Source organism: Phyllobates terribilis, unplaced genomic scaffold (genome assembly GCF_046119375.1).
Source record: "Phyllobates terribilis strain yellow unplaced genomic scaffold, ASM4611937v1 Scaffold_7__3_contigs__length_470593459, whole genome shotgun sequence".
Lineage (NCBI taxonomy): Eukaryota > Metazoa > Chordata > Amphibia > Anura > Dendrobatidae > Phyllobates > Phyllobates terribilis.
This window is the reverse complement of record NW_027362767.1, coordinates 8,517,340-8,661,518: the sequence shown is the minus strand read 5'-3', so window position 1 is coordinate 8,661,518 and position 144,179 is coordinate 8,517,340.

Below are 144,179 nucleotides of genomic sequence, written 5' to 3'. Positions count from 1 at the left end.
ACATACTGTGCAGAGCTCTCACCCATCTTCCCTCCCCAATTCATTATCACATACTGTGCAGAGCTCTCACCCATCTTCCCACCCCAATTCATTATCAAATACTGTGCACAGCTCTCACCCATCTTCCCACTCCAATTCATTATCAAATACTGTGCAGCGCTCTCACCCATCTTCCCACCCCAATTCATTATCAAATACTGTGCAGAGCTCTCACCCATCTTCCCTCCCCAATTCATTATCACATACTGTGCAGAGCTCTCACCCATCTTCCCTCCCCAATTCATTATCACATACTGTGCAGAGCTCTCACCCATCTTCCCACCCCAATTCATTATCAAATACTGTGCAGAGCTCTCACCCATCTTTCCACCCCAATTCATTATCACATACTGTGCAGTGGTCTCACCCATCTTCCCACCCCAATTCATTATCACATACTGTGCAGAGCTCTCACCCATCTTCACACCCCAATTCATTATCACATACTGTGCAGAGCTCTCACCCATCTTCACTCCCCAATTCATTATAACATACTGTGCAGAGCTCTCACCCATCTTCCCGCCCCAATTCATTATCACATACTGTGCAGAGCTCTCACCCATCTTCCCACCCCAATTCATTATCACATACTGTGCAGAGCTCTCACCCATCTTCCCTCCCCAATTCATTATCACATACTGTGCAGAGCTCTTACCCATCTTCCCTCCCCAATTCATTATCACATACTGTGTAGTGCTCTCACAAATCTTCACACCCCAATTCATTATCACATACTGTGCAGAGCTCTCACCCATCTTCACACCCCAATTCATTATCACATACTGTGCAGTGGTCTCACCCATCTTTCCACCCCAATTCATTATCACATACTGTGCAGAGCTCTCACCCATCTTCCCACCCCAATTCATTATCAAATACTGTGCAGAGCTCTCACCCATCTTTCCACCCCAATTCATTATCACATACTGTGCAGAGCTCTCACCCATCTTCACACCCCAATTCATTATCACATACTGTGCAGAGCTCTCACCCATCTTCCCACCCCAATTCATTATCACATACTGTGCAGAGCTCTCACCCATCTTCACACCCCAATTCATTATAACATACTGTGCAGAGCTCTCACCCATCTTCCCACCCCAATTCATTATCACATACTGTGCAGAGCTCGCACCCATCTTCCCACCCCAATTCATTATCACATACTGTGTAGTGCTCTCACAAATCTTCACACCCCAATTCATTATCACATACTGTGCAGAGCTCTCACCCATCTTCACACCCCAATTCATTATCACATACTGTGCAGAGCTCTCACCCATCTTCCCACCCCAATTCATTATCACATACTGTGCAGAGCTCTCACCCATCTTCCCTCCCCAATTCATTATCACATACCGTGCAGAGCTCTCACCCATCTTCCCTCCCCAATGCATTATCACATACCGTGCAGAGCTCTCACCCATCTTCCCACCCCAATTCATTATCACATAAGGTGCAGAGCTCTCACCCATCTTCCCTCCCCAATTCATTATCACATACTGTGCAGAGCTCTCACCCATCTTCCCTCCCCAATTCATTATCACATACTGTGCAGAGCTCTCACCCATCTTCCCTCCCCAATTCATTATCACATACTGTGCAGAGCTCTCACCCATCTTCCCTCCCCAATTCATTATCACATACTGTGCAGAGCTCTCACCCATCTTCCCTCCCCAATTCATTATCACATACTGTGCAGTGCTCTCACCCATCTTCCCTCCCCAATTCATTATCACATACTGTGCAGAGCTCTCACCCATCTTCCCTCCCCAATTCATTATCACATACTGTGCAGAGCTCTCACCCATCTTCACACCCCAATTCATTATCACATACTGTGCAGTGGTCTCACCCATCTTTCCACCCCAATTCATTATCACATACTGTGCAGAGCTCTCACCCATCTTCCCACCCCAATTCATTATCAAATACTGTGCAGAGCTCTCACCCATCTTTCCACCCCAATTCATTATCACATACTGTGCAGAGCTCTCACCCATCTTCACACCCCAATTCATTATCACATACTGTGCAGAGCTCTCACCCATCTTCCCACCCCAATTCATTATCACATACTGTGCAGAGCTCTCACCCATCTTCACACCCCAATTCATTATAACATACTGTGCAGAGCTCTCACCCATCTTCCCACCCCAATTCATTATCACATACTGTGCAGAGCTCTCACCCATCTTCCCACCCCAATTCATTATCACATACTGTGCAGAGCTCTCACCCATCTTCCCACCCCAATTCATTATCACATACTGTGTAGTGCTCTCACAAATCTTCACACCCCAATTCATTATCACATACTGTGCAGAGCTCTCACCCATCTTCCCTCCTCAATTCATTATCACATACTGTGCAGAGCTCTCACCCATCTTCCCACCCCAATTCATTATCACATACTGTGCAGAGCTCTCACCCATCTTCCCACCCCAATTCATTATCACATACTGTGCAGAGCTCTCACCCATCTTCCCTCCCCAATTCATTATCACATACTGTGCAGAGCTCTCACCCATCTTCCCTCCCCAATTCATTATCACATACTGTGCAGAGCTCTCACCCATCTTCCCTCCCCAATTCATTATCACATACCGTGCAGAGCTCTCACCCATCTTCCCTCCCCAATGCATTATCAAATACTGTGCAGAGCTATCACCCATCTTCCCTCCCCAATTCATTATCACATACTGTGCAGAGCTCTCACCCATCTTCCCTCCCCAATTCATTATCACATACTGTGCAGAGCTCTCACCCATCTTTCCACCCCAATTCATTATCACATACTGTGCAGAGCTCTCACCCATCTTCCCACCCCAATTCATTATCACATACTGTGCAGAGCTCTCACCCATCTTTCCACCCCAATTCATTATCACATACTGTGCAGAGCTCTCACCCATCTTCCCTCCCCAATTCGTTATACCATACTGTGCAGTGCTCTCACCCATTTTCACACCCCAATTCATTATCACATACTGTGCAGAGCTCTCACCCATCTTCACACCCCAATTCATTATCACATACTGTGCAGTGGTCTCACCCATCTTTCCACCCCAATTCATTATCACATACTGTGCAGAGCTCTCACCCATCTTCCCACCCCAATTCATTATCAAATACTGTGCAGAGCTCTCACCCATCTTTCCACCCCAATTCATTATCACATACTGTGCAGTGCTCTCACCCATCTTCACACCCCAATTCATTATCACATACTGTGCAGTGGTCTCACCCATCTTCACACCCCAATTCATTATCACATACTGTGCAGAGCTCTCACCCATCTTCACACCCCAATTCATTATCACATACTGTGCAGTGGTCTCACCCATCTTTCCACCCCAATTCATTATCACATACTGTGCAGAGCTCTCACCCATCTTCCCTCCTCAATTCATTATCACATACTGTGCAGAGCTCTCACCCATCTTCACACCCCAATTCATTATCAAATACTGTGCAGAGCTCTCACCCATCTTTCCACCCCAATTCATTATCACATACTGTGCAGTGGTCTCACCCATCTTCCCATCCCAATTCATTATCAAATACTGTGCAGAGCTCTCACCCATCTTCCCGCCCCAATTCATTATCACATACTGTGGAGAGCTCTCACCCATCTTCCCGCCCCAATTCATTATCACATACTGTGCAGCGCTCTCACCCATCTTCCCACCCCAATTCATTATCACATACTGTGCAGAGCTCTCACCCATCTTCACACCCCAATTCATTATAACATACTGTGCAGCGCTCTCACCCATCTTCACACCCCAATTCATTATCACATACTGTGCAGAGCTCTCACCCATCTTCCCACCCCAATTCATTATCACATACTGTGCAGAGCTCTCACCCATCTTCACACCCCAATTCATTATCACATACTGTGCAGAGCTCTCACCCATCTTCCCACCCCAATTCATTATCACATACTGTGTAGTGCTCTCACCCATCTTCCCACCCAATTCATTATCACATACTGTGCAGAGCTCTCACCCATCTTCCCACCCCAATTCATTATCACATACTGTGCAGAGCTCTCACCCATCTTCCCACCCCAATTCATTATACCATACTGTGCAGAGCTCTCCCCCATCTTCCCACCCCAATTCATTATCACATACTGTGTAGTGCTCTCACCCATCTTCACACCCCAATTCATTATAACATACTGTGCAGAGCTCTCACCCATCTTCCCACCCCAATTCATTATCACATACTGTGCAGAGCTCTCACCCATCTTCCCACCCCAATTCATTATCACATACTGTGCAGAGCTCTCACCCATCTTCCCACCCCAATTCATTATCACATACTGTGTAGTGCTCTCACCCATCTTCACACCCCAATTCATTATCACATACTGTGTAGAGCTCTCACCCATCTTCCCACCCCAATTCATTATCACATACTGTGCAGAGCTCTCACCCATCTTCCCACCCCAATTCATTATCACATACTGTGCAGAGCTCTCACCCATCTTCCCACCCCAATTCATTATCACATACTGTGCAGAGCTCTCACCCATCTTCCCACCCCAATTCATTATCACATACTGTGCAGAGCTCTCACCCATCTTCCCACCCAATTCATTATCACATACTGTGCAGAGCTCTCACCCATCTTCACACCCCAATTCATTATCACATACTGTGCAGAGCTCTCACCCATCTTCCCACCCAATTCATTATCACATACTGTGTAGTGCTCTCACCCATCTTCCCACCCAATTCATTATCACATACTGTGTAGTGCTCTCACCCATCTTCCCACCCCAATTCATTATCACATACTGTGTAGAGCTCTCACCCATCTTCCCACCCCAATTCATTATCACATACTGTGTAGTGCTCTCACCCATCTTCACACCCCAATTCATTATCACATACTGTGCAGAGCTCTCACCCATCTTCCCACCCCAATTCATTATCACATACTGTGCAGAGCTCTCACCCATCTTCCCACCCCAATTCATTATCACATACTGTGCAGAGCTCTCACCCATCTTCCCACCCAATTCATTATCACATACTGTGCAGAGCTCTCACCCATCTTCACACCCCAATTCATTATCACATACTGTGCAGAGCTCTCACCCATCTTCCCACCCAATTCATTATCACATACTGTGTAGTGCTCTCACCCATCTTCCCACCCAATTCATTATCACATACTGTGTAGTGCTCTCACCCATCTTCCCACCCAATTCATTATCACATACTGTGCAGAGCTCTCACCCATCTTCCCTCCCCAATTCATTATCACATACTGTGCAGAGCTCTCACCCATCTTCCCTCCCCAATTCATTATCACATACTGTGCAGAGCTCTCACCCATCTTCCCTCCCCAATTCATTATCACATACTGTGCAGAGCTCTCACCCATCTTCCCTCCCCAATTCATTATCACATACTGTGCAGAGCTCTCACCCATCTTCCCACCCCAATTCATTATCAAATACTGTGCAGAGCTCTCACCCATCTTCCCACCCCAATTCATTATCAAATACTGTGCAGAGCTCTCACCCATCTTCCCACCCCAATTCATTATCAAATACTGTGCAGAGCTCTCACCCATCTTCCCACCCCAATTCATTATCAAATACTGTGCAGCGCTCTCACCCATCTTCCCACCCCAATTCATTATCAAATACTGTGCAGAGCTCTCACCCATCTTCCCTCCCCAATTCATTATCACATACTGTGCAGAGCTCTCACCCATCTTCCCTCCCCAATTCATTATCACATACTGTGCAGAGCTCTCACCCATCTTCCCACCCCAATTCATTATCAAATACTGTGCAGAGCTCTCACCCATCTTTCCACCCCAATTCATTATCACATACTGTGCAGTGGTCTCACCCATCTTCCCACCCCAATTCATTATCACATACTGTGCAGAGCTCTCACCCATCTTCACACCCCAATTCATTATCACATACTGTGCAGAGCTCTCACCCATCTTCACTCCCCAATTCATTATAACATACTGTGCAGAGCTCTCACCCATCTTCCCGCCCCAATTCATTATCACATACTGTGCAGAGCTCTCACCCATCTTCCCACCCCAATTCATTATCACATACTGTGCAGAGCTCTCACCCATCTTCCCTCCCCAATTCATTATCACATACTGTGCAGAGCTCTTACCCATCTTCCCTCCCCAATTCATTATCACATACTGTGTAGTGCTCTCACAAATCTTCACACCCCAATTCATTATCACATACTGTGCAGAGCTCTCACCCATCTTCACACCCCAATTCATTATCACATACTGTGCAGTGGTCTCACCCATCTTTCCACCCCAATTCATTATCACATACTGTGCAGAGCTCTCACCCATCTTCCCACCCCAATTCATTATCACATACTGTGTAGTGCTCTCACAAATCTTCACACCCCAATTCATTATCACATACTGTGCAGAGCTCTCACCCATCTTCCCTCCTCAATTCATTATCACATACTGTGCAGAGCTCTCACCCATCTTCCCACCCCAATTCATTATCACATACTGTGCAGAGCTCTCACCCATCTTCCCACCCCAATTCATTATCACATACTGTGCAGAGCTCTCACCCATCTTCCCTCCCCAATTCATTATCACATACTGTGCAGAGCTCTCACCCATCTTCCCTCCCCAATTCATTATCACATACTGTGCAGAGCTCTCACCCATCTTCCCTCCCCAATTCATTATCACATACCGTGCAGAGCTCTCACCCATCTTCCCTCCCCAATGCATTATCAAATACTGTGCAGAGCTCTCACCCATCTTCCCTCCCCAATTCATTATCACATACTGTGCAGAGCTCTCACCCATCTTCCCTCCCCAATTCATTATCACATACTGTGCAGAGCTCTCACCCATCTTTCCACCCCAATTCATTATCACATACTGTGCAGAGCTCTCACCCATCTTTCCACCCCAATTCATTATCACATACTGTGCAGAGCTCTCACCCATCTTCCCTCCCCAATTCGTTATACCATACTGTGCAGTGCTCTCACCCATTTTCACACCCCAATTCATTATCACATACTGTGCAGAGCTCTCACCCATCTTCCCTCCTCAATTCATTATCACATACTGTGCAGAGCTCTCACCCATCTTCCCACCCCAATTCATTATCACATACTGTGCAGAGCTCTCACCCATCTTCCCACCCCAATTCATTATCACATACTGTGCAGAGCTCTCACCCATCTTCCCTCCCCAATTCATTATCACATACTGTGCAGAGCTCTCACCCATCTTCCCTCCCCAATTCATTATCACATACTGTGCAGAGCTCTCACCCATCTTCCCTCCCCAATTCATTATCACATACCGTGCAGAGCTCTCACCCATCTTCCCTCCCCAATGCATTATCAAATACTGTGCAGAGCTCTCACCCATCTTCCCTCCCCAATTCATTATCACATACTGTGCAGAGCTCTCACCCATCTTCCCTCCCCAATTCATTATCACATACTGTGCAGAGCTCTCACCCATCTTTCCACCCCAATTCATTATCACATACTGTGCAGAGCTCTCACCCATCTTCCCACCCCAATTCATTATCACATACTGTGCAGAGCTCTCACCCATCTTTCCACCCCAATTCATTATCACATACTGTGCAGAGCTCTCACCCATCTTCCCTCCCCAATTCGTTATACCATACTGTGCAGTGCTCTCACCCATTTTCACACCCCAATTCATTATCACATACTGTGCAGAGCTCTCACCCATCTTCACACCCCAATTCATTATCACATACTGTGCAGTGGTCTCACCCATCTTTCCACCCCAATTCATTATCACATACTGTGCAGAGCTCTCACCCATCTTCCCACCCCAATTCATTATCAAATACTGTGCAGAGCTCTCACCCATCTTTCCACCCCAATTCATTATCACATACTGTGCAGTGCTCTCACCCATCTTCACACCCCAATTCATTATCACATACTGTGCAGTGGTCTCACCCATCTTCACACCCCAATTCATTATCACATACTGTGCAGAGCTCTCACCCATCTTCACACCCCAATTCATTATCACATACTGTGCAGTGGTCTCACCCATCTTTCCACCCCAATTCATTATCACATACTGTGCAGAGCTCTCACCCATCTTCACACCCCAATTCATTATCACATACTGTGCAGTGGTCTCACCCATCTTTCCACCCCAATTCATTATCACATACTGTGCAGAGCTCTCACCCATCTTCACACCCCAATTCATTATCACATACTGTGCAGTGGTCTCACCCATCTTTCCACCCCAATTCATTATCACATACTGTGCAGAGCTCTCACCCATCTTCCCACCCAATTCATTATCACATACTGTGCAGAGCTCTCACCCATCTTCACACCCCAATTCATTATCACATACTGTGCAGAGCTCTCACCCATCTTCCCACCCAATTCATTATCACATACTGTGTAGTGCTCTCACCCATCTTCCCACCCAATTCATTATCACATACTGTGTAGTGCTCTCACCCATCTTCCCACCCAATTCATTATCACATACTGTGCAGAGCTCTCACCCATCTTCCCACCCCAATTCATTATCACATACTGTGCAGAGCTCTCACCCATCTTCACACCCCAATTCATTATCACATACTGTGCAGAGCTCTCACCCATCTTCCCACCCCAATTCATTATCACATACTGTGCAGAGCTCTCACCCATCTTCCCACCCCAATTCATTATCACATACTGTGTAGTGCTCTCACCCATCTTCACACCCCAATTCATTATAACATACTGTGCAGAGCTCTCACCCATCTTCCCACCCCAATTCATTATCACATACTGTGCAGAGCTCTCACCCATCTTCACACCCCAATTCATTATCACATACTGTGCAGAGCTCTCACCCATCTTCCCACCCCAATTCATTATCACATACTGTGTAGTGCTCTCACCCATCTTCCCACCCAATTCATTATCACATACTGTGCAGAGCTCTCACCCATCTTCCCTCCCCAATTCATTATCACATACTGTGCAGAGCTCTCACCCATCTTCCCACCCCAATTCATTATCACATACTGTGTAGTGCTCTCACCCATCTTCCCACCCAATTCATTATCACATACTGTGCAGAGCTCTCACCCATCTTTACACCCCAATTCATTATACCATACTGTGCAGAGCTCTCACCCATCTTCCCAACCCAATTCATTATCACATACTGTGCAGAGCTCTCACCCATCTTCCCTCCCCAATTCATTATACCATACTGTGCAGAGCTCTCACCCATCTTCCCAACCCAATTCATTATCACATACTGTGCAGAGCTCTCACCCATCTTCCCACCCCAATTCATTATCACATACTGTGCAGAGCTCTCACCCATCTTCCCACCCCAATTCATTATCACATACTGTGCAGAGCTCTCACCCATCTTCCCACCCCAATTCATTATCATATACTGTGCAGAGCTCTCACCCATCTTCCCACCCCAATTCATTATCACATACTGTGCAGAGCTCTCACCCATCTTTCCACCCCAATTCATTATCACATACTGTGCAGTGCTCTCACCCATCTTCACACCCCAATTCATTATCACATACTGTGCAGAGCTCTCACCCATCTTCACACCCCAATTCATTATCACATACTGTGCAGTGCTCTCACCCATCTTCCCAACCCAATTCATTATCACATACTGTGCAGAGCTCTCACCCATCTTCCCTCCCCAATTCATTATCATATACTGTGCAGAGCTCTCACCCATTTTCCCACCCCAATTCATTATCACATACTGTGCAGAGCTCTCACCCATCTTCCCACCCCAATTCATTATCATATACTGTGCAGAGCTCTCACCCATCATTCCATCCCAATTCATTATCATATACTGTGCAGAGCTCTCACCCATCTTCCCACCCCAATTCATTATCACATACTGTGCAGCGCTCTCACCCATCTTCACACCCCAATTCATTATACCATACTGTGCAGAGCTCTCACCCATCTTCCCACCCCAATTCATTATCATATACTGTGCAGAGCTCTCACCCATTTTCCCACCCCAATTCATTATCACATACTGTGCAGAGCTCTCACCCATCTTTCCACCCCAATTCATTATCACATACTGTGCAGAGCTCTCACCCATCATTCCATCCCAATTCATTATCATATACTGTGCAGAGCTCTCACCCATCTTCCCACCCCAATTCATTATCACATACTGTGCAGCGCTCTCACCCATCTTCACACCCCAATTCATTATACCATACTGTGCAGTGCTCTCACCCATCTTCACACCCCAATTCATTATACCATACTGTGCAGAGCTCTCATCCATCTTCCCACCCCAATTCATTATCATATACTGTGCAGAGCTCTCACCCATTTTCCCACCCCAATTCATTATCACATACTGTGCAGAGCTCTCACCCATCTTTCCTCCCCAATTCATTATCACATACTGTGCAGAGCTCTCACCCATCTTCACACCCCAATTCATTATCACATACTGTGCAGAGCTCTCACCCATCTTCCCTCCCCAATTCATTATCACATACTGTGCAGAGCTCTCACCCATCTTCACACCCCAATTCTTTATCACATACTGTGCAGAGCTCTCACCCATCTTCACACCCCAATTCATTTTCACATACTGTGCAGTGCTCTCACCCATCTTCCCTCCCCAATTCATTATACCATACTGTGCAGAGCTCTCACCCATCTTCCCTCCCCAATTCATTATACCATACTGTGCAGTGCTCTCACCCATCTTCCCTCCCCAATTCATTATACCATACTGTGCAGTGCTCTCACCCATCTTCCCTCCCCAATTCATTATACCATACTGTGCAGTGCTCTCACCCATCTTCCCTCCCCAATTCATTATACCATACTGTGCAGTGCTCTCACCCATCTTCCCTCCCCAATTCATTATCACATACTGTGCAGTGCTCTCACCCATCTTCCCTCCCCAATTCATTATCACATACTGTGCAGAGCTCTCACCCATCTTCCCACCCCAATTCATTATCACATACTGTGCAGCGCTCTCACCCATCTTCCCACCCCAATTCATTATAACATACTGTGCAGAGCTCTCACCCATCTTCCCACCCCAATTCATTATCACATACTGTGCAGAGCTCTCACCCATCTTCCCACCCCAATTCATTATCACATACTGTGCAGAGCTCTCACCCATCTTCCCTCCCCAATTCATTATCACATACTGTGCAGAGCTCTCACCCATCTTCCCTCCCCAATTCATTATCACATACTGTGCAGAGCTCTCACCCATCTTCCCTCCCCAATTCATTATCACATACTGTGCAGAGCTCTCACCCATCTTCCCTCCCCAATTCATTATCACATACTGTGCAGAGCTCTCACCCATCTTCCCACCCCAATTCATTATCACATACTGTGCAGAGCTCTCACCCATCTTCCCATCCCAATTCATTATCACATACTGTGCAGAGCTCTCACCCATCTTCCCACCCCAATTCATTATCACATACTGTGCAGTGCTCTCACCCATCTTCCCTCCCCAATTCATTATCACATACTGTGCAGAGCTCTCACCCATCTTCCCACCCCAATTCATTATCACATACTGTGCAGAGCTCTCACCCATCTTCACACCCCAATTCATTATCACATACTGTGCAGAGCTCTCACCCATCTTCCCACCCCAATTCATTATCACATACTGTGCAGAGCTCTCACCCATCTTCCCACCCCAATTCATTATCACATACTGTGCAGAGCTCTCACCCATCTTCCCTCCCCAATTCATTATCACATACTGTGCAGAGCTCTCACCCATCTTCCCTCCCCAATTCATTATCACATACTGTGCAGAGCTCTCACCCATCTTCCCACCCCAATTCATTATCACATACTGTGCAGAGCTCTCACCCATCTTCACACCCCAATTCATTATCACATACTGTGCAGAGCTCTCACCCATCTTCCCACCCCAATTCATTATCACATACTGTGCAGAGCTCTCACCCATCTTCCCACCCCAATTCATTATCACATACTGTGCAGAGCTCTCACCCATCTTCCCTCCCCAATTCATTATCACATACTGTGCAGAGCTCTCACCCATCTTCCCTCCCCAATTCATTATCACATACTGTGCAGAGCTCTCACCCATCTTCCCACCCTAATTCATTATCACATACTGTGCAGAGCTCTCACCCATCTTCCCTCCCCAATTCATTATACCATACTGTGCAGAGCTCTCACCCATCTTCACACCCCAATTCATTATACCATACTGTGCAGAGCTCTCACCCATCTTCACACCCCAATTCATTATCACATACTGTGCAGTGCTCTCAGCCATCTTCACACCCCAATTCATTATCACATACTGTGCAGAGCTCTCACCCATCTTCACACCCCAATTCATTATCACATACTGTGCAGAGCTCTCACCCATCTTCCCTCCCCAATTCATTATCACATACTGTGCAGTGCTCTCACCCATCTTCCCACCCCAATTCATTATCACATACTGTGCAGAGCTCTCACCCATCTTCCCTCCCCAATTCATTATCACATACTGTGCAGAGCTCTCACCGATCTTCCCATCCCAATTCATTATCACATACTGTGCAGCGCTCTCACCCATCTTCCCTCCCCAATTCATTATCACATACTGTGCAGAGCTCTCACCCATCTTCCCACCCCAATTCATTATCACATACTGTGCAGAGCTCTCACCCATCTTCCCTCCCCAATTCATTATCACATACTGTGCAGAGCTCTCACCCATCTTCCCACCCCAATTCATTATCACATACTGTGCAGAATTCTCACCCATCTTCCCACCCCAATTCATTATCACATACTGTGCAGTGCTCTCACCCATCTTCCCATCCCAATTCATTATCACATACTGTGCAGAGCTCTCACCCATCTTCCCTCCCCAATTCATTATCATATACTGTGCAGAGCTCTCACCCATCTTCCCACCCCAATTCATTATACCATACTGTGCAGAGCTCTCACCCATCTTCACACCCCAATTCATTATACCATACTGTGCAGAGTTCTCACCCATCTTCACACCCCAATTCATTATCACATACTGTGCAGAGCTCTCACCCATCTTCCCTCCCCAATTCATTATCACATACTGTGCAGTGCTCTCACCCATCTTCCCATCCCAATTCATTATCACATACTGTGCAGAGCTCTCACCCATCTTCCCTCCCCAATTCATTATCATATACTGTGCAGAGCTCTCACCCATCTTCCCTCCCCAATTCATTATCACATACTGTGCAGAGCTCTCACCCATCTTCACACCCCAATTCATTATACCATACTGTGCAGAGTTCTCACCCATCTTCACACCCCAATTCATTATCACATACTGTGCAGTGCTCTCACCCATCTTCACACCCCAATTCATTATCACATACTGTGCAGAGCTCTCAGCCATCTTCACACCCCAATTCATTATCACATACTGTGCAGAGCTCTCACCCATCTTCACACCCCAATTCATTATCACATACTGTGCAGAGCTCTCACCCATCTTCCCTCCCCAATTCATTCTCACATACTGTGCAGAGCTCTCACCCATCTTCCCTCCCCAATTCATTATACCATACTGTGCAGAGCTCTCACCCATCTTCCCTCCCCAATTCATTATCACATACTGTGCAGAGCTCTCACCCATCTTCCCTCCCCAATTCATTATCACATACTGTGCAGAGCTCTCACCCATCTTCCCACCCCAATTCATTATCACATACTGTGCAGTGCTCTCACCCATCTTCCCTCCCCAATTCATTATCATATACTGTGCAGAGCTCTCACCCATCTTCCCTCCCCAATTCATTATCACATACTGTGCAGAGCTCTCACCCATCTTCCCACCCCAATTCATTATCACATACTGTGCAGTGCTCTCACCCATCTTCCCACCCCAATTCATTATCACATACTGTGCAGAGCTCTCACCCATCTTCACACCCCAATTCATTATCACATACTGTGCTGAGCTCTCACCCATCTTCCCACCCAATTCATTATCACATACTGTGCAGCGCTCTCACCCATCTTCCCACCCCAATTCATTATAACATACTGTGCAGAGCTCTCACCCATCTTCCCTCCCCAATTCATTATCACATACTGTGCAGAGCTCTCACCCATCTTCCCTCCCCAATTCATTATCACATACTGTGCAGCGCTCTCACCCATCTTCCCACCCCAATTCATTATAACATACTGTGCAGAGCTCTCACCCATCTTCCCTCCCCAATTCATTATCACATACTGTGCAGAGCTCTCACCCATCTTTCCTCCCCAATTCATTATCACATACTGTGCAGAGCTCTCACCCATCTTCACACCCCAATGCATTATCACATACTGTGCAGAGCTCTCACCCATCTTCCCACCCCAATTCATTATAACATACTGTGCAGAGCTCTCACCCATCTTCCCTCCCCAATTCATTATCACATACTGTGCAGAGCTCTCACCCATCTTCCCTCCCCAATTCATTATCACATACTGTGCAGAGCTCTCACCCATCTTCCCTCCCCAATTCATTAGCACATACTGTGCAGAGCTCTCACCCATCTTCCCACCCCAATTCATTATCACATACTGTGCAGAGCTCTCACCAATCTTCCCACCCCAATTCATTATCACATACTGTGCAGAGCTCTCACCCATCTTCCCACCCCAATTCATTATCACATACTGTGCAGAGCTCTCACCCATCTTCACACCCCAATTCATTATCACATACTGTGCAGAGCTCTCACCCATCTTCCCACCCCAATTCATTATCACATACTGTGCAGTGCTCTCACCCATCTTCACACCGCAATTCATTATCACATACTGTGCAGAGCTCTCACCCATCTTCCCTCCCTAATTCATTATCACATACTGTGCAGAGCTCTCACCCATCTTCCCTCCCCAATTCATTATCACATACTGTGCAGAGCTCTCACCCATCTTCACACCCCAATGCATTATCACATACTGTGCAGAGCTCTCACCCATCTTCCCTCCCCAATTCATTATCACATACTGTGCAGAGCTCTCACCCATCTTCCCTCCCCAATTCATTATCACATACTGTGCAGAGCTCTCACCCATCTTCCCTCCCCAATTCATTATCACATACTGTGCAGAGCTCTCACCCATCTTCCCTCCCCAATTCATTATCACATACTGTGCAGCGCTCTCACCCATCTTCACACCGCAATTCCTTATCACATACTGTGCAGAGCTCTCACCCATCTTCCCTCCCCAATTCATTATCACATACTGTGCAGAGCTCTCACCCATCTTCCCTCCCCAATTCATTATCACATACTGTGCAGTGCTCTCACCCATCTTCACACCCCAATGCATTATCACATACTGTGCAGAGCTCTCACCCATCTTCACACCCCAATGCATTATCACATACTGTGCAGAGCTCTCACCCATCTTCCCTCTCCAATTCATTATCACATACTGTGCAGAGCTCTCACCCATCTTCCCTCCCCAATTCATTATCACATACTGTGCAGAGCTCTCACCCATCTTCCCACCCCAATTCATTATCACATACTGTGCAGAGCTCTCACCCATCTTCCCACCCCAATTCATTATCACATACTGTGCAGAGCTCTCACCCATCTTCACACCCCAATGCATTATCACATACTGTGCAGAGCTCTCACCCATCTTCCCTCCCCAATTCATTATCACATACTGTGCAGAGCTCTCACCCATCTTCCCTCCCCAATTCATTATCACATACTGTGCAGAGCTCTCACCCATCTTCCCTCCCCAATTCATTATCACATACTGTGCAGAGCTCTCAGCCATCTTCACACCCCAATTCATTATCACATACTGTGCAGAGCTCTCACCCATCTTCACACCCCAATTCATTATCACATACTGTGCAGAGCTCTCACCCATCTTCCCTCCCCAATTCATTATCACATACTGTGCAGAGCTCTCACCCATCTTCCCTCCCCAATTCATTATACCATACTGTGCAGAGCTCTCACCCATCTTCCCACCCCAATTCATTATCACATACTGTGCAGAGCTCTCACCCATCTTCCCTCCCCAATTCATTATCACATACTGTGCAGAGCTCTCACCCATCTTCCCTCCCCAATTCATTATCACATACTGTGCAGTTCTCTCACCCATCTTCCCGCCCCAATTCATTATACCATACTGTGCAGAGTTCTCACCCATCTTCACACCCCAATTCATTATCACATACTGTGCAGAGCTCTCACCCATCTTCCCTCCCCAATTCATTATCACATACTGTACAGAGCTCTCACCCATCTTCCCATCCCAATTCATTATCACATACTGTGCAGAGCTCTCACCCATCTTCCCTCCCCAATTCATTATCATATACTGTGCAGAGCTCTCACCCATCTTCACACCCCAATTCATTATACCATACTGTGCAGAGTTCTCACCCATCTTCACACCCCAATTCATTATCACATACTGTGCAGAGCTCTCAGCCATCTTCACACCCCAATTCATTATCACATACTGTGCAGAGCTCTCAGCCATCTTCACACCCCAATTCATTATCACATACTGTGCAGAGCTCTCACCCATCTTCACACCCCAATTCATTATCACATACTGTGCAGAGCTCTCACCCATCTTCCCTCCCCAATTCATTCTCACATACTGTGCAGAGCTCTCACCCATCTTCCCTCCCCAATTCATTATACCATACTGTGCAGAGCTCTCACCCATCTTCCCTCCCCAATTCATTATCACATACTGTGCAGAGCTCTCACCCATCTTCCCTCCCCAATTCATTATCACATACTGTGCAGAGCTCTCACCCATCTTCCCACCCCAATTCATTATCACATACTGTGCAGTGCTCTCACCCATCTTCCCTCCCCAATTCATTATCATATACTGTGCAGAGCTCTCACCCATCTTCCCTCCCCAATTCATTATCACATACTGTGCAGAGCTCTCACCCATCTTCCCACCCCAATTCATTATCACATACTGTGCAGTGCTCTCACCCATCTTCCCACCCCAATTCATTATCACATACTGTGCAGAGCTCTCACCCATCTTCACACCCCAATTCATTATCACATACTGTGCTGAGCTCTCACCCATCTTCCCACCCAATTCATTATCACATACTGTGCAGCGCTCTCACCCATCTTCCCACCCCAATTCATTATAACATACTGTGCAGAGCTCTCACCCATCTTCCCTCCCCAATTCATTATCACATACTGTGCAGAGCTCTCACCCATCTTCCCTCCCCAATTCATTATCACATACTGTGCAGCGCTCTCACCCATCTTCCCACCCCAATTCATTATAACATACTGTGCAGAGCTCTCACCCATCTTCCCTCCCCAATTCATTATCACATACTGTGCAGAGCTCTCACCCATCTTTCCTCCCCAATTCATTATCACATACTGTGCAGAGCTCTCACCCATCTTCACACCCCAATGCATTATCACATACTGTGCAGAGCTCTCACCCATCTTCCCACCCCAATTCATTATAACATACTGTGCAGAGCTCTCACCCATCTTCCCTCCCCAATTCATTATCACATACTGTGCAGAGCTCTCACCCATCTTCCCTCCCCAATTCATTATCACATACTGTGCAGAGCTCTCACCCATCTTCCCTCCCCAATTCATTATCACATACTGTGCAGAGCTCTCACCCATCTTCCCTGCCCAATTCATTTTCACATACTGTGCAGAGCTCTCACCCATCTTCCCACCCCAATTCATTATCACATACTGTGCAGAGCTCTCACCAATCTTCCCACCCCAATTCATTATCACATACTGTGCAGAGCTCTCACCCATCTTCCCACCCCAATTCATTATCACATACTGTGCAGAGCTCTCACCCATCTTCACACCCCAATTCATTATCACATACTGTGCAGAGCTCTCACCCATCTTCCCACCCCAATTCATTATCACATACTGTGCAGTGCTCTCACCCATCTTCACACCGCAATTCATTATCACATACTGTGCAGAGCTCTCACCCATCTTCCCTCCCTAATTCATTATCACATACTGTGCAGAGCTCTCACCCATCTTCCCTCCCCAATTCATTATCACATACTGTGCAGAGCTCTCACCCATCTTCACACCCCAATGCATTATCACATACTGTGCAGAGCTCTCACCCATCTTCCCTCCCCAATTCATTATCACATACTGTGCAGAGCTCTCACCCATCTTCCCTCCCCAATTCATTATCACATACTGTGCAGAGCTCTCACCCATCTTCCCTCCCCAATTCATTATCACATACTGTGCAGAGCTCTCACCCATCTTCCCTCCCCAATTCATTATCACATACTGTGCAGCGCTCTCACCCATCTTCACACCGCAATTCCTTATCACATACTGTGCAGAGCTCTCACCCATCTTCCCTCCCCAATTCATTATCACATACTGTGCAGAGCTCTCACCCATCTTCCCTCCCCAATTCATTATCACATACTGTGCAGTGCTCTCACCCATCTTCACACCCCAATGCATTATCACATACTGTGCAGAGCTCTCACCCATCTTCACACCCCAATGCATTATCACATACTGTGCAGAGCTCTCACCCATCTTCCCTCTCCAATTCATTATCACATACTGTGCAGAGCTCTCACCCATCTTCCCTCCCCAATTCATTATCACATACTGTGCAGAGCTCTCACCCATCTTCCCACCCCAATTCATTATCACATACTGTGCAGAGCTCTCACCCATCTTCCCACCCCAATTCATTATCACATACTGTGCAGAGCTCTCACCCATCTTCACACCCCAATGCATTATCACATACTGTGCAGAGCTCTCACCCATCTTCCCTCCCCAATTCATTATCACATACTGTGCAGAGCTCTCACCCATCTTCCCTCCCCAATTCATTATCACATACTGTGCAGAGCTCTCACCCATCTTCCCTCCCCAATTCATTATCACATACTGTGCAGAGCTCTCAGCCATCTTCACACCCCAATTCATTATCACATACTGTGCAGAGCTCTCACCCATCTTCACACCCCAATTCATTATCACATACTGTGCAGAGCTCTCACCCATCTTCCCTCCCCAATTCATTATCACATACTGTGCAGAGCTCTCACCCATCTTCCCTCCCCAATTCATTATACCATACTGTGCAGAGCTCTCACCCATCTTCCCACCCCAATTCATTATCACATACTGTGCAGAGCTCTCACCCATCTTCCCTCCCCAATTCATTATCACATACTGTGCAGAGCTCTCACCCATCTTCCCTCCCCAATTCATTATCACATACTGTGCAGTTCTCTCACCCATCTTCCCGCCCCAATTCATTATACCATACTGTGCAGTGCTCTCACCCATCTTCACACCCCAATTCATTATCACATACTGTGCAGAGCTCTCACCCATCTTCCCTCCCCAATTCATTATCACATACTGTGCAGAGCTCTCACCCATCTTCCCACCCCAATTCATTATAACATACTGTGCAGAGCTCTCACCCATCTTCCCTCCCCAATTCATTATCACATACTGTGCAGAGCTCTCACCGATCTTCCCTCCCCAATTCATTATCACATACTGTGCAGAGCTCTCACCCATCTTCCCTCCCCAATTCATTATCACATACTGTGCAGCGCTCTCACCCATCTTCCCACCCCAATTCATTATAACATACTGTGCAGAGCTCTCACCCATCTTCCCTCCCCAATTCATTATCACATACTGTGCAGAGCTCTCACCCATCTTTCCTCCCCAATTCATTATCACATACTGTGCAGAGCTCTCACCCATCTTCACACCCCAATGCATTATCACATACTGTGCAGAGCTCTCACCCATCTTCCCACCCCAATTCATTATAACATACTGTGCAGAGCTCTCACCCATCTTCCCTCCCCAATTCATTATCACATACTGTGCAGCGCTCTCACCCATCTTCCCTCCCCAATTCATTATCACATACTGTGCAGAGCTCTCACCCATCTTCCCTCCCCAATTCATTATCACATACTGTGCAGTGCTCTCACCCATCTTCCCACCCCAATTCATTATCACATACTGTGCAGAGCTCTCACCGATCTTCCCACCCCAATTCATTATCACATACTGTGCAGTGCTCTCACCCATCTTCCCTCCCCAATTCATTATCACATACTGTGCAGAGCTCTCACCGATCTTCCCACCCCAATTCATTATCACATACTGTGCAGCGCTCTCACCCATCTTCCCTCCCCAATTCATTTTCACATACTGTGCAGAGCTCTCTCCCATCTTCCCACCCCAATTCATTATCACATACTGTGCAGAGCTCTCACCCATCTTCCCACCCCAATTCATTATCACATACTGTGCAGAGCTCTCACCCATCTTCACACCCCAATTCATTATCACATACTGTGCAGAGCTCTCACCCATCTTCCCTCCCCAATTCATTATCACATACTGTGCAGAGCTCTCACCCATCTTCACACCCCAATTCATTATCACATACTGTGCAGAGCTCTCACCCATCTTCCCACTCCAATTCATTATCACATACTGTGCAGTGCTCTCACCCATCTTCACACCCCAATGCATTATCACATACTGTGCAGAGCTCTCACCCATCTTCCCTCCCCAATTCATTATCACATTCTGTGCAGAGCTCTCACCCATCTTCCCTCCCCAATTCATTATCACATACTGTGCAGCGCTCTCACCCATCTTCACACCGCAATTCATTATCACATACTGTGCAGAGCTCTCACCCATCTTCCCTCCCCAATTCATTATCACATACTGTGCAGTGCTCTCACCCATCTTCACACCCCAATGCATTATCACATACTGTGCAGAGCTCTCACCCATCTTCACACCCCAATGCATTATCACATACTGTGCAGAGCTCTCACCCATCTTCCCTCCCCAATTCATTATCACATACTGTGCAGAGCTCTCACCCATCTTCCCTCCCCAATTCATTATCACATACTGTGCAGAGCTCTCACCCATCTTCCCACCCCAATTCATTATCACATACTGTGCAGAGCTCTCACCCATCTTCCCACCCCAATTCATTATCACATACTGTGCAGAGCTCTCACCCATCTTCACACCCCAATGCATTATCACATACTGTACAGAGCTCTCACCCATCTTCCCTCCCCAATTCATTATCACATACTGTGCAGAGCTCTCACCCATCTTCCCTCCCCAATTCATTATCACATACTGTGCAGAGCTCTCACCCATCTTACCACCCCAATTCATTATCACATACTGTGCAGAGCTCTCACCCATCTCCCCACCCCAATTCATTATCACATACTGTGCAGAGCTCTCACCCATCTTCCCACCCCAATTCATTATCACATACAGTGCAGAGCTCTCACCCATCTTCACACCGCAATTCATTATCACATACTGTGCAGAGCTCTCACCCATCTTCCCTCCCCAATTCATTATCACATACTGTGCAGAGCTCTCACCCATCTTCCCTCCCCAATTCATTATCACATACTGTGCAGTGCTCTCACCCATCTTCCCTCCCCAATTCATTATAACATACTGTGCAGTGCTCTCACCCATCTTCCCTCCCCAATTCATTATCACATACTGTGCAGAGATCTCACCCATCTTCCCTCCCCAATTCATTATCACATACTGTGCAGTGCTCTCACCCATCTTCACACCCCAATTCATTATCACATACTGTGCAGTGCTCTCACCCATCTTCCCTTCCCAATTCATTATACCATACTGTGCAGAGCTCTCACCCATCTTCACACCCCAATTCATTATCACATACTGTGCAGAGCTCTCACCCATCTTCCCACCCCAATTCATTATCACATACTGTGCAGTGCTCTCACCCATCTTCCCACCCCAATTCATTATAACATACTGTGCAGAGCTCTCACCCATCTTCACAACCCAGTTCATTATCACATACTGTGCAGAGCTCTCACCCATCTTCCCACCCCAATTCATTATCACATACTGTGCAGAGCTCTCACCCATCTTCCCTCCCCAATTCATTATAACATACTGTGCAGAGCTCTCACCCATCTTCCCACCCCAATTCATTATACCATACTGTGCAGAGCTCTCACCCATCTTCACACCCCAATTCATTATCACATACTGTGCAGAGCTCTCACCCATCTTCCCACCCCAATTCATTATCACATACTGTGCAGTGCTCTCACCCATCTTCCCTCCCCAATTCATTATAACATACTGTGCAGAGCTCTCACCCATCTTCCCACCCCAATTCATTATAACATACTGTGCAGAGCTCTCACCCATCTTCACAACCCAGTTCATTATCACATACTGTGCAGTGCTCTCACCCATCTTCCCTCCCCAATTCATTATAACATACTGTGCAGAGCTCTCACCCATCTTCCCACCCCAATTCATTACAACATACTGTGCAGAGCTCTCACCCATCTTCCCTCCCCAATTCATTCTAACATACCGTGCAGAGCTCTCACCCATCTTCCCACCCCAATTCATTATAACATACTGTGCAGAGCTCTCACCCATCTTCACAACCCAGTTCATTATCACATACTGTGCAGAGCTCTCACCCATCTTCCCACCCCAATTCATTATAACATACTGTGCAGAGCTCTCACCCATCTTCCCACCCCAATTCATTATAACATACTGTGCAGAGCTCTCACCCATCTTCACACCCCAGTTCATTATCACATACTGTGCAGAGCTCTCACCCATCTTCCCACCCCAATTCATTATCACATACTGTGCAGAGCTCTCACCCATCTTCCCACCCCAATTCATTATCACATACTGTGCAGAGCTCTCACCCATCTTCCCTCCCCAATTCATTATCACATACTGTGCAGAGCTCTCACCCATCTTCCCAACCCAATTCATTATCACATACTGTGCAGAGCTCTCACCCATCTTCCCAACCCAATTCATTATCACATACTGTGCAGAGCTCTCACCCATCTTCCCAACCCAATTCATTATCACATACTGTGCAGCGCTCTCACCCATCTTCCCTCCCCAATTCATTATCACATACTGTGCAGAGCTCTCACCCATCTTCCCAACCCAATTCATTATCACATACTGTGCAGCGCTCTCACCCATCTTCCCTCCCCAATTCATTATACCATACTGTGCAGAGCTCTCACCCATCTTCCCTCCCCAATTCATTATCACATACTGTGCAGAGCTCTCACCCATCTTCCCTCCCCAATTCATTATCACATACTGTGCAGAGCTCTCACCCATCTTCACGCCCAAATTCATTATCACATACTGTGCAGAGCTCTCACCCATCTTCCCTCCCCAATTCATTATCACATACTGTGCAGAGCTCTCACCCATCTTCACGCCCAAATTCATTATCACATACTGTGCAGAGCTCTCACCCATCTTCCCTCCCCAATTCATTATCACATACTGTGCAGAGCTCTCACCCATCTTCCCTCCCCAATTCATTATCACATACTGTGCAGAGCTCTCACCCATCTTCCCTCCCCAATTCATTATCACATACTGTGCAGAGCTCTCACCCATCTTCCCTCCGCAATTCATTATCACATACTGTGCAGAGCTCTCACCCATCTTCCCTCCCCAATTCATTATCACATACTGTGCAGAGCTCTCACCCATCTTCCCTCCCCAATTCATTATCACATACTGTGCAGAGCTCTCACCCATCCTCCCTCCCCAATTCATTATCACATACTGTGCAGAGCTCTCACCCATCTTCCCTCCCCAATTCATTATCACATACTGTACAGAGCTCTCACCCATCTTCCCTCCCCAATTCATTATCACATACTGTGCAATGCTCTTACCCATCTTCCCGCCCCAATTCATTATCACATACTGTGCAGAGTTCTCACCCATCTTCCCTCCCCAATTCATTATCACATACTGTGCAGAGCTCTCACCCATCTTCCCTCCCCAATTCATTATCACATACTGTGCAATGCTCTTACCCATCTTCACACCCCAATTCATTATCACATACTGTGCAGAGCTCTCACCCATCTTCCCTCCCCAATTCATTATCACATACTGTGCAGAGCTCTCACCCATCTTCCCTCCCCAATTCATTATCACATACTGTGCAGAGCTCTCACCCATCTTCACACCCCAATTCATTATCACATACTGTACAGAGCTCTCACCCATCTTCCCTCCCCAATTCATTATCACATACTGTGCAGAGCTCTCACCCATCTTCCCTCCCCAATTCATTATCACATACTGTGCAGAGCTCTCACCCATCTTCCCTCCCCAATTCATTATCACATACTGTGCAGAGCTCTCACCCATCTTCCCTCCCCAATTCATTATCACATACTGTACAGAGCTCTCACCCATCTTCCCTCCCCAATTCATTATCACATACTGTGCAGAGCTCTCACCCATCTTCCCTCCGCAATTCATTATCACATACTGTGCAGAGCTCTCACCCATCTTCCCACCCCAATTCATTATCACATACTGTGCAGAGCTCTCACCCATCTTCCCACCCCAATTCATTATCACATACTGTGCAGAGCTCTCACCCATCTTCCCTCCCCAATTCATTATCACATACTGTGCAGAGCTCTCACCCATCTTCACACCGCAATTCATTATCACATACTGTGCAGAGCTCTCACCCATCTTCCCTCCGCAGTTCATTATCACATACTGTGCAGAGCTCTCACCCATCTTCCCTCCGCAATTCATTATCACATACTGTGCAGAGCTCTCACCCATCTTCCCACCCCAATTCATTATCACATACTGTGCAGAGCTCTCACCCATCTTCCTACCCCAATTCATTATCACATACTGTGCAGTGCTCTCACCCATCTTCACACCCCAATTCATTATCACATACTGTGCAGAGCTCTCACCCATCTTCACACCGCAATTCATTATCACATACTGTGCAGTGCTCTCACCCATCTTCCCTCCGCAATTCATTATCACATACTGTGCAGAGCTCTCACCCATCTTCCCTCCCCAATTCATTATCACATACTGTGCAAAGCTCTCACCCATCTTCCCTCCGCAATTCATTATCACATACTGTGCAGAGCTCTCACCCATCTTCCCACCCCAATTCATTATCACATACTGTGCAGAGCTCTCACCCATCTTCCTACCCCAATTCATTATCACATACTGTTCAGAGCTCTCACCCATCTTCACACCCCAATGCATTATCACATACTGTGCAGAGCTCTCACCCATCTTCCCACCCCAATTCATTATAACATACTGTGCAGTGCTCTCACCCATCTTCCCTCCCCAATTCATTATCACATACTGTGCAGAGCTCTCACCCATCTTCACACCCCAATGCATTATCACATACTGTGCAGAGCTCTCACCCATCTTCCCTCCCCAATTCATTATCACATACTGTGCAGCGCTCTCACCCATCTTCCCTCCCCAATTCATTATCACATACTGTGCAGAGCTCTCACCCATCTTCCCTCCGCAATTCATTATCACATACTGTGCAGAGCTCTCACCCATCTTCCCTCCCCAATTCATTATCACATACTGTGCAGCGCTCTCACCGATCTTCCCACCCCAATTCATTATCACATACTGTGCAGCGCTCTCACCCATCTTCCCTCCCCAATTCATTTTCACATACTGTGCAGAGCTCTCACCCATCTTCCCACCCCAATTCATTATCACATACTGTGCAGAGCTCTCACCCATCTTCCCTCCCCAATTCATTATCACATACTGTGCAGCGCTCTCACCGATCTTCCCACCCCAATTCATTATCACATACTGTGCAGCGCTCTCACCCATCTTCCCTCCCCAATTCATTTTCACATACTGTGCAGAGCTCTCACCCATCTTCCCACCCCAATTCATTATCACATACTATGCAGAGCTCTCACCCATCTTCCCTCCCCAATTCATTATCACATACTGTGCAGAGCTCTCACCCATCTTCCCTCCCCAATTCATTATCACATACTGTGCAGAGCTCTCACCCATCTTCCCACCCCAATTCATTATCACATACTGTGCAGAGCTCTCACCCATCTTCCCTCCCCAATTCATTATCACATACTGTGCAGAGCTCTCAACCATCTTCCCACCCCAATTCATTATCACATACTGTGCAGAGCTCTCACCCATCTTCCCACCCCAATTCATTATCACATACTGTGCAGAGCTCTCACCCATCTTCCCTCCCCAATTCATTATCACATACTGTGCAGAGCTCTCACCCATCTTCACACCCCAATTCATTATCACATACTGTGCAGAGCTCTCACCCATCTTCCCACCCCAATTCATTATCACATACTGTGCAGTGCTCTCACCCATCTTCACACCCCAATGCATTATCACATACTGTACAGAGCTCTCACCCATCTTCCCTCCCCAATTCATTATCACATACTGTGCAGAGCTCTCACCCATCTTCCCTCCCCAATTCATTATCACATACTGTGCAGAGCTCTCACCCATCTTCCCACCCCAATTCATTATCACATACTGTGCAGAGCTCTCACCCATCTTCACACCGCAATTCATTATCACATACTGTGCAGTGCTCTCACCCATCTTCCCTCCCCAATTCATTATCACATACTGTGCAGAGCTCTCACCCATCTTCCCTCCCCAATTCATTATCACATACTGTGCAGAGCTCTCACCCATCTTCCCTCCCCAATTCATTATCACATACTGTGCAGAGCTCTCACCCATCTTCCCTCCCCAATTCATTATCACATACTGTGCAGTGCTCTCACCCATCTTCACACCCCAATTCATTATCACATACTGTGCAGTGCTCTCACCCATCTTCACACCCCAATGCATTATCACATACTGTGCAGAGCTCTCACCCATCTTCCCTCCCCAATTCATTATCACATACTGTGCAGAGCTCTCACCCATCTTCCCTCCCCAATTCATTATCACATACTGTGCAGAGCTCTCACCCATCTTCCCACCCCAATTCATTATCACATACTGTGCAGAGCTCTCACCCATCTTCCCACCCCAATTCATTATCACATACTGTGCAGAGCTCTCACCCATCTTCCCACCCCAATTCATTATCACATACAGTGCAGAGCTCTCACCCATCTTCACACCGCAATTCATTATCACATACTGTGCAGAGCTCTCACCCATCTTCCCTCCCCAATTCATTATCACATACTGTGCAGAGCTCTCACCCATCTTCACACCCCAGTTCATTATCACATACTGTGCAGTGCTCTCACCCATCTTCACACCCCAATTCATTATCACATACTGTGCAGAGCTCTCACCCATCTTCCCTCCCCAATTCATTATCACATACTGTGCAGTGCTCTCACCCATCTTCACACCCCAATTCATTATCACATACTGTGCAGAGCTCTCACCCATCTTCACACCCCAATTCATTATCACATACTGTGCAGAGCTCTCACCCATCTTCCCAACCCAATTCATTATCACATACTGTGCAGTGCTCTCACCCATCTTCCCTCCCCAATTCATTATAACATACTGTGCAGAGCTCTCACCCATCTTCCCACCCCAATTCATTATAACATACTGTGCAGAGCTCTCACCCATCTTCACAACCCAGTTCATTATCACATACTGTGCAGAGCTCTCACCCATCTTCCCTCCCCAATTCATTATAACATACTGTGCAGAGCTCTCACCCATCTTCCCACCCCAATTCATTATAACATACTGTGCAGAGCTCTCACCCATCTTCACACCCCAGTTCATTATCACATACTGTGCAGAGCTCTCACCCATCTTCCCACCCCAATTCATTATCACATACTGTGCAGAGCTCTCACCCATCTTCCCACCCCAATTCATTATCACATACTGTGCAGAGCTCTCACCCATCTTCCCTCCCCAATTCATTATCACATACTGTGCAGTGCTCTCACCCATCTTCCCTCCCCAATTCATTATACCATACCGTGCAGAGCTCTCACCCATCTTCACACCCCAATTCATTATCACATACTGTGCAGAGCTCTCACCCATCTTCCCTCCCCAATTCATTATCACATACTGTGCAGAGCTCTCACCCATCTTCACACCCCAATTCATTATCACATACTGTGCAGAGCTCTCACCCATCTTCCCTCCCCAATTCATTATCACATACTGTGCAGAGCTCTCACCCATCTTCACACCCCAATTCATTATCACATACTGTGCAGAGCTCTCACCCATCTTCCCTCCCCAATTCATTATCACATACTGTGCAGAGCTCTCACCCATCTTCACACCCCAATTCATTATCACATACTGTGCAGAGCTCTCACCCATCTTCACACCCCAATTCATTATCACATACTGTGCAGAGCTCTCACCCATCTTCCCACCCCAATTCATTATCACATACTGTGCAGTGCTCTCACCCATCTTCACACCCCAATGCATTATCACATACTGTACAGAGCTCTCACCCATCTTCCCTCCCCAATTCATTATCACATTCTGTGCAGAGCTCTCACCCATCTTCCCTCCCCAATTCATTATCACATACTGTGCAGAGCTCTCAGCCATCTTCCCTCCCCAATTCATTATCACATACTGTGCAGCGCTCTCACCCATCTTCACACCGCAATTCATTATCACATACTGTGCAGCGCTCTCACCCATCTTCACACCGCAATTCATTATCACATACTGTGCAGAGCTCTCACCCATCTTCCCTCCCCAATTCATTATCACATACTGTGCAGAGCTCTCACCCATCTTCCCTCCCCAATTTATTATCACATACTGTGCAGTGCTCTCACCCATCTTCACACCCCAATGCATTATCACATACTGTGCAGAGCTCTCACCCATCTTCACACCCCAATTCATTATCACATACTGTGCAGAGCTCTCACCCATCTTCCCACCCCAATTCATTATCACATACTGTGCAGAGCTCTCACCCATCTTCCCTCCCCAATTCATTATCACATACTGTGCAGAGCTCTCACCCATCTTCACACCCCAATTCATTATCACATACTGTGCAGTGCTCTCACCCATCTTCACACCCCAATTCATTATCACATACTGTGCAGAGCTCTCACCCATCTTCCCTCCCCAATTCATTATCACATACTGTGCAGTGCTCTCACCCATCTTCACACCCCAATTCATTATCACATACTGTGCAGAGCTCTCACCCATCTTCACACCCCAATTCATTATCACATACTGTGCAGAGCTCTCACCCATCTTCACACCGCAATTCATTATCACATACTGTGCAGAGCTCTCACCCATCTTCCCTCCCCAATTCATTATCACATACTGTGCAGAGCTCTCAGCCATCTTCCCTCCCCAATTCATTATCACATACTGTGCAGTGCTCTCACCCATCTTCCCTCCCCAATTCATTATCACATACTGTGCAGCGCTCTCACCCATCTTCACACCGCAATTCATTATCACATACTGTGCAGAGCTCTCACCCATCTTCCCTCCCCAATTCATTATCACATACTGTGCAGAGCTCTCACCCATCTTCACACCCCAATTCATTATCACATACTGTGCAGTGCTCTCACCCATCTTCCCTCCCCAATTCATTATACCATACTGTGCAGAGCTCTCACCCATCTTCACACCCCAATTCATTATCACATACTGTGCAGAGCTCTCACCCATCTTCCCACCCCAATTCATTATCACATACTGTGCAGAGCTCTCACCCATCTTCCCTCCCCAATTCATTATCACATACTGTGCAGAGCTCTCACCCATCTTCACACCCCAATGCATTATCACATACTGTGCAGAGCTCTCACCCATCTTCACACCCCAATTCATTATCACATACTGTGCAGAGCTCTCACCCATCTTCACACCCCAATTCATTATCACATACTGTGCAGTGCTCTCACCCATCTTCACACCCCAATGCATTATCACATACTGTGCAGAGCTCTCACCCATCTTCACACCCCAATTCATTATCACATACTGTGCAGAGCTCTCACCCATCTTCCCACCCCAATTCATTATCACATACTGTGCAGAGCTCTCACCCATCTTCCCTCCCCAATTCATTATCACATACTGTGCAGAGCTCTCACCCATCTTCACACCCCAATTCATTATCACATACTGTGCAGTGCTCTCACCCATCTTCACACCCCAATGCATTATCACATACTGTGCAGAGCTCTCACCCATCTTCACACCCCAATTCATTATCACATACTGTGCAGAGCTCTCACCCATCTTCCCACCCCAATTCATTATCACATACTGTGCAGAGCTCTCACCCATCTTCCCACCCCAATTCATTATCACATACTGTGCAGAGCTCTCACCCATCTTCCCTCCCCAATTCATTATCACATACTGTGCAGAGCTCTCACCCATCTTCCCTCCCCAATTCATTATAACATACTGTGCAGAGCTCTCACCCATCTTCCCACCCCAATTCATTATAACATACTGTGCAGAGCTCTCACCCATCTTCACAACCCAGTTCATTATCACATACTGTGCAGAGCTCTCACCCATCTTCCCACCCCAATTCATTATAACATACTGTGCAGAGCTCTCACCCATCTTCACAACCCAGTTCATTATCACATACTGTGCAGAGCTCTCACCCATCTTCCCACCCCAATTCATTATAACATACTGTGCAGAGCTCTCACCCATCTTCACAACCCAGTTCATTATCACATACTGTGCAGAGCTCTCACCCATCTTCCCTCCCCAATTCATTATAACATACCGTGCAGAGCTCTCACCCATCTTCCCACCCCAATTCATTATAACATACTGTGCAGAGCTCTCACCCATCTTCACAACCCAGTTCATTATCACATACTGTGCAGAGCTCTCACCCATCTTCCCACCCCAATTCATTATAACATACTGTGCAGAGCTCTCACCCATCTTCACACCCCAGTTCATTATCACATACTGTGCAGAGCTCTCACCCATCTTCCCACCCCAGTTCATTATCACATACTGTGCAGAGCTCTCACCCATCTTCCCACCCCAATTCATTATCACATACTGTGCAGAGCTCTCACCCATCTTCCCTCCCCAATTCATTATCACATACTGTGCAGAGCTCTCACCCATCTTCCCTCCCCAATTCATTATCACATACTGTGCAGAGCTCTCACCCATCTTCCCTCCCCAATTCATTATCACATACTGTGCAGAGCTCTCACCCATCTTCCCAACCCAATTCATTATCACATACTGTGCAGAGCTCTCACCCATCTTCCCAACCCAATTCATTATCACATACTGTGCAGCGCTCTCACCCATCTTCCCTCCCCAATTCATTATACCATACTGTGCAGAGCTCTCACCCATCTTCCCTCCCCAATTCATTATCACATACTGTGCAGAGCTCTCACCCATCTTCCCAACCCAATTCATTATCACATACTGTGCAGAGCTCTCACCCATCTTCCCTCCCCAATTCATTATACCATACTGTGCAGAGCTCTCACCCATCTTCCCAACCCAATTCATTATCACATACTGTGCAGTGCTCTCACCCATCTTCCCTCCCCAATTCATTATCACATACTGTGCAGAGCTCTCACACATCTTCCCTCCCCAATTCATTATCACATACTGTGCAGAGCTCTCACCCATCTTCCCTCCCCAATTCATTATCACATACTGTGCAGAGCTCTCACCCATCTTCCCTCCCCAATTCATTATCACATACTGTGCAGAGATCTCACCCATCTTCCCTCGCCAATTCATTATCACATACTGTGCAGTGCTCTCACCCATCTTCACGCCCAAATTCATTATCACATACTGTGCAGAGCTCTCACCCATCTTCCCTCCCCAATTCATTATCACATACTGTGCAGAGCTCTCACCCATCTTCCCTCCCCAATTCATTATCACATACTGTGCAGAGCTCTCACCCATCTTCACACCCCAATTCATTATCACATACTGTGCAGTGCTCTCACCCATCTTCACGCCCAAATTCATTATCACATACTGTGCAGAGCTCTCACCCATCTTCCCTCCCCAATTCATTATCACATACTGTGCAGAGCTCTCACCCATCTTCCCACCCCTACTCATTATCACATACTGTGCAGAGCTCTCACCCATCTTCCCTCCCCAATTCATTATCACATACTGTGCAGAGCTCTCACCCATCTTCCCTCCCCAATTCATTATCACATACTGTGCAGTGCTCTCACCCATCTTCCCTCCCCAATTCATTATCACATACTGTACAGAGCTCACACCCATCTTCCCACCCCAATTCATTATCACATACTGTGCAGAGCTCTCACCCATCTTCCCACCCCAATTCATTATCACATACTGTGCAGAGCTCTCACCCATCTTCCCTCCCCAATTCATTATCACATACTGTGCAGAGCTCTCACCCATCTTCACACCCCAATTCATTATCACATACTGTGCAGAGCTCTCACCCATCTTCCCACCCCAATTCATTATCACATACTGTGCAGTGCTCTCACCCATCTTCACACCCCAATGCATTATCACATACTGTACAGAGCTCTCACCCATCTTCCCTCCCCAATTCATTATCACATACTGTGCAGAGCTCTCACCCATCTTCCCTCCCCAATTCATTATCACATACTGTGCAGAGCTCTCACCCATCTTCCCACCCCAATTCATTATCACATACTGTGCAGAGCTCTCACCCATCTTCACACCGCAATTCATTATCACATACTGTGCAGTGCTCTCACCCATCTTCCCTCCCCAATTCATTATCACATACTGTGCAGAGCTCTCACCCATCTTCCCTCCCCAATTCATTATCACATACTGTGCAGAGCTCTCACCCATCTTCCCTCCCCAATTCATTATCACATACTGTGCAGAGCTCTCACCCATCTTCCCTCCCCAATTCATTATCACATACTGTGCAGTGCTCTCACCCATCTTCACACCCCAATTCATTATCACATACTGTGCAGTGCTCTCACCCATCTTCACACCCCAATGCATTATCACATACTGTGCAGAGCTCTCACCCATCTTCCCTCCCCAATTCATTATCACATACTGTGCAGAGCTCTCACCCATCTTCCCTCCCCAATTCATTATCACATACTGTGCAGAGCTCTCACCCATCTTCCCACCCCAATTCATTATCACATACTGTGCAGAGCTCTCACCCATCTTCCCACCCCAATTCATTATCACATACTGTGCAGAGCTCTCACCCATCTTCCCACCCCAATTCATTATCACATACAGTGCAGAGCTCTCACCCATCTTCACACCGCAATTCATTATCACATACTGTGCAGAGCTCTCACCCATCTTCCCTCCCCAATTCATTATCACATACTGTGCAGAGCTCTCACCCATCTTCACACCCCAGTTCATTATCACATACTGTGCAGTGCTCTCACCCATCTTCACACCCCAATTCATTATCACATACTGTGCAGAGCTCTCACCCATCTTCCCTCCCCAATTCATTATCACATACTGTGCAGTGCTCTCACCCATCTTCACACCCCAATTCATTATCACATACTGTGCAGAGCTCTCACCCATCTTCACACCCCAATTCATTATCACATACTGTGCAGAGCTCTCACCCATCTTCCCAACCCAATTCATTATCACATACTGTGCAGTGCTCTCACCCATCTTCCCTCCCCAATTCATTATAACATACTGTGCAGAGCTCTCACCCATCTTCCCACCCCAATTCATTATAACATACTGTGCAGAGCTCTCACCCATCTTCACAACCCAGTTCATTATCACATACTGTGCAGAGCTCTCACCCATCTTCCCTCCCCAATTCATTATAACATACTGTGCAGAGCTCTCACCCATCTTCCCACCCCAATTCATTATAACATACTGTGCAGAGCTCTCACCCATCTTCACACCCCAGTTCATTATCACATACTGTGCAGAGCTCTCACCCATCTTCCCACCCCAATTCATTATCACATACTGTGCAGAGCTCTCACCCATCTTCCCACCCCAATTCATTATCACATACTGTGCAGAGCTCTCACCCATCTTCCCTCCCCAATTCATTATCACATACTGTGCAGTGCTCTCACCCATCTTCCCTCCCCAATTCATTATACCATACCGTGCAGAGCTCTCACCCATCTTCACACCCCAATTCATTATCACATACTGTGCAGAGCTCTCACCCATCTTCCCTCCCCAATTCATTATCACATACTGTGCAGAGCTCTCACCCATCTTCACACCCCAATTCATTATCACATACTGTGCAGAGCTCTCACCCATCTTCCCTCCCCAATTCATTATCACATACTGTGCAGAGCTCTCACCCATCTTCACACCCCAATTCATTATCACATACTGTGCAGAGCTCTCACCCATCTTCCCTCCCCAATTCATTATCACATACTGTGCAGAGCTCTCACCCATCTTCACACCCCAATTCATTATCACATACTGTGCAGAGCTCTCACCCATCTTCACACCCCAATTCATTATCACATACTGTGCAGAGCTCTCACCCATCTTCCCACCCCAATTCATTATCACATACTGTGCAGTGCTCTCACCCATCTTCACACCCCAATGCATTATCACATACTGTACAGAGCTCTCACCCATCTTCCCTCCCCAATTCATTATCACATTCTGTGCAGAGCTCTCACCCATCTTCCCTCCCCAATTCATTATCACATACTGTGCAGAGCTCTCAGCCATCTTCCCTCCCCAATTCATTATCACATACTGTGCAGCGCTCTCACCCATCTTCACACCGCAATTCATTATCACATACTGTGCAGCGCTCTCACCCATCTTCACACCGCAATTCATTATCACATACTGTGCAGAGCTCTCACCCATCTTCCCTCCCCAATTCATTATCACATACTGTGCAGAGCTCTCACCCATCTTCCCTCCCCAATTTATTATCACATACTGTGCAGTGCTCTCACCCATCTTCACACCCCAATGCATTATCACATACTGTGCAGAGCTCTCACCCATCTTCACACCCCAATTCATTATCACATACTGTGCAGAGCTCTCACCCATCTTCCCACCCCAATTCATTATCACATACTGTGCAGAGCTCTCACCCATCTTCCCTCCCCAATTCATTATCACATACTGTGCAGAGCTCTCACCCATCTTCACACCCCAATTCATTATCACATACTGTGCAGTGCTCTCACCCATCTTCACACCCCAATTCATTATCACATACTGTGCAGAGCTCTCACCCATCTTCCCTCCCCAATTCATTATCACATACTGTGCAGTGCTCTCACCCATCTTCACACCCCAATTCATTATCACATACTGTGCAGAGCTCTCACCCATCTTCACACCCCAATTCATTATCACATACTGTGCAGAGCTCTCACCCATCTTCACACCGCAATTCATTATCACATACTGTGCAGAGCTCTCACCCATCTTCCCTCCCCAATTCATTATCACATACTGTGCAGAGCTCTCAGCCATCTTCCCTCCCCAATTCATTATCACATACTGTGCAGTGCTCTCACCCATCTTCCCTCCCCAATTCATTATCACATACTGTGCAGCGCTCTCACCCATCTTCACACCGCAATTCATTATCACATACTGTGCAGAGCTCTCACCCATCTTCCCTCCCCAATTCATTATCACATACTGTGCAGAGCTCTCACCCATCTTCACACCCCAATTCATTATCACATACTGTGCAGTGCTCTCACCCATCTTCCCTCCCCAATTCATTATACCATACTGTGCAGAGCTCTCACCCATCTTCACACCCCAATTCATTATCACATACTGTGCAGAGCTCTCACCCATCTTCCCACCCCAATTCATTATCACATACTGTGCAGAGCTCTCACCCATCTTCCCTCCCCAATTCATTATCACATACTGTGCAGAGCTCTCACCCATCTTCACACCCCAATGCATTATCACATACTGTGCAGAGCTCTCACCCATCTTCACACCCCAATTCATTATCACATACTGTGCAGAGCTCTCACCCATCTTCACACCCCAATTCATTATCACATACTGTGCAGTGCTCTCACCCATCTTCACACCCCAATGCATTATCACATACTGTGCAGAGCTCTCACCCATCTTCACACCCCAATTCATTATCACATACTGTGCAGAGCTCTCACCCATCTTCCCACCCCAATTCATTATCACATACTGTGCAGAGCTCTCACCCATCTTCCCTCCCCAATTCATTATCACATACTGTGCAGAGCTCTCACCCATCTTCACACCCCAATTCATTATCACATACTGTGCAGTGCTCTCACCCATCTTCACACCCCAATGCATTATCACATACTGTGCAGAGCTCTCACCCATCTTCACACCCCAATTCATTATCACATACTGTGCAGAGCTCTCACCCATCTTCCCACCCCAATTCATTATCACATACTGTGCAGAGCTCTCACCCATCTTCCCACCCCAATTCATTATCACATACTGTGCAGAGCTCTCACCCATCTTCCCTCCCCAATTCATTATCACATACTGTGCAGAGCTCTCACCCATCTTCCCTCCCCAATTCATTATAACATACTGTGCAGAGCTCTCACCCATCTTCCCACCCCAATTCATTATAACATACTGTGCAGAGCTCTCACCCATCTTCACAACCCAGTTCATTATCACATACTGTGCAGAGCTCTCACCCATCTTCCCACCCCAATTCATTATAACATACTGTGCAGAGCTCTCACCCATCTTCACAACCCAGTTCATTATCACATACTGTGCAGAGCTCTCACCCATCTTCCCACCCCAATTCATTATAACATACTGTGCAGAGCTCTCACCCATCTTCACAACCCAGTTCATTATCACATACTGTGCAGAGCTCTCACCCATCTTCCCTCCCCAATTCATTATAACATACCGTGCAGAGCTCTCACCCATCTTCCCACCCCAATTCATTATAACATACTGTGCAGAGCTCTCACCCATCTTCACAACCCAGTTCATTATCACATACTGTGCAGAGCTCTCACCCATCTTCCCACCCCAATTCATTATAACATACTGTGCAGAGCTCTCACCCATCTTCACACCCCAGTTCATTATCACATACTGTGCAGAGCTCTCACCCATCTTCCCACCCCAGTTCATTATCACATACTGTGCAGAGCTCTCACCCATCTTCCCACCCCAATTCATTATCACATACTGTGCAGAGCTCTCACCCATCTTCCCTCCCCAATTCATTATCACATACTGTGCAGAGCTCTCACCCATCTTCCCTCCCCAATTCATTATCACATACTGTGCAGAGCTCTCACCCATCTTCCCTCCCCAATTCATTATCACATACTGTGCAGAGCTCTCACCCATCTTCCCAACCCAATTCATTATCACATACTGTGCAGAGCTCTCACCCATCTTCCCAACCCAATTCATTATCACATACTGTGCAGCGCTCTCACCCATCTTCCCTCCCCAATTCATTATACCATACTGTGCAGAGCTCTCACCCATCTTCCCTCCCCAATTCATTATCACATACTGTGCAGAGCTCTCACCCATCTTCCCAACCCAATTCATTATCACATACTGTGCAGAGCTCTCACCCATCTTCCCTCCCCAATTCATTATACCATACTGTGCAGAGCTCTCACCCATCTTCCCAACCCAATTCATTATCACATACTGTGCAGTGCTCTCACCCATCTTCCCTCCCCAATTCATTATCACATACTGTGCAGAGCTCTCACACATCTTCCCTCCCCAATTCATTATCACATACTGTGCAGAGCTCTCACCCATCTTCCCTCCCCAATTCATTATCACATACTGTGCAGAGCTCTCACCCATCTTCCCTCCCCAATTCATTATCACATACTGTGCAGAGATCTCACCCATCTTCCCTCGCCAATTCATTATCACATACTGTGCAGTGCTCTCACCCATCTTCACGCCCAAATTCATTATCACATACTGTGCAGAGCTCTCACCCATCTTCCCTCCCCAATTCATTATCACATACTGTGCAGAGCTCTCACCCATCTTCCCTCCCCAATTCATTATCACATACTGTGCAGAGCTCTCACCCATCTTCACACCCCAATTCATTATCACATACTGTGCAGTGCTCTCACCCATCTTCACGCCCAAATTCATTATCACATACTGTGCAGAGCTCTCACCCATCTTCCCTCCCCAATTCATTATCACATACTGTGCAGAGCTCTCACCCATCTTCCCACCCCTACTCATTATCACATACTGTGCAGAGCTCTCACCCATCTTCCCTCCCCAATTCATTATCACATACTGTGCAGAGCTCTCACCCATCTTCCCTCCCCAATTCATTATCACATACTGTGCAGTGCTCTCACCCATCTTCCCTCCCCAATTCATTATCACATACTGTACAGAGCTCACACCCATCTTCCCTCCCCAATTCATTATCACATACTGTGCAATGCTCTTACCCATCTTCCCGCCCCAATTCATTATCACATACTGTGCAGAGCTCTCACCCATCTTCCCTCCCCAATTCATTATCACATACTGTGCAATGCTCTTACCCATCTTCGCACCCCAATTCATTATCACATACTGTGCAGAGCTCTCACCCATCTTCCCTCCCCAATTCATTATCACATACTGTGCAGAGCTCTCACCCATCTTCCCTCCCCAATTCATTATCACATACTGTGCAGAGCTCTCACCCATCTTCCCTCCCCAATTCATTATCACATACTGTGCAGAGCTCTCACCCATCTTCCCACTCCAATTCATTATCACATACTGTGCAACGCTCTCACCCATCTTCCCTCCCCAATTCATTATCACATACTGTGCAGAGCTCTCACTTATCTTCCCACCCCAATTCATTATCACATACAGTGCAGAGCTCTCACCCATCTTCCCTCCCCAATTCATTATCACATACTGTGCAGCGCTCTCACCCATCTTCCCTCCCCAATTCATTATCACATACTGTGCAGAGCTCTCACCCATCTTCCCTCCCCAATTCATTATCACATGCTGTGCAGAGCTCTCACCCATCTTCCCTCCCCAATTCATTATCACATACTGTGCAGAGCTCTCACCCATCTTCCCTCCCCAATTCATTATCACATACTGTGCAGAGCTCTCACCCATCTTCCCACCCCAATTCATTATCACATACTGTGCAGAGCTCTCACCCATCTTCCCTCCCCAATTCATTATCACATACTGTGCAGCGCTCTCACCCATCTTCACACCGCAATTCATTATCACATACTGTGCAGAGCTCTCACCCATCTTCCCGCCCCAATTCATTATCACATACTGTGCAGAGCTCTCACCCATCTTCCCTCCCCAATTCATTATCACATACTGTGCAGAGCTCTCACCCATCTTCCCTCCCCAATTCATTATCACATACTGTGCAGAGCTCTCACCCATCTTCCCGCCCCAATTCATTATCACATACTGTGCAGAGCTCTCACCCATCTTCCCTCCCCAATTCATTATCACATACTGTGCAGAGCTCTCACCCATCTTCCCTCCCCAATTCATTATCACATACTGTGCAGAGCTCTCACCCATCTTCCCACCCCAATTCATTATGACATACTGTGCAGAGCCCTCACCCATCTTCACACCCCAATTCATTATCACATACTGTGCAGAGCTCTCACCCATCCTCCCTCCCCAATTCATTATGACATACTGTGCAGAGCTCTCACCCATCTTCCCACCCCAATTCATTATCACATACTGTGCAGTGCTCTCACCCATCTTCCCTCCCCAATTCATTATAACATACTGTGCAGAGCTCTCACCCATCTTCCCACCCCAATTCATTATCACATACTGTGCAGTGCTCTCACCCATCTTCCCTCCCCAATTCACTATCACATACTGTGCAGAGCTCTCACCCATCTTCCCTCCCCAATTCATTATCACATACTGTGCAGAGCTCTCACCCATCTTCCCTCCCCAATTCACTATCACATACTGTGCAGAGCTCTCACCCATCTTCCCTCCCCAATTCATTATCACATACTGTACAGAGCTCTCACCCATCTTCACTCCCGAATTCATTATCACATACTGTGCAGAGCTCTCACCCATCTTCCCACCCCAATTCATTATCACATACTGTGCAGTGCTCTCACCCATCTTCCCACCCCAATTCATTTTAACATACTGTGCAGAGCTCTCACCCATCTTCACACCCCAATTCATTATCACATACTGTGCAGAGCTCTCACCCATCTTCCCACCCCAATTCATTATCACATACTGTGCAGTGCTCTCACCCATCTTCACACCCCAATTCATTATCACATACTGTACAGAGCTCTCACCCATCTTCCCACCCCAATTCATTATCACATACTGTGCAGTGCTCTCACCCATCTTCCCTCCCCAATTCACTATCACATACTGTGCAGAGCTCTCACCCATCTTCCCTCCCCAATTCACTATCACATACTGTGCAGAGCTCTCACCCATCTTCCCTCCCCAATTCATTATCACATACTGTGCAGAGCTCTCACCCATCTTCCCTCCCCAATTCATTATCACATACTGTGCAGAGCTCTCACCCATCTTCCCTCCCCAATTCACTATCACATACTGTGCAGAGCTCTCACCCATCTTCCCTCCCCAATTCATTATCACATACTGTACAGAGCTCTCACCCATCTTCCCTCCCCAATTCATTATCACATACTGTGCAGAGCTCTCACCCATCTTCCCTCCCCAATTCATTATCACATACTGTGCAGTGCTCTCACCCATCTTCCCTCCCCAATTCATTATCACATACTGTACAGAGCTCTCACCCATCTTCCCTCCCCAATTCATTATCACATACTGTGCAGTGCTCTCACCCATCTTCCCTCCCCAATTCATTATCACATACTGTGCAGAGCTCTCACCCATCTTCCCTCCCCAATTCACTATCACATACTGTGCAGAGCTCTCACCCATCTTCCCTCCCCAATTCATTATCACATACTGTGCAGAGCTCTCACCCATCTTCCCTCCCCAATTCATTATCACATACTGTGCAGAGCTCTCACCCATCTTCCCTCCCCAATTCACTATCACATACTGTGCAGAGCTCTCACCCATCTTCCCTCCCCAATTCATTATCACATACTGTACAGAGCTCTCACCCATCTTCCCTCCCCAATTCATTATCACATACTGTGCAGTGCTCTCACCCATCTTCCCACCCCAATTCATTTTAACATACTGTGCAGAGCTCTCACCCATCTTCACACCCCAATTCATTATCACATACTGTGCAGAGCTCTCACCCATCTTCCCACCCCAATTCATTATCACATACTGTGCAGAGCTCTCACCCATCTTCCCTCCCCAATTCATTATCACATACTGTACAGAGCTCTCACCCATCTTCCCTCCCCAATTCATTATCACATACTGTGCAGAGCTCTCACCCATCTTCCCTCCCCAATTCATTATCACAGACTGTGCAGAGCTCTCACCCATCTTCCCTCCCCAATTCATTATCACAGACTGTGCAGAGCTCTCACCCATCTTCCCTCCCCAATTCATTATCACATACTGTGCAGAGCTCTCACCCATCTTCCCACCCCAATTCATTATCACATACTGTGCAGAGCTCTCACCCATCTTCCCACCCCAATTCATTTTAACATACTGTGCAGAGCTCTCACCCATCTTCACACCCCAATTCATTATCACATACTGTGCAGAGCTCTCACCCATCTTCCCACCCCAATTCATTATCACATACTGTGCAGTGCTCTCACCCATCTTCACACCCCAATGCATTATCACATACTGTGCAGAGCTCTCACCCATCTTCCCTCCCCAATTCATTATCACATACTGTGCAGAGCTCTCACCCATCTTCCCTCCCCAATTCATTATCAGATACTGTACAGAGCTCTCACCCATCTTCCCTCCCCAATTCATTATCACATACTGTGCAGAGCTCTCACCCATCTTCCCTCCCCAATTCATTATCACATACTGTGCAGTGCTCTCACCCATCTTCACACCCCAATTCATTATCACATACTGTGCAGAGCTCTCACCCATCTTCCCTCCCCAATTCATTATCACATACTGTGCAGAGCTCTCACCCATCTTCCCACCCCAATTCATTATCACATACTGTGCAGTGCTCTCACCCATCTTCCCACCCCAATTCATTTTAACATACTGTGCAGAGCTCTCACCCATCTTCACACCCCAATTCATTATCACATACTGTGCAGTGCTCTCACCCATCTTCACACCCCAATGCATTATCACATACTGTGCAGAGCTCTCACCCATCTTCACACCCCAATGCATTATCACATACAGTACAGAGCTCTCACCCATCTTCCCTCCCCAATTCATTATCACATACTGTGCAGAGCTCTCACCCATCTTCCCACCCAATTCATTATCACATACTGTGCAGCGCTCTCACCCATCTTCCCTCCCCAATTCATTATCACATACTGTGCAGAGCTCTCACCCATCTTCCCACCCCAATTCATTATCACATACTGTGCAGAGCTCTCACCCATCTTCCCACCCAATTCATTATCACATACTGTGCAGAGCTCTCACCCATCTTCCCTCCCCAATTCATTATCACATACTGTGCAGAGCTCTCACCCATCTTCCCTCCCCAATTCATTATCACATACTGTGCAGAGCTCTCACCCATCTTCACACCCCAATTCATTATCACATACTGTACAGAGCTCTCACCCATCTTCCCTCCCCAATTCATTATCACATACTGTGCAGAGCTCTCACCCATCTTCCCTCCCCAATTCATTATCACATACTGTGCAGAGCTCTCACCCATCTTCCCTCCCCAATTCATTATCACATACTGTGCAGAGCTCTCACCCATCTTCACACCCCAATTCATTATCACATACTGTGCAGAGCTCTCACCCATCTTCCCTCCCCAATTCATTATCACATACTGTGCAGAGCTCTCACCCATCTTCCCTCCCCAATTCATTATCATATACTGTACAGAGCTCTCACCCATCTTCCCTCCCCAATTCATTATCACATACTGTGCAGAGCTCTCACCCATCTTCCCACCCCAATTCATTATCACATACTGTGCAGAGCTCTCACCCATCTTCCCACCCCAATTCATTATCACATACTGTGCAGAGCTCTCACCCATCTTCACACCGCAATTCATTATCACATACTGTGCAGAGCTCTCACCCATCTTCCCTCCGCAATTCATTATCACATACTGTGCAGAGCTCTCACCCATCTTCACACCGCAATTCAATATCACATACTGTGCAGAGCTCTCACCCATCTTCCCTCCGCAATTCATTATCACATACTGTGCAGTGCTCTCACCCATCTTCACACCGCAATTCATTATCACGTACTGTGCAGAGCTCTCACCCATCTTCCCTCCGCAATTCATTATCACATACTGTGCAGAGCTCTCACCCATCTTCCCACCCCAATTCATTATCACATACTGTGCAGAGCTCTCACCCATCTTCCCTCCCCAATTCATTATCACATACTGTGCAGAGCTCTCACCCATCTTCCCTCCCCAATTCATTATCACATACTGTGCAGAGCTCTCACCCATCTTCACACCCCAATGCATTATCACATACTGTGCAGAGCTCTCACCCATCTTCACACCCCAATGCATTATCACATACTGTACAGAGCTCTCACCCATCTTCCCTCCCCAATTCATTATCACATACTGTGCAGAGCTCTCACCCATCTTCCCACCCCAATTCATTATCACATACTGTGCAGAGCTCTCACCCATCTTCCCACCCCAATTCATTATCACATACTGTGCAGAGCTCTCACCCATCTTCCCTACCCAATTCATTATCACATACTGTGCAGAGCGCTCACCCATCTTCACACCGCAATTCATTATCACATACTGTGCAGTGCTCTCACCCATCTTCCCTCCCCAATTCATTATCACATACTGTGCAGAGCTCTCACCCATCTTCCCACCCCAATTCATTATCACATACTGTGCAGTGCTCTCACCCATCTTCCCTCCCCAATTCATTATCACATACTGTGCAGAGCTCTCACCCATCTTCACACCGCAATTCATTATCACATACTGTGCAGAGCTCTCACCCATGTTCACACCGCAATTCATTATCACATACTGTGCAGAGCTCTCACCCATCTTCCCTCCCCAATTCATTATCACATACTGTGCAGAGCTCTCACCCATCTTCACACCCCAATTCATTATCACATACTGTGCAGTGCTCTCACCCATCTTCCCACCCCAATTCATTATCACATACTGTGCAGAGCTCTCACCCATCTTCCCTACCCAATTCATTATCACATACTGTGCAGAGCTCTCACCCATCTTCCCACCCCAATTCATTATCACATACTGTGCAGAGCTCTCACCCATCTTCCCACCCCAATTCACTATCACATACTGTGCAGAGCTCTCACCCATCTTCACACCGCAATTCATTATCACATACTGTGCAGAGCTCTCACCCATCTTCCCACCCCAATTCATTATCACATACTGTGCAGAGCTCTCACCCATGTTCACACCGCAATTCATTATCACATACTGTGCAGAGCTCTCACCCATCTTCCCTCCCCAATTCATTATCACATACTGTGCAGAGCTCTCACCCATCTTCACACCGCAATTCATTATCACATACTGTGCAGAGCTCTCACCCATCTTCCCACCCCAATTTATTATCACATACTGTGCAGTGCTCTCACCCATCTTCCCTCCCCAATTCATTATACCATACTGTGCAGAGCTCTCCCCCATCTTCCCTCCCCAATTCATTATCACATACTGTGCAGAGCTCTCCCCCATCTTCCCTCCCCAATTCATTATACCATACTGTGCAGAGCTCTCACCCATCTTCCCTCCCCAATTCATTATCACATACTGTGCAGTGCTCTCACCCATCTTCCCTCCCCAATTCATTATCACATACTGTGCAGAGCTCTCACCCATCTTCCCTCCCCAATTCATTATCACATACTGTGCAGCGCTCTCACCCATCTTCCCTCCCCAATTCATTATACCATACTGTGCAGAGCTCTCCCCCATCTTCCCTCCCCAATTCATTATCACATACTGTGCAGTGCTCTCACCCATCTTCCCACCCCTATTCATTATCACATACTGTGCAGAGCTCTCTCCCATCTTCCCACCCCAATTCATTATCACATACTGTGCAGAGCTCTCACCCATCTTCCCACCCCAATTCATTATCACATACTGTGCAGAGCTCTCACCCATCTTCCCTCCCCAATTCATTATCACATACTGTGCAGTGCTCTCACCCGTCCTCCCTCCCCAATTCATTATCACATACTGTGCAGAGCTCTCACCCATCTTCACACCCCAATTCATTATCACATACTGTGCAGAGCTCTCACCCATCTTCACACCCCAATTCATTATCACATACTGTGCAGAGCTCTCACCCATCTTCCCACCCCAATTCATTATCACATACTGTGCAGAGCTCTCACCCATCCTCCCTCCCCAATTCATTATCACATACTGTGCAGAGCTCTCACCCATCTTCCCACCCCAATTCATTATCACATACTGTGCAGAGCTCTCACCCATCCTCCCTCCCCAATTCATTATCACATACTGTGCAGAGCTCTCACCCATCTTCACACCCCAATTCATTATCACATACTGTGCAGAGCTCTCACCCATCTTCCCACCCCAATTCATTATCACATACTGTGCAGAGCTCTCACCCATCCTCCCTCCCCAATTCATTATCACATACTGTGCAGAGCTCTCACCCATCTTCCCACCCCAATTCATTATCACATACTGTGCAGAGCTCTCACCCATCCTCCCTCCCCAATTCATTATCACATACTGTGCAGAGCTCTCACCCATCTTCCCACCCCAATTCATTATCACATACTGTGCAGAGCTCTCACCCATCTTCCCACCCCAATTCATTATCACATACTGTGCAGAGCTCTCACCCATCCTCCCACCCCAATTCATTATCACATACTGTGCAGAGCTCTCACCCATCTTCCCTCCCCAATTCATTATCACATACTGTACAGAGCTCTCACCCATCTTCACTCCCCAATTCATTATCACATACTGTACAGAGCTCTCACCCATCTTCACACCCCAATTCATTATCACATACTGTGCAGAGCTCTCACCCATCCTCCCACCCCAATTCATTATCACATACTGTGCAGTGCTCTCACCCATCCTCCCTCCCCAATTCATTATCACATACTGTGCAGAGCTCTCACCCATCTTCACACCCCAATTCATTATCACATACTGTACAGAGCTCTCACCCATCTTCACACCCCAATTCATTTTCACATACTGTGCAGAGCTCTCACCCATCTTCCCTCCCCAATTCATTATCACATACTGTGCAGAGCTCTCACCCATCTTCCCACCCCAATTCATTATCACATACTGTGCAGAGCTCTCAATCATCTTCCCTCCCCAATTCACTATCACATACTGTGCAGAGCTCTCACCCATCTTCCCACCCCAATTCATTATCACATACTGTGCAGAGCTCTCACCCATCTTCCCTCCCCAATTCATTATCACATACTGTGCAGAGCTCTCACCCATCTTCCCTCCCCAATTCATTATCACATACTGTGCAGAGCTCTCACCCATCTTCCCTCCCCAATTCATTATCACATACTGTGCAGAGCTCTCACCCATCTTCCCACCCCAATTCATTATCACATACTGTGCAGAGCTCTCACCCATCTTCCCTCCCCAATTCATTATCACATACTGTGCAGAGCTCTCACCCATCTTCCCACCCCAATTCATTATCACATACTGTGCAGAGCTCTCACCCATCTTCCCTCCCCAATTCATTATCACATACTGTGCAGAGCTCTCATCCATCTTCCCACCCCAATTCATTATCACATACTGTGCAGAGCTCTCAACCATCTTCCCTCCCCAATTCACTATCACATACTGTACAGAGCTCTCACCCATCTTCCCACCCCAATTCATTATCACATACTGTGCAGTGCTCTCACCCATCTTCACACCCCAATTCATTATCACATACTGTGCAGAGCTCTCATCCATCTTCCCACCCCAATTCATTATCACATACTGTGCAGAGCTCTCACCCATCTTCACACCCCAATTCATTATCACATACTGTGCAGAGCTCTCACCCATCTTCCCACCCCAATTCACTATCACATACTGTACAGAGCTCTCACCCATCTTCCCACCCCAATTCATTATCACATACTGTGCAGAGCTCTCACCCATCTTCCCACCCCAATTCATTATCACATACTGTGCAGAGCTCTCACCCATCTTCCCTCCCCAATTCATTATCACATACTGTGCAGAGCTCTCACCCATCTTCCCTCCCCAATTCATTATCACATACTGTGCAGAGCTCTCACCCATCTTCACACCCCAATTCATTATCACATACTGTGCAGAGCTCTCACCCATCTTCCCTCCCCAATTCATTATCACATACTGTGCAGAGCTCTCACCCATCTTCCCTCCCCAATTCATTATCACATACTGTGCAGAGCTCTCACCCATCTTCCCTCCCCAATTCATTATCACATACTGTGCAGAGCTCTCACCCATCTTCCCACCCAATTCATTATACAACCCTGGCAAAATATTATGGAATCACCGGGCTCGGAGGATGTTCATTCAGTTGTTTAATGTTGTTGAAAAAAAGCAGATCACAGACATGGCACAAAACTAAAGTCATTTCAAATGGCAACTTTAGGGCTTTAAGAAACACTAAAAGAAATGAAGATAAAAAATGTGGTACTCAGTAAGGGTAATTTTTTTCAGACCAAGCAGAGGGAAAAAATTATGGAATCACTCAATTCTGAGGAAAAAAATATGGAATCATGAAAAACAAACACACAAAAGAACACTCCAATACATCACTAGTATTTTGTTGCACCACCTCTGGCTTTAATAACTGCTTGCAGTCTCTGAGGCATGGACTTAATGAGTGACAAACAGTACTCTTCATCAATCTGGCTCTAACTTTCTCTGATTGCTGTTGCCAGATCAGCTTTGTAGGCAGACCCCCCCACCCCTATAACCTCTGCAGCAATGTGTTTGGTCTGAGCACTGACAGGCGGACCCCCACCCCTATAACCTCTGCAGCAATGTGTTTGGTCTGAGCACTGACAGGCGGACCCCCCACCCCTGTAACCTCTGCAGCAATGTGTATGGTCTGAGCAGTGACAGGCGGACCCCCCACCCCTGTAACCTCTGCAGCAATGTGTATGGTCTGAGCACTGACAGGCGGACCCCCACCCCTATAACCTCTGCAGCAATGTGTTTGGTCTGAGCACTGACAGGCGGACCCCCCACCCCTGTAACCTCTGCAGCAATGTGTATGGTCTGATCACTGACAGGCGGACCCCCAGCCCTGTAACCTCTGCAGCAATGTGTATGGTCTGAGCACTGACAGGCGGACCACCCACCCCTGTAACCTCTTCAGCAATGTGTATGGTCTGAGCACTGACAGGCGGACCCCCCCACCCCTGTAACCTCTTCAGCAATGTGTATGGTCTGAGCACTGAAAGGCGGACCCCCACCCCTGTAAGCTCTGCAGCAATGTGTATGGTCTGAGCACTGACAGGCGGATCCCCCACCCCTGTATTCTCTGCAGTAATATGTATGGTCTGAGCACTGACAGGCGGACCCCCCACCCCTGTAACCTCTGCAGCAATGTGTATGGTCTGAGCACTGACAGGCGGACCCCCCACCCCTGTAACCTCTGCTGCAATGTGTATGGTCTGAGCACTGACAGGCGGATCCCCCACCCCTGTATTCTCTGCAGTAATATGTATGGTCTGAGCACTGACAGGCGGACCCCCCACCCCTGTAACCTCTGCAGCAATGTGTATGGTCTGAGCACTGACAGGCGGACCCCCCAACCCTGTAACCTCTGCAGCAATGTGTATGGTCTGAGCACTGACAGGCGGAACCCCCACCCCTGTAACCTCTGCAGCATTGTGTATGGTCTGAGCACTGGCAGGCGGACCCCCCACCCCTGTAACCTCTGCAGCAATGTGTATGGTCTGATCACTTACAGGCGGACCCCCCAACCCTGTAACCTCTGCAGCAATGTGTATGGTGTGATCACTGACAGGCGAACCCCCCACCCCTGTAACCTCTGCAGTCATGTGTATGGTCTGAGCACTTACAGGCGGACCCCCCACCCCTGTAACCTCTGCAGCAATGTGGATGTTCTCAGCACTGACAGGCGGACCCCCCACCCCTGTAACCTCTGCAGCAATGTGTATGGTCTGAGCACTGACAGGCGGACCCCCCACCCCTGTAATCTCTGCAGCAATGTGTATGGTCTGAGCACTGACAGGCGGACCCCCCACCCCTGTAATCTCTGCAGCAATGTGTATGGTCTGATCACTGACAGGCGGACCCCCCACCCCTGTAAACTCTGCAGCAATGTGTATGGTCTGATCACTTACAGGCGGACGCCCCACCCCTGTAACCTCTGCATCAATGTGTATGGTCTGGTCACTGACAGGCGGACCCCCCACCCCTGTAACCGCTGCAGTCATGTGTATGGTCTGAGCACTTACAGGCGGACCCCCCACCCCTGTAACCTCTGCAGCAATGTGTATGGTCTGAGCACTGACAGGCGGACCCCCCCACCCCTGTAACCTCTGTAGCAATGTGTTTGGTCTGAGCACTGACAGGCGGACCCCCACCCCTGTAACCTCTGCAGCAATGTGTATGGTCTGAGCACTGACAGGCGGATCCCCCACCCCTGTAACCTCTGCAGCAATGTGTATGGTCTGAGCGCTGACAGGCGGATCCCCCACCCCTGTAACCTCTGTAGCAATGTGTATGGTCTGATCACTGACAGGCGGACCCCCCACCCCTGTAACCTCTTCAGTAATGTGTATGGTCTGATCACTGACAGGCGGACCCCCCACCCCTGTAACCTCTGCAGCAATGTGTATGGTCTGAGCACTGACAGGCGGACCCCCCACCCCTGTAACCTCTGCAGCAATGAGTATGGTCTGAGCACTGACAGGCGGACCCCCCACCCCTGTAACCTCTGGTGCAATGTGTATAGTCTGAGCAGTGACAGGCGGACCCCCCACCCCTGTAACCTCTGCAGCAATGAGTATGGTCTGAGCACTGACAGGCGGACCCCCCACCCCTGTAACCTCTGGTGCAATGTGTATAGTCTGAGCACTGACAGGCGGACCCCCCACCCCTGTAACCTCTGCAGCAATGTGTATGGTGTGATCACTGACAGTTGGACCCCCCACCCCTGTAACCTCTGCAGTAATGTGTATGGTCTGAGCACTGACAGGCGGACCCCCCACCCCTATAACCTCTGCAGCAATGTGTGTGGTCTGATCACTGACAGGCGGACCCCCCACCCCTGTAACCTCTGCAGCAATGTGTATGGTCTGAGCACTGACAGGAGGACTCCCCACCCCTGTAACTTCTGCAGCAATGTATATGGTCTCAGCACTGACAGGCGGACCCCCCACCCCTGTAACCTCTGCAGCAATGTGTATGGTGTGATCACTGACAGGCGAACCCCCCACCCCTGTAACCTCTGCAGCAATGTGTATGGTCTGAGCACTGACAGGCGGACTCCCCACCCCTGTAACCTCTGCAGCAATGTGTATGGTCTGAGTACTGACAGGCGGACCCCCCACCCCTGTAACCTCTGCAGCCATGTGTATGGTCTCAGCACTGACAGGCGGACCCCCCACCCCTGTAACCTCTGCAGCAATGTGTATGGTATGAGCAGTGACAGGCGGACCCCCCACCCCTGTAACCTCTGCAGTAATGTGTATGGTCTGAGCAATGACAGGCGGACCCCCCACCCCTGTAACCTCTGCAGCAATGTTTATGGTCTGAGCACTGACAGGCGGACCCCCCCACCCCTGTAACCTCTGTAGCAATGTGTTTGGTCTGAGCACTGACAGGCGGACCCCCACCCCTGTAACCTCTGTAGCAATGTGTTTGGTCTGAGCACTGACAGGCGGACCCCCACCCCTGTAATCTCTGCAGCAATGTGTATGGTCTGAGCACTGACAGGCGGACCCCCCCACCCCTGTAACCTCTGTAGCAATGTGTTTGGTCTGAGCACTGACAGGCGGACCCCCACCCCTGTAACCTCTGTAGCAATGTGTTTGGTCTGAGCACTGACAGGCGGACCCCCCACCCCTGTAACCTCTGTAGCAATGTGTTTGGTCTGAGCACTGACAGGCGGACCCCCCACCCCTGTAACCTCTGCCGCAATGTGTATGGTCTGAGCGCTGACAGGCGGACCCCCCACCCCTGTAACCTCTGTAGCAATGTGTATGGTCTGAGCACTGACAGGCGGATCCCCCACCCCTGTAACCTCTGTAGCAATGTGTTTGGTCTGAGCACTGACAGGCGGACCCCCACCCCTGTAATCTCTGCAGCAATGTGTATGGTCTGAGCACTGACAGGCGGACCCCCCCACCCCTGTAACCTCTGTAGCAATGTGTTTGGTCTGAGCACTGACAGGCGGATCCCCCACCCCTGTAACCTCTGCAGCAATGTGTATGGTCTGAGCACTGACAGGCGGACCCCCCCACCCCTGTAACCTCTGTAGCAATGTGTTTGGTCTGAGCACTGACAGGCGGACCCCCACCCCTGTAACCTCTGCAGCAATGTGTATGGTCTGAGCACTGACAGGCGGATCCCCCACCCCTGTAACCTCTGCAGCAATGTGTATGGTCTGAGCGCTGACAGGCGGATCCCCCACCCCTGTAACCTCTGTAGCAATGTGTATGGTCTGATCACTGACAGGCGGACCCCCCACCCCTGTAACCTCTTCAGTAATGTGTATGGTCTGATCACTGACAGGCGGACCCCCCACCCCTGTAACCTCTGCAGCAATGTGTATGGTCTGAGCACTGACAGGCGGATCCCCCACCCCTGTAACCTCTGCAGGAATGTGTATGGTCTGATCACTGACAGGCGGACCCCCCACCCCTGTAACCTCTGCAGCAACATGTATGGTCTGAGCACTGACAGGCGGACCCCCCACCCCTGTAACCTCTGCAGCAATGAGTATGGTCTGAGCACTGACAGGCGGACCCCCCACCCCTGTAACCTCTGGTGCAATGTGTATAGTCTGAGCAGTGACAGGAGGACCCCCACCCCTGTAACCTCTGCAGCAATGTGTATGGACTGAGCACTGACAGTTGGACCCCCCACCCCTGTAACCTCTGCAGTAATGTGTATGGTCTGAGCACTGACAGGCGGACCCCCCACCCCTATAACCTCTGCAGCAAGGTGTGTGGTCTGATCACTGACAGGCGGACCCCCCACCCCTGTAACCTCTGCAGCAATGTGTATGGTCTGAGCACTGACAGGAGGACTCCCCACCCCTGTAACCTCTGCAGCAATGTATATGGTCTCAGCACTGACAGGCGGACCCCCCACCCCTGTAACCTCTGCAGCAATGTGTATGGTGTGATCACTGACAGGCGAACCCCCCACCCCTGTAACCTCTGCAGTCATGTGTATGGTCTGAGCACTTACAGGCGGACCCCCCACCCCTGTAACCTCTGCAGCAATGTGGATGTTCTCAGCACTGACAGGCGGACCCCCCACCCCTGTAACCTCTGCAGCAATGTGTATGGTCTGAGCACTGACAGGCGGACCCCCCACCCCTGTAATCTCTGCAGCAATGTGTATGGTCTGAGCACTGACAGGCGGACCTCCACCCCTGTAATCTCTGCAGCAATGTGTATGGTCTGATCACTGACAGGCGGACCCCCCACCCCTGTAATCTCTGCAGCAATGTGTATGGTCTGATCACTTACAGGCGGACCCCCCACCCCTGTAACCTCTGCAGCAATGTGTATGGTCTGATCACTTACAGGCGGACCCCCCACCCCTGTAACCTCTGCAGCAATGTGTATGGTCTGATCACTGACAGGCGGACCCCCCACCCCTGTAACCGCTGCAGTCATGTGTATGGTCTGAGCACTTACAGGCGGACCCCCCACCCCTGTAACTTCTGCAGCATTGTGGATGGTCTCAGCATTGACAGGCGGACCCCCCACCCCTGTAACCTCTGCAGCAATGTGTATGGTCTGAGCACTGACAGGCGGACCCCCCACCCCTGTAACCTCTGCAGCAATGTGTATGGTCTGAGCACTGACAGGCGGACCCCCACCCCTGTAACCTCTGCCGTAATGTGTTTGGTCTGAGCACTGACAGGTGGGCCCCCCCACCCCTGTAACCTCTGCAGTAATGTGTATGGTCTGAGCACTGACAAGCAGACCCCCCACCCCTATAATCTCTGCAGCAATGTGTATGGTCTGAGCACTGACAGGCAGACCCCCCACCCCTATAATCTCTGCAGCAATGTGTATAGTCTGATCACTGACAGGTGGACCCACACCCCTGTAACCTCTGCAGCAATGTGTATGGTCTGAGCAGTGACAGGCGGACCCCCCTCCACTGTAACCTCTTCAGTAATGTGTATGGTTTGAGCACTGACAGGCGGACCCCCCACCCCTGTAACCTCTGCAGCAATGTGTATTGTCTGATGCCTGACAGGCGGACCCCCACCCCTGTAACCTCTGCAGCAACATGTATGGTCTGAGCACTGACAGGCGGACCCCCCCACCCCTGTAACCTCTGCAGCAATGTGTATGGTCTGAGCACTGACAGGCGGATCCCCCACCCCTGTAATCTCTGCAGCAATGTGTATGGTCTGAGCACTGACAGGCGGACCCCCCCACCCCTGTAACCTCTGCAGCAATGTGTATGGTCTGAGCACTGACAGGCGGACCCCCCCACCCCTGTAACCTCTGCAGCAATGTGTATGGTCTGAGCACTGACAGGCGGACCCCCCACCCCTGTAACCTCTGCCGTAATGTGTATGGTCTGAGCACTGACAGGTGGGCCCCACCACCCCTGTAACCTCTGCAGTAATGTGTATGGTCTGAGCAGTGACAGGCGGACCCCCCACCCCTGTAACCTCTGCAGTAATGTGTATGGTCTGAGCAGTGACAGGCGGACCCCCCACCCCTGTAACCTCTGCAGCAATGTGTATGGTCTGAGCACTGACAGGCGGACCCCCCACCCCTGTAACCTCTGCAGCAATGTGTATGGTCCGAGCACTGACAGGCGGATCCCCCACCCCTGTAACCTCTGCAGCAATGTGTATGGTCTGATCACTGACAGGCGGACCCCCCACCCCTGTAACCTCTGCAGCAATGTGTATGGTCTGATCACTGACAGGCGGAACCCCACCCCTGTAATCTCTGCAGCAATGTGTATGGTCTGATCACTGACAGGCGGACCCCCCACCCCTGTAACCTCTGCAGCAATGTGTATGGTCTGAGCACTGACAGGCGGACCCCCCACCCCTGTAACCTCTGCAGCAACATGTATGGTCTGAGCACTGACAGGCGGACCCCCCACCCCTGTAACCTCTGCAGCAATGTGTATAGTCTGAGCAGTGACAGGCGGACCCCCACCCCTGTAACCTCTGCAGCAATGTGTATGGTCTGATCACTGACAGGCGGACCCCCCACCCCTGTAACCTCTGCAGCAATGTGTATGGTCTGATCACTGACAGGCGGAAACCCACCCCTGTAATCTCTGCAGCAATGTGTATGGTCTGATCGCTGACAGGCGGACCCCCCACCCCTGTAACCTCTGCAGCAATGTGCATGGTCTGAGCACTGACAGGCGGACCCCCACCCCTGTAACCTCTGCAGCAATGTGTATGGTCTGAGCACTGACAGGCGGACCCCCACCCCTGTAACCTCTGCAGCAATGTGTATGGTCTGATCGCTGACAGGCGGACCCCCCACCCCTGTAACCTCTGCAGCAGTGTGCATGGTCTGAGCACTGACAGGCGGACCCCCCACCCCTATAACCTCTGCAGCAATGTGTATGGTCTGAGCACTGACAGGCGGACCCCCACCCCTGTAACCTCTGGAGCACTGACAGGCGGACCCCCACCTCTGTAACCTCTGCAGCAATGTGTATGGTCTGAGCAGTGACAGGCGGACCCCCACCCCTGTAACCTCTGCTGCAGTGTGTATGATCTGAGCACTGACAGTCGGACCCCCCACCCCTATAACCTCTGCAGTAATGTGTATGGTCTGAGCAGTGACAGGCGGACCCCCACCCCTGTAACCTCTGCTGCAGTGTGTATGGTCTGAGCACTGACAGGCGGACCCCCATCCCTGTAACCTCTGCAGCAACGTGTATGGTCTGAGCAGTGACAAGCAGACCCCCCACCCCTGTAACCTCTGCAGTAATGTGTATTGTCTGAGCACTGACAGGCGGACCCCCCCACCCCTGTAACCTCTACAGCCATGTGTATGGTCTGAGAACTGACAGGCAGACCCCCACACCTGTAATCTCTGCAGCAATGTGTATGGTCTGATCACTGACAGGCGGACCCCCCACCCCTGTAACTTCTGCAGCAATGTGTATGGTCTGATCACTGACAGGCGGACCCCCCACCCCTGTAACCTCTGCAGCAATGTGTATGGTCTGAGCACTGACAGGCGGACCCCCCACCCCTGTAACCTCTGCAGCAATGTGTATGGTCTGAGCACTGACAGGCGGACCCCCCACACCTGTAATCTCTGCAGCAATGTGTATGGTCTGAGCACTGACAGGCGGACCCCCCACCCCTGTAACCACTGCAGTAATGTGTATGGTCTGATCACTGACAGGCGGACCCCCCACCCCTGTAACCTCTGCAGCAATGTGTATGGTCTGAGCACTGACACGCGGACCCCCCACCCCTGTAACCTCTTCAGTAATGTGTATGGTCTGAGCACTAACAGGCGGACCCCCACCCCTGAAATGTCTGCAGTAATGTGTATGGTCTGATCACTGACAGGCTGACCCCCCCACTCCTGTAACTTCTGCAGTAATGTGTATGGTCTGATCAATGACAGGCGGACCCCCCACCCCTGTAACCTCTGCAGCAATGTGTATGGTCTGAGCACTGACAGGCGGACCCCCACCCCTGTAACCTCTGCAGCAATGTGTATGGTCTGAGCACTGACAGGCGGACCCCCACCCCTGTAACCTCTGCTGCAATGTGTATGGTCTGAGCACTGACTTGCGGACCCCCCACCCCTGTAACCTCTGCAGCAATGTGTATGGTCTGAGCACTGACACGCGGACCCCCCACCCCTGTAACCTCTTCAGTAATGTGTATGGTCTGAGCACTGACAGGCGGACCCCCACCCCTGTAACCTCTGCAGCAATGTGTATGGTCTGAGCACTGACAGGCGGACCCCCCACCCCTGTAACCTCTGCAGCAATGTGTATGGTCTGAGCACTGACAGGCGGACCCCCCACCCCTGTAACCTCTGCAGCAATGTGTATGGTCTGAGCACTGACAGGCGGACCCCCCACCCCTGTAATCTATGCAGCAATGTGTATGGTCTGAGCACTGACAGGCGGACCCCCCACCCCTGTAAACTCTGCAGCAATGTGTGTGGTCTGAGCAGTGACAGGCGGACCCCCCACCCCTGTAACCTCTGCAGCAATGTGTTTGGTCTGAGCACTGACAGGCGGACCCCCCACCCCTGTAACCTCTGCAGCAATGTGTATGGTCTGATCACTGACAGGCTGATCCCCCACCCCTGTAACCTCTGCAGCAATGTGTATGGTCTGAGCACTGACAGGCGGACCCCCCACCCCTGTAACCTCTGCAGCAATGTATATGGTCTGAGCACTGACAGGCGGACCCCCACCCCTGTAACCTCTGCTGCAATGTGTATGGTCTGAGCACTGACAGGCGGACCCCCACCCCTGTAACCTCTGCTGCAATGTGTATGGTCTGAGCACTGACAGGCGGACCCCCCACCCCTGTAACCTCTTCAGTAATGTGTATGGCCTGAGCACTGACAGGCGGACCCCCTACCCCTGTAACCTCTGCAGCAATGTTTATGGTCTGAGCACTGATAGGCGGACCCCTCACCCCTGTAACCTCTGCAGCAATGTGTATGGTCTGAGCACTGACAGGCGGACCCCTCACCCCTGTAACCTCTTCAGTAATGTGTATGGTCTGAGCACTGACAGGCGGACCCCCCACCCCTGTAACCTCTGCAGCAATGTGTATGGTCTGAGCAGTGACAGCCGGACCCCCCCCCTGTAACCTCTTCAGTAATGTGTATGGTCTGAGCAGTGACAGTCGGACCCCCCACCCCTGTAACCTCTGCAGCAGTGTGTATGGTCTGAGCACTGACAGGCGGACCCCCCACCCCTGTAACCTCTGCAGCATTGTGTATGGTCTGAGCACTGAGAGGAGGACCCCCCACCCCTGTAACCTCTGCAGCAATGTGTATTGTCTGAGCACTGACAGGCGGACCCCCCACCTCTGTAACCTCTGCAGCAATGTGTATGGTTTGAGCACTGACAGGCGGACCCCCCACCCCTGTAACCTTTGCAGCAATGTGTATGGTCTGATCAATGACAGGCGGACCCCCCACCCCTGTAACCTCTGCAGCAATGTATATGGTCTGAGCACTGACAGGCGGACCCCTCACCCCTGTAACCTCTGCAGCAATGTGTATAGTCTGAGCACTGACAGGCGGACCCCCACCCCTGTAACCTCTGCAGTAATGTGTATGGTCTGAGCACTGACAGGCGGACCCCCACCCCTGTAACCTCTGCCGCAATGTGTATGGTCTGATCACTGACAGGCGGACCCCCACCCCTGTAACCTCTGCAGTAATGTGTATGGTCTGAGCACTGACAGGCGGGCCCCCACCCCTGTAACCTCTGCAGCAATGTGTATGGACTGAGCACTGACAGGCGGACCCCCCACCCCTGTAATCTCTGCATCAATGTGTATGGTCTGAGCAGTGACAGGCGGATCCCCCACCCCTGTAACCTCTGCAGTAATATGTATGGTCTGAGCAGTGACAGGCGGACCCCCACCCCTGTAACCTCTGCAGCAATGTGTATGGTCTGAGCACTGACAGGCGGACCCCCACCCCTGTAACCTCTGCAGTAATGTGTATGGTCTGAGCACTGACAGGCGGACCCCCACCCCTGTAACCTCTGCTGCAGTGTGTATGGTCTGAGCACTGACAGGCGGACCCCCACCCCTGTAACCTCTGCTGCAATGTGTATGGTCTGAGCACTGACAGGCGGACCCCCACCCCTGTAACCTCTGCTGCAATGTGTATGGTCTGAGCACTGACAGGTGGACCCCCCACCCCTGTAACCTCTTCAGTAATGTGTATGGCCTGAGCACTGACAGGCGGACCCCCTACCCCTGTAACCTCTGCAGCAATGTTTATGGTCTGAGCACTGATAGGCGGACCCCTCACCCCTGTAACCTCTGCAGCAATGTGTATGGTCTGAGCACTGACAGGCGGACCCCTCACCCCTGTAACCTCTTCAGTAATGTGTATGGTCTGAGCACTGACAGGCGGACCCCCCACCCCTGTAACCTCTGCAGCAATGTGTATGGTCTGAGCAGTGACAGCCGGACCCCCCCCCTGTAACCTCTTCAGTAATGTGTATGGTCTGAGCAGTGACAGTCGGACCCCCCACCCCTGTAACCTCTGCAGCAGTGTGTATGGTCTGAGCACTGACAGGCGGACCCCCCACCCCTGTAACCTCTGCAGCATTGTGTATGGTCTGAGCACTGAGAGGAGGACCCCCCACCCCTGTAACCTCTGCAGCAATGTGTATTGTCTGAGCACTGACAGGCGGACCCCCCACCTCTGTAACCTCTGCAGCAATGTGTATGGTTTGAGCACTGACAGGCGGACCCCCCACCCCTGTAACCTTTGCAGCAATGTGTATGGTCTGATCAATGACAGGCGGACCCCCCACCCCTGTAACCTCTGCAGCAATGTATATGGTCTGAGCACTGACAGGCGGACCCCCACCCCTGTAACCTCTGCAGTAATGTGTATGGTCTGAGCACTGACAGGCGGACCCCCACCCCTGTAACCTCTGCCGCAATGTGTATGGTCTGATCACTGACAGGCGGACCCCCACCCCTGTAACCTCTGCAGTAATGTGTATGGTCTGAGCACTGACAGGCGGACCCCCACCCCTGTAACCTCTGCAGCAATGTGTATGGACTGAGCACTGACAGGCGGACCCCCCACCCCTGTAATCTCTGCATCAATGTGTATGGTCTGATCACTGACAGGCGGACCCCCCCACCCCTGTAACCTCTGCAGTAATATGTATGGTCTGAGCAGTGACAGGCGGACCCCCACCCCTGTAACCTCTGCAGCAATGTGTATGGTCTGAGCACTGACAGGCGGACCCCCACCCCTGTAACCTCTGCAGTAATGTGTATGGTCTGAGCACTGACAGGCGGACCCCCACCCCTGTAACCTCTGCTGCAGTGTGTATGGTCTGATCACTGACAGGCGGACCCCCACCCCTGTAACCTCTGCAGTAATGTGTATGGTCTGAGCACTGACAGCCGGACCCCCACCCCTGTAACCTCTGCAGCAATGTGTATGGACTGAGCACTGACAGGCGGACCCCCCACCCCTGTAACCTCTGCAGCAATGTGTATGGTCTGAGCAGTGACAGGCGGACCCCCACCCCTGTAACCTCTGCAGCAATGTGTATGGTCTGAGCACTGACAGGCGGACCCCCACCCCTGTAACCTCTGCAGTAATGTGTATGGTCTGAGCACTGACAGGCGGACCCCCCACCCCTGTAACCTCTGCAGCAATGTATATGGACTGAGCACTGACAGGCGGACCCCCCACCCCTGTAACCTCTGCAGCAGTGTGTATGGTCTGAGCACTGACAGGCAGACCCCCCACCCCTGTAACCTCTGCAGCAATGAGTATGGTCTGATCACTGACAGGCGGACCCCCCACTCCTGTAACCTCTGCAGCAGTGTGTATGGTCTGAGCACTGACAGGCGGACCCCCCACCCCTGTAACCTCTGCAGCAATGTGTATGGTCTGAGTACTGACAGGCGGACCCCCCACCCCTGTAACTTCTGCAGCAATGTGTATGGTCTGATCACTGACAGGCGGACCCCCCACCCCTGTAACCTCTGCAGCAATGTGTATGGTCTGAGCACTGACAGGCGGACCCCCACCTCTGTAACCTCTGCAGCAATGTGTATGGTGTGATCACTGACAGGCGGACCCCCCACCCCTGTAACCTCTGCAGCAATGTGTATGGTGTGATCACTGACAGGCGGACCCCCCACCCCTGTAACCTCTGCAGCAATGTGTGTGGTCTGAGCACTGACAGGCGGACCCCCACCCCTGTAACCTCTGCAGCAATGTGTATGGACTGAGCACTGACAGGCGGACCCCCCCACCCCTGTAACCTCTGCAGCAATGTGTATGGTCTGAGCACTGACAGGTGGACCCCCACCCCTGTAACCTCTGCAGCAATGTGTATGGACTGAGCACTGACCGGCGGACCCCCCACCCCTGTAACCTCTGCTGCAATGTGTATGGTCTGAGCACTGACTTGCGGACCCCCCACCCCTGTAACCTCTGCAGCAATGTGTATGGTCTGAGCACTGACACGCGGACCCCCCACCCCTGTAACCTCTTCAGTAATGTGTATGGTCTGAGCACTGACAGGCGGACCCCCACCCCTGTAACCTCTGCAGCAATGTGTATGGTCTGAGCACTGACAGGCGGACCCCCCACCCCTGTAATCTATGCAGCAATATATATGGTCTGAGCACTGACAGGCGGACCCCTCACCCCTGTAACCTCTGCAGCAATGTGTATGGTCTGAGCACTGACAGGCGGACCCCCCACCCCTGTAAACTCTGCAGTAATGTGTATGGTCTGAGCACTGACAGGCGGACCCCCCACCCCTGTAAACTCTGCAGCAATGTGTATGGTCTGAGCACTGACAGGCGGACCCCCCACCCCTGTAAACTCTGCAGCAATGTGTGTGGTCTGAGCAGTGACAGGCGGACCCCCCACCCCTGTAACCTCTGCAGCAATGTGTTTGGTCTGAGCACTGACAGGCGGACCCCCCACCCCTGTAACCTCTGCAGCAATGTGTATGGTCTGATCACTGACAGGCTGATCCCCCACCCCTGTAACCTCTGCAGCAATGTGTATGGTCTGAGCACTGACAGGCGGACCCCCCACCCCTGTAACCTCTGCAGCAATGTATATGGTCTGAGCACTGACAGGCGGACCCCCACCCCTGTAACCTCTGCTGCAATGTGTATGGTCTGATCACTGACAGGCGGACCCCCACCCCTGTAACCTCTGCTGCAATGTGTATGGTCTGAGCACTGACAGGCGGACCCCCCACCCCTGTAACCTCTTCAGTAATGTGTATGGCCTGAGCACTGACAGGCGGACCCCCTACCCCTGTAACCTCTGCAGCAATGTTTATGGTCTGAGCACTGACAGGCGGACCCCCCACCCCTGTAATCTCTGCAGCAATATATATGGTCTGAGCACTGACAGGCGGACCCCCACCCCTGTAACCTCTGCAGTAATGTGTATGGTCTGAGCACTGACAGCCGGACCCCCACCCCTGTAACCTCTGCAGCAATGTGTATGGACTGAGCACTGACAGGCGGACCCCCCACCCCTGTAACCTCTGCAGCAATGTGTATGGTCTGAGCAGTGACAGGCGGACCCCCACCCCTGTAACCTCTGCAGCAATGTGTATGGTCTGAGCACTGACAGGCGGACCCCCACCCCTGTAACCTCTGCAGTAATGTGTATGGTCTGAGCACTGACAGGCGGACCCCCCACCCCTGTAATCTCTGCAGCAATGTATATGGACTGAGCACTGACAGGCGGACCCCCTACAGCTGTAACCTCTGCAGCAGTGTGTATGGTCTGAGCACTGACAGGCAGACCCCCCACCCCTGTAACCTCTGCAGCAATGAGTATGGTCTGATCACTGACAGGCGGACCCCCCACTCCTGTAACCTCTGCAGCAGTGTGTATGGTCTGAGCACTGACAGGCGGACCCCCCACCCCTGTAACCTCTGCAGCAATGTGTATGGTCTGAGTACTGACAGGCAGACCCCCCACCCCTGTAACTTCTGCAGCAATGTGTATGGTCTGATCACTGACAGGCGGACCCCCCACCCCTGTAACCTCTGCAGCAATGTGTATGGTCTGAGCACTGACAGGCGGACCCCCACCCCTGTAACCTCTGCAGCAATGTGTATGGTGTGATCACTGACAGGCGGACCCCCCACCCCTGTAACCTCTGCAGCAATGTGTATGGTGTGATCACTGACAGGCGGACCCCCCACCCCTGTAACCTCTGCAGCAATGTGTGTGGTCTGAGCACTGACAGGCGGACCCCCACCCCTGTAACCTCTGCAGCAATGTGTATGGACTGAGCACTGACAGGCGGACCCCCCACCCCTGTAACCTCTGCAGCAATGTGTATGGTCTGATCACTGACAGGCGGAACCCCACCCCTGTAATCTCTGCAGCAATGTGTATGGTCTGATCGCTGACAGGCGGACCCCCCACCCCTGTAACCTCTGCAGCAATGTGCATGGTCTGAGCACTGACAGGCGGACCCCCACCCCTGTAACCTCTGCAGCAATGTGTATGGTCTGAGCACTGACAGGCGGACCCCCACCCCTGTAACCTCTGCAGCAATGTGTATGGTCTGATCGCTGACAGGCGGACCCCCCACCCCTGTAACCTCTGCAGCAGTGTGCATGGTCTGAGCACTGACAGGCGGACCCCCCACCCCTATAACCTCTGCAGCAATGTGTATGGTCTGAGCACTGACAGGCGGACCCCCACCCCTGTAACCTCTGGAGCACTGACAGGCGGACCCCCACCTCTGTAACCTCTGCAGCAATGTGTATGGTCTGAGCAGTGACAGGCGGACCCCCACCCCTGTAACCTCTGCTGCAGTGTGTATGATCTGAGCACTGACAGTCGGACCCCCCACCCCTATAACCTCTGCAGTAATGTGTATGGTCTGAGCAGTGACAGGCGGACCCCCACCCCTGTAACCTCTGCTGCAGTGTGTATGGTCTGAGCACTGACAGGCGGACCCCCATCCCTGTAACCTCTGCAGCAACGTGTATGGTCTGAGCAGTGACAGGCAGACCCCCCACCCCTGTAACCTCTGCAGTAATGTGTATTGTCTGAGCACTGACAGGCGGACCCCCCCACCCCTGTAACCTCTACAGCCATGTGTATGGTCTGAGAACTGACAGGCAGACCCCCACACCTGTAATCTCTGCAGCAATGTGTATGGTCTGATCACTGACAGGCGGACCCCCCACCCCTGTAACTTCTGCAGCAATGTGTATGGTCTGATCACTGACAGGCGGACCCCCCACCCCTGTAACCTCTGCAGCAATGTGTATGGTCTGAGCACTGACAGGCGGACCCCCCACCCCTGTAACCTCTGCAGCAATGTGTATGGTCTGAGCACTGACAGGCGGACCCCCCACACCTGTAATCTCTGCAGCAATGTGTATGGTCTGAGCACTGACAGGCGGACCCCCCACCCCTGTAACCACTGCAGTAATGTGTATGGTCTGATCACTGACAGGCGGACCCCCCACCCCTGTAACCTCTGCAGCAATGTGTATGGTCTGAGCACTGACACGCGGACCCCCCACCCCTGTAACCTCTTCAGTAATGTGTATGGTCTGAGCACTAACAGGCGGACCCCCACCCCTGAAATGTCTGCAGTAATGTGTATGGTCTGATCACTGACAGGCTGACCCCCCCACTCCTGTAACTTCTGCAGTAATGTGTATGGTCTGATCAATGACAGGCGGACCCCCCACCCCTGTAACCTCTGCAGCAATGTGTATGGTCTGAGCACTGACAGGCGGACCCCCACCCCTGTAACCTCTGCAGCAATGTGTATGGTCTGAGCACTGACAGGCGGACCCCCACCCCTGTAACCTCTGCTGCAATGTGTATGGTCTGAGCACTGACTTGCGGACCCCCCACCCCTGTAACCTCTGCAGCAATGTGTATGGTCTGAGCACTGACACGCGGACCCCCCACCCCTGTAACCTCTTCAGTAATGTGTATGGTCTGAGCACTGACAGGCGGACCCCCACCCCTGTAACCTCTGCAGCAATGTGTATGGTCTGAGCACTGACAGGCGGACCCCCCACCCCTGTAATCTATGCAGCAATATATATGGTCTGAGCACTGACAGGCGGACCCCTCACCCCTGTAACCTCTGCAGCAATGTGTATGGTCTGAGCACTGACAGGCGGACCCCCCACCCCTGTAAACTCTGCAGTAATGTGTATGGTCTGAGCACTGACAGGCGGACCCCCCACCCCTGTAAACTCTGCAGCAATGTGTATGGTCTGAGCACTGACAGGCGGACCCCCCACCCCTGTAACCTCTGCAGCAATGTGTTTGGTCTGAGCACTGACAGGCGGACCCCCCACCCCTGTAACCTCTGCAGCAATGTGTATGGTCTGATCACTGACAGGCTGATCCCCCACCCCTGTAACCTCTGCAGCAATGTGTATGGTCTGAGCACTGACAGGCGGACCCCCCACCCCTGTAACCTCTGCAGCAATGTATATGGTCTGAGCACTGACAGGCGGACCCCCACCCCTGTAACCTCTGCTGCAATGTGTATGGTCTGAGCACTGACAGGCGGACCCCCACCCCTGTAACCTCTGCTGCAATGTGTATGGTCTGAGCACTGACAGGCGGACCCCCCACCCCTGTAACCTCTTCAGTAATGTGTATGGCCTGAGCACTGACAGGCGGACCCCCTACCCCTGTAACCTCTGCAGCAATGTTTATGGTCTGAGCACTGATAGGCGGACCCCTCACCCCTGTAACCTCTGCAGCAATGTGTATGGTCTGAGCACTGACAGGCGGACCCCTCACCCCTGTAACCTCTTCAGTAATGTGTATGGTCTGAGCACTGACAGGCGGACCCCCCACCCCTGTAACCTCTGCAGCAATGTGTATGGTCTGAGCAGTGACAGCCGGACCCCCCCCCTGTAACCTCTTCAGTAATGTGTATGGTCTGAGCAGTGACAGTCGGACCCCCCACCCCTGTAACCTCTGCAGCAGTGTGTATGGTCTGAGCACTGACAGGCGGACCCCCCACCCCTGTAACCTCTGCAGCATTGTGTATGGTCTGAGCACTGAGAGGAGGACCCCCCACCCCTGTAACCTCTGCAGCAATGTGTATTGTCTGAGCACTGACAGGCGGACCCCCCACCTCTGTAACCTCTGCAGCAATGTGTATGGTTTGAGCACTGACAGGCGGACCCCCCACCCCTGTAACCTTTGCAGCAATGTGTATGGTCTGATCAATGACAGGCGGACCCCCCACCCCTGTAACCTCTGCAGCAATGTATATGGTCTGAGCACTGACAGGCGGACCCCTCACCCCTGTAACCTCTGCAGCAATGTGTATAGTCTGAGCACTGACAGGCGGACCCCCACCCCTGTAACCTCTGCAGTAATGTGTATGGTCTGAGCACTGACAGGCGGACCCCCACCCCTGTAACCTCTGCCGCAATGTGTATGGTCTGATCACTGACAGGCGGACCCCCACCCCTGTAACCTCTGCAGTAATGTGTATGGTCTGAGCACTGACAGGCGGACCCCCACCCCTGTAACCTCTGCAGCAATGTGTATGGACTGAGCACTGACAGGCGGACCCCCCACCCCTGTAATCTCTGCATCAATGTGTATGGTCTGAGCAGTGACAGGCGGATCCCCCACCCCTGTAACCTCTGCAGTAATATGTATGGTCTGAGCAGTGACAGGCGGACCCCCACCCCTGTAACCTCTGCAGCAATGTGTATGGTCTGAGCACTGACAGGCGGACCCCCACCCCTGTAACCTCTGCAGTAATGTGTATGGTCTGAGCACTGACAGGCGGACCCCCACCCCTGTAACCTCTGCTGCAGTGTGTATGGTCTGATCACTGACAGGCGGACCCCCACCCCTGTAACCTCTGCAGTAATGTGTATGGTCTGAGCACTGACAGCCGGACCCCCACCCCTGTAACCTCTGCAGCAATGTGTATGGACTGAGCACTGACAGGCGGACCCCCCACCCCTGTAACCTCTGCAGCAATGTGTATGGTCTGAGCAGTGACAGGCGGACCCCCACCCCTGTAACCTCTGCAGCAATGTGTATGGTCTGAGCACTGACAGGCGGACCCCCACCCCTGTAACCTCTGCAGTAATGTGTATGGTCTGAGCACTGACAGGCGGACCCCCCACCCCTGTAACCTCTGCAGCAATGTATATGGACTGAGCACTGACAGGCGGACCCCCCACCCCTGTAACCTCTGCAGCAGTGTGTATGGTCTGAGCACTGACAGGCAGACCCCCCACCCCTGTAACCTCTGCAGCAATGAGTATGGTCTGATCACTGACAGGCGGACCCCCCACTCCTGTAACCTCTGCAGCAGTGTGTATGGTCTGAGCACTGACAGGCGGACCCCCCACCCCTGTAACCTCTGCAGCAATGTGTATGGTCTGAGTACTGACAGGCGGACCCCCCACCCCTGTAACTTCTGCAGCAATGTGTATGGTCTGATCACTGACAGGCGGACCCCCCACCCCTGTAACCTCTGCAGCAATGTGTATGGTCTGAGCACTGACAGGCGGACCCCCACCCCTGTAACCTCTGCAGCAATGTGTATGGTGTGATCACTGACAGGCGGACCCCCCACCCCTGTAACCTCTGCAGCAATGTGTATGGTGTGATCACTGACAGGCGGACCCCCCACCCCTGTAACCTCTGCAGCAATGTGTGTGGTCTGAGCACTGACAGGCGGACCCCCCACCCCTGTAACCTCTGCAGCAATGTGTATGGTCTGAGCACTGACAGGCGGACCCCCCACCCCTGTAACCTCTGCAGCAATGTGTATGGACTGAGCAGTGACAGGCGGACCCCCCACCCCTGTAACCTCTGCAGCAATGTGTATGGTCTGAGCACTGACAGGCGGACCCCCCACCCCTGTAACCTCTGCAGCAATGTGTATGGTCTGAGCACTGACAGGCGGATATAATAAATATATAATAAAATATTTGCAAAAATATGAGGGGTGTACTCACTTTTGTGATTTACTTTATGTGTCCTTCTATATGATAAAGTAGATTTGCAGAATCTTTGAGATATGAATTATTTTTCACCGTGTAATCTGAAGAAGTCAATATAATGTGACCGGCTACATGTTAGCGAGGAGATTCCTGGTGTTCATGGAGGTGTCTCCTGAATCTTAGGTGTAAAGCATTGCCGTGTCGGGATTAGCAACTAAAATGTATTTTGTCTTTGGTTAATCCGTGATCCTTTCAGCTTTTAAGGTCTTTTGTATTTGAGGGAAGAGGTTTGATTCGAGGACCTCGTAATAATCACTTTCTGACAATATTCTCAAAGCTTTGGCCACATAATCTCATAGCTTTGTGTGACTGCCCCAACACCCTTATCCGCGCATCGGATCACCGGGGTCTTTCAGTGGATGCTGGGTGTGACGCACGGGGTAACCGCCCACAGCCCAGCCGCCACCGCGGGGAGCGCAGCACTGATGTCACGCCTCACTTGTCGAGACATCAGCGGAAGGAAGAGCCGGCTGCAGCCGGGGTCACGTGATGCCTGTGAGCGGCCAGCAATAGCGCCACTCACAGGCAATAACAGCAGCACAAGGTAATTACAAATAAACTTCTTTTCAACGTAAAAATACATTGTGGCATTATCAATAGTAGTGGACAACCCCTTTAAGACAGTTGGTAGAATCTGCTTCGGTCCTTTGACCAGATATAGAGGCTCCTCTGAGGTCTTACAAGGAGTCAGTCCGCAGAATGCTAGTGTTCAAGCCAAGCACAGGCGCTCGGTGCAGCTTTTTTTTTTTTTTTTAATTCATTTTATTGACGATAATACAACGTGATCAGTAGTGTTGAGCGAGTATGTTCTATTAACCCTTTCGCCGAGTATGCTCGGGCGAGCTCCGAGTATTTATAGCTGCTCGGTGATATGGTTGAATCGCTCCCCATGATTTGCGACTGTTTGACAGCTTTAATAGATGTGAGGAATGTCTATTTCTTACACATTCCTCACATGTAATAAAGCTGTCAAACAGTCACAAATGATGCACACGGGAGCGATTCAACCATAACACCGAGCAGCTGTAAATACTCGGAGCTCGGCCCGAGCATACTCAGAACATACTCGCTCAACACTAGTGATCAGTAAACCTCACTTAATAGCCATAACCAAAAAAGAGACACTGCGTCTTATAATTTAGAAATAGCCTCATCTAGCTATCCGTTGTCCACATGGACAGATCTAAGAAGCCAGATAACGTGAGGAGATAGATAGAAAAATATAACAGAAGTTTATTTAAAAAAATATACAAATAATAACACACAAAGTAAACATGGAACAGTGAGTAGGACAGATAAAAAAATATAATAGTGGAAAAATGCTCCTATATTTAGAGACCATACAGATCCCAATACCCTAGCTCCTAGATACTGTGCAGATAATAATGCATAGGCCAAAGAATATCAAAACTATAGGTAGACGTGCATACAATATCATAATGTCACGGGTGTGTCAGATGTAATAGACAGTCGCTCTGCATCTGGCTGCAGAAGGTCACTGTTTGGCATTGCAGACACCTCTTAAGCCTTCTGACTTTTGGACCCAGCGGCAACCTCCCTCCTGCTCTGATTGACACACCCTGGTCTGGGTGTTTATAAACTCTCAGTCTGCTTCAGGGAGTCGCCGGTGATATTCTAATTTTCCCTTGTGAAGGCTTGGAGCTATAGCAGTCGGTTAGCTTCCTCTCTGGTGCCCTTGGAGGACGTTTGGTGTTATGCCTCTGGTGTCTGCTCAAGCTTTCCTCCCGTTGTTTGTCTTCCTTGTTGTCTTTAGTTTATAGTGGGGACTGACGCACGTGTTTTTTTATTTTTTTGCGTGTGTTTTTTTTTTTCTTGGTTCATGGATCTCATTGCTGAGCTGTTAGAGCAGCTGCACAGGCTGTCTCTGGAGGTGACTGACCTCTGCTATGAGGTTCAGCAATAATGGCTGCAGGTCCCTAATGTTGGGGGTTTCTGCTGGTAGGCCGGTCCAGCTTGAACCCAAGGTTCCCCTCCCATACAGGTTTTCAGGAGGTAAGGACAAGTTTTTTGTGTTCAAAGAATCTTGCAAACTGTATGTTAAACTTTGTCCTTACTCCTCCGGACATGAGGAGCAACAAGTGGTAACTGTGATCTCACTACTGCAAGGAGATCCTCAATCCTGGGCTTTCTCTTTGCCGCATGGTTCGGTTTGTCTCCAGTCTGTGGAGGGGTATTTCGGGGTTCTATCCCTCATCTATGATGACCCTGAACGGATCTCCTTAGCTGAGTCCAGGCTGCGTCGCCTTCAGCAGGGGAATCGGTCAGTAGAGATGTATAGTTATGAATTCCGCAGATGGGCAACTGATACAAAATGGAATGACCTGGCTCTTAGAAGGCAATTTGGTCAGGGCCTTATTGAAAAGGTCAAAGATCCTTTGGCAGTGTATGAAACCTCTGAATCCTTGGAGGCTGGCATGTCGTTGGCTATGCGTGTTGATAGACTCCTTCGGGATAGATGGGTGAGACCACCTTCTCCGAAGCCTTGTTTTCAGGGTAATGCTCCTTTGCTGGGGGGGGGGTCTGGGGGTGAATCAGTACGGGGGAAGGTGGAAGAACCCATGCAGTTAGGGGGTGCCTCTGCATTGTACATTTCCCCGGAGACCCACAAAAAGAATGGCATGTGTTTTTTTGTGTGGAAAAAAGGGACATTTTATTGGGGCCTGTCCTTTGATTCCTAAGCAAAAGTAAACTCTATTTACCCTTGGTAGTCTGGAGTTGGATAAGCAAGGGGTGCATTTCTCGTAAACCTGCTGCAGTTTCCGGTTTGTCCTGACAGCAGAGGTGGTGCTACAGAGCAAAACTGAGAAAATTTGTGTTTGTTGACAATGGAGTTGGAGTCAGCATGGTTGATGTTGAGTTTGTGAGAACTCATGGTCTTGCTTGCTGTACTTTAGCTAAGCCCATTCCCATCTTTGCCATCGACTCAACACCACTTGCACAGAGATCTCTGATTCAGATTGTACATGGTGTAAAACTGAGGGTGGGGTCGGTCCATTGTGAGATAATTCCTTGCTATGTCCTGGACAGTCTTCCCACCCAAATTGTTTTGGGTCTACCCTGGTTGGTGAAACATAATCCGTTGGTGGATTGGCAATCCAGGAAGATCATTGAATGGGGAGATTACTGCCATGACAACTCTTTAAATATTTCGCTTTCTACAGTCTCTACAGAGACCTTACCTGCATCTTTGTCTGGTTTTGAGGATGTTTTTTCTGAGAGGGGGTGTCAGGATTTGTCTCCTCATCGTGCATATGACTGTCCTATTAACCTGATCCCCAGAGCTAAACTACCGAAGTCCAGACTGTATAATCTTTCTGGCCCTGAGAGACAAGCCATGAAGGATTTAATTGCGGAAAGTCTGAAGAAGGGACATATCAGACCCTCATCTTCGCCCATGGCAGCAGGGTTCTTCCTCGTGAAGAAAAAAGATGGCGGTCTACGTCCCTGTTTAGATTTACAGGAATTAAATCAAATTACCTTCCGGGATCCATACCCTCTTCCTCTGATTCCAGATTTGTTCAGCCAGGTTGTAGGAGCTATGGTATTCTCCAAGTTGGATTTAAGGGGGCCTACAATCTGGTTAGAATCAGAGAGGGGGGTGAATGGAAGACAGTGTTCAATACCCCTGAAGGACATTTTGAGAGTCTGTTTATGCCTTTCGGTCTGACCAATGCACCTGTGGTATTCCAGCATTTCATTAATGATATTTTCCATCATGTGGTGGGGAGGTTTGTGGTGGTCTATCTGGATGATATTTTGGTTTACTCACCTGATTTTGAGACACATCGGGGGCATGTTAGACAGGTGTTCAAATATTAAGGGATAACAAACTATATGCCAAACTAGAAAAGTGTGTTTTCGCCATCCAGGAGGTGCAGTTTTTGGGGTACCTGTTGTCATCTTCGAGTTTTCCTCTCTGGTGCCGTTGGAGGACATTTGGTGTTACCCCTCTGGTGTCTGCTCAAGCTAAGTTTTCCCCTTTGTTTGTCTCCCTTGTTGTCTTTAGTTTATAGTGGGGACTGACCAGTGCTCACACCCCTATCTAGGGCCTAGCTTTAGGGATATACAGTGCTTAGTTTTCCTGCTCGGTGATTGGTGTGGAACCAATATGGGGACGGTAGTGTAGGCAGGGTGTTATTAGATCTGCCTAGGGGTCTCCACTCCCCCTTTCCCTAGTGTCTGGGCTTCCTTCCCCTCATCCCTTTGTGTTGCACTTAGTCTTTCACCACACTGTGCGTGACACATAATTATAAAGTCGTCTAGGCCATAAATATAGTATAAGAAAGAGCGTTTAGAATATTGATGCCAATATAATGGCAGTGCAGCAACAGAATAGAAGTCCTAGAACTGCATATATTGCTAATTGCACACACAATAGTAAGAATTCACCCTATTATGAATAAATGACAAAATAATGCAATATATGCAAAGCCAGGCAAGAAATGGCATAGACTAGGAAAGCAGCCTATAAATATTACAAAGTGCTGGCAAAAAATAAAGAATTGTCATTAAGGCTATGGCGTGCTATTACCTTGTGACATAATGCCATCACATGGGGCGCACAGGAGAAGGATCAGCTGGGCTCCTCAGGTGAGGCCAGGTCTCCTCATCAGGGATTCCTAATAAACACAGGTACTGGGGGTTGTATGATCTCGATGCGGATAGCTATGATGTCTGTAATAGGAGGGCGATACCACATCAGGTGTATAAAATCTGCCGCCTCTTCCCCACACCTATGGCGATCTGCAGTGGTGGATCTACTCGTTTTATATAACCTGCTAGGGGTCCAGTAGCATTGATAGACTATGTACATTTGGACTAGCTTGTTATTAATTGCCAGTGAGGCATATTGTGGGGAAGTCAAGGCCTCGCTTCAATCCTCCTCTGATAAGGAGGCTATTACTGTCCTCCATTTGGCCTCAACCAACAATGGTGATGAGGAGTACCTCCTGCTTATTATCTGGGTGTGTAAAGAGGAGATCAACCCCTTGGTATCTGGCTCCTTAGAATCCCAATCGGGGTATGAGGATATGAGAGAATTTCCAGTGTCTAGGAACTGGGTATTAAGGGCATGTCTTAGTTGCAAATATCTAAAGAAAGCGTATCTGAGGACTTGATAAAGTTGTTGACATTGATCAAAGGAAACAAGAACACCTGGATATATACCTGGGCCAGAGTCTTCACCCCCTAAGTTCCACCAAAACTGAACATGTTGGGAGTGTGGCAATTTAGGAAGTGCACGGTTATGCCATTAGGGGGGACTCAGCTACTGTGTCCTTGAATTGAAAGATATTTTTGGTGGCTTTCCACACTTGGACCGCAAGTCTGTGAATTGGCAAGAAGGAGCTCTGTATTACTGAAGGAGTATTGCTCTGGTGCCTCCAAGATCCCCCGCAGGCTCTGGAGACTCAAACAGTGCATAAGGTGGTGTTCAGAATTGGGCAAATGATTATCTGCTATCCAGTGTTTGAGAAAGCGAAATTGGCCAGCTAGGTAATATAAGAAGTAGTCCAGGCGTGCCGCGCCCGCCTCATCCCTGGTCCTCTGATGAACGGTCAGTCTCAGTTTGTGTCTGTTTGAGCCCAATATGAAGGACGCTAAATGGCAGCTGACCATGGCAAAGACCTTCTGTGACTATGGAGGCTGAATGTTCCAGGGATTTAGGGAGGACTATCATTTTAATGACATGGATTTTCCCAGCTTCCCAGACACATGGAGGGCTCCCCATATTCTAATTTTTTTCCCACAGATAACCAGGGATTGAAGCTTGAAGAGGACAATTTGCATATTCCAGGTGCCTTCTGGGAAAAGCAAAGAGTCTCCTTCAGCTAGAAGATCGTTGGGTACAGCCGGGACCAGCTGCTTGGAAAGCATCGCCAAACCAGGGATTGAAGCTTGAAGAGAACAATTTGCATATTCCAGGTGCCTTCTGGGAAAAGCAAAGAGTCTCCTTCAGCTAGAAGATCGTTGGGTACAGCCGGGACCAGCTGCTTGGAAAGCATCGCCAAACCAGGGATTGAAGCTTGAAGAGGACAATTTGCATATTCCAGGTGCCTTCTGGGAAAAGCAAAGAGTCTCCTTCAGCTAGAAGATCGTTGGGTACAGCCGGGACCAGCTGCTTGGAAAGCATCGCCAAACCAGGGATTGAAGCTTGAAGAGAACAATTTGCATATTCCAGGTGCCTTCTGGGAAAAGCAAAGAGTCTCCTTCAGCTAGAAGATCGTTGGGTACAGCCGGGACCAGCTGCTTGGAAAGCATCGCCAAACCAGGGATTGAAGCTTGAAGAGAACAATTTGCATATTCCAGGTGCCTTCTGGGAAAAGCAAAGAGTCTCCTTCAGCTAGAAGATCGTTGGGTACAGCCGGGACCAGCTGCTTGGAAAGCATCGCCAAACCAGGGATTGAAGCTAGAAGAGAACAATTTTCATATTCCAGGTGCCTTCTGGGAAATGCAAAGAGTCTCCTTCAGCTAGAAGATCGTTGGGTACAGCCGGGACCAGCTGCTTGGAAAGCATCGCCAAACCGCGCGCCTAACGGCGCACGAATTTGTTTCATTTGTTTATCCTAGGGTATCACAAGAAAGAAGACAGACATCAAGTCAGCAGGGACAAGGAGCAGCATGGCAGATGTGACAACCTACATGGTGAGCTGCAACATGTGCTACATGTTTACAGATCGACCAGAAGCTGAAACCAACTTCACCTGCCAGAAGTGTAGACTACTGGCTCTTTTAGAAGAAAAGGTGCGGGGACTGGAAGAAAGAATTGCGACATTAAAACTCATCAAGGAAAATGAAGACTTCCTGGACAGAACAGAAGCGTCACTACTGGTCATGGAAAGTCAAGGAAGCATCAGAGAATCTCCAGAGGCAGACAAGTGGAGGCAAGTGACCAAAAGAAGCAAGAAGACCATGGAGACACCACCAACCACACAATTGAGAAACAGATTCCAAGGACTTGTGGAGGATGAAGATGGCACACCTAAGGATGAGGAACTACCAGCAAGCAAAAAAGAAAAGAGCACCCAGAAATACCCAGAAGCGACAAGAAAAAGGACAGCCAAGAAGGGAAGAAGAGTGGTGGTGGTGGGAGACTCACTACTGAGAGGAACAGAAGCAGCTATCTGCAGACCGGACATAACCACAAGAGAAGTATGCTGCCTCCCAGGGGCGAAGATCAAGGATGTTACCGATAGGATACCGAAGCTCATCAGGTCTAAGGATGTCCACCCATTTCTTCTGATACATGTTGGCACCAATGACACGGCAAAGAAGGACCTACCGACAATCTGCAAGGACTTTGAAGCATTGGGGAAGAAAGTAAATGAACTGGATGCGCAGGTAGTTTTTTCTTCTATCCTTCCAGTAGACGGGCATGGCGTCAGGAGATGGAACAGGATCCTTGATGTGAACAACTGGCTGAGACGATGGTGCAGACAACAAGGATTTGGATTCCTGGACCACGGTGTGAATTACCTCTATGACGGACTCCTTGCCAGAGACGGACTACACCTCAACAAACCCGGGAAACACACATTCACCAGGAGACTCGCAACACTCATCAGGAGGGCGTTAAACTAGAAGAAGAGGGGATGGGAAGAAAAACGCCGGACACGAACATGAAACCAGAGAACATACTAATGAACGATATGAAGCGCGACAAAGAAGGTCCAAGACAAGATGCTTGGAAGGGAGGTAAGAAAATTTCTAATACAATCCACAGGGAGAAGATTGGAACAAAACAAAATCGTGTAAACTGCGTGCTAGCAAATGCCAGGAGCCTGACAAACAAGATGGATGAACTGGAAGCAGAAATATCTACAGGTAACTATGACATAGTGGGAATAACCGAGACATGGTTAGATGAAAGCTATGACTGGGCAGGTAACTTACAGGGTTACAGTCTGTTTAGAAGGGATCGAAGAAATCGGAAAGGGTGTGGAGTCTGTCTATATGTAAAGACGTGTCTAAAGCCTACAATACGGGAGGATGTATGGGAGGGACATGAGGAGATCGAGTCCTTATGGGTGGAGATACATGGGGCAAAAAACAAGAATAAAATTATCATAGGAGTCTGTTATAAACCACCAAATATAGCAGAAGCCACGGAAAGTCTATTAATGAGACTAATAGACGAAGTAGCAAAAAATAACGAGGTGATTATTATGGGGGACTTCAACTACCCCGATATAGACTGGGAAACCGAAAGCTGTAGATCTCAGAAAGGAAACAGGTTTCTGTCAATTATCAAAGACAATTATTTGTCACAACTTGTGCAGGAACCAACTAGAGGGACGGCCCTTTTAGACTTAATATTAACTAACAGGCCAGACAGAATAACTGAGGTGCAGGTCGGGGGGCACCTGGGAAATAGTGACCCCAACATTATACAATTCCACATGTGCTTCAGTAGGTGCCCAGCAAGGGAGTCACAAAAACACTGAACTTCAGCTAAGAGATGCCCTTCACCTTATCGACTGGGATAGTATCTTCAGTAATAGGAGCACGGATAGAAAATGGGAAATGTTCAAAACAGTCCTACATAGTCACTGTAGAAGGTACATACCTTATGGGAATAAAAGGGCTAGGAATAGGAGGAAGCCAATGTGGCTAAATAAGGAGGTCAAGAGGGCAATGAAAAACAAAAAAAGGGCTTTCGGTAAACTTAAAGAAGAAGGCAGCGAGGAAGCGCTAATATCTAATAGGGAAAAAAACAAAATCTGTAAGAAACAAATAATAGCAAAAGAGGAGACAGAGAGACTAATTGCCAAAGAAAGTAAAACGAATCCCAAACTGTTCTTTAACTATATAAACAGTAAAAGGATTAAAACTGATGGCGTTGGCCCATTGAAAAATAACCTGGGTAAAATCATAGAGGGCGATGAGGGTAAAGCAAACCTACTCAATAGCTTCTTCTCCACTGTTTTCACAAAAGAAAACAATTTATCGGAGGAAATGCAGAGTGATAAAGTAAACCCTCCGCTAAATATCACCCACCTAACCCAGGAGGAAGTTCAGAAACGCCTAAAAAATATCAAAATAGACAAGTCACCAGGCCCAGATGGCATACACCCCCGGGTACTAAAAGAATTAAGTAATGTGATAGACAGACCGCTGTATCTTATATTCAAGCACTCTTTATGGACAGGGACTGCCCCACTAGACTGGCGCCAAGCAAATGTGGTACCAATATTCAAAAAGGGGTCTAAAAGTGACCCTGGGAACTATAGAGCAGTCAGCTTAACGTCTGTTGTGGGTAAATTGTTTGAAGGATTTCTTAGAGATGCTATTGTAGAATATCTTAATGATAATAACTGTCTAACTCCATATCAACATGGATTCATGAGGGATCGCTCCTGATGGCCTTCTACGAGGAGGTGAGCTCACAGCTGGACCGGGGAGAGTCAGTGGATGTTGTAGACCTTGACTTCTCCAAAGCGTTTGATATCGTGCCACACAAAAGGTTGGTCTATAAAATGAGAATGCTTGGTCTGGGGGATAATGTGTGCAAGTGGGTAAATAGCTGGCTGAGTGATAGAAAGCAGAGGGTGGTTATCAATGGAGTAAGCTCAGGGTGTGTCAGGGTTACTAGCGGGGGGCCTCAAGGGTCTGTCTTGGGCCCTATATTATTTAATATATTTATTAATGATCTAGTGGAAGGGTTGCATAGTAAAATAGCAATATTTGCAGATGATACTAAACTTTGTAAAGTAGTTAATACAGATGAGGATAGGGCACAGCTACAGGAGGATTTAGATAAATTGGGGAGTTGGGCCAAAAAATGGCAAATGGGGTTCAATGCCGATAAATGTAAGGTCATGCACATGGGAAAGAAAAACAGCAGTCACCCATACATATTAAATGGGAAACCGTTGGGGAAATCTGACATGGAGAAGGACCTGGGCGTCTTGGTTGATAGCAAATTAAATTGGAGTGCCCAGTGTCAGGCAGCAGCTGCGAAGGCAAATAGAGTCATGGCATGCATCAGAAGAGGAATAGGGGCATATGATGAGAACATTGTTCTTCCTCTGTATAAAGCGCTGGTAAGGCCGCACTTAGAATATTGTGCACAGTTCTGGGCTCCGGTGCTCAGGAAAGACATATTGGAGCTAGAGAGGGTACAAAGGAGGGCGACTAAGGTAATAAAGGGAATGGAGGGACTAGAATACCCAGAGAGGTTGTCAAAATTAGGCCTATTTACGTTGGAAAAGAGAAGGCTTAGGGGAGACCTCATAAACATGTATAAATACATCAGGGGGCAGTACAGAGATCTCTCCCATGACCTGTTTATACCAAGGATGGTGACTAAGACGAGGGGGCACACTATGCGTCTGGAGGAAAGGAGGTTCCTGCACCAGAATAGAAGGGGATTCTTTACGGTCAGAGCCGTGAGACTCTGGAACTCTCTGGGAGAGGAAGTGGTGATGTCCAACTCACTTAATGAGTTCAAGAGAGGCCTGGACGCCTTTCTTGAGAACAATAAAATTACATCTTATGCTTAGTGATAGTTAATTAATCCAGGGATTTAATCTGACTGCCAGATTGGTGTCGGAAAGTGAATTTTTCCTCAATGATGTAAATTGGCCTATACCGCATGTTTTTTTGTTGCCTTCCCCTGGATCAATGCTGCGGAATAGCTGCAGTGCACAAGAAATAGGCTGAACTGGATGGACGCTTGTCTTTTTTCGGCCTTATAAACTATGTAACTATGTAACTAAGATATGACAAAAGTGGGAATATATTTAAATCATGGACTCGATTTCCTGCTATGTGGCTCTGTGCATCCTTGGCGCAGCCAAATATTTCAGTGCATCTTGTCAGCTACTTGTTTTCCTCCTATCTTTCTCCTCTTCTTCTTTGATTGACCTCTATGGCTTTATAGAACCAGAAAAGACAAAAGATAGATGGAAAGGAAGCTGCACTGAACTGTTTGTCTGCACCATGATGCCCCGAACTCCTGTGCTTGGTTTCAGCAGTCATTCTGTGCTGACAGACGCCCTTTAAATGGATTAAAGGACCTGCAAAGCGTATCAGCCCTGCAGTTCTTTCCTGTAGGACATTATGTGGGAACAAAGTCAAACTTAGAGCAACCATCGTGCTGGACAAGGATTCAATCTGAGGGCAGACTGAAGATTTTCCAGATTTTTAATGGTGAGTAATGATTGTCAAAGAAAACGTATCTCCTTCCTGAAGTTGGTGCCATTCTTCCTAGGCTATCTTAACAGTAAGTAGTTCCTAATCTCTGATGGGATAGTCAAACTAAGTAGGAGAAAATTTCTTAGAGAAGAAGTGCAGTCATAGTTCCAAATTTCTTGGGAAGACTGCGAAAGAACTGCTCCTACCCCAACGAAAGGGGCATCTTCCTAAAAAAAAAAATAGATTGTTGACCTCAGGATAATGTGGAACTGGAGCAGAGGAGAAGTGGCATTTGAGAAGACTAAAGTCTTGAATTGCAGTGTCCGGCCACTTCAGTGACTTTGCTCCCTTCGGCATTAGGGACGTAAGAGGCGACACAGTTTGTGAATAGTTCTTGATGAGAAGCCAAGAAAACTGTGAAGGACTCTCAGTCCATGGGGTTGTTGCTAAAACCTCCTGGTAAAGCTGCAAAGGTTCCCAAGGAAATAATCATATCTTGATTCTCAAAAAGACATTTTTGGCACTTAGGTTGTTTTATTGTTTTGATGCAGCCTGTGTAGAACTGAACGAACATACTGACCGTGAGACTCCAGGTCTTGTGAGAAGATACTGAGTCAAGAGATCTCAGAAATCTCATTCCTTCAATGGCAGAAAATGGCAAAGTCCATACGGCACGACAAGGTATTTGTAGTGACCAACACAGGCATTAAACACTGTCTTCCATTTCTCCTCCTTGATGTGAATCAAGTTGTAAATTTAGCTCAATCCAGCTTTAAAAAAAATATAAACTCCTTTAATCCCATTGAATATTTCAGAAATGAGAGGCAAATGGTATGGGTTCTTTACTTAAAGAGCCACCCGTCTTCTTCAAGAAGAGCGCTGCTCCTGCAGGCAATGTTGTTTTTCAAATAAAACTTGTCTCTATGTTCTCCTTACACTGCGCTCCATATTACAGTGACATGTAAAAGTTTGGGCACCACTGGTCAAAATTACTGTTGTGGTGAACAGTTAAGTAAGTTGAAGATTAACCCCTTTACAACCCAAGGTGGTTTGCACGTTAATGACCAGGCCAATTTTTACAATTCTGACCACTGTCACTTTATTAGGTAATTACTCTGAAACACTTCAACGGATCCCCCTGATTCTGAGATTGTTTTTTCGTGACATTTTGTACTTCATGTTTGTGGTAAAATTTCTTCGATATCACTTGCGTTTATTTGTGAAAAAAACGGAAATTTGGCAAAAATTTTGAAAATTTAGCAATTTTCAAAATTTGAATTTTTATGCCCTTAAATCAGAGAGATATGTTACACAAAATACTTAATAAATAACATTTCCCACATGCCTACTTTACATCAGTAAAATTTTGGAACCAAAATTTTTTTTTATTGGGGAGCTATAAGGGTTAAAAGTTGACCAGCGATTTCTCATTTTTCCAACAAAAATTTACAAAACCATTTTTTTTAGGGACCACATCATATTTAAAGTCACTTTGAGGGGTCTTTATGACAGAAAATACCCAAAAGTGACACCATTCTAAAAACTGCACCCCTCAAGGTGCTCAAAACCACATTCAAGAAGTTTATTAACCCTTCAGGTGTTTCACAGGAATTTTTGGAATGTGGAAGAAAAAAATTAACATTTAACTTTTTTCACAAAAATGTTACTTTAGACCCAATTTTTCTTATTTTCGCAGGGGTAACAGGAAAAAATGGACCCCAAAATTAGTTGTGCAATTTCTCCTGAGTAAGCAGATATCCCATATGTGGGGGAAATCCACTGTTTGGGCGCACGGCAGGGCTCGGAAGAGAAGGAGCGCCATTTGACTTTTTGAATGTAAAATTTGCTGGAATAATTAGCGGACGCCATGTTGCATTTGGGGAGCCCCTGATGTGCCTAAACAGTGGAAACCCCCCACAAGTGACACCATTTTGGAAACTATACCCCTCAGGGAACTTATCTAGATGTGTGGTGTGCACATTGAACCCCCAAGTCCTTTACAGAAGTTTATAACATGGAGCCATGAAAATAAAAAAATCAAACTTTTTCCACAAAAATGATGTTTTAGCCCCATTTTTTTTATTTTCACAAGGGTAAGAGGAGAAAATAGACCCCAAAAACTTTTGTGCAATCTCTCCTGAGTACGCCAATACGCCATATGTGGGGAAAATACAGTGTTTGGGCGCACGGCAGAGTTCAGAAGGGAAGGAGCACTGTGTGACTTTTTGAATGCAAAATCGGCTGGATTCGAGAGCGGACGTCATGTCGCGTTTGGAGAGCCCCTGATGTGCCTAATAAGTTGAATCCCCCCACAAGTGACCTCATTTTGGAAACTACACCCCTCAAGGATTTTATCAAGGGGTATAGTGAACATTTTGAACCCAGAGGTACGACACAGAATTTGATGATATTAGGTCATCATATTGAATATGTTGTCATTAGTCTTGAGCGCAAGTGCTCGCTACTTGAGTTTGCATCGGGTACTCAGGTATGCACCATGTATCACGGGTGCTCAAGTGAAATGCTCGAGTCCCCTCCCGCATGTTTCATGGTTATTAGACACCCAATAAAAAAACATGCGGGGATCGCTCGTGCATGGCAGTCAATCCCCGCAAGTTTTTTTTGGCCGCGAAGCATATGGGGCGGAGACTCGAGCACCCGCGATACTCAATGCATACCCGAGCACCCGATGCAAACTCAAGTAGCGAGCACTTGCGTTCAACACTAGTTGCCATATCGTCATCTTTTTTTTTTTTTTTTTACTTTTGAAAAAAAATCAAAACAACCTCAACCCTGACATTAGCACAACCCTAACCCCAACCCCAGCCCTAGCGCTTATTTTTTCACCATTCCTCGTGCGGTATAACTGATTAGACGACTTTATTCTTCGGGTCGGTGTGACTACAGAGATACCAGAATCATATCGGGTTTTTATGACTGACAGCTGTCACACACTAAAAGACACATTTTTTGTAAAATCTAGTTTTTGCATCGCCATATTTTGAGAGCTATAATTTTTCCATATTTTGGCAGAGTCATGTGACGGCTTGTTTTTTGCGGGATGAGTTGACGTTTTTATTGGTGCCATTTTCAGGCACCTGACATTTTTGGATCGCTTTCTATTACAGCTTTTGGGAGGCAGAGTAAACAAAAACCAACAATTCAGGAATTGTTTTTTTTTTACATTTTTTTATGCTGTTCCGCGTGTGGTAAAATTGATAAGGCAGCTTTATTCTTCGGGTCAGTACGTTTACGGCGGTACCACATTTATATCGTTTTTCTATGTTTTGGCGCTTTTACACAATAAAAGCTATTTTATAGAAAAAAATATTTTTTTGCATCGCTTTATTCTGAGAGCTATAACTTTTTGATTTTTCGGATGATGGAGCTGTATGGCGGCTTGTTTTTTGCGGGACAAGATGACGTTTTCAGCGGTACCATTTTTATTTATATTCGTCTTTTTGATCGTGTGTTATTCCATTTTTTGTTTGGCTTTATGATGATAAAGCATTGTTTTTTGCTTCGGTTTTTTTTTTGTTTCTTTTTACCCTGTTTACTGCAGGGGTTAACTAGTGGGACAGTTTTATAGGTCAGGTCGTTACGGACACAGCGATACCAAATATGTGTACTTTTATTGTTTGGTTGTTTTTTTTTCATAATAATATTTATTGATGGGTACATTATATATTATTATTTTTGGTGAATTATTTTTTTTTATTTTTTTTTAAATATTTTTACAATTTTTTTTTTTTTTTTTTTTTTTCACTTTATGAGAGTTTTTTTACTTTTTTACTTTGTCCCACTCTGGGACTTTCACTTTTTTTTATTCTGATCGCCTGCATAGCATAGGGATGGAGCACCATCCCTGTGCCATGCAGGCAGTCAGCACTGCACAGTGAGAAGATTGTTTGGTCATGCACTGCTCATGACCAAACAATCTTCCTGCTGTGTGGTGACCCGGATGTTGTCATGATGACATCGGGTCGTCATGGCAACACCCGGGAAGCTGCGGCAGACAGCGCTGGAGGCCGGAAGAGGAGGTGAGTATTGAAGAACCCATGGCTCCTGTTTTTCGACACAAGGTTAGAGGAGGCTGGGTTTTTATAAAGCTGGGAAATTTGCATCGCCTGGCCTTTTAGAGATCATTTAATTTGAAAGAAAATGATACATAGCTTCCTAAATATTTTAAAAATCTAAATCTGAAAATTGTGAGGTGCATTTGTATTCAGCCCCCTGTAGTCTGATGCTCCTAAATAAAATCCCAAGTGTCCATTCACCTCCAGAAGTCACATAATTAGTACATTACGTCCACCTGGGTGTGATTTCTTTTCAGTATAACTACAGTTGTTCTACTACTACAGTTGTCCTCAGAGGTTTGTGTGAGAACATTAGGGATCAAACAGCTTCATTAAAACCAAGGAGCCCACCAGACAGGTCAGGGATAAAGCTATGGAGAAGAGTAAAGCTGGGTTAGGTTATAAAAATCTATCCCAAGCTCTGAACATCTCACAGAGCACTGTTTAATCCATCAAAAAATGGAAGGAGTATGGCACAACTGCGAACCTTCCAAGACATGGCCGTCACCTAACCTGACATCCCAAGAAAGGAGAACACTAATGAGAGAAGAAGCCAAGAGGCCCATGGTTACTGGAGGAGCTGCAGAGATCCACCACTCAGTGGGAATAATCTATTCACAGGACAACTATTAGTCATAGACTCCGCAAATCTGATATTTTGGAAGAGCGGCAAGAAGAAAGACATTTAGGAAAGCCATAAGAGCTCCTGTTTGCAGTTTGCAAAAAGCCATGTAGTGGACACAGTGAGCATGTGGAAGAAGGTGCTCTGGTCAGATGAGACTGAAGGAGAACTTTTTAGGCTAAATGCAGAATGCTATGTGTGGCAGAAAACGAACACTGCACATCATCCTGAAAACACCATCCCCACAGTCACACATGGTGGTGGCAGCAACATCCTGCTGTGGGGAGACTTTTCGTCAGCAGGGGCAGGGAAGCTGGTTACAGATGATGTGAAGATGGATGGAGCTAAATACAGGGCAATCCTGGAGGAAAACCTGTTAGAGGCTGCAAAGACTTGAGACTGGGGCGTAGGTTCACCTTCCAGCAGGACAACGACCCTAAACCTCCTGCCAGATCTATAATGGAGGGTTTAGATTAGAGCATATTTTTATGTGTGAACGGCCCAGTCAGAGTCCAGACCCAAATCCCAGAGAATCTGTGACAAGCTGCAAAAATTGCTCATCACAGACATTTCCATCCAATCTCACTGAGCGAGAGTAAGTATGCAAAGAAGGGGCAAAATGTCACCTCTAGATGTGCAAAGCTGGAGAGACAGACCACAAAAGACTGCAGCAAGAGGTGGGAGAGACTGACCCCAAAAGACTGCAGTGAAAGGTGGGAGAGACAGACCCCCAAAGACTGCAGCAGTAACTGCAGAGGAAGGTGGTCCTACAAAGTACTGACTTGTGGGCTGAATACAATCCAGAGGGGGCACAATTGTCAGATTTGTATTTGGAAAATAATTAGAAAACCTCACATTTCCTTTACATGTCACAAATACTTGCTACTTTGTGTTGGTATCACAGAAAATCCCAATAAATTACTTTAAGTTTGTGGGTGTAACATGAAAAAATGTGGAAAAGTTCACGGAGTATGAAGACTTCAAGGTACTGTACTTAGATCTGTTATTCTATATTTGATGCTAATTTAGGTTTTGTAAAAATACTTTTATCCCCTTTTTTCCCTTTTCTCAGTGTACACTTTAAGAGACTGTGTTGTCTTTGGTGCTGAATTTGCGCACATTACATTGTTATTGGCACCCATGAAGTTTAAGTACATAATGTGGAATATCTCCTGAAAAAAATGAATCAAGTGAAACAGTTGTTTTGTACAGAGACTCGTGTTAAATACAAAAGAGCAAATGATGAATAATATTTTAAAACAAAAAACAATGAGAGGGAAAAATAGAAAAACCTAAAGGTTGCTGTGACACTGGTATTGGCACTGTGACGAAACTGCTTCTTATCTTAATCAGCCAGACGTCTAGATTTGTTAAGCCAAGAGAAATACACTATTGTGTTTGTGTTGACTTTAGAACTTGTGTGTGTGAAGGACAGACCAGTACTTGTATAACCCTCAATGTTGTATTCTCTTGGTTCTGAAACAATGATGTCTGTTACTATGCTAATTGCATATTGTACTAAAGCCAGCTAGATGTTTATTTACAAGAGATCCTGCTATACCAACTATGTAAATTGATTAAATGCTTAAACAATGAGACCTGAGCCATGTGTAATAATACCCTCCCTAACTTTTTGCCCTGTGGCTGTGTACTTGAAAGAACAAATGTGAACTACTTAAGGAACATATGCCTCTGTAGTAGGCAGAATTGAAAGAGACTTAACAAGGAGAATCAAAGATCAGAGACACTCGTCAGAACATCAGCTTGGTAGCATGGATTTAACCAAAGAGACACGGATTTGGATTCTACATGATTCCAGCCTAAGGGTATATGGCCCTGACTGGAAAGATACGGATCTGCTCCATTGACCATCAGAGAGCCCATAGATACATTTGGGGAGACCAGGTTAGGACGATGAAGTCACCTGGCCCCATGGATATGTTGTTTGGGTTTGCCAGGTGGGATCCTCTGGTCGCCTGGAACCCATTGAAACATTCGGAGAAGCCAGATAGGGACCAGCCGGTCTTCTGGCGCCATGGAAACCCTCAGAGAGGCAAGGATGGGACCCTCAGGTCCCCTGGCCTTGTACCTTTCTAAGTGTCATGGGTGTGTCAGGTTTGACAGACAGTCATACGGGATCTGGCTGTAGAAGGTCGCTGTGGTTGGCCTGCAAACATCTTCCTGATCCTTTCAATATCCTTCTCTCTCTAGGACCCAGCGGTGATCTTCACCTTGCTTGGGGATTATACTTTTAGGACCTAGCAGTGATCCTCACCTTCTGCTGCTAATTACCACACCCTTGCTGGATCCTTAAATACACTCAGTTTCTCCATAGAGTTGCTGGTGATAGTTTCCTCTTCTATTCAGGCCTAGAATTCTAGTAGTCGGCTAGAATTTCCTTGGAGTTCCTTTGTGGATTATAGCCGTGTTCTCTCTGGTGTCATCTTAAAGCAAAGTGTATTCCCTTGTTTCCCTGGTTTGTACTTTAGTTTGCAGTGGAGCTGACTAGTGCCCACCCCTTCCCCTCCCTCCCTACCCTAGCTCTAGGGTCAGCTAGGGCTAAGGTATCCTGCTTGGCGATAGGTGCGGAACCTATTTAGGGTCAATAGGGGAGTCAGGGTGTCATTAGATCTGCTTAGGGGTCTCCACAGTGACGTACCGCCAATAGCGGCAGGTCACGCCATTGCTATGGGGCCCGTGAGCCGGGGGACCCCGAAGCAGCGGGGGGAGCGAGGAGGATAGGTGAGTATTGGGGGAGGGAGGTTGCGGTGGCGGAGGAGCGGGGCACACGCAGCACCCGCTGCTACAGCCACCGCGTGTGCCCGCTGCTAAAGGGACATGAATATTCCCTCTTCTCCACTCCCATGGGCGTGGATAAGAGGGAATATTCATTCTCTTTAGTAGTGGGCACGGAGTCGTGCTGAGCCACAGCTACTGCTGACAGTGCTCGCTACTAAAGAGAATGCATATTCACTCTTCTCCACGCCCATAGTCCCGGCGTGGAGAGTAGTGAATATGCCGACTGCAGCAGTTAACCTCGGCATCTGAGAGCGCGCGCTGCTCAGATGCAGCTATGAGCTGCCTGGCAGACAGGACGCTGCAGCGCTGGAGCAGAGGTGAGGAAGGAAGGTGAATGTAAGTGTTTATTTTTTTGTGTGTGCAGTGATGGGGCCACACATACCAAGATTGGGGGATGAGGGGGCCACGCATACCAGGATTGGGGGATGAGGGGGCCATGCATACCAGGATTGGGGGATGAGGGGGCCATGCATACCAGGATTGGGGGATGAGGGGGCCATGCATACCAGGATTGGGGGATGAGGGTGCCATACATACCAGGATTGGGGGATGAGGGGGCCATGCATACCAGGATTGGGGGATGAGGGGGCCATGCATACCAGCATTGGGGGATGAGGGGTGCCATGCGTACCAGGATTGGGGGATGAGGGGTGCCATTCTTGCCAGGATGGGGGGGTAAGGTTGCCATACATACCAGGATTGGGAGATGAGGTGGTGCCATACGTACCAGGATTGGGGGATGAAGGGTGCCATATGTACCAGGATTGGGGGATGAGGGGTGCCATACATACCAGGATGGGTAAATTTACCAGTAGCTGCTGCATTTCCCACCCTAGGCTTATACTCAAGTCAATAAGTTTTCCCCTTTTTTTGTGGTAAAATTATGGGCCTCAGCTTATACTCGGTCGGCTTATTTAAAATATACGGTATTTTAAAATCAGTGAGTACGTGGTGCCCATAATACTGTGGGGTGCATTATACTATATGGGGGCTGCATTTTACCCTATGGAGTGTGTAATATATTCTATGGAGGACCATGGGAAGTTCATTATACTATATGGAGGATTATGTGGGGCGCATTATACTATATGGAGGATTATGGGTGGCGTATTATACTATATGGAAGACTATGTGGAGACATTATAATATTTTGAGGGCTTTGTGGGGGGCCATTATACTGTATGAAAGCAATTATATGGTGTAAAGGTTTGTGTGGGGTGCATCATACTGTTTGGAGGGCTAGAGCGGGCCATTATAGTGTGTGGAGGGCTGTGTGGGAGTCACAGTTGGGGGATCATACTGTGTTGGGGATACTTTGCCTTGGGAGTTGAAGTGGGATACAATAGGGTCATTATACTGTACATGTGGAGGCTAATGTGGAGGAATGCACCATGGGGGTAAAATACTGTGTTTGGGGGGCACTTTTATTGGCATCATATTTTATGGGGGCAATGAAAGAGGAATCTAAGACTTCAGCAGGAGAAAATTACTAAGTAAAGGCTGGAAAGTTGTGAGATCTTCTCTTCTGTGGCAGACAAATATTTATTTATTTTTTTGTGTAGGGGGGGGCAATTAGAACTTCTGCTACGGGGCCCCATGATTTCTATGTATGCCCCTGGGTCTCCACTCTCCCTTTCCCAAGTTGTAAGGGTCCCTCCCCTGTTCCCGTCGTTATACCCTGGGTTCTACCCATATCTAGCGTGACAGGTGGCCATACTACTACATGGATGACTATGTGCTGTGCATTATACTACATGGATGACTATGGGCTGTGCATTATACTACATGGATGACTATGGGCTGTGCATTATACTACATGGATGACTATGGGCTGTGCATTATACTACATGGATGACTATGGGTTGTGCATTATACTACATGGATGACTATGGGCTGTGCATTATACTACATGGATGACTATGGGTTGTGCATTATACTACATGGATGACTATGGGCTGTGCATTATACTACATGGATGACTATGGGCTGTGCATTATACTACATGGATGACTATGGGTTGTGCATTATACTACATGGATGACTATGGGCTGTGCATTATACTACATGGATGACTATGGGTTGTGCATTATACTACATGGATGACTATGGGCTGTGCATTATATTATATGAAGGATGTAGGCTGTGTATTATACTAATATGGAGGACTATGGGCTGTCAAATATACTTCATGGATGACTATGGGCTGTGCATTATATTATATGAAGGATGTAGGCTGTGTATTATACTAATATGGAGGACTATGAGCTGTGCGTTATATACGGAAGTGCATTATACTAAATGGAGGAATATGGACTGTGCATTATACTATATGGAAGACTATGGGCTGTGCAGTATACTAAAGGGTGGACTATGGGCCATGCATTATACTATATGGAGGAATATGGGCTGTACATAATAATATATAAAGGAACATCTGATCCGGCTGTTGAAAGTTGGCATTGCAGACGCCTTCTTGATCCTCTCAACTCAGTAGTGTAGTGATATCCTTTTGCCTTTAGGACCCAGCAGTGACCTCCACCTTCTGCTGCTAATAGACACATCCTTGGTTGGTAGTTATAAACTCTGTTTCTCCAGAGAGTCGCCGGTGATTGTTCTATTTTCTGCTGTCCAGGCTTGGAGTACTAGTAGTCGGCTAGTTTTTTCTTGGAGTTCCTTTGGAGGACAGTTGGCGTGATATCTCTGGTGTCTTCTCAAGCTAAGTGTACACCCTTTGTTTGCTTACCTTGCTGTCTTTAGTTACAGTGGGGCCTGACTAGTGCTCACCCCGTCCCCTCCCTACCTAGGGCCTAGCTCTAGGGACATTCAGGGATTAGGTTTCCTCCTCAGCGATAGGTGCGGAACCTATTTAGGGATGCTAGTCAGAGTGATATTAGATCTGCCTAGGGGTCTCCACTCCCCCTTTCCCTAGTTGTTGGGCTCCCTTCCCCCTCTTCTCGTTGTTGTACACTTGTTCCTTCCCTCACCTTTCGTGACAGTGTTTTTGTCTTTAACATCCAGCTCTCGGTTTGTCCTGACGACAGTGGTGTGCTAGAGAGTAGGACTGAGAAAATTTCTGTGTTTTTGGATAGTGGAGCTGGAGTCAGCATGGTTGACGCTGGGTTTGTGAGAACGCATGGTCTTGCTTGCTGTACATTAACTAAGTCCATCCCTATTTATGCCTTCGACTCAGCGCCACTTGCACAGAGATGTCTGACACAGATTGTACGTAATATAAGACTGAGGGTGGGGCGTTTTCATTATGAAGTAATTCCTTGCTATGTCCTGGGGGGCCTTCCCACTCCGGTTCTACTGGGTCTTCCCTGGTTGGTGAAACATAATCCGGTAGTGGATTGGCAATCCAGGGAAATTGTGGAATGGGGAGATTACTGTCATGAGTACTCTTTAAACATTTCCCTTTCTGCGGTCTCTACAGAGACCTTACTTGCAATTTTGTCTTGTTTCGAAGACGTATTTTCTGTAAAGTGGTGTCAGAATTTGCCTCCTCATCATGCATATGACTGTCCTATTAACCTGATTCCCGGAGCTAAACTACCCAAGTCCAGACTGTATAATCTTTATGGTCCTGAGAGACAAGCCATGAAGGACTTCATTGCGGAAAGTCTGGAGAAGGGACATATCAGACCCTCATTTTCGCCCATGACGACTGGGTCCTTCTGCTTTAAGAATAAAGATGGGGGTCTCCGTCCCTGTTTAAATTTCCGGGAATTGAATCAAATTATCGTCCGCGATGCTTTTCCTCTTCCTCTGATTCCGGATTTATTCAACCAGGTTGTGGGAGCTACAGTATTCTCCAAGTTGGATTTAAGGGGGGCCTATAATCTGGTTGGAATCAGAGAGAGGGATGAATGGAAAACGGCTTTCAATACCCCTGAGGGGCATTTAGAGAGTCTGGTTATGGTCTGACCAATGCACCTACGGTTTTCCAGCATTTTATAAACAATGAACAAATTTATCCCAAATTATTCGCTAATTGTGAAACCCCTCACTGACATGACAAGAAAGTGGTCAGATTTCTCTAAATGGCCGCCCAGCAGGCTTTTTCATTCGTAAAGAGATGTTTTGCCACAGCACCTATGTTACAGGTCCGGGTGGTGGAACCTCTATGCTTTGATGCAAGGAGGGACCAGAGGGGCGTAACTAAGTGTCTACTCGGACCACCCAGGTCACACGGCGGCTTAGTCGACTCCGTGAACCAAGGAGGGACCGGGCAGGTGAACCAGGTGCCACTCTACGACCGACCTTGTGTGAGAGCAGGTGACTCCCACGGGTCAGATGACAGGAGCTGACCTGTACAGTGGATGTGCACGGCAGGTAGGCTGGCAGGTGATCTGGGTGGACAAGCAGGTGGGTACAGGGGATAGCCAGACAGGTACTCCGGGTAAACAAGCAGGCGGACACGGCCAGTAACTTGGCAGGTGCTCCGGGTAGGCAGGCAGGTGGGCACAGCAGGTAACTTGGCAGGTGCTCCGGGTAGGCAGGCGGGCACGGGAGGTAATCTGGCAGGTGCTCCATGTAGGCAAGCTGACGGACACGACAGATAGGCAGACTGGCGGGCACGGCTGATAGACAGACTGGCGAGCAGAACTGTTAGACAGACTGGCAGGCAAGGAACCTGAGGGCTGAGGAGAGTGTTAGCACACAAACAACAACCTTGCACACGCACCTCCATTTTGGAGGAGGTGCTTAATATAGGGGCAGCCCTCCGGCAGGGGACTCTTTAGGACGGCGCGCGGCCCCTTTAAGAGGGAGGGAGCGCACGTGCTCCCTAAGCACAGTACCGGGAAGCTCTGCGCAGTGCACGCCTTAGCAGCAGGAGAGCAGGAAGATGCCGGACCGGGACCGCGGTGGTGAGGGGAACGGCGTCTCTGCCCGGCAGGAGGCAGAGACGCTGATGCTACAACCTATACTCAGTCAACCCGATGTCTCTCAACCTTTCATCGTAGAAGTTGTTGCATTGGAGGTGGGGGTTGGGTCTGTGTGGGCTCCGGGTCCGTCCCCTGGTAAATGACGTCCATGCACTTTCTTTTCCAAAAAGTTGTCTTCGGCTGAGAGAAATAATGACGTGGGTAATAGGGAGCATTTGGAGATTAAATTGGCTTTCGAGGAATGGTGGCATTGGTTGAAGGGGGCTGTCCATCCTATTACTGTTGTCACGGACCAAAAGAAGCGGTCATATCTTCAGTCTGCTAAACGTCTCAACCCTAGGCAGGCTAGGTGGTCTCTGTTTTTTGCCCAATTTTGTTGTCACTTTCCTTCCAGGGGTTAAAAACATCAAGGCTGATGCTTTGTCCCGGAGCTTCCCTGGTGGTGGTGACCATGAGATCCCTGCCCCTATTTTGCAGAAGGGGGTAGTTTTTTCGGCCTTGTGCACTGACCTGTAGGGAGAGGTGTTGGAGGCTCAGGGGTCGCCCCTGTCTCCTGCCCTTCTGAGAGGTTATTTGTACCATATAATCTGCGCCGTAAAGTAATTAGGGAACATCACAACTCTGTGCTTTCTGGCCATTCAGGTAGTAAGGCAACTGCGGACCTATTTTTTTGTCGTTTTTAGTGGCCGGGGTTGCATCAGCATGTGTCTGCTTGCAGTACTTGCGAGCACTCTAAAGTATCGCATACCCGTCTGCCTGGTTCTCTTCTGCCGCTGCCTATTCCTAGCAGGCCATGGACACACTTGTCCATGGATTTTATTACTGACCTACCGGTATCTGCAGGCAAGACTGTGGTTCTGGTGGTTGTAGATAGGTTCAGTAAGATGGTACATTTCATCGCTTTACCGGCACTTACGAATGCCAAAACTCTTGCTCAGGTATTCATTAATGAGATTCTGAAGCTTCACGGGGTTCCTTCCGATGTGGTGTCAGATCGGGGGACCCAGTTCATTTCTAAATTCTGGAGAGCTTTCTGTGCTCGACTTGGGGTGCAGTTGTCTTTTTCTTCTGCCTTCCATCCTCAGTCGAATGGACAGACCGAGCGCATGAATCAAAATTTTGAGATCTACCTCAGGTGCTTTGTTTCAGAGAACCAGGAGGATTGGGCATTTTACTTACCGTTGGCCGAGTTTGCTATAAATAATAATCGCCAGCAGTCTACTGGCAGGTCACCTTTCTTTGGTGCATACGGTTTTCATCCACAGTTTGGTATCTTTAGTGGTGGAGGGGCTTCGGGAGTTTCTGAGGAGGAGCGTTTTGCTTCGCCACTCTCTTCTGTGTGGCGGGATAATTTTCAGAGTAATTTGAAAATCATAGGAGACAGATACAAACGTGTGGCTGACAGAAAACGCTCGCCAGGTTTGGACTTGAGTGTGAATGACTTTGTGTGGTTGTCTACCAGGAATATCAAGTTGAAGGTTCCTTCCTGGAATCTGGGACCTAGATTCATTGGTCCCTATAAAATAACCGCTGTCATTATCCCAGCAGCGTTTCGTTTTGCGCTACCTCAGGCTCTTAGGATCCACAATGTGTTCCACAGGTCTCTGCTCAAGAAGCATGTGGTACCTCTTGAGCCCTCTCCCCTGCCACCGCCCCCAATCATGGTTGATGGCAATTTAGAGTTCCAAATTTCAAAGATTGTTGATTCTCGTCTGCAACGTCATTCCCTTCAGTACTTGGTGCACTGGAGGGGTTATGATCTAGAGGAAAGTATGTGGGTTTTAGCTTCAGAGGTGAAAATGTAGCACCCCGAGGACTCGGCTGCTACAGGGGTATTGCACCTCGAACCAGAGGTGTGGTATTCCACTCCCGGGTAAGGATGGAGTGTGGGACTGAGCTCAGTAAGCTGCATGCACTACATACATCCCATTTCCGGGGGACAGAACTGCGGTACTCCCACCAGATAAATGTGCAGGTACGACAGCGTCTGTCCCTGGCTGGAGTGGGAGGGGGGGTGGAACATCCCAGTAGTGTAGGGGCAGATAGGGGAGGGGCTCTGGGCATAGAGGTAGGAGCCCATTGGGTGCTAGTCACCTGGGCTCACACATAGAGGGAGTATATAAGGTGGGCACCATCTTAGATCAGGGTCAGTCAGTCAGAGAGTCCAGGAGAAGCAGAGCAGAGGAGCTCAGCCAGGAGGGCTGACAGGGAGCTGTGGCTCCTGCTGGGCCCAGCTCCAGGGCCAGGCTTGTAGTGGAGGAGGAAGAAGAAAGGCCCAGAGACGCAGAGCCAGAGGGAACCCTGAGATCCCAGAATTAAGCCAAAAGGGTGAAGGGTTGGCAGAAGAGGGCACCGGATCCCAAGCTGGTAGAGGCAAAAGTAACCCTTAGCCAGGAACCGGAGGTCGTGGTCAAGCTTTGCCACGACCCTCACCACATCCACCAGGAAGGTACACCAAGGGTAGGGTCAGGAAAGCCAGAGAAGGTTTTGCCACCAGGAGGCCCAAGGGAACCGGACAAAGGTGGATCCCTGGTGGGGACGGCCAGCAGAGAGAGAAAGAGAAGGGAGCTCAGGACCACGCTCCGGAACTGCCTGGGGGTTAGCCGAGTCCCACACCTGGTGAATGCAGCACGGCTCGGGTGGTCACTCAAGGCCAGAGTGACTGAAAGAACTACTGTGAGTAAAAACCCTGAAACTGCATCTCACGCCTCTGACTCTCCTTTCTGCACTACCACTACTTCCATCATCCACCCCAGCTGCCCTGAGGCCATACCCCTCCCGTTGGGGGTTATACCACCATCGCTGCACACATACTACCGGCCTCAGCGGACTGTTCTGCAGCGGCGGCCTTGTGACCGCAAATCAACGGGTGGCGTAGTCGACACTTAACAACATCTACAAAGACTGCCACACACTTAGTTTGACACCTTGGGCACGGACCGGGTCACCGCCACGAGGACTACTACCCCTGTCAGATCCGGCTCCGGGTATCCCCTGAACATGGCCCAGGGGGCGCGTCAACTTTGGCGTAGTCGGCAGGATCACGTGCCCGCAACTACCGGGTACTGCGTGCCTGAAGAAAAGTCTAAATGTACCGTAAAAAGAAGTCTCCCGCTAGTTCCGGAGGGTCCCCGCCATCGGACGCCATCTCGGATCATTTCCCGCCGGTTGCCCGCCATCTGCAGCTTTTTCCCGCCATCCACGGAGTTTCCCGCCACTGGGAGACGATTCCCGCCATCTGAGAAGATTTCCCGCCCTGGCAGAGTGGACGCCATTATGGGCGTGCCAGAGGGTGGCAAGAGACCACCTCCCATCGTGGCCAGGTCCAAGAATGGCGCCAAAAGCGAAGACCGCCCCCACCATCAGAGACTGTAATGATTGAGATGTCCGTCAGCGTGGGGGGTCTGCCCCTGGAACTGACAATCACCAAGTTGCCCCAGGACCGCCCTGAGTGTGGGCGGATCAAGAACAAAGGAGAGAAGATGGGAGCAGCTTGGAGGAGTCTAGAGAGAACGCACCCGGAGATGGAGGGAGAGGCAGGCAGCACCGACCCAGTGGTCAGGAGCCTGTTGCAAGCGACTACCCCAGAAGGCCTGGTGGAGATCCTGGCGCAGCTCCCCAGAGATCGGGAGCATGCACGGACCGCACTGGAGGGCTTGGCTCAGAGGATGGCCCGAGTGCAGCGAGACGTACTGGCCGTGTGGAGCAAGGAGATGGCCCAGCAGGCTGGAAACCGCCAGCAAAAGACACCGCCAGCAGCGAGGAGCACGCCTGCCCCTGAAGGAAGAGCAGGAGGGACGAAGGCCGGAGACGGCGCTGTGGAGGGAGCTGAAGTAACGGAGGCAGGTAATGGGGACGTCTACACCCCGTACCCGGAGGCCGAGAACTTGCCCCAGCTCCCCGTCGCAGAGCCCGAAATCCCGTTCACTGCGCCCGTCGCTGCACCGCCACCGCTCCAAACTAGGCCTCAAGCGGCGGGAGCCGCGGCCGCGCTCCCCGTGACGTCACGCGCCTCAAATCAGAGTGCGACCAAACAGGAAGCGCCATCGGCCTGGTCACAGGGCAGAGTACCCCCGGGCGCAGCCGTCTCCACAGTGCCCTTCACATTCAGAGTGCCCCCGGGCGCCGCGGCAATCATCGCGCCCTCAACCTCCATCGTGCTACCCCTGGGAGAAGACTTGTTTACCCAGCATACTTGCCCGGATGGGCAGCCCTTTGTGTGGCCACCGGAGTTCGTCAATCCCCGACTCCGGAGAGAACGGCCTCTGGATGAGCCCCTGATCCCGGCTCCGGCGCCCGCCAAGATCACCCCACTCTCGTTGGAGGAGGCGCAGTTCGCGTGGGACCCCACTGGAGAAGACCTCATCGGGTTCACCCAAGAGGACCCGGACGGGTCTGAAGCCTACCCTCAGGAAGGAGCCGGAGGGCATCGTCACCATTAAGAGGTGAACTGAAGCTGTATATAGTTACCCGTAAGGGTATATGCCATATGAGTTCCCCGTTGGGACAAGTGTGAACTGTTCCAGTGTGTCCCATCTCCCCACAGGCTGAGGACTGTGAGCAGCCATTCCCCTTTTCCCCACTGGCCGAGGACTGAGAGCGGCCATATCCCCTGTAAATAGTTGCGCTTCTTAAGGCGCCCCCTACTGGTTTTATAGAAGGACTGCGTTTCTATTTTAGAACTAGAGACTGTTGCACTTTTACCTGGTCACAAGTTGCACGGTGGCCAGAGATCAAGGACGTATTGGTCAAAAATGTTTTATATGAAAAGTTTTATTATGCTGAAAGAGTTAATATTAATTTATGATGTGTCTGTAACATTTTAAGAGAGAAGTACCTCCCATAAAGGGACGGGTTGAAAGTTATATTTTATATGTGAGTGCACTTTAAAAAGCTTGTATGTTTTATGTTTTGCTCTTTTACAGCCCGAGGACGTGCTGTGATTTACCAGGGGGGAATGTAGCACCCCGAGGACTCGGCTGCTACAGGGGTATTGCACCTCGAACCAGAGGTGTGGTATTCCACTCCCGGGTAAGGATGGAGTGTGGGACTGAGCTCAGTAAGCTGCATGCACTACATACATCCCATTTCCGGGGGACAGAACTACGGTACTCCCACCAGATAAATGTGCAGGTACGACAGCGTCTGTCCCTGGCTGGAGTGGGAGGGGGGGTGGAACATCCCAGTAGTGTAGGGGCAGATAGGGGAGGGGCTCTGGGCATAGAGGTAGGAGCCCATTGGGTGCTAGTCACCTGGGCTCACATATAGAGGGAGTATATAAGGTGGGCACCATCTTAGATCAGGGTCAGTCAGTCAGAGAGTCCAGGAGAAGCAGAGCAGAGGAGCTCAGCCAGGAGGGCTGACAGGGAGCTGTGGCTCCTGCTGGGCCCAGCTCCAGGGCCAGGCTTGTAGTGGAGGAGGAAGAAGAAAGGCCCAGAGACGCAGAGCCAGAGGGAACCCTGAGATCCCAGAATTAAGCCAAAAGGGTGAAGGGTTGGCAGAAGAGGGCACCGGATCCCAAGCTGGCGGAGGCAAAAGTAACCCTTAGCCAGGAACCGGAGGTCGTGGTCAAGCTTTGCCACGACCCTCACCACATCCACCAGGAAGGTACACCAAGAGTAGGGTCAGGAAAGCCAGAGAAGGTTTTGCCACCAGGAGGCCCAAGGGAACCGGACAAAGGTGGATCCCTGGTGGGGACGGCCAGCAGAGAGAGAAAGAGAAGGGAGCTCAGGACCACGCTCCGGAACTGCCTGGGGGTTAGCCGAGTCCCACACCTGGTGAATGCAGCACGGCTCGGGTGGTCACTCAAGGCCAGAGTGACTGAAAGAACTACTGTGAGTAAAAACCCTGAAACTGCATCTCACGCCTCTGACTCTCCTTTCTGCACTACCACTACCTCCATCATCCACCCCAGCTGCCCTGAGGCCATACCCCTCCCGTTGGGGGTTATACCACCATCGCTGCACACATACTACCGGCCTCAGCGGACTGTTCTGCAGCGGCGGCCTTGTGACCGCAAATCAACGGGTGGCGTAGTCGACACTTAACAACATCTACAAAGACTGCCACACACTTAGTTTGACACCTTGGGCACGGACCGGGTCACCGCCACGAGGACTACTACCCCTGTCAGATCCGGCTCCGGGTATCCCCTGAACATGGCCCAGGGGGCGCGTCAAATGCCCCTAGGTTGGTTTGTTCATACAGGATTCGGCTGTAGAAGATCGCTGCGTGTGGCCTTTCTAACATCGTCCTGATCCTTTTATTATCCCTCTCTCTAGGACCCAGCGGTGATCCTCACCTTCTGCTGCTAATTACCACACTCTTGCTGGATCCTTAAATACACTCAGTTTCTCCAGAGAGTTGCTGGTGATAGAGTTATCTCTTCTATTCAGGCCTGGAATTCTAGTAGTCGGCTAGAATTTCCTTGGAGTTCCTTTGTGGATTGTAGATGTGTTCTCTCCGGTGTCATCTTAAAGCTAAGTGTATTCCCTGGTTTGTACTTTAGTTTGCAGTGGGGCTGACTAGTACTCACCCTTCCCCTCCCTACCTAGGGCCTAGCTGTAGGGTCAGCTAGGGCTAAGGTATCCTGCTCGGCGATAGGTGCTTAACCTATTTAGGGTCAATCTCAAACACCTTGACCTACACTCACTCTCTGAATACCTACAGACATTAGTTCCTTACATGATGCAGATGTTGCTGCCACTTTATACAACACCACAACAGCTGCAGCTCTCGATTCGGTCGCCCCCCTCACACATATCAAAGCTCGCACAATCAACAGACAACCCTGGCACACCAGCCTAACTAAAGAACTGCGACGGGCCTTCAGGGTTGCTGAGCATAGATGGAAAAGGTCCCACTCCAATGAGCACTTCATCGCATTCAAACAGTCCCTCACTACCTTCAAGTCCACACTCACTGCAGCAAAACAAACATACTTCGCATCTCTCATATCCTCCCTGTCTCACAACCCCAAACAACTATTCAACACCTTCAATTCTCTCCTCTGTCCCCCAGTGCCTCCTCCCTCTCCTCTTATTTCAGCCGAAGACTTTGCCTCATTCTTCAAGCAGAATATTGACACCATCAGACAAAGCTTTTGCCTACAGCCCCTCCCCACACCTACTCAACCCTCCTCCTCCAAAACCACCTTCTCCACCATTACGGAAGATCAATTTTCCTCTTTACTCTCCAAATCACACCTCACCACCTGTAAACTTGACCCAATCCCGTCCCACCTCATCCCAAACCTTACCACTATCTTCATCCCAGCCCTAGCCCACCTCTTCAACCTGTCATTAACAACTGGTGTCTTCCCCTCATGCTTCAAACATGCCTCAATTACACCCATCCTCAAAAAGCCCTCCCTTGACCCATCCTCTCTGACTAGCTATCGCCCCATATAACTTCTCCCCTATGCCTCAAAACTACTGGAACAACACATCCATTCTGAGCTGTCCTCCCACCTCTCCTCCGGCTCCCTCTTCGACCGCCTACAATATGGTTTCCGACCGCACCATTCTACTGAAACTGCACTGACTAAAGTCACCAACGACCTACTAACCGCCAAATCTAAGCGACACTACTCTGTCCTCCTCCTCCTAGACCTGTCATCTGCCTTCGACACAGTGGACCATTCCCTCTTACTACAAACTCTCTCATCTCTCAGCATCACAGACTTGGCCCTATCCTGGATCTCCTCATACCTAACAGACAGGACATTCAGTGTCTCCCACTCACACACCACCTCCTCATCTCGCCCCCTATCTGTCGGTGTCCCCCAAGGTTCAGTTCTAGGACCCCTGCTCTTCTCCATCTACACCTTCGGCCTGGGACAGCTCATAGAGTCCCATGGCTTTCATTATCACCTCTATGCTGATGACACACAGATCTACCTCTCTGGACCCAATATCACCTCCTTACTAACGAAAATCCCACAATGTCTGTCTGCTATTTCATCCTTCTTCTCTGCTAGATTTCTAAAACTTAACATGGACAAAACAGAATTCATCATCTTTCCACCATCTCATTCACCCCCCCTCCCAACTGACCTATCTATCAACGTCAATGGCTGTCCACTCTCCCCAGTCCATCAAGCTCGCTGCCTTGGGGTAACCCTGGACTCTGAACTCTCCTTCAAACCACATATCCAAGCCCTTTCCACTTCCTGCCGACTCCAACTCAAAAATATCTCCCGGATCCGCACATTCCTCAACCATGAATCTGCAAAAACACTAATGCACGCCCTCATCATCTCCCGCCTTGACTACTGCAACCTCCTGCTCTGTGGCCTTCCTTCCAACACTCTTGCACCCCTCCAATCCATCCTAAACTCTGCTGCCCGACTAATCCACCTGTCCCCCCGCTATTCCCCGGCCTCTCCTCTCTGTCAATCTCTTCACTGGCTCCCCATTGCTCAGAGAGTCCAGTTCAAAACCCTAACCATGACATAGAAAGCCATTCACAACCTATTTCCTCCATATACAGTACAGACCAAAAGTTTGGACACACCTTCTCATTTAAAGATTTTTCTGTATTTTCATGACTATGAAAATTGTACATTCACACTGAAGGCATCAAAACTATGAATTAACACATGTGGAATTATATACTTATCAAAAAAGTGTGAAAAAACTGAAATATTTCTTATATTATAGGTTCTTCAAAGTAGCCACCTTTTGCTTTGATGAATGCTTTGCACACTTTTGGCATTCTCTTGATGAGCTTCAAGAGGTAGTCACCGGAAATGGTTTTCACTTCACAGGTGTGCCCTGTCAGGTTTAATAAGTCGAATTTCTTGCCTTATAAAAGGGGTTGGGACCATCAGTTGTGTTGTGCAGAAGTCTGGTGGATACACAGCTGATAGTCCTACTGAATAGACTGTTAGAATTTGTATTATGGCAAGAAAAAAGCAGCTAAGTAAAGAAAAACGAGTGGCCATCATTACTTTAAGAAGTGAAGGTCAGTCAGTGCAAAAAATTGGGAAAACTTTGAAAGTGTCCCCAAGTACAGTTGCAAAAACCATCGAGCGCTACAAAGAAACTGGCTCACATGAGGACCGCCCCAGGAAAGGAAGACCAAGAGTCACCTCTGCTTCTGAGGATAAGTTTGTCCGAGTCACCAGCCTCAGAAATCGCAGGTTAACAGCAGCTCAGCTTAGAGACCAGGTCAATACCACACAGAGTTCTAGCAGCAGACACATCTCTACAACAACTGTTAAGAGGAGACTTTGTGCAGTTGGTCTTCATGGTAAAATAGCTGCTAGGAAACCACTGCTAAGGACAGGCAACAAGCAGAAGATACTTGTTTGGGATAAAGAACACAAGGAACGGACATTAGACCAGTGGAAATCTGTGCTTTGGTCTGATGAATCCAAATTTGAGATCTTTGGTTCCAACCACCGTGTCTTTGTGCGACGCAGAAAAGGTGAACGGATGGACTCTACATGCCTGGTTCCCACCGTGAAGCATGGAGGAGGAGGTGTGATGGTGTGGGGGTGCTTTGCTGGTGACACTGTTGGGGATTTATTCAAAATTGAAGGCATACTGAACCAGCATGGCTACCACAGCATCTTGCAGCGGCATGCTATTCCATCCGGTTTGCGTTTAGTTGGACCATCATTTATTTTTCAACAGTACAATGACCCCAAACACACCTCCGGGCTGTGCAAGGGCTGTTTGACCAAGAAGGAGAGTGATTCCTCCACAGTCACCAGACCTGAACCCAATCGAGATGCTTTGGGATGAGCTGGACCGCAGAGTGAAGGCAAAAGGGCCAACAAGTGCTAAGCATCTCTGGGAACTCCTTCAAGATTGTTGGAAGACCATTTCCGGTGACTACCTCCTGAAGCTCATCAAGAGAATGCCAAGAGTGTGCAAAGCAGCCATCAAAGCAAAAGGTGGCTACTTTGAAGAACCTAGAATATAAGACATATTTTCAGTTGTTTCACACTTTTTTGTTAAGTATATAATTCCACATGTGTTAATTCATAGTTTTGATGCCTTCAGTGTGAATGTACAATTTTCATAGTCATGAAAATAATGAAAAATCTTTAAATGAGAAGGTGTGTCCAAACTTTTGGTCTGTACTGTATCTCTGACCTAGTCTCCCATTACATACTCGCACGCAACCTCCGATCCTCACAAGATCTCCTTCTCTACTCCCCTCTTATCTCCTCCTCCCACAATCGCATACAAGATTTCTCCCGTGCTTCCCCCCCTACTCTGGAACTCTCTACCCCAACACGTCAGACTCTCGCCTACCGTGGAAATTGTTCTTGTATGTATACTCCTTTTTCACATGTAAAGTGCCATGGAATAAATGGCGCTATAATAATTAATAATAATAATAATAGGGGAGTCAGGGTGTTGTTAGATCTGCTTAGGGGTCTCCACTCTCCCTTTCCCTAGTTGTAGGGCTCCCTCCCCTGTTCCCGTCTTTATATGCTGGGTTCTCCCCATACCTAGTGTGACCCTAAGCTTGCCGCTACCTTCTCTCTGTGGGGGCCCACCAAAAGCCAGGGGGCCACTGGTTGAAGTAGTTGACCCTGGAAGTCCCAAAGTCGCAGCTGTTCTATCCCAGGCGGGCCAGCAGAAGGGTGAGACTGTGTGATGTTGCACCATCTTGGGTATTTGCTGGGACTGTTCTATGAGTTTATTGTCTGTTTGATGGTTCAATAAAGTATTGCCACACTGTTTTACCCTCACCTTGTGTTGTGTGAGTAGCATTATGCCCACGGAAGGCCCCTTGTCTTCACAGACACTCTTTACATTCATTTAGTATAGAAGCACATTTTCACTCACCTGTGGTAAATCACAAAAGAAATTCACCTGTTATTAATTGTAGGTGCCCATGTGACATGAATTAGCCAATGAATGATGACTTCAGTATTTTAAAAAGCCACATGGTAGGCCCTGTTCCTTTGTCATAATGGTGAAGACAAAGAAGCTGTCTGAGGACATCAAAACTGCTATTATTAGCTAGCACAAGACTTCCAAAGGGTATAAGGCCATCTCCAAAGACCTTGGTATCCCAGTTTCAACAGTGCGTAATGTTATTAAGAAGTTTACCAAGCAAGAACCTCCCTGGACGTGGGGGAAAGAAGAACATTGACAAGAGATGTCTTCAAAGGTTGGTGCAAATGGTGGAAATACACCACGTCAAACACCCAAAGACTTGAAGGCCAACCTGTAACAGTCTGGGGTCATGGTTTAAACAAGTTCTATACGCCACACACTAAACCAAGCAGAGCTTTATGGGCGAAGGGCAAGGAAGAAACCATTGCTGACGAAAAGACATTAAAAGGAGTGGATGATCTTTGCCAAATAGTAGCTTGACAAACCCCAATCCTTCTGGGACAATGTTCTGTGGACAGATGAAACAAAAATAGAGCTTTTTGGAAATGCAAAGAAACTGTTTGTTTACATACAGCGCAGTGGAGCTTATAAGGAAAAGAACACCTTACCAACAGCTAAGCATGGTGGAGAATCCATAATGCTGTGGGGTTGCTTTGCTGCACCCGATACTGGAGGCTTTGACCATATCACAGGAATCATGAAATCAGATAATTATCAAGAGATTTTAGAGCGAAATGTCCTACCCAGTGTAAGAAAACTTGTTTTGAGTTGAAGATCATGGGTCCTTCAGCTAGACAATGACCGAAAGCACACATCCAAAAGTACACAGGAATGGTTGAAAAAGAAAAAATGGACTGTTTTAAAATGGCCAGCTATGAGCCCTGACCTCAATCCCATTGGAAACCTTTGGGGTGAGCTGAAATCTGCCATTGGGGAAAAGAACCTGCAAACATTGAAGAGCTTGAACAAACTGAAAAGGACGAGAGGGAGAAAACCGCAGCTGAGAAGTGCAAGAAGCTTATGGATGGCTACAAGAAATGTGTGGAGGCCGTCAGCAATGCCAAAGAGTGTGCAACCAAGTATTAATTAGGGGTGCCTTTATTGCTGCACATGCTGTTTATTCTGTTTCTTCTTTGAAATTGCAACATGGAAGTTGAAAAACAATGTTTTATTGTTGTATTACTTTGGACCACTAATTAAAAAATCCTATTCTACGCCTGGCTGGCGAGCAATCCTGCTATGCATGGCACCCCTCTTCACCAATCCTGATATGCATGGCACCCCTCTTCACCAATCCTGATATGCATGGCACCCCTCTTCACCAATCCTGATATGCATGGCACCCCTCATCCCCAATACTTGTATGCATGGCACCCCTCATCCCCAATCCTGCTATGCATGGCGCCCCTCATCCCAAATCCTGGTATGCATGGCACCCCTCATCCCAAATCCTGGTATGCATGGCACCCCTCATCCCCAATCCTGCTATGCATGGCACTCCTCCTCCCCAATCCTGCTATGCATGGCACCCCTCATCCCCATCCTGATATGCATGGCACCCCAATCCACCATCCTGGTATGCATGGCACTCCTCATCCCCAATCCTGATATGCATGGCACCCCTCATCCCCCAATGCTGGTATGTGTGGCCCCCTCATCCCTTTCACGCTGCACACACATACAAAAAAATAAACACTTATACTCTCCTTTCTTCCCTGTGCTCCAGCGCTGCTGTGTCCTGTTCTGCCGTAGGCCGGGGGAGGAGTGCGGCGCCGAAGTATGCGCGTGCCAATAACGCGTTGTCCGGCGCCATTTTGCTGAAGACACACTGCAAATGTGTCTTCAGTAAAATGGCGCCGGATAGCGCTATGTGCATACGCCGATTCCAACGCCTCACTCCTGCCCCGGTCTCCGGCGAAGAGAGACGCCGCGGCAATGCTCCTCCCGGTCAGGTAAGTATGGCGCCGGAGATCGCAGTATACGTTCAGTGTCTACACATACCGTGATCTCCGGCGCCATACGCTCCTCTTACCTGTAACGGCTCTATGTGTTCTTCTGTCTGGAGCCAGACTGCGCAGGTGCGTCGCAGACATAGGGACGCATGTACCGTTATATTATAGATGTACATATTTATAATGAATATGATACTTGGTTTCCCGCAGTGAGTGTAGAAATGCTCGGCAGAGGTGAATTTAGGTTTTCCTGCACCCAGGGCAAGGGTTGTTCGCGGCATCATCTTATACACAACTTAAAGTGAACCTGTTCGGTTTGATAATGGTATTATCTTGCAGATACAGGGTTAATCTGCAGGATACAGTGTGCACTGAGAAAAGGGAAAAGATGGGATAAAAGTATTTTTACAAAACCTAACATATATAGAAAAACAGAGCGAAGTATAATCCAAATGTATCTGTTTATATTGAATGTCTGATCATTCCCTAAAATCTCACAACTACCAAGCACAGGGAAGACAATATACACCTGTGTATATGGGATTTGTGTTCATTCCCCTGTAATCTACATATATTCCATGTTCAGTCCATGGCTAAGATGCCCAGGGAACCTATTATATCTCTACATTTCTGGACCAATAAGTTATTATGTTTGTTCTTTTTAGGTATTTCTTTTGTTCATTCTTTTTGGTATGTCCCTGCCATTGCAGAGAAGACAAATGAATGGCCAGCAATGAATCAGTATTTCCTCCAGCTCTGGTATCCATAAAGCCTGAGTAAATATTCTAGAGCAGGGGTCTCAAACACGCGGGCCGCATGCGGCCCCTCCGGCTGCTTCTTGCGGCCCGCAGGCACAGACCCCGTAACGATCGCGGCTGTCTTCAGCCGCCGCCGACATCAGCGCTGTAGCGCAGTGTATTGCCGCGCAGAGACCAGCTTCCTGCACAGCAATACCAGTGCCAGCCGCCGGCCTATCAGAGGCCAGCAGCTGACCTCTGCGCATGGCAGTGACGTCATACGCCGCTGTGCTGGGACGCAGAGGTCAGCTGCTGGCCTCTGATAGGCCGGCGGCTGACACTGGTATTGCTGTGCAGGAAGCTGGTCTCTGCGCGGCAATACACTGCGCTACAGCGCTGATGTCGGCGGCGGCTGGAGAGAGCCAAGATCGTTACGGGGTCTGTGCCTGCGGGCCACAAGTGCAGAAAGGACGTTGAGGGAACGGAGGACAGGTGAGAATCTTTTTCTCTGTCATGTGAAATACAGCACAGGGGGGCACTGACCGCAGTATGGGGGGACGGGGACCCTGACCGCAGTATGGGGGGACGGGGACACTGACCGCAGTATGGGGGGAACCTGGATGGAGGACATGTCTGCAAGATAAGGACCAGGATGGGGGACTATGTCTGTAATATGGGGGACCTGGATGGGGGACCATGTCTGCAATATGGGGGACCATGTCTGCAATATGGGGGACCATGTCTGCAATATGGGGGACCTGGATGGGAGACCATGTCTGCAATATGGGGACCATGTCTGCAATATGGGGGACCTGGATGGGGGACCATGTCTGAAATATGGGGGACCATGTTTGTAATATGGGGGACCTGGATGGGAGACCATGTCTGCAGTATGGGGGACCTGGATGGGAGACCATGTCTACAGTATGGGGGACCTAGATGCGAGACCATGTCTGCAGTATGGGGGACCTGGATGGGAGACCATGTCTGCAGTATGGGGGACCTGGATGGGAGACCATGTCTGCAGTATGGGGGACCTGGATGGGAGACCATGTCTGCAGTATGGGGGACCTGGATGGGAGACCATGTCTGCAGTATGGGGGACCTGGATGGGAGACCATGTCTGCAGTATGGGGGACCTGGATGGGAGACCATGTCTGCAGTATGGGGGACCTGGAGGGGAGACCATGTCTGCAAGATGAGGACCAGTTCAAAAGGTGTATAGAAAATAAAATGGTATCACTAAAAATGTCACTTTGTCATGCAAATAATGCGGCCCCCCAAATTAAATGTTTTTCCGTGTGCGGCCCATATGCCCAGCTGAGTTTGAGACCCCTGTTCTAGAGAATCTGAAGAAAAAAGAAACTGTAATGACACATTTGGCTGAAGGATGGCGTATCCCTTGAGGTGATCTATCTTTTTCACCTAGAGGCTGGAGTTTCCCACTTTGGTTTTCTGTTTAGGATATCCCTTCCAAAAAGTGTCCACAATAGGGACATAAGCCCTGAGTCAGGCAGAGAGCTGTCTCATAAGGAGACTAGACCGCTCCCGAGATGGATGGGTTCAGGCAATCTGTCCACAGGAAGACTTGGAAGACATGCTGGTTCTTGTGACTTGTCAATCCTGATCTCTCTGTAGTATACTTATGTTATTGCCAGCCCACCCTCGAGGCTAGATTAATCAAGTCACTGTAGGAAATTGCAAATCATTTCTGGATAATTCTTCCTTATTCCTTCTTTAACCCCCCCTTAAACTGTTTTCAATATGGCCCCATTTTTGCAGGCCATCTTAGATGTGTGAAACTGGCTTGTGTACTGCCCTATAGAGTTTGTGCCTTGGCTTAAACATATTATGGCATCAAAAGCAAAATGCATTATACCTGGTTCTTCAAACACCTCACTAAAGGCCAAAAGGGAGAACTCCATGGCGTTGTCATGTTCCCTTAGTGCTTCCCAAGCCAGAGCTTCGAAAAACCGGAATTAGTCTTACATTAGTCTTCCAGGAGTCCCCATGACAGCACCATAGGAGGAGTAATCCCATATCCTGTGTAGGGACAGGAAGCACAAGAGGTTAAAAGCCCTCCCACCCCAACCTCCTCAGTGATTTTCCAAGAACCACATTGGCTGGGTACAACACAATTTTATTTTAGACTGCTTACGCATATGTTAGAGTCACATACAGTAGCAATATAGGGAGGGAAATAAGGGTGCTGTCATGTGGACTCCTGGAAACATCATTGCCGGTAAGACTAATTCCGGTTTTCCAGTAGGTCCCCATGACAGCACCATAGGAGTATACCCAAGAACTCATAGCTTAGGGTGGGATAACTGCCTGAAGTACCTTCCTACCAAACGCAGATCTCTGCTGTGAGAGAACATCTAGCTTGTAGTGTTTGCAGAAGGTAGTATGTCCTGACCATGTGGCTGCGGTACATATTTGTTCAATGGTAGCCCCTGCTCTAGTTGCCCATGAGGTGGAAATTGCTCTGGTGGAATCGGCTTTGATAATTTCAGGGGGAGGCTGTCCTTCTGAAAGATATGCTAGATTAATCATGGATGTGACCCATCTAGTTAAGGATGGTTTTGGAGCCTTCCTGCCTCTAATTTTTCCCCAAACTGTATAAAAAGATTAATCTAATCTCCAGTTCCGAGTGGCCTCCAAATAGGCCAACACTGCTCTGCGGACATCGAGATGGTGGAACTCTTCCTTCCTCTGATTCCTAGGGTTTTCGCAGAATGATGGAAGAACCACTTCTTGATTTAAGGTCATCGATGACACCACCTTTGGGGAGAAACTTGGATCCATCTTCAGAATAATGCAATCATCCCAAATCTGCATACAAGGCTTGACAACAGATAGAGCCTGGATTTCACCCAACCTTTTAGCCGTGGTGATTGCCACCAAGAAGACTGTTTTCAGAGTCAAGTTCTCTATTCCCAATTCATTAACTGGGCCGAAGGCAGGTTTGCAAAGGACTCTCAAGACAAGATTCAGATCCTACGGAGGGGAAGAAATTCTCTGGGTAGGCCTAAGTCTCTGGATTGGCTTGACAAACCTGATTATCCAGGGATGCGAGGACAATGATGTGTCGAAGAAAGCACCTAGTGCCACAGTCTGCACCTTCAAGGTGCTTGGTCTAAGACCTGCGTCAAATCCCGCCTGCAAGAAATCAAGGATTGCAGGGATGTCTGGCTGAGAGTTGTCTACCGTCCTGTGGAACTGACAAAAGGTCCTCCATACTTTTTTATATATGGCCTGGGTTACAGGTTTTCTACTAGCCTGCATAGTCTGGATCACTCTGGCGGATAAGCCCCTGTTCTTCAGGATCTCCCCTTCAGAAGCCAGGCTGAGAGCTGGAGTTGTTGAAGATTCTGATGCAACAGTGGACCTTACGTCAGAAAATCTTCCTGAAATGGTAAAATTATTGGGTCTTCCAACGCTAGATGACATAGAAGGGAGAACCAACTTCTCCTTGGCCAGAACAGGACAATTGCTATGACTGTTGCCCGATCTTCCTGAATTTTCCGCAGCATTCTCGGAATTAGAGGAGCAGGTGGGAAGGCATATGTTAGGCCCTCTCCCCAATATTGTGAGAGTGCGTCCACTGCCAGAGGATGATCTCCTGGGTCGAGAGAGAAGAAAGATGTCGTCTTTGCATTTGGTCTGGATGCAAAAAGGTCTAGGTGCGGCTGACCCCATCTGCGAGTTAACTGCTGGAACACCTCTTCCTTCAGTTCCCATTCTGAAGCCTTCATCTGACGCCTGCTGAGGTAATCTGCCTCTTGATTGTCGGATCCCCGAAGGTGAACTGCTGAAATGGAGCTCACTATCTTCTCTATACCTAAGAATATCCTGTTGGCCAGGGACTGGAGAAGTGGATGTCTTGGTCCACACTGATGTCTGATGATAGAGACTGCCGTGATGTTGTCTGACAAACTTTTTACATGTCTGTCTTTTAAGACCGCCCAGCTTCTCTGTAAGGCTTCCCAGATTGCCTGTAGTTCCCGAAAATTCAATGATCGGGTCTGAATCTCTGTGGACCATGTTCCTTGGAGATAAGAATCTCCCACTCGAGCTCTCCATCCTGAGAGACTTGCGTCTGTGGTCACTAAAAGACAAGGTTCCAGAATCCACTGCACTCCCTTCTGTAGATTCTTCTGGTCGAGCCACCAGTGTAGAGAGTCCTGGGCGTCTCTGGACAAAGACATCTTCCTATCTAGGTAATTCTGATGTCCGTCTGTCACTTCCAGGATGCATTTCTGTAGAAGCCTGGAATGGAACTGGCTCCATCTGACGCAGGTGATGCATGACGTTATGATTCCCAAAATACTCATTGCCTTCCAGATTGAAGGTTTCTTCTCTCTTGCAAAAGAACAAATCCTTTTGGAATTGAGAGCATCTTGTCTTCCGGGAGACAAGACATTCGTATTCGGGAGTCGAGATGGACTCCCAGGAAGATGTGTGATGTACTTGGGACAAGATTGGATTTTTCTTTGTTCACAATCAAACCCAGGCTGGTTAATGTCTGTAGGACAAATTCCAGATGTTGCGTCATACCTAGAGGAGATCCTGCCACCAACAGGAAGTCGTCCAAGTACGGAATGATGGTAATATCCCTGAGACGGATATAGGCTACCACCTCCGCCATGACCTTTTTAAAGATTTTGGGAGCAGATGACAGGCCAAAGGGAAGACATTGGAACTGGTAGTGCAGAATCTGACTGCCTGATGGTAGGGCAAACCTCAGATATTGATGACTTGAGGAATGTATTCGCAGGTGGTAGTATGCATCCCTGAGGTCCAGGGTGCACATTACCGCATCCATGTCTATTAGAGGAATGGCTGATCTTACTGATTCCACGCAAATTTTTTTGTAGCGGACCCATCGGTTTAGGGGTTTCAGGTTGATAATCGTACGGAACTCCCCTGACGGTTTCTTTATTGAAAACAGAGAGGAGTAATGGCCCCGATGTTGTTCGTGTTCTGGAACTGGTACAATAACCCTCTGATGTAGCAGCTTCTCTATGTCTGCCTGCAAACGGGAAAGAGAGGTAGGGGAACCTCTCGTCAGGCGGGATTTTGAGAAAATTCTATCCTGTAACCCTGCGCTATAGTTGTTAGTATCCAGGGATTTTGAGTTACCCGATGCCAACTGTTTCTGAAAAACTTTAATTGCCCCCCTACTCTGACATAGTTATTGTCGTTTTGGACGGGAACTAGTACTGGGCTGGTATTTTCTATCTTTGTTCCCCTTATTAAAACTCTAGCTTGTGGACCCCCCTTTTTTCTGCGTGTTATATTTACGGGAGGGGAGCGGTTTACGAAAGGGCTGCTGCTTCTTTTTCTCCTCAGGAAAGCCCTTCTTTCTATCGGACGCTTTTTCTCGAATGTCATCTAGTACAGGTCCGAATACTCTGAGCCCTGAAAATGCAATGGAGCACAGTTTGTTCTTAGAAGCTGTATCTCCACACCATGTTTTTAACCAAACAGCTCTACGGGCTGAGTTGGAAAGCGCATTATTTCTGGTCGCAAATCTGACCGACTCCGCTGAAGCGTCGGCCATAAAATTTGTTGCCATTTTTAATAGGGGCAATGATTGAAGGAGAGATTCCCTCGGGGTGCCATCTCGTAGGTGACTCTCTAGTTCTTCTAGCCAGACTCTCATGGATCTGGCAATAGATGTAGCAGCGACATTAGATTTAATAATTGCCACTGAAGCTTCCCAGGCTTTTTTTCAAAAGTCCATCCGCCTTCCTATCCATAGGATCTTTAAGTCCTGACGAGTCTTCAAAGGGGATAGAGGTTTTCTTGACCACATTAGCCACCGGGACGTCAATTTTAGGAATAGTGTCCCACACATTGGTGTCCTCTGGGTCAAAAGATAGTCGGGCGTGGAAGTCTCGTGGTATAGAGAGTCTCTTCTCCGCATCCTCCCATTCCTCTAGTATCATGTCCTTCACATGGGCATTAACAGGAAAAAGCATGGATCTCTGGATTCTAAGACCACCAAACATCTCATCCTGAATGTTACTGCTCTTCTCCGTTTCCTCTACCTGCATCTTGTTTCGGACTGCTCGTAGAAGAATATCCATACCATCTGAGTGGAACATATATCTTTTCCGTTCCCCGTCCTGAGGTAGACTAATGGTCTCATTGTCAGAGTCGCAAGATGGGTCGATTTCACCCTCAGAAGATGGTGCTATATCTTCTCTGGGTCTTTTGGGGTCCTGGACATCCTGGACTCCTGAACCTGGGGGCTGCAGAGACTAAACAGAAGCCTGAACCTCTTCTTTGATTATGTTACGCATCTCGTTTGATAAAGCCCTGTGCTCCTCCTTTAGCATGGAGGCTCTACATTCAGCACATAGACGTTTTGTATATGAGTCGGGAAGTCTGATGTTACAATCCAGGCACCTCTTGGATTTTACTGTGGCCTTTTTCCCCGTATCCTTCATTTTCTCAGAAGGAGGTGGTAATTGCTCAGAGACATCCTATAAAAAATATGGAGGGCCTGGTAAGCGTAAGCTCCATTAGCCATATAAAAAAGGGTAATGGTATACTTACATGACTGTGGGGCGATCCAGGGAGGGTATCAGGGTGAGACATCTCTGCCATTTTGCTGTCAGGGGTGCCCAAGCTGTAAGCCTGCCTTTGATGCTCCCCAGCCCCCCCTCTTATACCTTACCTGGTCGTCCAGTCATTTTCTCCTGCTCCCTGGCGTCTGGTCTAACTGCGGTTTGAATTTCCCGCGCGACCGCCACCGAAAGTCATCATCTCCGGACTTCTGGTTTCAACGCCGGGCGGTCCTGAAGCCAGGAGAAGCCGGACCCGCCCAGAGGAGGACACCGAGAGCACCGGCGATGGGGAAGCGGCACCTGGAGGCTCCAGCACACCGGAGGACTGAGGGACTCCCGCCAGGGAGTGTTGGCCCAGGACCCGCTTGACGGCGGGAAGGAGAGAGCCGCAGCCCCCTCGATCCCCCGGGGTCCCCTGAGATATCTCTATCTTCACACCAGTGCTCCTGCACCAGAGCTCCTCCTGTACTCCCTGTCCTGTGTAGGGACAGGAAAAAGACTGAGGAGATTGGGGGTGGCAGGGCTTTTAACCTCTCGTGCTTCCTGTCCCTACACAGGATATGGGATTACTCCTCCTATGGTGCTGTCATGGGGACGTGCTGGAAAACTATGTCACACATTCTCCGTCAGATTGAAACATCTCTGGGCAATGTGTGATGTGCACAGTACACTAGGTAATGAAACCCTGACCTGCTGTGATTGTTCCTATTGGATCGAACCGGAGATGGATGATGACATGCAGTTGCCCAAGTAGATCCCGATAAGGTAATAGGTTGTGGCGCATGGTGCAGAATTGGTGATAAAGCTGCTTGAGAATTCCTCCATGCATGCCCAGATATCGCGCACAGGTTGGACCACCTTCTGTTGACTTGGAACAAGATGAGACGCCGATCCGAACTGCTCCTCAAAGTCTAACCGCAAAAGTATTTAAGCCGCAACACCTTTGGGATCCATGGCCTGAGAATTATTTTTCTTTTCCTGGTGAGATGGATCCTCAAAGCCCTCGGCCATTAATGACCATTTATATGCTGCATGTATGGAGGTGTTGGTGCAGCAGGATGGGCTGTTTGGATCTATGGAGACTGTTGATGGGCCAGAATAATAAATGGCGTGGCAAAGCTGTATTCCACAGGGGAGCTTGCTTGTCATTGATGGGAAGCTGGCGAAGAAGACAAAGCTCAGGAAGTTTTGCCGCAGAGCTGCGTAGTCGGGTAACTCGGGGATGAGGACTGGAGAAGCGGAGCTGAGCCGCACAGGAGATTCTATGGCAGAGCTGAGCCGCACAGGAGATTATATGGCAGAGCTGAGCCGCACAGGAGATTCTATGGCAGAGCTGAGCCGCACAGGAGATTCTATGGCAGAGCTGAGCCGCACAGGAGAATCTATGGCAGAGCTGAGCCGCACAGGAGATTCTATGGCAGAGCTGAGCCGCACAGGAGATTCTATGGCAGAGCTGAGCCGCACATGAGATTCTATGGCGGAGCTGAGCCGCACAGGAGATTCTATGGCAGAGCTGAGCCGCACAGGAGATTCTATGACAGAGCTGAGCCGCACAGGAGATTCTATGACAGAGCTGAGCCGCACAGGAGATTCTATGACAGAGCTGAGACGCACAGGAGATTCTATGACAGAGCTGAGCAGCACAGGGGATTCTATGACAGAGCTGAGCCGCACATGAGATTCTATGGCGGAGCTGAGCCGCACATGAGATTCTATGGCAGAGCTGAGCCGCACAGGAGATTCTATGACAGAGCTGAGCCGCACAGGAGATTCTATGACAGAGCTGAGACGCACAGGAGATTCTATGGCAGAGCTGAGCCGCACAGGAGATTCTATGGCAGAGCTGAGCCGCACAGGAGATTCTATGACAGAGCTGAGCCGCACAGGAGATTCTATGACAGAGCTGAGCCGCACAGGAGATTCTATGGCAGAGCTGAGACGCACAGGAGATTCTATGGCAGAGCTGAGCCGCACAGGAGATTCTATGACAGAGCTGAGCGGCACAGGGGATTCTATGGCAGAGCTGAGACGCACAGGAGATTCTATGGCAGAGCTGAGCCGCACAGGAGATTCTATGGCAGAGCTGAGCCGCACAGGAGATTCTATGGCAGAGCTGAGCCGCACAGGAGATTCTATGACAGAGCTGAGCCGCACAGGAGATTCTATGGCAGAGCTGAGCCGCACAGGAGATTCTATGGCAGAGCTGAGCCGCACAGGAGATTCTATGGCAGAGCTGAGCCGCACAGGAGATTCTATGGCAGAGCTGAGCCGCACAGGAGATTCTATGGCAGAGCTGAGCCGCACAGGAGATTCTATGGCAGAGCTGAGCCGCACAGGAGATTCTATGACAGAGCTGAGCTGCACAAGAGATTCTATGGCAGAGCTGAGCCGCACAGGAGATTCTATGGCAGAGCTGAGCCGCACAGGAGATTCTATGGCAGAGCTGAGCCGCACAGGAGATTCTATGGCAGAGCTGAGCCGCACAGGAGATTCTATGGCAGAGCTGAGCCGCACAGGAGATTCTATGACAGAGCTGAGCCGCACAGGGGATTCTATGGCAGAGCTGAGCCGCACAGGAGATTCTATGGCAGAGCTGAGCCGCACAGGAGATTCTATGACAGAGCTGAGCCGCACATGAGATTCTATGACAGAGCTGAGCCGCACATGAGATTCTATGACAGAGCTGAGCCGCACAGGAGATTCTATGGCAGAGCTGAGCGGCACAGGAGATTCTATGGCAGAGCTGAGCCGCACAGGGGATTCTATGGCAGAGCTGAGCCGCACAGGGGATTCTATGGCAGAGCTGAGCCGCACAGGGGATTCTATGGCAGAGCTGAGCCGCACAGGGGATTCTATGGCAGAGCTGAGCCGCACAAGAGATTCTATGGCAGAGCTGAGCCGCACATGAGATTCTATGACAGAGCTGAGCCGCACAGGAGATTCTATGACAGAGCTGAGCCGCACAGGAGATTCTATGGCGGAGCTGAGCCGCACAGGAGATTCTATGACAGAGCTGAGCCGCACAGGAGATTCTATGGCAGAGCTGAGCCGCACAGGAGATTCTATGGCAGAGCTGAGCCGCACATGAGATTCTATGACAGAGCTGAGCCGCACAGGGGATTCTATGACAGAGCTGAGCCGCACAGGAGATTCTATGGCAGAGCTGAGACGCACAGGAGATTCTATGGCAGAGCTGAGCCGCACAGGAGATTCTATGACAGAGCTGAGCCGCACAGGAGATTCTATGACAGAGCTGAGCCGCACATGAGATTCTATGGCAGAGCTGAGCCGCACATGAGATTCTATGACAGAGCTGAGCCGCACATGAGATTCTATGACAGAGCTGAGCCGCACAGGGGATTCTATGACAGAGCTGAGCCGCACATGAGATTCTATGACAGAGCTGAGCCGCACAGGAGATTCTATGGCAGAGCTGAGCCGCACATGAGATTCTATGGCAGAGCTGAGCCGCACAGGAGATTCTATGACAGAGCTGAGCCGCACAGGAGATTCTATGGCAGAGCTGAGCCGCACAGGAGATTCTATGGCAGAGCTGAGCCGCACATGAGATTCTATGGCAGAGCTGAGCCGCACAGGAGATTCTATGACAGAGCTGAGCCGCACAGGAGATTCTATGGCAGAGCTGAGCCGCACATGAGATTCTATGGCAGAGCTGAGCCGCACAGGAGATTCTATGACAGAGCTGAGCCGCACAGGAGATTCTATGACAGAGCTGAGCCGCACAGGAGATTCTATGACAGAGCTGAGCCGCACAGGAGATTCTATGGCGGAGCTGAGCCGCACATGAGATTCTATGGCAGAGCTGAGCCGCACAGGAGATTCTATGGCAGAGCTGAGCCGCACATGAGATTCTATGGCAGAGCTGAGCCGCACAGGGGATTCTATGGCAGAGCTGAGCCGCACAGGGGATTCTATGGCAGAGCTGAGCCGCACATGAGATTCTATGGCAGAGCTGAGCCGCACAGGGGATTCTATGACAGAGCTGAGCCACACAGGAGATTCTATGGCAGAGCTGAGCCACACAGGAGATTCTATGGCAGAGCTGAGCCGCACATGAGATTCTATGGCAGAGCTGAGCCGCACAGGAGATTCTATGGCAGAGCTGAGCCGCACAGGAGATTCTATGACAGAGCTGAGCCACACAGGAGATTCTATGGCAGAGCTGAGCCGCACAGGAGATTCTATGGCAGAGCTGAGCCGCACAGGAGATTTTATGGCGGAGCTGAGCCACACAGGAGATTCTATGACAGAGCTGAGCCGCACATGAGATTCTATGGCAGAGCTGAGCTGCACAGGGGCATCTATGGCAGAGCTGAGCCGCACAGGAGATTTTATGGCAGAGCTGAGTGGCACAGGGGCATCTATGGCAGAGCTGAGCCGCACAGGAGATTCTATGGCAGAGCTGAGCCGCACAGGAGATTCTATGGCAGAGCTGAGTGGCACAGGAGATTTTATGGCAGAGCTGAGTGGCACAGGGGCATCTATGGCAGAGCTGAGGCACACAGGAGATTCTATGGCGGAGCTGAGCCCCACAAGAGATTTTATGGCGGAGCTGAGCGGCACGGGAGATTTTATGGCAGAGCTGAGCCGCACAGGAGATTCTATGGCGGATCTGAGCCGCACGGGAGATTTTATGGCAGAGCTGAGCCGCACAGGAGATTCTATGGCAGAGCTTAGCGGCACTGGGGCATCTATGGCAGAGCTGAGCCGCACAGGAGATTCTATGGCAGAGCTGAGCCGCACATGAGATTCTATGACAGAGCTGAGCCGCACAGGAGATTCTATGGCAGAGCTGAGCCGCACAGGAGATTCTATGGCAGAGCTGAGCCGCACATGAGATTCTATGGCAGAGCTGAGCCGCACAGGAGATTCTATGGCAGAGCTGAGCCGCACAAGAGATTCTATGGCAGAGCTGAGCCGCACATGAGATTCTATGACAGAGCTGAGCCGCACAGGAGATTCTATGGCAGAGCTGAGCCGCACAGGAGATTCTATGGCGGAGCTGAGCCGCACAGGAGATTCTATGGCAGAGCTGAGCCGCACAGGAGATTCTATGGCAGAGCTGAGCCGCACAGGGGATTCTATGACAGAGCTGAGCCGCACAGGAGATTCTATGGCAGAGCTGAGCCGCACAGGAGATTCTATGGCAGAGCTGAGCCGCACAGGAGATTCTATGACAGAGCTGAGCCGCACAGGAGATTCTATGACAGAGCTGAGCCGCACAGGAGATTCTATGGCAGAGCTGAGCCGCACAGGAGATTCTATGGCAAAGCTGAGCCGCACAGGGGAGTCTATGGCAGAGCTGAGCCGCACAGGAGATTCTATGGCAGAGCTGAGCCGCACAGGAGATTCTATGGCAGAGCTGAGCCGCACAGGAGATTCTATGGCAGAGCTGAGCCGCACAGGATATTCTATGGCAGAGCTGAGCCGCACATGAGATTCTATGACAGAGCTGAGCCGCACAGGAGATTCTATGACAGAGCTGAGAGCTGAGCCGCACAGGAGATTCTATGGCAGAGCTGAGCCGCACAGGAGATTCTATGGCAGAGCTGAGCCGCACAGGAGATTCTATGGCAGAGCTGAGCCACACAGGAGATTCTATGGCAGAGCTGAGCCGCACAGGAGATTTTATGGCGGAGCTGAGCCGCACAGGAGATTCTATGGCAGAGCTGAGCCGCACAGGGGCATCTATGGCAGAGCTGAGCCGCACTGGAGATTCTATGGCAGAGCTGAGCCGCACAGGAGATTTTATGGCGGAGCTGAGCCGCACAGGAGATTCTATGGCGGAGCTGAGCCGCACAGGAGATTCTATGGCAGAGCTGAGCAGCACAGGGGATTCTATGACAGAGCTGAGCCGCACAGGAGATTCTATGACAGAGCTGAGCCGCACATGAGATTCTATGGCAGAGCTGAGACGCACAGGAGATTCTATGGCAGAGCTGAGCCGCACAGGAGATTCTATGGCAGAGCTGAGACGCACAGGAGATTCTATGGCAGAGCTGAGCCGCACAGGAGATTCTATGGCAGAGCTGAGCCGCACAGGAGATTCTATGACAGAGCTGAGCTGCACAAGAGATTCTATGGCAGAGCTGAGACGCACAGGAGATTCTATGGCAGAGCTGAGCTGCACAGGAGATTCTATGGCAGAGCTGAGCCGCACAGGAGATTCTATGGCAGAGCTGAGCCGCACAGGAGATTCTATGACAGAGCTGAGCCGCACAGGAGATTCTATGGCAGAGCTGAGCCGCACAGGAGATTCTATGGCAGAGCTGAGCCGCACAGGAGATTCTATGGCAGAGCTGAGCCGCACAGGAGATTCTATGGCAGAGCTGAGCTGCACAGGAGATTCTATGACAGAGCTGAGCCGCACAGGAGATTCTATGGCAGAGCTGAGCCGCACAGGGGATTCTATGGCAGAGCTGAGCCGCACAGGAGATTCTATGGCAGAGCTGAGACGCACAGGAGATTCTATGGCAGAGCTGAGCCGCACAGGGGATTCTATGGCAGAGCTGAGACGCACAGGAGATTCTATGACAGAGCTGAGCCGCACAGGGGATTCTATGGCAGAGCTGAGACGCACAGGAGATTCTATGACAGAGCTGAGCCGCACAGGGGATTCTATGGCAGAGCTGAGCCGCACATGAGATTCTATGGCGGAGCTGAGCCGCACAGGAGATTCTATGGCGGAACTGAGCCGCACAGGAGATTCTATGACAGAGCTGAGCCGCACAGGGGATTCTATGGCAGAGCTGAGCCGCACAGGAGATTCTATGGCAGAGCTGAGCCGCACAGGAGATTCTATGACAGAGCTGAGCCGCACATGAGATTCTATGACAGAGCTGAGCCGCACAGGAGATTCTATGGCAGAGCTGAGCCGCACAGGGGATTCTATGGCAGAGCTGAGCCGCACAGGAGATTCTATGGCAGAGCTGAGCCGCACATGAGATTCTATGACAGAGCTGAGCCGCACAGGGGATTCTATGACAGAGCTGAGCCGCACAGGAGATTCTATGACAGAGCTGAGCCGCACAGGAGATTCTATGGCAGAGCTGAGCCGCACAGGGGATTCTATGGCAGAGCTGAGCCGCACAGGAGATTCTATGGCAGAGCTGAGCCGCACATGAGATTCTATGACAGAGCTGAGCCGCACAGGGGATTCTATGACAGAGCTGAGCCGCACAGGAGATTCTATGGCAGAGCTGAGCCGCACAGGAGATTCTATGGCAGAGCTGAGCCGCACATGAGATTCTATGACAGAGCTGAGCCGCACAGGGGATTCTATGGCAGAGCTGAGCCGCACATGAGATTCTATGGCAGAGCTGAGCCGCACAGGAGATTCTATGACAGAGCTGAGCCGCACAGGAGATTCTATGGCAGAGCTGAGCCGCACAGGAGATTCTATGGCAGAGCTGAGCCGCACAGGAGATTCTATGGCAGAGCTGAGCCGCACAGGAGATTCTATGGCAGAGCTGAGCTGCACAGGAGATTCTATGACAGAGCTGAGCCGCACAGGAGATTCTATGGCAGAGCTGAGCCGCACAGGGGATTCTATGGCAGAGCTGAGCCGCACAGGAGATTCTATGGCAGAGCTGAGACGCACAGGAGATTCTATGGCAGAGCTGAGCCGCACAGGGGATTCTATGGCAGAGCTGAGACGCACAGGAGATTCTATGACAGAGCTGAGCCGCACAGGGGATTCTATGGCAGAGCTGAGACGCACAGGAGATTCTATGACAGAGCTGAGCCGCACAGGGGATTCTATGGCAGAGCTGAGCCGCACATGAGATTCTATGGCGGAGCTGAGCCGCACAGGAGATTCTATGGCGGAACTGAGCCGCACAGGAGATTCTATGACAGAGCTGAGCCGCACAGGGGATTCTATGGCAGAGCTGAGCCGCACAGGAGATTCTATGGCAGAGCTGAGCCGCACAGGAGATTCTATGACAGAGCTGAGCCGCACATGAGATTCTATGACAGAGCTGAGCCGCACAGGAGATTCTATGGCAGAGCTGAGCCGCACAGGGGATTCTATGGCAGAGCTGAGCCGCACAGGAGATTCTATGGCAGAGCTGAGCCGCACATGAGATTCTATGACAGAGCTGAGCCGCACAGGGGATTCTATGACAGAGCTGAGCCGCACAGGAGATTCTATGACAGAGCTGAGCCGCACAGGAGATTCTATGGCAGAGCTGAGCCGCACAGGGGATTCTATGGCAGAGCTGAGCCGCACAGGAGATTCTATGGCAGAGCTGAGCCGCACAGGAGATTCTATGACAGAGCTGAGCCGCACAGGAGATTCTATGACAGAGCTGAGCCGCACAGGAGATTCTATGACAGAGCTGAGCCGCACAGGAGATTCTATGGCAGAGCTGAGCCGCACAGGAGATTCTATGGCAGAGCTGAGCCGCACAGGAGATTCTATGGCAGAGCTGAGCCGCACATGAGATTCTATGACAGAGCTGAGCCGCACAGGGGATTCTATGGCAGAGCTGAGCCGCACATGAGATTCTATGGCAGAGCTGAGCCGCACAGGAGATTCTATGACAGAGCTGAGCCGCACATGAGATTCTATGACAGAGCTGAGCCGCACAGGAGATTCTATGACAGAGCTGAGCCGCACAGGGGATTCTATGGCAGAGCTGAGCCGCACAGGAGATTCTATGACAGAGCTGAGCCGCACAGGAGATTCTATGGCAGAGCTGAGCCGCACAGGAGATTCTATGACAGAGCTGAGCCGCACAGGAGATTCTATGGCAGAGCTGAGCCGCACAGGAGATTCTATGGCAGAGCTGAGCCGCACAGGAGATTCTATGACAGAGCTGAGCCGCACAGGAGATTCTATGGCGGAGCTGAGCCGCACATGAGATTCTATGGCAGAGCTGAGCCGCACAGGAGATTCTATGACAGAGCTGAGCAGCACAGGGGATTCTATGGCAGAGCTGAGCCGCACATGAGATTCTATGGCAGAGCTGAGCCGCACAGGGGATTCTATGGCAGAGCTGAGCCGCACAGGGGATTCTATGGCAGAGCTGAGCCGCACAGGGGATTCTATGGCAGAGCTGAGCCGCACATGAGATTCTATGGCAGAGCTGAGCCGCACAGGGGATTCTATGGCAGAGCTGAGCCGCACAGGAGATTCTATGGCAAAGCTGTGCGGCACAGGGGATTCTATGACAGAGCTGAGCCGCACAGGAGATTCTATGGCAGAGCTGAGCCACACAGGAGATTCTATGGCAGAGCTGAGCCGCACATGAGATTCTATGGCAGAGCTGAGCCGCACAGGAGATTCTATGGCAGAGCTGAGCCGCACAGGAGATTCTATGGCAGAGCTGAGCCGCACAGGAGATTTTATGGCGGAGCTGAGCCACACAGGAGATTCTATGGCAGAGCTGAGCCGCACATGAGATTCTATGGCAGAGCTGAGCTGCACAGGGGCATCTATGGCAGAGCTGAGCCGCACAGGAGATTTTATGGCAGAGCTGAGTGGCACAGGGGCATCTATGGCAGAGCTGAGCCGCACAGGAGATTCTATGGCAGAGCTGAGCCGCACAGGAGATTCTATGGCAGAGCTGAGTGGCACAGGAGATTTTATGGCAGAGCTGAGTGGCACAGGGGCATCTATGGCAGAGCTGAGGCACACAGGAGATTCTATGGCGGAGCTGAGCCCCACAAGAGATTTTATGGCGGAGCTGAGCGGCACGGGAGATTTTATGGCAGAGCTGAGCCGCACAGGAGATTCTATGGCGGATCTGAGCCGCACGGGAGATTTTATGGCGGAGCTGAGCCGCACGGGAGATTTTATGGCAGAGCTGAGCCGCACAGGAGATTCTATGGCAGAGCTTAGCGGCACTGGGGCATCTATGGCAGAGCTGAGCCGCACAGGAGATTCTATGGCAGAGCTGAGCCGCACAGGAGATTCTATGGCAGAGCTGAGCCGCACAGGAGATTCTATGGCAGAGCTGAGCCGCACATGAGATTCTATGGCAGAGCTGAGCCGCACAAGAGATTCTATGGCAGAGCTGAGCCGCACAGGAGATTCTATGGCAGAGCTGAGCCGCACAAGAGATTCTATGGCAGAGCTGAGCCGCACAGGAGATTCTATGGCGGAGCTGAGCCGCACAGGAGATTCTATGGCAGAGCTGAGCCGCACAGGAGATTCTATGGCAGAGCTGAGCCGCACAGGGGATTCTATGACAGAGCTGAGCCGCACAGGAGATTCTATGGCAGAGCTGAGCCGCACAGGAGATTCTATGGCAGAGCTGAGCCGCACAGGAGATTCTATGACAGAGCTGAGCCGCACCGGAGATTCTATGACAGAGCTGAGCCGCACAGGAGATTCTATGGCAGAGCTGAGCCGCACAGGAGATTCTATGGCAAAGCTGAGCCGCACAGGGGAGTCTATGGCAGAGCTGAGCCGCACAGGAGATTCTATGGCAGAGCTGAGCCGCACAGGAGATTCTATGGCAGAGCTGAGCCGCACAGGAGATTCTATGGCAGAGCTGAGCCGCACAGGAGATTCTATGGCAGAGCTGAGCCGCACAGGATATTCTATGGCAGAGCTGAGCCGCACATGAGATTCTATGACAGAGCTGAGCCGCACAGGAGATTCTATGACAGAGCTGAGAGCTGAGCCGCACAGGAGATTCTATGGCAGAGCTGAGCCGCACAGGAGATTCTATGGCAGAGCTGAGCCACACAGGAGATTCTATGGCAGAGCTGAGCCGCACAGGAGATTTTATGGCGGAGCTGAGCCGCACAGGAGATTCTATGGCAGAGCTGAGCCGCACAGGGGCATCTATGGCAGAGCTGAGCCGCACTGGAGATTCTATGGCAGAGCTGAGCCGCACAGGAGATTTTATGGCGGAGCTGAGCCGCACAGGAGATTCTATGGCGGAGCTGAGCCGCACAGGAGATTCTATGGCAGAGCTGAGCCGCACATGAGATTCTATGGCAGAGCTGAGCCGCACAGGGGCATCTATGGCAGAGCTGAGCCGCACAGGAGATTCTATGGCGGAGCTGAGCCGCACAGGAGATTCTGTGGCAGAGCTGAGCCGCACAGGAGATTCTATGGCGGAGCTGAGCCGCACAGGAGATTCTATGGCGGAGCTGAGCCGCACAGGAGATTCTATGGCGGAGCTGAGCGGCACAGGAGATTCTATGACAGAGCTGAGCGGCACAAGAGATTCTATGGCGAAGCTGAGCGGCACAGGATATTCTATGGCGGAGCTGAGCGGCACAGGGGATTCTATGGCAGAACTGAGGCGCACAGGAGATTCTATGGCGGAGCTGAGCGGCACAGGAGATTCTATGGCAGAACTGAGGCGCACAGGAGATTCTATGGCGGAGCTGAGCGGCACAGGAGATTCTATGGCAGAACTGAGGCGCACAGGAGATTCTATGGCGGAACTGAGCCGCACAGGAGATTCTATGACAGAGCTGAGCCGCACAGGAGATTCTATGGCAGAGCTGAGCCGCACAGGAGATTCTATGGCGGAGCTGAGCGGCACAGGAGATTCTATGGCAGAGCTGAGCGGCACAGGAGATTCTATGACAGAGCTGAGCCGCACAGGAGATTCTATGGCGGAGCTGAGCGGCACAGGAGATTCTATGGCGGAGCTGAGGCGCACAGGAGATTCTATGGCGGAGCTGAGCCGCACAGGAGATTCTATGGCAAAGCTGTCTCAGCAGTATAGCAGAGCGGAGGTTATTATTATTATTTATTATAGCGCCATTTATTCCATGGCGCTTTACATGTGATAGGGATATACATAGCAAAAACATTTACATAATCTTAACAAAACAAGTCAGCGACTGGTACTGGAGGAGCGAGGACCCTGGCCGCAAGGGCTCACAATCTACAAGGGATGGGTGAGGATACAGTAGGTGAGGGTAGAGCTGGTCGTGCAGCGGTATGGTGGAGAGAGGACCCTGCCAGCGAGGGCTCACAGTCTACAGGGGATGGGTGAGGATACAGTAGGTGAGGGTAGAGGAGGCCATGCAGCGGTATGGTGGAGCGAGGGTTACTGCAGGTTGTAGGCTTGTCGGAAGAGGTGGGTCTTCAGGTTTCTTTTGAAGGCTTCAACGGTAGGCGCGAGTCTGATGTGTTGGGGTAGAGAGTTCCAGAGTAGGGGGGATGCGCGGGAGAAATCTTGTATGCGATTGTGGGAAGAGCAGATAAGAGGGGAGTAGAGAAGGAGATCTTGTGAGGATCGGAGGTTGCGTGCAGGTAAGTACCGGGAGACTAGGTCACAGATGTATGGAGGAGACAGGTTGTGGATGGCTTTGTATGCCAGGGTTAGGGTTTTGAACTGGAGTCTCTGGATAATGGGGAGCCAGTGAAGGGATTGACAGAGAGGAGAGGCCGGGGAATAGCGGAGGGACAGGTGGATTAGTCGAGCTGCAGAGTTTAGGATAGATTGGAGGGTGCGAGAGTGTTGGAAGGGAGGCCACAGAGCAGGAGGTTGCAGTAGTCAAGGGAGATGATGAGGGCATGCACTAGTGTTTTTGCAGATTCATGGTTGAGGAATGTGCGGATCCGGGAGATATTTTTGAGTTGGAGTCGGCAGGAAGTGGAAAGGGCTTGGATATGTGGTTTGAAGGAGAGATCAGAGTCCAGGGTTACCCCAAGGCAGCGAGCTTGAGGGACTGGGGAGAGTGGGCAGCCATTGACGTTGATGGATAGGTCAGATGGGGGATATGAATGAGAGGGTGGAAAGATGATGAACTCTGTTTTATCCATGTTGAGTTTTAGAAATCTGGCAGAGAAGAAGGATGAGATAGCGGACAGACATTGTGGGATTCTGGTTAGTAGGGAGGAGATATCGGGTCCAGAGAGGTAGATCTGTGTGTCATCAGCATAGAGGTGATACTGAAAGTCGTGAGGCTCTATGAGCTGTCCCAGGCCAAAGGTGTAGATGGAGAAGAGCAGAGGTCCTAGAACTGAACCTTGGGGGACACCGACAGATAGGTGGCGATATGAGGAGGTGGTGCGTGAGTTGGAGACGCTGAATGTCCTGTCTGTTAAGTATGAGGAGATCCAAGATAGGGCCAAGTCCGTGATGCCAAGAGATGAGAGAATCTGTAGTAAGAGGGAATGGTCGACTGTGTCAAGGCAGATGACAGGTCCAGAAGGAGGAGGATGGAGTAGTATCGCTTGGATTTGGCGTTTAGTAGGTCGTTGGTGACTTTGGTCCAGGCAGTTTCAGTCGAGTGATGCGGTCGGAAGCCAGATTGTAGGCTGTCGAAGAGGGAACAGGAGGAGAGGTGGGAGGACAGTTCAAGGTGGACATGTTGTTCTAGTAGTTTTGAGGCAAAGGGGAGAAGTGATATGGGGCGGTAGCTAGTCAGAGAGGATGGGTCAAGGGAGGGCTTTTTGAGGATGGGTGTGATTGAGGCATGTTTGAAACATGAGGGGAAGACACCGGTTGTTAATGACAGTTTGAAGAGGTGGGCTAGGGTTGGAATGAAGACTGTGGTAAGGTTAGGGATGAGGTGGGATGGGATTGGGTCAAGTTTGCAGGTGGTGAGGTGTGATTTGGAGAGTAAAGAGGAGACTTGACCTTCTGTAATGGTGGAGAAGTGGGGTATGGAGGAGGAAGGTTGAGTAGATATGAGGAGGGGTTGTGTGGACTTTAGGCGAAAGCTTTGTCTGATGGTGTCAATCTTCTGCTTGAAGAATGAGGCAAAGGAGAGAATTGAAAGTGTTAAATAGCTGTTTAGGGTTGTGAGACAGGGAGGATATGAGAGATGAGAAGTAGATTTGTTTTGCTGTAGTGAGTGTGGACTTGAAAATAGTGAGGGATTGTTTGAATGCGATGAAGTGCTCGATGGAGTGAGACCTTTTCCATCTCCGCTCCGCAACCCTGGAGGCCCGTCGCAGTTCTTTAGTAAGTTTGGTGTGCCAGGGTTGCCTGTTGATTGTGCGAGCTTTGGTATGTGTGAGAGGGGCGATCGAGTCTAGTGCTGCAGCTATTGTGGTGTTGTATAAAGTGGCAGCAACATCTGCATTGTGTAAGGAATTTATGTCTGTAAGTGGGAGGAGGGATTCAGAGAGTGAGTGTAGGTCAAGGTGTTTGAGGTTTCTGCGAGCGTGTGTAAGTTTGTGGAGTGGGGATTGTGCACCTGGAGAGGGTAGAGAATGTGAGGAGGTTATGGTCAGAGAGAGGGAGAGATGAGTTAGAGAGGTTAGATAGGGAACAGAGGCGGGTGAAGATGAGGTCCAGTGTGTGGCCATCTTTATGAGTAGCTGCAGAAGACCATTGAGTAAGGCCGAAGGAGGAAGTGAGGGATAGGAACTTAGAGACAGACGAGTGGGAAGTGTCAATGGGGATGTTGAAGTCACCCATTATGATGGTGGGGATGTCAGCGGAAAGGAAGTGAAGCAGCCAGGTGGTGAAGTGGTCTAAGAAAGTGGTGGCTAGCCCTGAGGGTCGGTAAATGACGTCCAGTTGGAGGTCAGAGGGGGAATAGATGCGCACACAGTGCGCCTCAAAAGAGGGGAGTGTAACGGAGGGTGGCAGTGGGATTTGGATGAAAGCGCAGGTATCTGACAGTAGAAAACCTATTCCTCCGCCATGTTTGCCGTTGGGGAGGGGGGTTTGGGAAAGGTGGAATCCGCCATACGAAAGTGCAGCTGGGGAGGCTGTGTCAGAGGGGGTGAGCCAGGTTTCGGTGATGGCGAGGAAGGAAAGTTTGTTAGTAATGAAAAGGTCGTGGATGTAGGAAAGTTTGCAGACGGAGCAAGCGTTCCATAGAGCTCCTGTTAGTGCAACTGAGGAAGTGGGGATTAGCTGGATGGGTATGAGGTTAGAAGGGTTGCCACAGTTTGTGGAAGGTCGTGGATAGGAGGTAGAAGTAACTGTGGGGATATGGTGAGGAGGACCAGGATTTGGAGAGAATATCTCCAGCAGTGAGGAGGAGCAGAGAAAGTGTTAGCAGGTGGGAGCAAGAGAGAGCATGAGGTGGCTGTCTGTGTTTGGAGATCCAGGATTGAATGTTGAGGAATAATTCTGAGGAGGAGGTGAGATGAATGGGGAGGATGGAGGGAGAGATGAACAGTTCCATACTAGGTGTAGGGATTTGAGGGGTTACTAGAAAGTGGAGGACTATAGAGGAAAAAGTGAGAGCTAACAGAAACATAGTTAAAAGAGAGTAAGTGGACAAAGTGTTGGTTACCTGACTCCTGCCCTGACTAACTGCCTCTGAAATAACTGCCACTTATCTCCGAAGCCACTTTGCACAAGAAGACGCGTGCACAACCCAGCACGCGTGCACCCCTTAAGGAGCTTCTAAATATTTGTTGTAGCAAAGTGCAGTCCAGGGGACAGTCAGGGAAGGTCACCTGTATACAAGAGGAAATCCGAGAGAGAAACTCTACACAGGGTCATTATGCAGCTGAAATCCTCAACTAGTGAAAGTCTAGGAAACAACCTCTTTATGCAGTTACAGCTCGCAAGTGAACGTTTTGCTACCATAGAAGTGAATGGATTCCTTGTAAAGCTTGTTAGCACATTTTGTCTGCCTTTTTTTAAATAAAAAGCAGCCCATGGTCCACAGCAATCCTTGTAAAGGCTCTGTAGAGACCTGGCTTAAATAGAGCGGAGGTGGAATGCTCGACCTCTGCTGCATTCATGGTTTATGGGAGAAAGCTAAGCTTGTCCCTTGTATAATGAATGGAGTTGAGGTCGATTAAGCTTCCTCCTCTCCATCCCTGATGTCCCAGCAATCGGTTATCCCCTATAATGTCATATTTTGGGAATAACCCCTTCAGCCTCCATAGCTTCTGTATCTGCTTACCAGGCCATATAGAACAAGTGAGAATGTTCTGCAGTAACTGTATCTGTGACTGCTACCTGCCACTAGGGGGCAGTGTGTACCTTCTGGACCGTCATTGAAAATTGTGGCTTATTGCCTTTTTTCCTAGAATCAGAGTGGGTATATAACACCAGCCTGACATCTGCAGAATTACAAGTTGTACAAGTTCAACCACTCATGTCTGCCAGAGAAGAGGTAAGACGTAAGGAGGACAAAGCTAGAGGGTGTGCTGTTACCTTCTAAAATGAAGATTTAGGAGATTTGCATGTTTATATTATCAATAAATAATCATCAATGTATTCTGGAAATTTAATAAAGAAATTATGAGACCGACGTGGAGAGGTCCCCGACCATGAGAGCTTCTTCCAGCTGAGGTGCAGCAATTTATGCTCACATGAGGAGGTGAGATCCTGGCCACTCTGCCTCCAGTGGTCATTGTCTTTCTACCTCCGGGGGCTATGTACTCACCAGCTATAGGCGTGATTGCCATGCTGCCTCCAGTAATTGTGACTGTGCTGCCTCCAAGGGTCGTGGCTGCACTGCCACTATTGGTCATGGCCTCTATTTCTCCAGTGGTCATGGCCGTTCTACCTCCAGGGGTTGTGTACGCACCTTCTGCAGGGGCCGTGGTCATGCTGCCTCTAGTGGCTGTGCTGCCTCCAATAGACATTGCCTTGCTGCCTCCAGTGTTCATTGCTGCACCGCCGCCAGTTTTCGTGGTCCCTCTGTCTCCAGGGATCACAGCCATGCTGCATTCAGTGGCCGTGCTGCCTCCAGGGGTCGTTGTTGCGCTGCCACTAGTGTTTGTGGTCTCTATGCCTCCAGGGGTGTTGGCCACACTGCCTAAAGGGGTCGTTGATGCACCACCGGCAGTGTTCATGGTCACTCTGCCTGTAGGGGTGACTGTCATGGTGCCTTGAGTGGCCGTGCTGCCTCCAGGGGTTGCCTCCGCCAGTGTTCGTGGTTGCTCTGTCTCCAGGGGTGATGGCCACGCTGCCTCCAGTGGCTGTGCTGTCTCCAGGGGTCGCTGCCACACAGCCTCCAGTGTTTATTGTCACTCTGTCTCCAGGGGTGATGGCCATGCGGCTTATAGGGGTAGCTGCCGCCAGTGTTGGTGGTCGCTCTGTCTTCTGGGGTGACTACATGTTGCCTCCAGGGGTGCACAGCCACCAGTGTTTATGGTCGCTTTGTCTCCAGGGGTGATGGTCATACTGCATCCAGTGGCCGTGCTGCCTCCAGGGCTCGCTGCTGCACAGCCACCAGTGTTCGTGGTTGCTCTGTCTTCAGGGGTGACAGCCATACTGCCTCCAGTGGCCGTGCTGCCCCCAGAGGTCATTACTGCACCGCCACCAGGATTTGTGGTCGTTTTGTCTCCAGGGGTAACGTCCATACTGCCTCCAGTGGCCGTGCTGCCTCCAGAGGTCATTGCCGCACCGCCACCAGGGTTCGTGGTCATTGTGTCTCCAGGGGTAACGTCTATGCTGATTCCAGGGTTCGCTGCTGCACAGCCACCAGGGTTCGTGGTCGCTCTGTCTTCAGGGGTGACGTCCATACTGCCTCCAGTGTTTGTGCTGCCTCCAGAGGTCGGTGCCGAACTACCACCAGTGTTTGTGGTCGCTCTGTCTTCAGGGGTGACAGCCATACTGCCTCCAGTGGCCGTGCTGCCTCCAGGGGCCGTGCTGTCTCCAGTGGCTGTGCTGCCTCCAGTGGCCGTGCTGTCTCCAGTGGCCGTGCTGTCTCCAGTGGCCGTGCTGTCTCCAGGGGCCGTGCTGCCTCCAGGGGCCGTGCTGCCTCCAGTGGCCGTTCTGTCTCCAGTGGCCGTGCTGCCTCCAGTGGCCGTGCTGCCCCCAGTGGCCGTGCTGGCTCCAGTGGCCGTGCTGCCTCCAGGGGCCGTGCTGCCTCCAGTGGCCGTGCTGCCTCCAGGGGCCGTGCTGCCTCCAGTGGCCGTGCTGCCTCCAGTGGCCGTGCTGCCTCCAGTGGCCGTGCTGTCTCCAGTGGCCGTGCTGCCTCCAGGGGCCGTGCTGCCTCCAGTGGCCGTGCTGCCTCCAGTGGCCGTGCTGTCTCCAGTGGCCGTGCTGCCTCCAGGGGCCGTGCTGCCTCCAGTGGCCGTGCTGCCTCCAGTGGCCGTGCTGCCTCCAGTGGCCGTGCTGTCTCCAGTGGCCGTGCTGCCTCCAGGGGCCGTGCTGCCTCCAGTGGCCGTGCTGTCTCCAGTGGCCGTGCTGTCTCCAGTGGCCGTGCTGCCTCCAGTGGCCGTGCTGTCTCCAGTGGCCGTGCTGCCTCCAGTGGCCGTGCTGCCTCCAGTGGCCGTGCTGCCTCCAGTGGCCGTGCTGTCTCCAGTGGCCGTGCTGCCTCCAGTGGCCGTGCTGCCTCCAGGGGCCGTGCTGCCTCCAGGGGCCGTGCTGCCTCCAGTGGATGTGCTGTCTCCAGTGGCCGTGCTGCCTCCAGGGGCCGTGCTGTCTCCAGGGGCCGTGCTGTCTCCAGTGGCCGTGCTGCCTCCAGTGGCCGTGCTGCCTCCAGTGGCCGTGCTGCCTCCAGTGGATGTGCTGTCTCCAGTGGCCGTGCTGCCTCCAGGGGCCGTGCTGTCTCCAGGGGCCGTGCTGCCTCCAGTGGCCGTGCTGCCTCCAGTGGATGTGCTGTCTCCAGGGGCCGTGCTGTCTCCAGTGGCCGTGCTGCCTCCAGTGGCCGTGCTGCCTCCAGTGGATGTGCTGCCTCCAGTGGATGTGCTGTCTCCAGTGGCCGTGCTGCCTCCAGGGGCCGTGCTGTCTCCAGGGGCCGTGCTGCCTCCAGTGGCCGTGCTGCCTCCAGTGGCCGTGCTGCCTCCAGAGGTCGTTGCTGCACAGCCACCAGTGTTCGTGGTCGCTGTGTCTCCAGGGCTGACGGCCCACGCTGTGTCCACCTCACTCTTGGATCGGTTTTTACACTGTTCTCGGTGCACACTCCATTGTATTTTGGGGGAACTGTTCCTATAACATTGATTTGGGGGGATGTTTGATGTATTTAGCCGGGACGGTGGAGCTTTCCTATCGCCGGACACCAGGGGCTCGTCTTCTTGTAGTGTGTGCTGTGTGGTACACAAGTCTGGGGGAAATGACGGCTGCTGAACGACTTCTTTCTGGTGCCCTTCACCGCTACGTTATCATGACCATGTGAACACTTACCTACACAGTAATGGAAATCTGTACATGTATAATGAAAAAAACAAAAGGCGTGCGTCCTGTAAGCCAAAGAGCCCTAAACCTGGAGCAGGTGAGGGGCCGAGGACGGCCTGGACGCCGCAGCATGCCCCATCCGGGCAGACGTCGGAGCAGCTAGACGCCGGCTCACCGATCAGGTGGAGCCTCCTATCACACGGCGAGCTGAGGATGTTCTGATCAAATTTGTGTTGCCATGGAGATAGCATCGTTAGGCTTAATTAGGCCGGGTCCCCAGTGAGTCTTGGTCTCTGTTGCTAGGTTACAGGCTCCCAGGAATGTCTCGGATTTAACTCTTTCTTATTTCTTTACATTCCTGGTGCTGTAATATAAGAAGATTGTTTCATGGCAGCATATGAATCCGACCTGCGGGCAGACGGCACTGCGGCCCTGAGCGATACAATAAAAGGAGACGCGTATCTGGGCGGGAGAGTAAGGCCATGTTCCCACCAAGCGTATTTGGTGAGTTTTCATGCTGCAGATTTTCTGCACCAATCAGCTGTGTCTTTGAGTGTGTTTTTTCAGCTGCAGTTTTTCTTTTTGGTGTCATGTTGAAATAAAATGCCTTTGTTTTGGAAACTTCCTTGCTTTAGATAAAGTCCTGTGCAGATTACATGGATTTTTTTCCCTGCAGCTATTCTTCATCTCATTAAAGTCTACAAGGAAAATCCACAAATTAAACACATTTACCGCAACATAAATGAATGTGTTACAGATGTCACACGCAGCACATTGGGCAGGAGCTTCAGGTAAATCCCATCCACTTTACTGGAACTATGATTGGTTTAGGTTTTTTTTTTTTTTTTTGCCCAGTGAAAATACTCAGCATCAAAAACTAACCAAAACCTCATTGTGAGAACTAAGAGCCTAAAAAGGAGGGATGAAGAAGAAAAGAATATCGGCAAGAATAGCCAGGCCATGTGATATCACCGGACAGTGAGTGGCTGGAGGAACTCAGGCTGAGCCAGGTCCACATACATGTCAATGAGGCCAACGGAGGAGCCGGGCTGAGCATGGTCCCCCAAACATGTCACCGAGGCCAACGGAGGAGCGGGGCTGAACCTGGTCCCCATACATGTCACCGAAGCCAACGGAGGAGCCGGGCTGAGCATGGTCCCCATACATGTCACCGAGGCTGATGGAGGAGCCGGGCTGAGCCTGGTCCCCATACATGTCACCGAAGCCAACGGAGGAGCCCGGCTGAGCATGGTCCCCCATACATGTCACCGAGGCCAACGGAGGAGCTGGGCTGAGCCTGGTCCCCATACATGTCACCGAGGCTGATGGAGGAGCCGGGCTGAGCCTGGTCCCCATACATGTCACCGAGGCTGATGGAGGAGCCAGGCTGAGCCTGGTCCCTATACATGTCACCAAAGCCAAAGGAGGAACCGGGCTGAGCATGGTCCCCCAAACATGTCACCGAGGACAAAAGAGGAGCCGAGCTGAGCCTGGTCCCCATACATGTCACCGAGGCCGATGGAGGAGCCGGGCTGAGCCAGGTCCCCATATATGTCATAGAGGCCAACGGAGGAGCTGGGCTGAGTATGGTCCCCCACATGTCATCCAGGCCGATGGAGGAGCTGGGTTGAGCCTGGTCCCCCATACATGTCACCAAGGCCAACGGAGTGGCCTATCTGAGCCTGGTCCCCATACATGTCATCCAGGCCGATGGAGGAGCTGGGCTGAGCCTGGTCCCCATACATGTCATCCAGGCCGATGGAGGAGCCGGGCTGAGCCTGGTCTCCATACATGTCATCCAGGCCTACGGAGGAGCCGGGCTGAGCCTGGTCCCCATATATGTCACCCAGGCCGAAGGAACTTGGGCTGAGCCAGGTCCCCATACATGTCACCGAGGCTGATGGAGGAGCCAGGCTGAGCCTGGTCCCTATACATGTCACCAAAGCCAACGGAGGAACCGGACTGAGCATGGTCCCCCAAACATGTCACCGAGGACAACAGAGGAGCCGAGCTGAGCCTGGTCCCCATACATGTCATCCAGGCCTGTGGAGGAGCCGGGCTGAGCCTGGTCTCCATACATGTCATCCAGGCCTACGGAGGAGCCGGGCTGAGCCTGGTCCCAATATATGTCACCCAGGCCGAAGGAACTTGGGCTGAACCAGGTCTCCATACATGTCACCAAAGCTGATGGAGGAGCCTGGCTGAGCCTGGTCCCCATACTTGTCACCGAGGCCAACGGACACAGAGGAGCCGGGCTAAGCTTGGTCCCCGTACATGTTATCCAGGCCGATCGAGGAGCTGGGCTGAGCCTGATCCCCATACATGTCACCGAAGCCAACAGAGGAGCCGGGCTGATCCTGGTCCCCATACATGTCACCGAACCAATGGAGGCGCTAGGCTGGGCCTGGTCACCCATGCATGTCACCAAGGCCAATGGAGGAGCCGAGTGAGCCTGGTCCCCATACATGTCACCCAGACCAATGGAGAAGCCGGGCTGGGCCTGGTTCCCATACATGTCACCGAAGCCAACGGAGGAGCCGGGCTGAGCTTGGTCCCCCTTGGTCAGGCCGATGGATGAGCTGGGCTGAGCCTGGTCCCCATGCATGTCATCCAGGCCAATGGGGAAGCTGGGCTGAGGTTAGTCACCATATATGTCATCAAGGCCGATGGGAGAGCTGGGATGAGCTTGGTCCCCATACATGTCATCCCGGGCCGATGGAGGAGCTGGGCTGAGCTTGGTCACCAAACATGTCATCCAGGCCGATGGAGGAGCCAGACTGAGCCAGGTCCCATACATGTCACTGAGGCTGATGGAGGAGCCAGGCTGAGCCAGGTCCCCATACATGTCACCGAGGCCAACGGAGGAGCTGGACTGAGCATGGTCCCCCATACATATCATCCAGTCCGATGGAGGAGCCGGGCTGAGTTTGGTCCCCATACATGTTATCCAGGCCAATGGAGAAGCTGGGCTGAGCCTGGTCCCCATACATGTCACCGAGGCCAATGGAGGAGCTAGGCTGGGCCTGGTCCCCTATACATGTCACCGAAGCCAACAGAGGAGCCGGGCTGAGCCTGGTCCCCATACATGTCACCGAGGCCAACGGAGGAGCTGGGCTGAGCATGGTCCCCCATACATGTCACACAGACCGATGGAGGAGCCGGGCTGGGCCTGGTCCCCATACATGTCACCCAAGCCAACGGAGGAGCCGGGCTGAGCCTGGTTCCCCATACATGTCATTCAGGCCGATGGAGGAGTTGGGCTGAGCTTGGTCCCCATACATTTCATCCAGGCCAATGGGGTAGCTGGGCTGAGCTTGGTCCCTATACATGTCATCCAGGCCAATGGAGGAGCTGGGCTGAGTCTGTTCTCCATACATGTCACCGAGGCCAATGGAGGAGCAGGGCTGGGCTTGGTTCCCCATACATGTCACCAAGACCAACGGAGGAGCCGGGCTGAGCCTGATCCCCATACATGTCATCCAGGCCAATGGAGAAGCCGGGCTGGGCTTGGTTCCCCATACATGTCACCGAGGCCAACGGAGGAGCCGGGCTGAGCATGGTCCCCATACATGTCACCCAGGCCGATGACTGGTAGTGAAAGAAGGGATATAGGCAATTATGTGGGAAGGGCTGCTGACGCTGCCCTAGTACTGGGGCCCCGCTGTCTGCTACATACCAGAAGACCTCTAGCAATGGCCTGTGATGGCTGAGGACCAGATGTCACATCTCACCTCCGGCTCTGTGGGGCAAGATCTTACCTACTGCTGAACACTCACATATTGTGGCCACGATGAGGCACGAAACCTTGCGTCTGGCTGAGCGCTGCAGCTTGCGGATGACAACAGTTGAAATCAGCCCTAGTGTGAATGGCCGCTCTGCTGTCATCTGAGCCGCAGCCTTGCGCCATTACCTGGTGTTAGGGCGACACATTGCGGCATCACATGTAACCGGTCTGTGCGGCCGTTCTGCAAATCACAGCCTAATACAGAAGTCAGAGCAGTGTCCAGGCCACGATCTGACGATCCGCAATCATCGGCTGCAGCTCGCACGCCACTGTCCGGCCTGCCTGTGATTTTGTGGAGTTGTCACTGCTCTAACCTGGACAGAAAGCAGCAAGTCGCCGACAACACACAGATGCTGCTGAGGTGTAAGATATTGTCCCGCTGCTTCCAGGGTGGTAAAATATTGTCCGCTGCCTCCAGGGTGGTAAGATGATGTCCGCTGCCTCCATGGTGGTAAGATGATGTCCGCTGCCTCCAGGGTGGTAAGATGATGTCCACTGCCTCCATGGTGGTAAGATGATGTCCACTGCCTCCAGCGTAGTAAGATGATGTCCACTGCCTCCAGCGTAATAAGATGATGTCCACTGCCTCCAGGGTGGAAAGATGATGTCCGCTGCCTCCAGGGTCGTAAGATTATGTCCGCTGCCTCCAGGGTGGTGAGATGATATCCACTGCCTCCAGGGTGGTAAGATGATGTCCACTGCCTCCAGGGTGGTAAGATGATGTCCACTGACTCCAGGGTGGTAAGATGATGTCCACTGCCTCCAGGGTGGTAAGATGATGTCCACTGCCTCCAGGGTGGTAAGATGATGTCCGCTGCCACCAGGGTGGTAAGATGATGTCCGGTGCCTCCAGGGTGGTAAGATGATGTCCGCTGCTTCCAGAGTCGTAAGATGATGTCCACTGCCTCTATGGTGGTAAGATGATGTCCGCTGCCTCCAGGGTGGTAAAATGTTGTCCGCAGCCTCCATGGTGGTAAGATGATGTCCACTGCCTCTATGGTGGTAAGATGATGTCCGCTGCTTCCAGGGTGGTAAAATATTGTCCGCTGCCTCCAGGGTGGTGAGATGATATCCGCTGCCTCCAGGGTGGTGAGATGATATCCACTGCCTCCAGGGTGGTAAGATGATGTACACTGCCTCCAGGGTGGTAAGATGATGTCCACTGACTCCAGGGTGGTAAGATGATGTCCACTGCCTCCAGGGTGGTAAGATGATGTCCACTGCCTCCAGGGTGGTAAGATGATGTCCACTGCCTCCAGGGTGGTAAGATGATGTCCGCTGCCACCAGGGTGGTAAGATGATGTCCGGCGCCTCCAGGGTGGTAAGATGATGTCCGCTGCTTCCAGAGTCGTAAGATGATGTCCACTGCCTCTATGGTGGTAAGATGATGTCCGCTGCCTCCAGGGTGGTAAGATGATGTCCACTGCCTCCAGCGTAATAAGATGATGTCCACTGCCTCCACGGTGATAAGATGATGTCCGCTGCCTCCATGGTGGTAAGATGATGTCCGCTGCCTCCAGGGTGGTAAAATAATGTCCGCAGCCTCCATGGTGGTAAGATGATGTCCGCTGCCACCAGGGTGGTAAGATGTTGTCCGCAGCCTCCATGGTGGTAAGATGATGTCCACTGCCACCAGGGTAGTAAGATGATGTCCGCTGCCACCAGGGTGGTAAGATGATGTCCGCTGCCTCCATGGTGCTAAGATGATGTCCGCTGCCTCCAGGGTGGTAAGATGATGTCCACTGCCTCCAGGGTGGTAAGATGATGTCCGCTGCCTCCATGGTGGTAAGATGATGTCCGCTGCCTCCAGGGTGGTAAGATGATCGCTGCCACCAGGGTGGTAAGATGATGTCCACTGCCTCCAGCGTAGTAAGATGATGTCCACTGCCTCCAGCGTAATAAGATGATGTCCACTGCCTCCACGGTGGTAAGATGATGTCCGCTGCCTCCATGGTGGTAAGATGATGTCCGCTGCCTCCAGGGTGGTAAGATGATGTCCGCTGCCCCCAGGGTGGTAAGATGTTGTCCGCTGCCTCCAGGGTGGTAAGATGATGTCCACTGCCTCCAGGGTGGTAAGATGATGTCTGCTTCCGCCAGGGTGGTAAGATGATGTCCGCTGCCTCCAGGGTGGTAAGATGATGTCCACTGCCTCCAGGGTGGTAAGATGATGTCCGCTGCCTCCAGGGTGGTAAGATGATGTCCACTGCCACCAGGGTGGTAAGATGATGTCCGGTGCCTCCAGGGTGGTAAGATGATGTCCGCTGCTTCCAGAGTCGTAAGATGATGTCCGGTGCCTCCAGGGTGGTAAGATGATGTCCGCTGCTTCCAGAGTCGTAAGATGATGTCCACTGCCTCCATGGTGGTAAGATGATGTCCGCTGCCTCCAGGGTGGTAAGATGTTGTCCGCAGCCTCCATGGTGGTAAGATGATGTCCACTGCCTCTATGGTGGTAAGATGATGTCCGCTGCCTCCAGGGTGGTAAGATGTTGTCCGCAGCCTCCATGGTGGTAAGATGATGTCCACTGCCTCTATGGTGGTAAGATGATGTCCGCTGCCTCCAGGGTGGTAAGATGATGTCCGCTGCCTCCAGGGTGGTAAGATGATGTCCGCTGCCACCAGGGTGGTAAGATGTTGTCCGCAGCCTCCATGGTGGTAAGATGATGTCCGCTGCCACCAGAGTGGTAAGATGATGTCCGCTGCCACCAGGGTGGTAAGATGATGTCCGCTGCCACCAGGGTGGTAAGCGGACGTCACCTGCCACCAGGGTGGTAAGATGATGTCCGCTGCCACCAGGGTGGTAAGATGATGTCCCCTGCCACCAGGGTGGTAAGATGATGTCCCCTGCCACCAGGGTGGTAAGATGATGTGCGCTGCCTCCAGGGTGGTAAGATGATGTCCGCTGCCACCAGGGTGGTAAGATGATGTCCCCTGCCACCAGGGTGGTAAGATGATGTGCGCTGCCTCCAGGGTGGTAAGATGATGTCCGCTGCCACCAGGGTGGTAAGATGATGTCCCCTGCCACCAGGGTGGTAAGATGATGTCCCCTGCCACCAGGGTGGTAAGATGATGTCCACTGCCTCCAGCGTAATAAGATGATGTCCCCTGCCACCAGGGTGGTAAGATGATGTGCGCTGCCTCCAGGGTGGTAAGATGATGTCCGCTGCCTCCAGGGTGGTAAGATGATGTGCGCTGCCTCCAGGGTGGTAAGATGATGTCCGCTGCCTCCAGGGTGGTAAGATGATGTGCGCTGCCTCCAGGGTGGTAAGATGATGTCCGCTGCCTCCAGGGTGGTAAGATGATGTCCGCTGCCACCAGGGTGGTAAGATGTTGTCCGCAGCCTCCATGGTGGTAAGATGATGTCCACTGCCACCAGGGTAGTAAGATGATGTCCGCTGCCACCAGGGTGGTAAGATGATGTCCGCTGCCTCCATGGTGCTAAGATGATGTCCGCTGCCTCCAGGGTGGTAAGATGATGTCCACTGCCTCCAGGGTGGTAAGATGATGTCCGCTGTCTCCATGGTGGTAAGATGATGTCCACTGCCACCAGGGTAGTAAGATGATGTCCGCTGCCACCAGGGTGGTAAGATGATGTCCGCTGCCTCCATGGTGCTAAGATAATGTCCGCTGCCTCCAGGGTGGTAAGATGATGTCCACTGCCTCCAGGGTGGTAAGATGATGTCCGCTGCCTCCATGGTGGTAAGATGATGTCCGCTGCCTCCAGGGTGGTAAGATGATCGCTGCCACCAGGGTGGTAAGATGATGTCCACTGCCTCCAGCGTAGTAAGATGATGTCCACTGCCTCCAGCGTAATAAGATGATGTCCACTGCCTCCACGGTGGTAAGATGATGTCCGCTGCCTCCATGGTGGTAAGATGATGTCCGCTGCCTCCAGGGTGGTAAGATGATGTCCGCTGCCCCCAGGGTGGTAAGATGTTGTCCGCTGCCTCCAGGGTGGTAAGATGATGTCCACTGCCTCCAGGGTGGTAAGATGATGTCTGCTTCCGCCAGGGTGGTAAGATGATGTCCGCTGCCTCCAGGGTGGTAAGATGATGTCCACTGCCTCCAGGGTGGTAAGATGATGTCCGCTGCCTCCAGGGTGGTAAGATGATGTCCACTGCCACCAGGGTGGTAAGATGATGTCCGGTGCCTCCAGGGTGGTAAGATGATGTCCGCTGCTTCCAGAGTCGTAAGATGATGTCCACTGCCTCCATGGTGGTAAGATGATGTCCGCTGCCTCCAGGGTGGTAAGATGTTGTCCGCAGCCTCCATGGTGGTAAGATGATGTCCACTGCCTCTATGGTGGTAAGATGATGTCCGCTGCCTCCAGGGTGGTAAGATGTTGTCCGCAGCCTCCATGGTGGTAAGATGATGTCCACTGCCTCTATGGTGGTAAGATGATGTCCGCTGCCTCCAGGGTGGTAAGATGATGTCCGCTGCCTCCAGGGTGGTAAGATGATGTCCGCTGCCTCCAGGGTGGTAAGATGATGTGCGCTGCCTCCAGGGTAGTAAGATGATGTCCGCTGCCACCAGGGTGGTAAGATGATGTCCACTGCCTCCAGGGTGGTAAGATGATGTCCGCTGTCTCCATGGTGGTAAGATGATGTCCGCTGCCTCCAGGGTGGTAAGATGATCGCTGCCACCAGGGTGGTAAGATGATGTCCACTGCCTCCAGCGTAGTAAGATGATGTCCACTGCCTCCAGCGTAATAAGATGATGTCCACTGCCTCCACGGTGGTAAGATGATGTCCGCTGCCTCCATGGTGGTAAGATGATGTCCGCTGCCTCCAGGGTGGTAAGATGATGTCCGCTGCCCCCAGGGTGGTAAGATGTTGTCCGCTGCCTCCAGGGTGGTAAGATGATGTCCACTGCCTCCAGGGTGGTAAGATGATGTCTGCTTCCGCCAGGGTGGTAAGATGATGTCCGCTGCCTCCAGGGTGGTAAGATGATGTCCACTGCCTCCAGGGTGGTAAGATGATGTCCGCTGCCTCCAGGGTGGTAAGATGATGTCCACTGCCACCAGGGTGGTAAGATGATGTCCGGTGCCTCCAGGGTGGTAAGATGATGTCCGCTGCTTCCAGAGTCGTAAGATGATGTCCACTGCCTCTATGGTGGTAAGATGATGTCCGCTGCCTCCAGGGTGGTAAGATGTTGTCCGCAGCCTCCATGGTGGTAAGATGATGTCCACTGCCTCTATGGTGGTAAGATGATGTCCGCTGCCTCCAGGGTGGTAAGATGTTGTCCGCAGCCTCCATGGTGGTAAGATGATGTCCACTGCCTCTATGGTGGTAAGATGATGTCCGCTGCCTCCAGGGTGGTAAGATGATGTCCGCTGCCTCCAGGGTGGTAAGATGATGTCCGCTGCCACCAGGGTGGTAAGATGTTGTCCGCAGCCTCCATGGTGGTAAGATGATGTCCGCTGCCACCAGAGTGGTAAGATGATGTCCGCTGCCACCAGGGTGGTAAGATGATGTCCGCTGCCACCAGGGTGGTAAGCGGACGTCACCTGCCACCAGGGTGGTAAGATGATGTCCGCTGCCACCAGGGTGGTAAGATGATGTCCCCTGCCACCAGGGTGGTAAGATGATGTCCCCTGCCACCAGGGTGGTAAGATGATGTGCGCTGCCTCCAGGGTGGTAAGATGATGTCCGCTGCCACCAGGGTGGTAAGATGATGTCCCCTGCCACCAGGGTGGTAAGATGATGTGCGCTGCCTCCAGGGTGGTAAGATGATGTCCGCTGCCACCAGGGTGGTAAGATGATGTCCCCTGCCACCAGGGTGGTAAGATGATGTCCCCTGCCACCAGGGTGGTAAGATGATGTCCACTGCCTCCAGCGTAATAAGATGATGTCCCCTGCCACCAGGGTGGTAAGATGATGTGCGCTGCCTCCAGGGTGGTAAGATGATGTCCGCTGCCTCCAGGGTGGTAAGATGATGTGCGCTGCCTCCAGGGTGGTAAGATGATGTCCGCTGCCTCCAGGGTGGTAAGATGATGTGCGCTGCCTCCAGGGTGGTAAGATGATGTCCGCTGCCACCAGGGTGGTAAGATGTTGTCCGCAGCCTCCATGGTGGTAAGATGATGTCCACTGCCACCAGGGTAGTAAGATGATGTCCGCTGCCACCAGGGTGGTAAGATGATGTCCGCTGCCTCCATGGTGCTAAGATGATGTCCGCTGCCTCCAGGGTGGTAAGATGATGTCCACTGCCTCCAGGGTGGTAAGATGATGTCCGCTGCCTCCATGGTGGTAAGATGATGTCCGCTGCCTCCAGGGTGGTAAGATGATCGCTGCCACCAGGGTGGTAAGATGATGTCCACTGCCTCCAGGGTGGTAAGATGATGTCCACTGCCTCCAGGGTGGTAAGATGATGTCCACTGCCTCCAGGGTGGTAAGATGATGTCCGCTGCCACCAGGGTGGTAAGATGATGTCCGGCGCCTCCAGGGTGGTAAGATGATGTCCGCTGCTTCCAGAGTCGTAAGATGATGTCCACTGCCTCTATGGTGGTAAGATGATGTCCGCTGCCTCCAGGGTGGTAAGATGATGTCCACTGCCTCCAGCGTAATAAGATGATGTCCACTGCCTCCACGGTGATAAGATGATGTCCGCTGCCTCCATGGTGGTAAGATGATGTCCGCTGCCTCCAGGGTGGTAAAATAATGTCCGCAGCCTCCATGGTGGTAAGATGATGTCCGCTGCCACCAGGGTGGTAAGATGTTGTCCGCAGCCTCCATGGTGGTAAGATGATGTCCACTGCCACCAGGGTAGTAAGATGATGTCCGCTGCCACCAGGGTGGTAAGATGATGTCCGCTGCCTCCATGGTGCTAAGATGATGTCCGCTGCCTCCAGGGTGGTAAGATGATGTCCACTGCCTCCAGGGTGGTAAGATGATGTCCGCTGCCTTCATGGTGGTAAGATGATGTCCGCTGCCTCCAGGGTGGTAAGATGATCGCTGCCACCAGGGTGGTAAGATGATGTCCACTGCCTCCAGCGTAGTAAGATGATGTCCACTGCCTCCAGCGTAATAAGATGATGTCCACTGCCTCCACGGTGGTAAGATGATGTCCGCTGCCTCCATGGTGGTAAGATGATGTCCGCTGCCTCCAGGGTGGTAAGATGATGTCCGCTGCCCCCAGGGTGGTAAGATGTTGTCCGCTGCCTCCAGGGTGGTAAGATGATGTCCACTGCCTCCAGGGTGGTAAGATGATGTCTGCTTCCGCCAGGGTGGTAAGATGATGTCCGCTGCCTCCAGGGTGGTAAGATGATGTCCACTGCCTCCAGGGTGGTAAGATGATGTCCGCTGCCTCCAGGGTGGTAAGATGATGTCCACTGCCACCAGGGTGGTAAGATGATGTCCGGTGCCTCCAGGGTGGTAAGATGATGTCCGCTGCTTCCAGAGTCGTAAGATGATGTCCACTGCCTCCATGGTGGTAAGATGATGTCCGCTGCCTCCAGGGTGGTAAGATGTTGTCCGCAGCCTCCATGGTGGTAAGATGATGTCCACTGCCTCTATGGTGGTAAGATGATGTCCGCTGCCTCCAGGGTGGTAAGATGTTGTCCGCAGCCTCCATGGTGGTAAGATGATGTCCACTGCCTCTATGGTGGTAAGATGATGTCCGCTGCCTCCAGGGTGGTAAGATGATGTCCGCTGCCTCCAGGGTGGTAAGATGATGTCCGCTGCCACCAGGGTGGTAAGATGTTGTCCGCAGCCTCCATGGTGGTAAGATGATGTCCGCTGCCACCAGAGTGGTAAGATGATGTCCGCTGCCACCAGGGTGGTAAGATGATGTCCGCTGCCACCAGGGTGGTAAGCGGACGTCACCTGCCACCAGGGTGGTAAGATGATGTCCGCTGCCACCAGGGTGGTAAGATGATGTCCCCTGCCACCAGGGTGGTAAGATGATGTCCCCTGCCACCAGGGTGGTAAGATGATGTGCGCTGCCTCCAGGGTGGTAAGATGATGTCCGCTGCCACCAGGGTGGTAAGATGATGTCCCCTGCCACCAGGGTGGTAAGATGATGTGCGCTGCCTCCAGGGTGGTAAGATGATGTCCGCTGCCACCAGGGTGGTAAGATGATGTCCCCTGCCACCAGGGTGGTAAGATGATGTCCCCTGCCACCAGGGTGGTAAGATGATGTCCACTGCCTCCAGCGTAATAAGATGATGTCCCCTGCCACCAGGGTGGTAAGATGATGTGCGCTGCCTCCAGGGTGGTAAGATGATGTCCGCTGCCTCCAGGGTGGTAAGATGATGTGCGCTGCCTCCAGGGTGGTAAGATGATGTCCGCTGCCTCCAGGGTGGTAAGATGATGTGCGCTGCCTCCAGGGTGGTAAGATGATGTCCGCTGCCTCCAGGGTGGTAAGATGATGTCCGCTGCCACCAGGGTGGTAAGATGTTGTCCGCAGCCTCCATGGTGGTAAGATGATGTCCACTGCCACCAGGGTAGTAAGATGATGTCCGCTGCCACCAGGGTGGTAAGATGATGTCCGCTGCCTCCATGGTGCTAAGATGATGTCCGCTGCCTCCAGGGTGGTAAGATGATGTCCACTGCCTCCAGGGTGGTAAGATGATGTCCGCTGTCTCCATGGTGGTAAGATGATGTCCACTGCCACCAGGGTAGTAAGATGATGTCCGCTGCCACCAGGGTGGTAAGATGATGTCCGCTGCCTCCATGGTGCTAAGATAATGTCCGCTGCCTCCAGGGTGGTAAGATGATGTCCACTGCCTCCAGGGTGGTAAGATGATGTCCGCTGCCTCCATGGTGGTAAGATGATGTCCGCTGCCTCCAGGGTGGTAAGATGATCGCTGCCACCAGGGTGGTAAGATGATGTCCACTGCCTCCAGCGTAGTAAGATGATGTCCACTGCCTCCAGCGTAATAAGATGATGTCCACTGCCTCCACGGTGGTAAGATGATGTCCGCTGCCTCCATGGTGGTAAGATGATGTCCGCTGCCTCCAGGGTGGTAAGATGATGTCCGCTGCCCCCAGGGTGGTAAGATGTTGTCCGCTGCCTCCAGGGTGGTAAGATGATGTCCACTGCCTCCAGGGTGGTAAGATGATGTCTGCTTCCGCCAGGGTGGTAAGATGATGTCCGCTGCCTCCAGGGTGGTAAGATGATGTCCACTGCCTCCAGGGTGGTAAGATGATGTCCGCTGCCTCCAGGGTGGTAAGATGATGTCCACTGCCACCAGGGTGGTAAGATGATGTCCGGTGCCTCCAGGGTGGTAAGATGATGTCCGCTGCTTCCAGAGTCGTAAGATGATGTCCACTGCCTCCATGGTGGTAAGATGATGTCCGCTGCCTCCAGGGTGGTAAGATGTTGTCCGCAGCCTCCATGGTGGTAAGATGATGTCCACTGCCTCTATGGTGGTAAGATGATGTCCGCTGCCTCCAGGGTGGTAAGATGTTGTCCGCAGCCTCCATGGTGGTAAGATGATGTCCACTGCCTCTATGGTGGTAAGATGATGTCCGCTGCCTCCAGGGTGGTAAGATGATGTCCGCTGCCTCCAGGGTGGTAAGATGATGTCCGCTGCCTCCAGGGTGGTAAGATGATGTGCGCTGCCTCCAGGGTAGTAAGATGATGTCCGCTGCCACCAGGGTGGTAAGATGATGTCCACTGCCTCCAGGGTGGTAAGATGATGTCCGCTGTCTCCATGGTGGTAAGATGATGTCCGCTGCCTCCAGGGTGGTAAGATGATCGCTGCCACCAGGGTGGTAAGATGATGTCCACTGCCTCCAGCGTAGTAAGATGATGTCCACTGCCTCCAGCGTAATAAGATGATGTCCACTGCCTCCACGGTGGTAAGATGATGTCCGCTGCCTCCATGGTGGTAAGATGATGTCCGCTGCCTCCAGGGTGGTAAGATGATGTCCGCTGCCCCCAGGGTGGTAAGATGTTGTCCGCTGCCTCCAGGGTGGTAAGATGATGTCCACTGCCTCCAGGGTGGTAAGATGATGTCTGCTTCCGCCAGGGTGGTAAGATGATGTCCGCTGCCTCCAGGGTGGTAAGATGATGTCCACTGCCTCCAGGGTGGTAAGATGATGTCCGCTGCCTCCAGGGTGGTAAGATGATGTCCACTGCCACCAGGGTGGTAAGATGATGTCCGGTGCCTCCAGGGTGGTAAGATGATGTCCGCTGCTTCCAGAGTCGTAAGATGATGTCCACTGCCTCTATGGTGGTAAGATGATGTCCGCTGCCTCCAGGGTGGTAAGATGTTGTCCGCAGCCTCCATGGTGGTAAGATGATGTCCACTGCCTCTATGGTGGTAAGATGATGTCCGCTGCCTCCAGGGTGGTAAGATGTTGTCCGCAGCCTCCATGGTGGTAAGATGATGTCCACTGCCTCTATGGTGGTAAGATGATGTCCGCTGCCTCCAGGGTGGTAAGATGATGTCCGCTGCCTCCAGGGTGGTAAGATGATGTCCGCTGCCACCAGGGTGGTAAGATGTTGTCCGCAGCCTCCATGGTGGTAAGATGATGTCCGCTGCCACCAGAGTGGTAAGATGATGTCCGCTGCCACCAGGGTGGTAAGATGATGTCCGCTGCCACCAGGGTGGTAAGCGGACGTCACCTGCCACCAGGGTGGTAAGATGATGTCCGCTGCCACC